Source organism: Elgaria multicarinata, chromosome 3 (genome assembly GCF_023053635.1).
Source record: "Elgaria multicarinata webbii isolate HBS135686 ecotype San Diego chromosome 3, rElgMul1.1.pri, whole genome shotgun sequence".
NCBI lineage: Eukaryota > Metazoa > Chordata > Lepidosauria > Squamata > Anguidae > Elgaria > Elgaria multicarinata.
In genome coordinates this window covers 148,405,439-148,549,104 of record NC_086173.1, presented here as the reverse complement: position 1 = coordinate 148,549,104, position 143,666 = coordinate 148,405,439, and the positions used below count along the sequence as shown (strand labels likewise).

The window sequence follows — 143,666 nt, the reverse complement described above, 5'->3', positions numbered from 1 at the left end:
GAGGCAAAAGGACAAGGTGATGTTCCTCCCCAAATTCCAGACATAGAAGCCAACTGGACAGGCAGTTGACTCCTACTTCAATGCTGGTGTTGGGGCGGCACCTTCCACCACGCCTGAGGGCAACAGGCTAGATGGGGACACAGGAAGCTGAGCGTGACACAAACAGCTCTGTCCTTCAACACTTTCCCATCACTCCCTGCCCCCTCCCCAGCATCTGCCGCTTGAGGTGGCTGCCTCACTCGGTGTAATACCAGGGCCGGCCCTGCCTTCAGCCTAGTGTTCCAACAGCAGGCTTGTGTGGGTTGTTTGTGCGCAAATTAGGCCAAAAACAAATGGAGCATCCAGAAAGGTTGTCAACACTGGTGGATGTCCCCCGGTAGTAAAGGGCTTAAGAAGAAGACCACGAAGGAGAAAGGACACATCTGTACTCCCGCCCTTTCTCCCATGAGGGGAAATGTAATTCTTATTAATGAGCTTCCCAAAGGGTAACCGTGTCAGGCTGTTGCAGCAAAACAAAAAAACAAAAAAACAAAGTGTCTTTTGGCATTTAAAGACTAACTAATGTATTCTGTTGTTTTTTACTCATTAAGTGATTTGAGTAAATCCCTGAATTAATCCACATTTTTGTTACTTAAAGCAGCCTCTCCGAGTCTGGTGCCCTCAGCTGCGTTGAATTACAATCCCCATCTTCCCAAGCCATCCCGGGGTCCCTCAACTGTGTAACTTTCAGGTGATATGGACTTTGCATGCCGCTTTGTAGATAAAATCAATCGTATCCATGCTGACTCGTATGCCCAAGTTCATACAGGTCTGATGGATATGACATTGGCCCTTGCTTGTCCAGTTACAATGAATACTTTGTCCAGTTACAATGAATACACCATTGTCCAGCTCTTGAATATATTTCAGTGCCAGGCCTCAGTCTTGGCTCATGTAAAGTAATAGTGCAAGAAAGAGTACCTCTCAATGTGTACAAATTGGCTGTCCCATAGGGACTCACGAACATATACTAAGGGTGAGTGGGAAGATACACACAGACCTGCTTTGGGGTCTCTGGGGAAGGAAGAAGGCTGCTGCCTCCTCCTCCCTTTCCCAGTGATCCCGACACAATTGCTGTTTTACCGTCGCCATTCACTTTCTAATGTACACACTTTTGGCATGCAATTTGACCCATGCGTAATGCATTCTTGTGCGTATTTTCCCCTAATATACGCCATTGGGGGCATACTCTTTTTTTAATATACACATTTTTTTGTGCATTTTAAAGTTGTGAATTCCATCACAGAATTCTGAAAAGTGCAGATTTCGGTGTGCAAGTCTATTCCATTTCATATGAAGATTTGAGAAGTGCGAATTGGGCAGGTTTGTATTAAAAAAATGGATTTCTCTTCCATCCTTAATGGCGATGGGCAACAACCTAAATGGCTTTGAAGGAGGACTAGACAAATTCATAGAGAATGCTGGACCAGAAAGGCCTTTGGTCTGATCCAGCAGGGCTTTTCTTATAACGCCTAAGCAGGCTTCAGTGCTAGCATTATTTCATTTTACACACCACACAGTCATAAGAACATCAGAAGAGCCCTGCTGGATCAGACCAAGAGTCCATCTAGTCCAGCACTCTGTTCACACAGTGGCCAACCAGCTGTTGATCAGGAACCCACAAGCAGGACATGGTGCAACAGCACCCTCCTGTCAAGTTTTCGTGTTAACCTTAACAGTAATTAAGGCAGATTATTGGCTGAGACTTGCAAGCTCAGCACACCTGTTGGTGATTGAGTGAAGGGAGTATAAGGCTCGCTCTTTCACAGCAATATACAGTGAGCCAGTGGAGGTTTGAGGGTATGGCGCAAGCTGCTGCTGCCAGAGAAAGCTGTTTTGATGCAAAGCCAACTTTTGTCAAGGAGAACTGTAAAGCTGTTATGCTTACTTTGATTTATGGTGAGACAATTGCTTTGTTATAATTTGCTGCTACAAGCATGGTTGTTTTGTTTTGAAGAACTTCTCTAAATAAACTGCGTTGAAGATTCAAAACTCACGCTTGCGTTTATTTGCGAGCTGCAGAGGAATTTGTACAACAATACTTGTTTCTCCCAACACCTCCCACCCATGTTCCCCAGCAACTGGTATACATAGGCATACTGCCTTGAATACTGGAGGTAGCACAGAGCCATCAGGCCTAGCAGCCATTGATAGCCTTCTCCAGGAATGTATCCAACCCCCTTTTAAAGCCATCCACATTGGTGGCCGTCACCACACCTTGTAGTAGTGAATTCCATACGTTGACAATGTGCTGTGTGAAGAAGTCCTTCCTTTTATCTGTCCTGACTCTCCCACCAATCAGCTTCAATGAAATCACCCCATTAGGTTCTAGTATTATTAGAGAGGAACAAAAAGGTCTCCCTATCCACATTCTCTACACCATGAAGATTTTGTCCACCTCCATCATGTCTCCCCTTAAGCCTCCACCCCAAGCTAAACAATCCCAGCTGTTGTAACCTTCCCTCATAGGGAAGATGCTCCAGCTACTTGATCATTTTAGTTGTCCTTTTCTGCACTTCTCCCAACTCTACAATATCATTTTTTAGGTGTGGTGACCAAAACTGTACACAGTACTCTTAAGTGTGGTGACACCATAGCTTTGTATGAAGGCAGGATGATGCTGGCAGTCTTAACGGTTCTTACCAACTAGCCTCCACAGTCCTTCCTGAAAGTGCAGAAAACAACACTATCGCTTTGTGCTTGCCAGGGCCAGTGCCAGACTATTTTGTGCCCTAGGCAAGGTGAGCTACTTTCACACACACACACACACACACACACACACACACACACACACCCAAAATGCCAACTTTGATTTTTAAGAACAGATGTTTCCTGGAAAAAATAAGAAGCACAAAACTTGAAACTGCTCAATTTATTTTAAAGTGCAAGAAATACGTCATGCCAATAATAGCAAACAAATTGGAAAGGAACATCTAATGGGTCTAAAATGCATTATTTAATAGGAAAATCACCTCCAAATCATCCCCCACAACTCACACGCACGTGCGCACACACACACTCAGCATCACTCACTCCAAACAAACACACGCATGAACACATGGATTCACTCAAAGACCCCATGCACCCCATTCACCCATACATTCTCTCTCTCTCTCTCTTCTGGGCGTGTTCCAGAAGTCCGAACATCGAGCCGCCCCAGCCCCACCCCAGCGTCCCTGGCTTTGCTTCGGCTGGGCGGGCGCAGGCACCATCTCACCTGCCCAGGCCCAGCTGAATCCTCAGGCCGGGCCGGCTCACAGCCAACGCGCGTGAGTGCTGCGCTGGGCCCAGCGCCCCTCTTAGCTTGGCGCTCTAGGCGGCCGCCTGAGTGGCCTCTATCGTAGCACCGGCCCTGGTGCTTGCCACTCTCAAGTATGCAATGTGTTCAGGACAGGATTTCTCCCACCATCTTTCCTGGCTGTTTCTGACCACAAGCCCATTCACACAATTGTGTTATCTGATCAGTGTCTATATGCTTTCAAGAAGAGAAAGATACTGCAACATTTCACATCTGGGGGCTAAATATTTCACAGCTGTGCCTGGTAGATACTCTCCTCTTCCCCCCCCTTCCAAAATACAGGCGTTGTCATAAACATATCCTGCTCATGATGGGCTACCAGGACCCCAAGGTTTTCCAGGAGGCAAGTGGAAAGTACAGAGTTGGTTAAATCAGTTCCATCTGTATTTCATGGATTGTCAGGTGTCTTTCGTTCCATCATCCACTCCATGACAGACTCAGATTTTTTAACCAGAATTTAATTCTACTTGTGTTAATTCACATTAGTACTAATGAGCACTTGCACATGCCTGGCACCTACACTGTACTCTTTTCGTCGCCAACTGAAGACCTTTTTATTCTCTCAGTATTTTAACACTTAATTTTAACTTAAATTTAAATTTTACTGTTCTAACTCTGTATTTTAATCTTATATCAATTTTGCTGTGCGGTTTTATCCTGGTTGTGCTTTTTATACTGTATTTTGTCATTGTGCTTTTAACCTGTTGGTTGTTTTCTTATGGTTTTAATTTTTGTGAAGCGCCCAGAGAGCTTCGGCTATTGGGCAGTATAAAAATGTAATAAATATAAATAAATAAATAAATGATAATGGATACTAGTTAAAGCACATTAATTTTAATTTCCATTAACTAATGTGCATTAGTGCAAACCCTCCCCATAAGCGAAAACCTGGTCCATTGTGGTTTTAGAATGTTTTTAGGATGTTTTAAGGATGTGTTAACCATGTATGCTGTGTTTTTAATCAGTTTTTAATGTGTTTTATATTCACTGTTGTTCCCCGCCTCGATCCAAGTGGAGAGGCGGGTAAGAAATATATTATTATTATTATTATTATTATTATTATTATTATTATTGTGTGGAATCCATGTGACTCAGAAAAAGGTGGTCCACTGCGGAATCTCCATGTCAGGTTCATAGAAATCTGAACTCATTTGAATCCATTGTGGATTTATCTGATATCCCTAGTTAGGACAACACCATATGCTCAAACTATCCCTATTTGCCAAGGATAGATGCTATTTTCTGTTCTTGTTATTCAGCCCTACACATTAACTGAGTGGAGTTGGACTCTATTCTGCCACCCATTGTAAACAAAAATAAAGAAGACATGCCAGGACTTGTGCAGTAAATGGTCATACTAGTGTTGGCTTTGAATATGTGGATTTGAGCGCGAGCATGTGAAGAATGCTTTTTTCTCTGCACCGGGGGGGGGGGGATCTACACTCTTGCTTTTAAAGCGCTTTAAAGTACTTTGAAAACGTTTTGAAACCTGTACATGCAGTGTGTCCTGGGCCCCAACCGTTGTCAAAACTGTTATAAAGCGCTTTAAAGCAGTAGTGTAGATCCCCCCCCCCCAGGTAACCAAATTCATCCCACAAACGTCAGAGACCAGGATAAGATAAAGGCTTTCCAGAACAGATAGTGTGGCTTTTTTCAGAAAGGCTTTTGGACTCCTGAGCCATGTTTCATGCTAAGGGTGTAGAAATATAAGATCTGCTTTGCTGGACAAGACCAAAGATCCATCTAATGAAACTTTCTTTCTGCAACAATGACCACCAAAGTTCTTCATGGGGAGCTCATAAGCAGGGCTCAACAGAGACAGCCAACACCTATATTCGTCCCTAATAGCTGGTAATCAGAGAAGCATTCTGTTATGTATTCAATATCATGCCAAGTTCAAGGTTTTATTGTTTTGAGTGGCTTGGAGCCAGGATTTCTGAGAAAGCACGCCCTTCCGTATAAACCAGTTTGTTCACTGAGATAATCTTCAGAGGCCTTCCTAGTTGTGCTGTGTTTACATCTTACAACATCTCGATGGAGGGCCTTCTCCATGATGGTCCCTGTATTGTGGCAAGACACACACCTTTAGAGATATGACGGGCACCTACACAGTGCAGGTGTTGCACCAGTTAGTAAAAAAATTACCATTCATTTCTGGGTGCTGATGTCTAATACTGGCTTAACTGAGTTTTGCATATATCTCCGGCTATTGGGCGGTATAGAAATGTAATAAGTAAATAAATAAATACTGTTATTTTATTATCCTGGGGTTCATCTTGTAAACTGCCTTGCTAGTAATTGTAATAAATACATAAATAATGTGCCGTAGCCCTGATCATCTTAGCCTCCATGAACTTGTCTGATAATTAGAAAAAGTCACCCATGCAGAGTTTGCAATTGCATTGAGCAGGGGGTCAGATGATCCCAAAATATTTATTTATTTATTACATTTGTATCCTGCCTTTTTTCCTCCAAGGAACCCAAGGCGGTGTACACAATCCCCTCCTCCTCTCCATTTGATCCTCACAACAACAACCCTGTGAGGTAGGTTGGGCTGAGAGTCTGCAACTGGCCCATAGTCATCCAGTGGGTCTCCATGGCCGAGTGGGGACTAGAACTCGGATCTCCCAACTCCCAGTCCAACACCTTAGCCACTATACCACACTGGCTTCCAACTCTATGATGCTACAGGTGCTTCCAGGCATAGCTTTGGCCCTGCAGTTTAGGAGGGGGTTGTCCAGATGGCAGTGTCTTCTAATCATGACTAGGGATATATATTGAATTTGTGAACCACCCAGAGAGCTTCGTCTATTGGGTGGTATAAAAATGTAATAAATAAATAAATAAATAAATAAATAAATAAATAAATAAAATCCATTTTGTCTGTGTTTTGCAGATTGTCAGGTGTCTTTCGTTCTATTGTTTGATCATTGGCAGAATGAGTTTTTTCCCAATTTCACAAATTTGCACATATTCGCACTTGTGCAAATTTGCAGTTGGGGAAATGTGCAACACCTCCCCCCCCCCATGTGCATTTTCATGCTTTAGCCTATGGAGGAAATGCACGTTTTTGGCCAGCGGTTTTAAAATAATTTTTAATGTATTTTGCACAAAATTCCAGAGAGTAAATAAAATGGTCTGAATCCTGCAGAATCCATGCGATTTGAGTAAAGCAGGTCCAGGGCAGAATCCGTGGGTCGGATTCATCAAAACCCAAACTCCTTTGATTCCGTTGTGGATTTCTTGGACATCTCTACTTGTGACCGTCCTCTGTTTCCTTACCTCTTCGTCCGTCTTTTTCCTTAACGCAGAAAATCTGTTAAGGAGAAAAAGACAGAACAGCTGTGCGATCCTTTCCGATGGAGTCCTCCATCTGGAAGCACCTTACGGCGCCCTGTAAAATTCCATGCGCGAGGCGAGGCAATTGCACAAGAAGAACCTCATCTGGAAGTCGCTGTCATGTTTGCATTTCTTGAGAGGGGTGAAGCCAAGATTCTTGGATTCTGTGTGGAGACAGTGAAGGGTGTGTGTGTGTCGGGATTAGAAAGCTCCATTTTAACAGTGATCGATTTTGTGCCTCCCGCCCGCTTCTTTGCATATTGATTGGGCACGGGGGCCTCTGAACAATCTGTGAATAATTCAGTAGCAGTTCCTCTCTCTTGACACCCGCTCCGCGCTGCAGTCGTACCAGATGGGCCGGGTGGGTTTCACAGCCCCAGCGGTGAATAATGAATGAATAAGCCCCTGATAATGACGACTCTGTATCCCAGTGGGACGGAGAGAGAGCAGAAGACAAACGTGTGCGCCGATGGCTCTGAAAGAGGAAAATAATGAGCTTCTTTATGGGAGCTCCCACTCCAGGGACAAGAGAGGACGCTCCTAGTTTTTCCTTTGCACAACACTTGCACCCAACGACCTTTTACTCCCTAAGCCTGGGAATTAAACCTAGGCTCTTTCACATACCTGGTAAAATAAGCCAAGAGGTGTGTGTGTGTGTGTGGGGGGGTGTCACCCAGAACTCATTGATTTGCAGATGGTTAGCAAGGGGTTTCAGATCCTAATAGTTTAACAATAGCAAGGAACTGCAAGATATACAATTCTGTGCCACACTGCCTTTTTGGGTGCAAATTTCTTATCAGTTTTATTCCTCACTAGGGGAGGCTGTGCACCTGAGCCCCTGAAAAGCTGTGCTTTTTTTAAAAAAATGCAATTACTGCTCTGTGAGCACACGTTAATACAGCACAGTAACCACTGAATTAGATCCAGGATCTGCCTTCCTCAACAGGAAGAGCTCTGCTTGTGGAAGAGCCCTCTGCCCAATTTGGGGGGGGGGATCTCCCCCTTGCCACCCTCCCCACAACTTGCCCCATTCAGCAAGGTCTCCTGGCTGTCTGTGTAGCATTTCCAGGGGGGCTGGGGGGGGCTGTTGTGGGGGAAAAAGGGGGGCAGGGACAGGCAGTTGATCCAGCTTAAATCTGGATCATACCCACTGTGTTTATAACGCAATGAAATGCCATATACCAATGTGTAGTGGGTCATTGTGGGAGAAGAAGGAGGAGTTTGAAAAGTCATATGCGCTTTATTGTTTGTGTTTAAAATGTGAGCACATGCCACAAGCCACAGTACAGTGCTGTAATTGCAGGAGCAGGAGTCACGCTGCTGTTTCAGGTCACTTTCCTAAACCCCCCCCCAAAAAAAACCACACTCCAATATCTGCATGTGCATCTTCATAGCTGTGCAGGAATTGAGGTTTAACAATAAACAGTGTGGTTATTCACAGCTGTGCACACTGAAAAATAGCATCAAAATATAATAACTGTAGGTGTCCTACATGAAAATCCTTTAAAAATCCAGGTGTGGAAAGGGGAGGGAAGGGAAGGAGAAAGAAGTGAGAGAGGTAAGGTGCGGGGAGAATGTTGTTGCAAACTAATTCTACAACTTTAAAGCCACTCTCACTGTTAAGAGTTATCATGCGACTACCTTGGAACACACATGACTTCACAGCGCACAGAAATCACAAACACTGAAAAAGTCATTTATTTTATCTATTTTATTTATTTTACATTTTGTACTGCCCAGTAGCTGAAGCTCTCTGGCCGGTTCACAACACTTAAAACCACAACAGACAACCTAAGATACCCTATCAAAGTTTAAAACGACAGTATAAAATAAAAGTAAAAACCAACATAAAACGTAGCAGCAATACAAAGATTTTAAATACAGTGGTAGATTTAAATCAACAGAAACTAAAACACTAAAATGCCTGGGAAAATAAGTCATCATAAAGGTAGTATGGGGAAAACACAGTATTGATGGAGAAATATTGTCTGCCTAATGTGTTGGGGAGTGGATTGTCTACTGCCATGAGAGTGAGCTAGATGTTACAGTACTGGGATGAAACACTCGTATCGGTTGGTCCCAAGGCTGGTTGCAGATGAGCCTGTTCTTGTGCAATCTCCCTGCCTCATTCATGGTATTTTAGAGGGGGAGCAGACAATGGCCCAGTTCACATGTCATGATAAGTCAGGCCTGAAAATAAACTACGGTGAGTTAGTTTGTTCACTCGCTAACAATGTTACTCCTGACAGATGATCTGGTGCTCTTTGGCTTGCCATGGCTTGTTTCCTTTTGGTCCCCTCACCTATTCCTGGCTTGTAGCCCATGGGCCTTTGCAAGCACAATGCTGTGTTTCCCAAAACCTCCCGCCTTATTGGGAGACAATAAAGAGGTCTGCCATGTAAACCACAAAGCTTTATTCAGGCAATAAACATCTCTTCCCACCTTAAGAGAGTGTAACCTCTAGGAACTTTCCTCTAGGCAGAACTATGCGAACTAAGCAAGGCTATTGTCCTTTCAACAAAAAAGGAAAGCCTTTTCCCAGAATGCTTTAACTTCAAGGAGGCTGGTTCTGAAGAAGCCTTTGGCGAGAAGCTAGCCAGGCTGACCTTCTCTCACCTTCCTTTAGCTCTGCCTGTTTGAGTCTGCAGGGGACTCTGGAATCAGCTAGCCCTGAAGTGCTCTCCCCCTCTGAAGAATTCTGATTTCCCACAGACTATGTGTTGTTAACGTTTTCAGTGATAAGGTCTGGCAAAGGTTCATCCCCAGCTGGTGAAGAGTCTATGAGAATTCTCCCCCACTTCCAGTATACGCGGGTACATTTCTGTCCCTTCTGCTTCAGAATCTGATTCTGATTGATCACCAGAAACTAAGAGGAACTAAGGGGAAGCCTACGGGGAACAGGTTTAGTCATGACACACAACCTCAGCAGCCTCTTCCACTTTTGAGCACAAATGTGCCTGGTAGCAGAGTGGAGTTTATTCTGTTCCCCAGTTTTGGGGAGATTTGAGCATATTTCACAATTTTTTCACAGTCAGAAAGATTTATACAAATTTACCTTAAAAAGAAAAAAAAGTTCAGAGAGATTTTCTCTTTCTTTCTCCATCTATGTGTATTTTATTAAACGTTTCAGAATTACAAATTCAAAGGACAAAACAATTAACTTTCAAAGACACCAAACAACAACAGTAACAAAGTACTTAGTATATAGGTGGAATATAAATTGAAATTATTATTATTATTATTAATAATAATAATAATAATAATGGCAGACTATGCTAGAAAAGTGTAGCCATTAGATGATGCTATTATCTCTTGTAAAGGGATGACATCCTTCCAGAATGGGGTGTGAGACAGAACAACAGGTTGCCCAGCTAGATTCCAGTTCGCACACAGCATGAGAGAGAACCATTGCTCAGTAGTGTGATCATTCTGGGACACACCCTAAAGTCCATGACACTTCTGGGTAAGTTTGTCCGTGAGAACGAGCCTCCACATTCTTTCATACCACTGAGAAATAGTAATCTGATGTTTTCCCATTACTAAGAGACCTCTAGCCTGGCTGCTAATAGACAACGTGATCTAGTCATTATACGAGAATAATAATCTCCATTGTCAAAAATCCCCCCAAAGTGTTAAGCATGGATCATACCTCAAATCATGTGGCCAATTACTGGTGTGTTGTGAATAGGATTTACTGGGAGTACTGGGATTTACTTTGACCCTACATTTTAGGGTTGTTGTTTTTAATCCTCCTTGTCAGCGTTTAAGGCGAGGGACTTAAACTTTGCACTGAGAGGTTAGAAGCAAAGGAGGAGGGTATTTCTTTTCTCAGGGATGCCTCACACCCCTCATTTTAAATTTCCCCTTCCTAAGAATGGCCTTCCACAAACTGATGCCCTCTGGATGCGTCGGACTTCAGCTCCCATAATTCCCAGCCAGCATGTCTTTGGTCATGTTTGCTGGGAATTATGGGAGTTCTAACTCACCCATAATTTAAAATAGCAGAAACTATAATGTTAATTTCCCATTAGCACCTCACAGAATGGAGAAGTCTTGGCAGCACAGGTATGTTTTTTCCTCATCCTGGGGGCAAGCAGGGATGAACCCTCCATTTTCCCGGGATAACTGAGACCTCGGTTATCCTGATTTTGCCTGCAGTCCTGGAAGATCCCGAGCTCTGCAGGAGTGTGAGCGTCCGTCCCGCCTTCCCACCTCCTCATGAGTAACCGCAGCTATCAAAATGGGCACAGAGCTGTTCGGGGGTCTCTGTGTCCTTTGGGGTGGGGGGTGGGCAGCAATTTCTCCATCCCTGGGATGGCGGGGGGGGGGAGGTTTGGGTATGGGTTTCCCCCCCCTTACCTTTTTCCCTGGATCAGGGCTGTGCAAGCAGCTCCTCTTTTTTAAAAATGGCGGTCACAGAGCCTTTTCCATTCCAGGATGTCATGAGGCTGTCTAGACGCTGGGGAAGGATCGCGGAAGCAGGTGTCCATGATCCTCCCCTCCCTCCCTCTACAGACTTGCAGACTTGCCCTATGATATTCCCAAATTGTAGCCACTTACTTTTTACCATTTAAATTTGTAAATCGCCCAGAGAGCTTCGGCTATTGGGCGGTATAGAAATGCAATAAATAAATAAATATTTACTTTCTTGAAACAAAAATATGTCTGGGGAATAAACTATCCCAATAATCTATTGATTTTGCCATCGGGGTTGGGGTCTTTATGCTCCAAACAAAAGCAACTTACTTGGTTGTAAGTTACTGGGAGTACCAGCAGTGCCGGAGGCACGAGGAAGTCCACACGGGGGATTGGCCAACGTGCCTTGAGTGCGGGAAGCAGTTGAGGACGGAGAGGGAGCTCCTGATACACCAGTGCGTCCACACTGGGGAGAAGCCTTTCCAGTGTCCCCGCTGCGGAAAAAGCTACCACCGGAAAAACAATTTGGTAAAGCATCTGAAAGATCCATGCAAAGAGTAATGTTGCATGTTTTTGTGGTTTTTATTTTTTGTATATTGTTTTAAATGTTTTATCTTATGTGAACTGCCCAGAGAGCTTCGGCTATGGGGCGGTATATAAATGCAATAAATAAATAATAAATAAAAGTGAAAATGTCCCATTGGTTGTTCCAAATAAGACTGTTTTAGGGAAGCAGGCTTAAGTACTCTGGGCGTTAGTAGATTGGAACAAGTCATGGGATTTCACTTGGGGAAAGTTTACCTCCCCAGAGACAGATTTATTATGGGGTAAAACAACAACAACCTCTCAACATGTAAAAATGTTAATTCTTAATAATAAATGCTTTATCTAAAGTTTTACCTTGATAGTTTATACTTTTCTAATATTTTGAGTTGATAACACACTTCTTTTGATATCACAGGCACCTGTCACAGAACAGGTCACAGGCACCTGTCACAGAACCTATATTGAAATTTTAACCACATTATCTTGTATCTATGATTTGTGATTTTGTGAATTGTTGTGAACCACAGAGAGATCTTTGGCTATTGGGCAGAATAGAAATGAAATTCTTCATCATTATCATCATCATCATCATCATCATCATCATCTTTGTGGGGGCATTTTAAAATCCCAGGATATATTGAAAATGGCATGGGTTAGTAAAATCCCCCACAAACATGTTTGTGTGTACATTTTATTTAAATTTTATTTTATTTACAATCAATGGGTTGTAAAGGTCAAATCAACACCTTGAACTTAGAAGCAAACTGGTAACCACTTAGCAGTTAGTTCCAAGGTCAATTGAGTTTCTTACTCTGCCCTCCCAACCTGCAAGCTGCCAGAGTGAATTGATCAGGGAATACCATACCATTTTGTGTTTGTCTGTCGAAAGGAAGCATTACATGTATCTGACACTGTCTGGTTTTGTCAAGGAGATGAATGCGAATGATTCATAGAGGTATGGCGATGTTCAGACCTGCAACAGCTCAAACATTCAGCTGCATTCAAGCAGAAAAACTGGACAAACAAGAAACACGAGACTGGGACAAAATGGAATAAAAACAGCCTCAGAAAGGGAAAACTAAAGCCTTGTTTGCACATAATAACAATCCGTTGATTTAGCCACTAAACAACCCAGTGATCTGGATATGGACGCCATGCTCCACAACCTACAAGGATCCGATTATGGGTTGTAGAGTAAAAGCAGAACAACCCAGAGTTCACAGCCCAAACAACCTATGGCTTTTCTCCCTGAGTTGATTGTGGTTAACAATCCACAGTTAAACCATAGTGCAGAGTTCGCACATAACAACAACCCACAATTCAACAACAACCCTTATTCAATCCATATTCTGGGTTGTTGTTATGCACGAACCAGACCAGTGTCAAAATGCTTTGGCAACTGAGTCTGGGATTCTCAGCATGGTTAATTGGGATTATTATTATTATTATTATTGCGCTCCCCCTGAAAGGTCAGGCATGCAACTTGGGGGTCCTCCTGGAGCCATCATTGTCACGATGCCCATATGGTCTCAGGGGCCGAGAGTGCCTTTTATCAGAGGTTGATATACCAACTATGATCCTATCTGGACAGAGATAGCCTGGTGACAGTTCTCTATGCTCTGGTAACCTCCCAGTTGGATTACTGCAATGCATTGTACATGGGGATGGCTTTGAAGACAGTTCAGAAACTTCAGTTAGTTCAAAACAGAGCTGCTAGGTTACTAATTGGTACTGCCCGATATGATCATGGGATGCCAGTGCTTTGTCAGCTGCACTGGCTCCCAATCTGATCCTGTGTTGAATTAACAGTGTTGGTGTTAACCTTTAAAGCCCTAAATGGCTTGGAACCAGAAAGGGATGTCTCCTCCCACATGTACCTGCCTAAACCCTTAGGTTAACTTTGGAAGCCGTCCTCTGGGTGCTCCTACCAAGGAAAGCTAGGCAGATGGCTACAAGAGACAAGGCCTTCTCAGTGGTGGCACCCAACTTATAGAACAAACTCTTCAAAGAGGTTCACCTGGCAACTTTCTTTCCTCCCAAGCATTTTTAGAGACCTAGTTCTAGATTTCTGTGGCTGCTCTATCTATTCCTGTGCTGTTTATTGTTTTGTATTATATAGTATATATTATTTTATATAGTTGTATTGTATTTTGTATTTTAGTAGGGTGATCATATTTGGGAAACAAAAAAAGAGGACACCCTGGGGGGTGCAGGAAAGTGGCTTTATGGGGCCTCTGGAAAGTGCGTCACCCCCGCCCCCCACCCCCTTAAAGGCCCTGATTGGAGTGGAGAAGGGCTGCCATCAGAGCAGCAAGGGGCATGGACTTTCTGGAGCATGATTTCCCCTCCTCCGTTTCAATCGGGGCCTTTTCTATAATGTCCAGGAATGACATGCTTTCCCCTTGAAGACCCCCCATTGGAGCAATGGGGGGGGGGGGGAATTACAAACCTCCAGAAATTATGTCATTCCCCTGCCATGCTAATGGCAGCCTTCACGGGGGAAGCGTGTCAGTCCAGGACATTATAGAAAATTACTTTCTACTGTTAGTTTTACCCTACCCTGTACCTGTTTGCATTCTCTTCCCCTCCTTATTGTTTTACTATGATTTTATTAGATTGTAAGCCTATGCGGCAGGGTCTTGCTATTTACTGTTTTACTCTGTACAGCACCATGTACACTGATGGTGCTATATAAATAAATAAATAAATAAATAAAAATAATAATAATAATAATAATAATAATAGATAAAAAACCAGGGGAAATCCGGGGAAATCCTGACAGTTGGTCACCCTAATTAGCTGTCCTAAGACATTTTAGTTTTTAACTGTTTGTAATGTGCCCAGAGAACATTAGTTATTGGATGGATTAGAAATGTAATAAAGAAAAGAAAATCAGTGAGATTTACTTCCAAGTAAAAGCGCTAGCTATCACAGTACAAGGCTGCAGTCCTTTTGTACCCAGTAATGTGCCTTCAATTTACATGAAACTCAGTTCAGCTGGATGCAGGATTGTAGCTTAAAGGAATGGAAATTAAATTTGCTCCTCAAAAATTCCAATTTGCAGAAATTGTTCACTCTCGAGATATTCTCTGTAGGCTCAAATATCAGCTTTATATTTGATAACTTTTTAAAATACCTAGTTGTGTTTGAATTCAATGATGGATACCTGACAATAGGTATTTAACAGTATTCGGCATTTGACATGCAATGGCATTAGTATTTGAATACCACTGGTACCTATGTGAGCAATGGCTTCTGAATTCTCAGAAATCAAACTGCTGGCTGAGCAAGATTTCTAGTAGTTAGGGAAAATTTTCTAATAATAATGTGTGTACTTTTTAATGGCAGTAAAAAATATTGAAAATAGAAGAAAATGTGCGCAAATGCCTGATTTGCAAAATTTATACAGACCACAGGATTCAGCTTTTAAAAAATGCATAATTTGGATTGCCGAGGTGGAGAATTTGGATTTATTGGCCATGCCATATAAACAGCTCTGTATGCAAGAATACTTCTAGATTTATTGTTTCTTTACCAATCTGCCCCCCTCTCCCCTCTGCCTTTTTCATTGCTTGCCTGGCTGCCTCTCTCTCTCTCTCTCTGTCTCTCTGTCTCTCTCTCCAGCTATATTTAACCACATGAAACCCCCTGGAATCACAGGGAGATAAATCCTGCTCTTCTCCCAGAGGCGCCTAGACCTTGATCCCTGCCAAACCTTGTATGAGAGGTTTAAGCTAGTAACCTTGAAAATTATTATTATTATTATTATTTATTTATATAGCACCATCAATGTACATGGTGCTGGGACAGACTGGGACAGAACAAAGCATGTTGTGGATTTGGAGAGAGAGAGAGAGAGAGAGAGAGAGAGGGAGAGAGAGAGAGAGAGAGAGAGAGAGAGGGGTGTGTGTGTGTGTGTGTGTGTGTGTGTGTGTGTGTGTTGTGGTGGAGATGGGGTTGAAGAAGACTTCCTGCAGAACTCCTGAAGAGGCTGGCAGTGGTTCTTTTGCCTGGGTGTTCCCTCCACCCCCCTCTCAGGAGGTAATCTCCCTGGGAAATCAGAGTGTCCTTTCTCCAGCCAGAAAACCTCTCCAGCTGCCAGCCCAGAGCCCAGACGGTTTGGGAGGGGCAGGGTCACGCGTTGTCACATTTATGCACTTAGAGAGACGGGCAGAGACGCCAGCAGAAAACTAATGGGCTTCTGAGGTGCGGCTGTTACTGCTGCTCAGAGGTGTGCCTGTGCATGTTTGCCCTCCTTTTTCAAGGCCTCTCTGGCTGATTCCAGCATCCCACAAAAGTCAAGTTTTCAATATCGCTCTCTTCCATTATCCAGAGGGGTAGCCTTGTTACTCTGTCACAAGCAAAAACATCAAAAGGTGTGTGGCACCAGAAAGACATTGGATCGTAGAATCACAGAATAGTAGAGTTGGAAGGGGTCTATGAGGCCATTGAGACCAACCCCTGCTCAATGCAGGAATCCACCCTAAAGCATCCCTGACAGATGCTTGTCCAGCTGCCTCTTGAATGCCTCTAGTGAGGGAGAGCCTACAACCTCCCTAGGTAATTGGTTCGATTGTCGTACTACTCTAACAGTCAGGATGTTTTTCCTGATGTTCAGTTGGAATTTGGCTTCCTGTAACTATTATTATTATTATTATTATTATTATTATTATTATTATTATTATTTATTACATTTTTATTCCACCCAATAGCTGAAGCTCACTGGGCGGTTCACAAAAATTAAAACCACGAAGAGCATAAAAACAACCAACAATTTAAAAACACAAATACAAAATACAATATAAAAAGCACGACCAGGATAAAACCACACAGCAAAAATTGATATAGGTTAAAATATGGAATTAAAACAGCAAAGTTTAAATTTAAGTTAAATTAGGTGTTAAAATACTGAGAAAATACTGAGCCCATTGTTCCGGGTCCTGCACTCTGGGATGACTGTGAAGAAATCCTGGCCCTCCTCCATGTGTGGAAAAAGAGGGAAAAAGCACCACAAAAAGGCTATGAGAAAAAGAGGAGACTCGCTCTGGTGCTATGAAATGTCAAAAGAGGTTTCTTTATTTTTCTTATATGAAATGCAAAAAATGTTCAAAAAACTTTCAACCAAACTTGTACTGCCCATTCCTTTCCCCCCATTTAATTTGCTCCTGTGGCTTCGCAATGGCGGCTGCGCCATGTAGATGACCTGCCACTGCTGCGAATCCACCCTGGGGCAAACCCTCCATCAAGACAAGCCCCCAGTCCAACACTCTGCCTCTATGCCGCACTGGCTCGTGATAGCCCCTTTTCTTGCTTTCTGACTCGCAACTCCGCATTTTTACAGAACAGCAATTCTCTTGGGCTCCAAAGAAATCGCCCTTTCTCCTTGGAACTGTTTCTCTGCGTGTCGACGCCTTGTTGTCATACCCCTCTGCCTTCTCGAACCTTAAATTAGTCACACACACCCAAGCCAAATCAACCCCAACAATGTCTCCGTTGTCTCCTCCTCCTTCTCTTCCCCCTTGGAGACGTCTTACCCTGCCATCTCTTGGCAGTGCCCTCTGCGGGTCTCCCTTCCTCCCTCAGCTACAGTTCGCTACATGCCAAGCATCTGGGGGTAGGGAGGGAGTGTGCCAGGCACAGAAGCTTGGCCCCCTGCCCTCTCCTTGCTTGGCTTTTGCTGGCAAAGGAACGCCAGCCGGGGAGTGGCCGGTACAGGCCCACGGCAAACAGAATAATAATTGCTATACAAGTTAACTCTCCGCTTGCTAGGAACTTTGTCCTGGAGGGAATGCCAGCTCTGATCCAGGGCATGGCAGTCCAAGGAAGGGAGGAACTCCAGCTCTGTGGAAGAGAAGAACATGCTTCGCTCGGATAGGGTAGCCAGATGCCCTACTTTACGGAGGACGGTCTTTGATTTGAAGAGCTGTCAGAGGACAATGCTCTATTTGAAGGGCTGTCTGATCCAAGTCTAGTTTAAAGACAAATAAGGTGGCCCTGTGAAAAGGAGGACTGGGCTCCTGTTTCTTTAACAGTTGTATTGAACAAGGGAATTTCAGCGGGTGTCATTTGTATGCATGCAGCACCTGGTGAAATCCCCTCGTCAGCACAACTGTTAAAGCTATACTAGAGTAACCAGATACAAAAGAGGCCAGGGCTCCTGCAGCTTTAACTGTTGTGATGAAGAGGGCATTTCATCTGGTGCTGCATGCATACAAATGACACCTGCTGAATTTCCCTTTTCTATGCAACTGTTAAAGATACAGGATCCCTGTCCTCCTTTTCATAGGGTCAACCTAAGAAAAAGAACCATAAGGAGGGAGAACAGAGCAGGGTCCTTGAAGTTGACCATCCATAGTTAGTACCCGGAGAGCAGATTGAGCAGGAAAATGGGTAACAGTTTTCCCCACTAGGGTGAGATGTACTTTATTTTGATTTAAATTATACTCATTCTAAATTTGGGCCTGTACCTATACATTAGCACATGCAAATATTATGTAAATTGCACAATAAACACTTCAAATGCACCATAGAAGCCTCCTTCGGAAGCCACCCTAAGTGGAGAAGGGTGTGTTGGGCAAAGAGGGAGGGTGCCAGAGAACTGACGCACGAATCCTGGCAGCTCGGATCTTTTGTGGAGGACGTTCCAAACAGGTGCACGATTCATCCTTTGGTTTTGCTGAGCTGGTTCCCTTTCAGAAGGTTTTGATTAATGACGCTGCTGCTTCTGGCAAGCCAACTGGAACCAACCATTCTTATCAGTGGTGTCTGGGATTTGGAGAGGAGGAGGAGGAGGAGGAGGAGGAGGAGTCAGTCTGAAGATAGTGGGTGCACAGGACCAGGTGTTTCACTGTAGAGTGACCCAATGGAAAGGAGGACAGGGCTCCTGTATCTTTCACAGTTGTAGAGAAAAGGGAATTTCAGCAGGTGTCATTTTGTCTGCATGCAGCACCTGGTGGAATTCCCTCTTCATCACAACAGTGAAAGCTGCAGGAGCTATATTAGAGTGACCAGATACAAAAGGGGGCAGGGCTCCTGCAGCTTTCACTGTTGTGATGAAGAGGGAATTTCACCAGGTGCTGCATGCATACAAATGACTCCTGCTGAAATCTCCTTTTCTATACAACTGTGAAAGATACAGGAGCCCTGTTCTCCTTTCCACATGGTCAACCTATTCCACTGCATTCATAAATAGCAACCGCTGCTAACTGCAAAATGAAAGAAGAGGAGGGGGAAAATATATTTGCGTTTTTGAAGATGAAATTAATCCTCATTCAAATGCCCATTTGGCTGACTCATCCTCGGCCACTGAAGCTTGTATCTGAGCAACCAAGATTTGCCTTAGAATCCTGAGAACCACAGCTTTTCAAAGTTTCTAGTCCTCGCTGTTACTGTTTGTAATCCACCCAGAGAATGTCTGTTATTGGGTGGAGTTAAACAAAGAAACAAACATCTTTATCATTGTCATTAGTTGTGTTCTGTGGAACCTGCAACAGTTTATCTAGCCACCAGGTCTGCCCCAAGCCTGAGACCTAAAATGCACGAGTGATAGTGATACCATGTATATTGCAAATGGCTGTCTTGCCTGCAGCTCTACAGACACTTGGTTCTCTTTAAACCCACCTTTAGCTTTTGTTTGTCAGCCCCTGACCTCTACCCATTCTCTCCACCCCGATTATCTGTCTGATAACGTAAATGGTAAAACCTATAACGGAAGGGGGTCAGAGAAGTTCTTTGTTGTTTGCATTTATTTAGAAACCACAGGGGCATCCAAAACAAGGCAGATTGGCGTGAAGTTGAAACGTAACCGTGCACGAATTGGAAATGTTGGGAGAAAATAAGAATATGGCTCTGTCCTCCTTCCCGAGACTGCAGGAAGCAGAGCGGGCCGGCTGAGGGCTGATTTGTCTGTCTGAATCAGTGGAGTGCAGTTGTTTGACTGGATTCACTGGAATCTCAGCAAAAAGGGGGAGCAGCCCAACACCGCTTCTGAAAGCCACAAGCTGCCTCCCCTGGTTCGCTCCCTCCCTCCTCTCCCCTGACCCCACAACACAGCTTTTCAAATTGCTCTTGCTGGCAGACTAATCCCTCAAGACAGGTTCCCTCCCCCCCCCCACATGCCACCCCATTGCACCTCATTATTTTAAAGCATAATCCACGGAGGCCTATTGATTAACCCTGTCTCAGCTGCATGCTGTGGGAGGGGAGAGGGGGAGTCAAACCTCATCCTTTCCTTTAGATGGACTAGAGCAGGGATACCCAACCTTTTGGGACCCATTGGATTGCCGCTTTGGTGTCTATACGGTCGCATCCATGGATCTGTGGCTGTTCCTTATTCTGTAAAATGTTTTGTTCAGTGTCTATTGCAGCATCTCTTTAATGAGGGATTGTCTAATTTGTCTAATTGTTGATGATGCAACACAGCTAATACTTCTTTTAAACATATGTTTTGGCAGTGTCCAGTAGTTGCTACTTTTGGGTAGGAGGTTATTATACAGATAAATTTTCTACTGGAACAGTCTTTAATATTCATTGATGTTCACGCTCTTTTAAATTATTTACCTGTTTCATGGAAATTAACAAAAGGTCAGTGTACATGGATTCTCCATTCTCTTTTGACAGTTAGAAGACTGATATTTCAACATTGGGAGGATAAAGACTCACCTCCTATAATTCAATGGATCGAGGACTTTACAACACTTTCAATAGATGAACGGGTAGCATATCGCTCTTGGAGCAGTAGCATATCCTTCAAATGGATACTTATTTGGCTATTCAGTCCACTTTTGTTGAAGCCTGTGTTAATTGCTAGAACGTTGTATGCATTTCATATGCTATGAATATATACATAACTATGTATGTATCTTAGAAAAACAGAAAAAATAAAAATGAATAAGATTTTCTGCAGGTGCCTGTGGGTGCCAAATTGGGTGACCCTGGACTAGAGGGAAATGGGAATGTCAGGGTGCCAAGTCTCTTGGGCTGCTGGATTCCTGAGTAGCCTGTGATGGGTGTAGAGCAGGGATTGGGAACTGGGTTGGCCCGGGGTGGGGTGGGGGCTGGATTGCCTTCTGGAACCAATTGGCAGGGGTGGGGGTGGATGATGTCAGGGGATAGGACTTTTCCTCCGAAGCCCCTCCTGCTTCCTGTAGCCCCCACACCCTGATGCCATAGGGTGACCATATGAAAAGGAGGACAGGGCGCCTGTATCTTTAACAGTTGTATTGAAAAGGGAATTTCAGCAGGTGTCATTTGTATATATGGGAAACCTGGTGAAATTTCCTCTTCATCACAGAAGTTAAAGCTGCAGGTGCCCTGCCCTCTTTTAAATCTGGTCACTCTAGTATAGCTCCTGCACCTTTAACCATTGTGATGAAGATGGAATTTCACCAGGTTCTCGATATATACAAATGACACCTGCTGAAATTCCCTTTTCTATGCAACTGTTAAAGATATAGGAGCACTGTCCTCCTTTTCATATGGTCACCCCTCCATCCACCCCTATTCTCCATGCAGAGAGAGGCATGGGGAGAGTGTTCCATGTATCTCTCTGCACCAAGAAAGGAGGTGGCTTCACCTCCCTCTTGCCGTCCTCGGGGAAAGAGCAGAAACGGACTCAGCTCCCAACCCTCTCCCTTCTCAGAGGGGATGAGGCTTCGAGGAGGTGAAGGGGCTTCACTTGAGGCCCGGCAGACCGGATGGCATGGCCCAGCAGACCAGATTCAGCCTGCGGGCCGGAGGTTCCCCATCCCTGTGTAGAGCATAATGGGTTGGTTGGGGAGCAAGACCCGGAGGACGCAGGAACTGTTTACAGTGCTGAGGTTCACCCTGTTACATGTGAAGTAATAGTCTGGAAGAAAGTGCCTCTCAGCGCATAGAGAATGACTTGCCCCTGCCTCTGCATAACCATTGCCTGTGTATTATTCATTCATTTATTTATTAGATTTATGTACTCCGTCTTCCCCTTAAGGAGCTCAAGTGAATGCACATGGTTCTTCCCCTGCCCCCTGCTCATTGATTCCTCAAAAGAACCGGGGTCTCCCCTGTCCTAGTCTGACACTCTAACCATCACACTGTGCTGACTCCATCCATGCTGCAAAACTCAGTGAGGATGTGATTGGTGCTACGGACAACCCACCTGTCCACATGTAGAAGCAACCACCAGTGTCTGGTTGGGCCAGGTGTGGCAGGTTCAATAAAATATCCAAATAAAGAATATACAAGCTGATTAGGGCACAATGGGTGTGGCAGGTTCCTTAGACATTATCCATAGCCAAAGACAGTCCTTGCAGTTCACCCCAGGACAAACAGAGAATGCTTTTTTATATGCATGGGGAGAAAGAAAGGAAAAACAATGCGTCAGCCAGGGAAGGAGATGTACCAACCTGTCTTTTCCAGCCGTTTTGGCAAAGGCAGGTTAATACAGTTCCTTCCCAATCTCTCTGTCTTATTCTTTGTCATTTGTTTTCTTCCCTGGCAATGTTATCAGTATTTTCCCTTTAGCTTGAATGGGTCTCTCTCTCTCTCTCTCTCTCTCTCTCTCTCTCTCTCTCTCTCTCTCTCTCTCTCTCTCTCTCTTTCTCTCATATACTGGCACAGACTTCAGTAGGCCCAAGCAAGCTTTCCTGTTGCCATGGCAGCCAGTCACTCTCCTCACTATGGTCCCTGACCCACTAGACGTGTTTTCCCACATAGGTGTGCCATTTTTGAACGGGACTCGCAATGGCTGTCTGCCATGTTAGATTATCCAAAATGAATGCCATAGGTTACCCAGAATCAAAGTTAGGTCGGGCATTGCATTTTGGGTAACATGGTGGATAGCTGACGCGTGGCTTTCCCACATGTTGGACATCAACACCCATCATCCCCAACTAGCATGGCCAGAGGGATAATGGGAATTCTAGACCAACAACATCTGGAAGGCCAAAGGTTCCTCTATCCTTGCCTTGCAAGAAAACCAACAACAAATTTTAACTCAGACCTTAGTTTATTTAATTCCTAACTTTAGGAACATTCCAGGGCAGACTCATGGTTCCTCTAATCCAGTATTGTCTGACTTACAGAAGCCTTCCAGGGTCTGAACAGAGGTCTTTCCTGGTAACCTGCTACCTGCTCCTCTTAACTGGAGATGCTCTGCCCCTAAGCTATGGTCCCTCCCGAAAGGGAACTCGGCTTAATGTTGCTGGATTAACATTATTGGTTCATTTGAAACAGGCCGTTTGAACAAGGCCTAGGTCCTGTGAATCCATTTGAACTGGCAGCAATCTGCCCAGTGTTCTGCATTTTCCTGTTCGGTACAGGTGCCAGGTTTAGGCACACCTTCCTGGACTACTTTTGGACTTTCCAGAAGGGCTGGCCCCACTATTAGGCAGACTGAGGTGATAGCCTCAGGTGGCAGATACTGGAGGGGAGAGCTTTGGAGAGCGTTGGAGACGTTGGAGAGCAGAACAGTCCCATTGCCAGTGCTGAAGCAAGATTCAACGATCACTCTGATCAGCTTAGCTTGTGTATGTGGAATGTTGGAGGCACCATTTTATCCTTTGCCTCAGGCAGCAAAATGCCTTGGGTCGTCTCTGTTTCCTAGGGAGAGGCATCTAGTTGGCTACTGTGAAAAACAGGCTTCTGGGCTGCTATATGGAGCTTGGGTCTGATCCAGCAGAGCTCTGCTTATGTTCTCCCCTTCCTCTACCTGGAAAGGCCATTAAACCCTGATGTATTATACTGACATCCTATCGGGGCTGCCCCAGTTATTTTTGATACCTGGGGAAGAAAATTGAAAGGAAGCTCCCATCACACACACTAAGGAACATGAGGCACCATTTGCTTTGAACTCTTGTGCAGCTCCTCTGCGTTTTCAGTGCTCTTTGTGCAAGAGAACTGCCTGTGTGCTGTGGCTCAGAGCTACCTGATTTCCTCTCTGCCGTCCTTAATGACATCCAGAATCTGTTGCCTGAGGCATCCTCCTCACCTTGCCTCGTGACAGGGCCGACACAGTCCATTCACTGCCACCTCCCAGAGTGAGCTCCAGTGTCCTGTCTCCGAAGATTCCATGCTGCCTGATCGAAGTATGTACAGATGCAAACCATGAGAAACTATGTCCCCCACCCATCCCCAAGGGACCCTGCCTCCCAGCTTGGCTCTAACTCCCCTCCTAAAAAATCCCTCATCTCCATTCCTTTTCTAACCCAATAATTTCCCACGTCCTTCTATGAATATTCAGACGCAGAGTCAGCTCAGCCTACTCCCTACCTATTGCTCTCATGCTCTAACATTTAATGTTTTAATCTTTTGTGAACCACCCAGAGAGTTTCAGCTATGGGGCAGTATGGAAATGTAATAATAATAATAATAATAATAATAATAATAATAATAATAACAACAACAACAACAACAACAACAACGACGACGACAACAACAACAACAATGGTATAATGATGGTGTTTTACTGGATTCCACTCTCAGGGACCCAGGGAGTCCTGTCTCCTGGCCACTCCTTGCAAATCCTGCTGCGTGACCCAATTGAAATTCCAGATTCTATGTCTTCTTCTCCCCTTCCAGCTGCTCACTGAGTCATTTTCAGTTAATCCAGCAAGAGATGTCTAGACCTGCCCTGCTCAAACCTTTTACTGCTGTTAAATTAGTTGTTTAGGGTTGATGTTTTACCTGCCGAGGCCTGCAGCAAGTACCTGGGTGGCAGGAGAACTGTAAAGGCACGTTAGGAGTGCAGACGCCGAGCACAAGGTCCTTCCATTTGTTTTGGAGACAGAGGCTGTCAACTGAATGTGACATGGGAGATCCATGATTGCATCTCCTGACATCTTTTTTCTTTGTTTCAAAACAGCCAGAGGGGGAGAAGGGAGGAATTGATGTTTTTCCCCATGTCATTTTTCCAATTTAAGTTTACCTCCTGGAAACTGCTGTTAGCCACTGGCAGGTCAGGGTGTGGGGCAGGGAAGGAGAGAGAAGCACCTTCATAATATACCTTCAGGGAATCTTTAAATTGGGGAAAGGGTGCAGAGAAGAAAGGATTCAACCATCCCATGTTCCAGCACCATTACAATGTATTTATTTATTTTATTTACATCTACATACTGCTTTATTTGCTAAAAAGCCATCAATGCAGTGCACAACGTATCTTGGAAATCAGACACCCACCTACCCCATGTCTGCTTTTAAAATAGACTTTGGGATCTTCCATATCTCACATTGATTTGATTTGAACTGCTTTCCTTTCATATACAATCAATTTCAAACTGTAGGTAGGGCTTAGGCTAGAACAGTGCTCCCCGACATGTAATTGCTCAAGTTCACATTTCCCCCCCTCTTTTCAATTTAAACTTTTCTGCTGATAATGCTCAAAAGTTTACTTTTTGAAAGTGAGAGAGAAACAATGACCTGCCCTCACAGGAGCCTGGCCTCTACGGGTTGGATCCAGAATTAGGGATACAAAGGGTACAATCCTATTGAGTGCAACCTTGTGAGTTGAAAGACGCCGAACTTGGAGGCTTCCAAGTTTCCTGTGCCCTGCTGTGCTGAAGCTGGCAGGGCAGGAGGAAGAGTGCCTCCCCATACTCCTATCTTATTTTGGCTAGATGGGCTTCAGCTGCTAGATGGGCTTTTTAGTTAGATGGGCTTCTCAGCCCACTTAGGGAGGGAGCTTCAGAGGGGTAGGGAAGGAGGCTGGAAAAGCATCAGGATAACTCATATCCTGGCCTCTGCAGTCTCTTCCCCTCCCCACTCACTGGAACACTCCCTTTTTGACCTCGGAGGGGCATCCAGCATGCTACTTTCTGCACCAGCTATGAGGGCAAGGGTCTGGGGGGTGGATCTCCAACCCCCCTCCCATTCCAAGGTCAGAGTGCTGTCCCCAAATTGGAGAGGTTTACGAGCACGCCTATAGTCCCTGCGATGCTCTCCCAAGGACCATAGAATTGCTGTCTTAGGATAGCACATTTTGGAAGGCACACAGAGAGCTGCAGAGGTGGGGAGGATAGGATGTGGAAGACCCCTTCCGCCAGTGATATCCTTCCACTGGTGAAAGAACAATTCTGGATCTAAATGCAAGAATAGGGAACCTATTGCCCTCCAGATGTTGTTGGACTCTCAACTCCCATCAACCCCAGCCAGCATGGGCAATGATCAGGGATAATGGGCATGGTAGTTCAACAACTGCGGGTTCCCCATCCTTGGAGTAGTCACATTGAAATCAATGGCTTGGGAAACAAAGTGGTGTTCCTTAATTAATTAATTAATTAATTACATTTCTATACTGCCCAATAGCCAAAGCTCTCTTAACAGGTCCAGTTCCCAAATAGGGGGCATGTCTACACCATGCCTATATCCCTGTGCATCCAAATGACACACAGGGGATCCGGGGAGCTGGCAAGGACGATCGCGCCATTTGCCTGGGATAATCCTTAGGTGTAGAAAGGGCCTGGGCCATTACTAGGCCCAGGCCTACAGCACACAAATCTGCATCACGTTGGCATATGGTGCTTCATATCTATATACAGAATTAGAAATAATTACTAGAATTTACCGTATTTCTTCGATTCTAAGACGCCACCAATTCTAAGACACACACTCATTTCAGTACCGCCAACAGAAAAAAAAAACCCTAAGTCACGCCTGCTATTCTAAGACACACCCCATTTTTAGAGATGTTTATATGGGGGGAAAGTGTGTCTTAGAATCGAAGAAATAGTTAAATTTTGACAGGAGGCAAAGGCAGCCAATTACTTTCTCATATGAGTCATCTCAATTAAAATACATCCTTCAGTTAATTTGCATCCCGACCCACATCATCCCAAACCAATGGGAAAAAGTCCCCTCTCTGAATATAATTGCCATGCAGGGGAAGATGGTGTGTGTGTGTGTGTGTGTGTGTGTGTTGCAGCACATGGAAAGGGGAGTCTTAACCTTTCCCTTCCCAGCTGCAATCCCCCTTGAAAATTGCCCCCTGCATGGCAATTAAGCTAGGAAAAACAACCACCTTCCATTGGCACCATTGGACACAAAGGACTCTGGGTAATAGATCCGAGGTGGCCCTGGCTGGGACATAGCAACACCCATGTTCCCGATCCATTTTACAATTAGGAAATAGGTCTTAGGAACATGAGAACGGCCTCGCAGGATCTGACCAGCGTTCTGTCTTCATCAATGGCCAGACAGACAACAATGGAAAGCTTGCACGGGGGCTGGGGGGGATGATGGGTAGAGATATCCCCTTCTATTTGTCCCCAGTTTATGGCATTTGGAGACCTGATGCCCCTGAATATGGATGTTCGTGTTTTAGCTATCACAAGGCTAGATGCTGTGGATAGACCTATTTGTTTACTTTGATCCTTTCTTAAAGCCATTGATAAGCTGGTCCCATCTTGTGACAATAAACTGCACACGTTAATCATGCCCTGGATGAAGAAACTTTGCTCTGGCCTGAACATGCTGTGCTGATATTAGAAGGGAAATGAATCCCCCCATTTTCTCCATGAGGTTCATAATAGTCTCTCTCTGTATCTTGTCATTGCTAATTGTCTCCCCGCCCAAGTTAAAAATAATAAAAGCCACAGCGCTTAGCCTTTCCTCTTTGTGAAAGTGCACATTTTCTTTGCCCCTTTTCTGCACCTTCAGTACCATCCTTTTTTGACGAGGCAACCAGAACTATACGCAATATTCCAAATGTGTTGACACCATCAATAATAACATTAAGGTCATGGCGGATACTCAACCCGAATCGACTCTTGTGCACTGTGAACCCTTCGTGTTCCTTCTTGGCCTTTCCTTTAATGTCTTTGTCTTCTTGTTTACAGCAATCTTTCTAGCTCTTAAGAAAATCACTGCCTATCTGTCTTCCCCTTGATCTTCTTTACGCAAGGCTTCACCTGTCCAATTCCTTCGGCTTTTCTTCCTCTCTTAATTATGCATTCCAAACCAGTAATCATCTGTGTTGATCTCCTCTGAATCCTTTCCAGTGTATAAGGGACAAATTAGATGGGACACGGAAAATCCATCAACAGGATCTCTTCCCTTGGTGCGTGTGTGTGTGTGTGTGTGTAAGTGTAAGTAGCTGAGCTGCAGAGGTTCCATGTTGTTGGTGTCAGAAAAATACATGGATCTCAGTTGAAATGCCAATGGCTCCCTTTGTTTTACGCAAATCTTGGACCAGGGCCGGTCTTACCATTAAGTATAGCGAGGCAGCTGCCTTAGGCAGCTGATTTGGGGAGACCTGAAAGGTCAGCGAAATTATCATTTTTGCATTTTTATTTCTAGAGAGAGAAGCTTGGGTGAGACTTTCTGTCTCAGGTGCCAAAATAATTTGGCTGGCCTTGGGTACTATGCACCTTCCCTTGCAGGAGAGAGTGTGTCCCCATTTGTTGCTCCACTTCAGGGAGCAAAATGGTTTTGACTAGCCCATCTGATTAACTTTTGTATCTGGTCAAGAGGGCAGGGCTCCTGCAGCTTTAACTGCTGTGATGAAGAGGGAATTTCACCAGGTGCTGCATGCATACAAATGACACCTGCTGAAATTCCCTTTTCTGTACAACTGTTAAAGCTACAGGAGCCCTGTTCTCTTTTCCATATGGCCACCCTACCCAAGCTGTGCCCACATTGGGGTGCTTACCTTTTGCAGTGCATGGATAACAATGTAAAAATGGTTATTCAGCCTCACAACACAACTCCTGTACCGTACACATGAAGGTAATCCCCCACTCTACCACAGATTCCAACGGAATTCTGGCTTGGAAAATTATTATTTAGAAAACTTGTAGCTTTCCCTTTGTGTCTTTTAAAGGCCCTCAAGGCAATTCACAACATAAAAACCACCCAAACGATATAATAAAAATAACAATAAAATATGCATCTCAAAACATCGTAAAATGTAATATAAAGTCAGCGGTAAAAGTACCATAAAAAGATCCATTTGCAGTAGAGAAGCAAAAATACCATATAAGCCCCCAAGGCCTAGAAGAGGCCCTTTTCCTGTAAGTCATTCCGTTGTTCCCTCTTAATGACACTAGCTCAGCTCTATGTCAGGTTCAAATCGCACGAGTTCAAGCAGAGGCATTTTGGGTAGCCCTCCTGCACTCCCCATTATGGGCCTCCCTCCCTCCCACTACAGCTATTTTCTCTTCCTCCCCCCTCACCCCACTTTTCTCTTTTTCCAGCCATTTCGTAGCATGGGATAGATTTTAATTTACCCTGGATTTGTTTTAGGGTTTGTCTGAATGCTCAAAGTTGTTTTTAGATATATGTTGTCTCTGTGTACACTGCCCATTGTGTGACTTTTATGTTTTTAAACTTTGCATATTGTTTTTATGATTTTAATCTTTGTAAACCACCCAGAGAGCTTCAGGTATGGGGATGATGATGATGATGATGGGGTGGAATTTGGAGCTCAGGGTTAAGTCAGGAAACGATCGAGTAATTTCAATTTTATTCTTTTCAACTGGTAGTAGTGTTATTGCTACTTTTGATTAGGGTGACCCTATGAAAAGGAGGACAGGGCTCCTGTATCTTTAACAGTTGTATTGAAAAGGGAATTTCAGCAGGTGTCATTTGTATATATGGGGAACCTGGTGAAATTCCCTCTTCATCAGAACAGTTAAAGCTGAAGGTGCCCTGCCCTCTTTTAAATCTGGTCACTCTAGTATAGCTCCTGCAGCTTTAACTGTAGTGATGAAGAGGGAATTTCACCAGGTTCCTCGTATATACAAATGACACCTGCTGAAATTCCCTTTTCTATTCAACTGTAAAAGATACAGGAGCCCTGTCCTCCTTTTCATATGGTCACCCTACAAATCTTTTGATACCTTTTGAATGGGGTTTTATGTATGAATGAATATATATATATATATATATATATATATATGTGTGTGTGTGTGTGTGTGTGTGTGTGTGTGTGTGTGTGTGTGTGTGTGTATTTGTATGGTTTATATACACCATGCCATCTGCAGAGATCCAGTGTGTATTGGTTAGAACCACCTTCCCCAACCTGGTGCCATCTGGTTGTTTTGGACTACAACTCCCATCATCCCCAAGTGGTATGGCCAATGACTGTGCTAGCTGGGGTTAATTGGGCATTAGTCCCACACCTCTGGAAGGCACCAGGATGTGGGAGCTGAGTGACAGTATGTTGTTAGACTGGGGAGATTTGGCGTTCAAAAGTCCCTGCCTCAGCAATAAACATGACGGGGGTGGGTGGGTGCTGTCTAAATGTTTTGAAGCCCTGAGGTGGCTCCGCGGTGGCACTGCGTCGATTATAGGAAGCAGCAGCCATCTCGAAGCCATCATGGGGCTTTCCAGAGGAGCCCCACTTTTTAAAAGCTGGGGACTTAGCCCGACTTTGGAGCAAGGTGAACACGGCCCTTCGGCTGTCTAACTGCGCTCCATCCTCAATGCGGAGGTGTGTCCGGGCAGATGGTGACCCCTGATTGGTCGCCGTCTGCCTGGGCAGAAGGCAGGGGGCAGGCCTGGCCGCTGGAAACCTCATGCTTTTGCTGCAGGGTCAGGATTAGAGCTGCCTCCCCAAAGAACATAAGTGCGGGGTTTTGTTGATCACAGCGGCAACCGACACTGTAAGCCCCTGGGTGATCTTGGGTCAATTGCTATCTCTCAGTCTCAACTACCTCACAGGTTTGTCGTGAGGATAAATGATGGGTGGGGTGGGGAGAGGAGAGGAGAGGAGAGGAGAAAACTATGTATGTCCCTTGGAGAAAGGATGAGAGTTTTAAAAATACCAGCATGTTTTCGCCTAAAGCTCTTACTGCCAGTAACTAAGGAGGTATTTCAGCTTTTTAGAAAGGGTGGAGAAAGGCAAAAGCCAAGAAATTAGCCACTGGGGGAACCTCAGTGGGCCAAATTGAGACTCCAGGCTGGCTAGATTTGGCCCACGTGCCTGAACCTCTGACCTTTTCTCTTTTTCTTTTGCATGTGGTTAATATTAAGTCACGTCTTCCAGAGCTGAGCCCTAGCACTGAAAGAGGTTCTGAAGCTCTGTCCCTGTAAGCCCTGGTTTAAATACAGCAGCCTTGCTGAACCACAGGCACGGGTTCAGATCTGGGAGACGTGACTTAACAATACGCAAAAGAGAAAGGAGGTAGGGAAGGAGAAAGAGAGAGAGAGGGGGGAGTCCTGTGGCACTTTTAAGACTAACAGATTTGTTATGACATAAGCTTTTGTAGACTAGAGCCCTTTTCATCAGATGCTTCATGAAAGCTTATGTCACAATAAATCTGCTAGTCTTGAACATAGGACTCTCTCTTTTGTGTGTGTTTCCTGTAGCAGATGAACACGGCGACCCTTCTTGTCATAATACGAATGGCTGTTTGAATATGGGAAGGGAGGTGGGTGGAGATGAGAACCCACCATTTAGAACAGGATCCCACCTCCTTCTGGCACATACGGATCTCCTCTCCAACCAAGCTGGCTCCTATGGGGGGACGGGACGGGCTGGCTTGTGAGTTTTGCAATATCCTTTCCCGGTTACAGAAAAATAATGATAAGCATAATGCATGTCCCCTGATCAAACGCTCAGACTGGCTTCAGACTCATCCATAATCAAGAGGAAGCCTTTGACCTTGGGAAATCCTTTCATGTTGTTATGCTCCGGTATTCTCCCAGCTTAGCTTTCACTTTTTTTTTCTTTTTTGGCTAGTTCTGGAATTTCCAGTCCAGAGAGGCATTGCGGAAAAGCTCAGGATCAGGAGGGAAGCAGGATCTAAGTCATTCCTGCAGCCAGGGCATCTGGCATTTGATAATGGCATGATTCACTTGGAAGTCCTGGACATTCACTTTATGCCCCCCCCCCAAAAAACCCCCACAAATTCTTTGATGGACTGTTGTTGGCCACGTCATTAAAAAAAACCCATTCTGATATTTTTTTATTACCAGGAGGAAGTGATAGCTTATGTTGAACCAGGCAAAGTTTAAAATTCTCCCTCTCCCTTGCTTTTTCTTGCCCTTTGTGCAGTGGTCTTTTCACACCCAAAACCAAGCTTTTTAGCCAAAACATGCATGGGGGGGAGCTACCTCTTCATATTTTTTTGCCATAAATTCGTAAGGTGACAGTGCCTCTGTTGTGACCCACCCTGGGCTGCGTACCAGAAGCAGGACCTCCTAACCAATCAGTTGAAGACAAATGCCTTCAGTGGAGGTGTGGGTGGAAGGTAAATCAAGAACTGTTTGGGTGATTTGCAGTATATTGCACTACTATGCACTTATTATTAATTATTATTATTATTATTATTATTATTTAATTATTCCATCACCCTCTTACCCTAAGAAATGCTTTTATTGAACTGAGGCCACAGCTAGACCTAAGGTTTATCCTGGGATCATCCAGGGTTCACCGCCGGCCTGAGCACTGGATCCCCTGTGTGTCACCTAGATGAACAGGTTTGACCCCTGGATGATCCAGGGATAAACCTTAGGTCTAGCTATGGCCTGAGATTCCAAGTGATGCCAACTACAGTTCTGGATGGACGCTACCACAAGGTGCCATTTGAAAGCAGGCTATGCATCTGTGGCCAACATCAAGTGGAAGACATTGTTCACTACATGTTAATTTGCCCCCTAATAAGGGACCCAAAAGAGAGATTCCTGAAACCCTTGTTAACCCATGGATATAGGAATGCCCTTGCAGAAACAGTTCTTTTTCTTCTGAGTGATACCAACCGTTATGCGGCGCATAAAAGTGGCTTTGTTTGCACTGGCAGCAAAAAAGATAAGGAAAAGAGAACTAGACAAAATTGCCATAAACTGCCATGGAGATTCAGACTGCTGAGTGAAAGCTGAGTTTTAGTTACGGTAAATTTCAAGTTATCTGTGTATTTTCGAGGTATTTGTATTACTGTATATATGTATGAATGTTTTCTTTTGATGTATGGCCTTTGGCTTGGAGAGGGAGCGCCTCTCCTTATATATGCCTGCCCGAGACTTGAGAACTGTTGGAGGAGCCCTTCTCCGCATCCCACCAGCGCAACACACACGCTATGATGGGACAAAGGACAGGGCTTTCTCTGTTGTGGCACCCGACTGTGGAATGCCCTCCCCCTGGAGGCCCGACTGGCACCAGCACTGGCTTCATTTCGACGCCAAGTAAAAACATAGCTTTTAAACAAAGCCTTTAATGGTTAAATTCACTAAAATGGCACATTGTTTTAACTGTTTTAATTGTTTTTACTGCTTTTAAATTATACATCGTTTTAATTTGGTTCATGGTTTAATTTGTTTTTAGCTGTGTATATTTATTGTTTTATACTGTATGCTTTTATCTGTATGCCGCCCTGAGAGCCTAATGATATAGGGCGGGATACAAATGAAATAAATAAATAAATTAGGGTGATCATATGAAAAGGAGGACAGGGCTCCTGTATCTTTAACAGTTGCATAGAAAAGGGAATTTCAGCAGGTGTCATTTGTATATATGGAGAACCTGGTGAAATTCCCTCTTCATCACAACAGTTAAAGGTGCAGCAGCTATACTAGAGTGACCAGATTTAAAAGAGGGCAGGGCACCTGCAGCTTTAACTGTTGTGATGAAGAGGAAATTTCACCAGGTTCTCCATATATACAAATGACACCTGCTGAAATTTCCTTTTCAATACAACTATTAAAGATACAGGAACCCTGTCCTCCTTTTCATATGGTCACCCTAAAATAAATAGTACAATAAACTTTGGATTGATTGGACTTGACTAAGTGTGTAATGAAGCCTAAGTAACGGTCAATAAAATAATTCCACATTTTCCTCCTGTGTACCTCTACTTCCATTTCCCTTCTCTTGTTTCTCCCCTGCCATGTTTTAGATTGAAAGCTTCTGGGACACAGGGAGTCTACAACTCCCATCAGCCCGTGCCAGTACAGGAAAAGTTGAGGGAGAATAGGAGTTGCCCACACCTCGGAGGGGGGCGTGGAAAGGCACCTGCCCACTAGTACCTCACCAAGGTGCGCTGATGGCATAATAACAACAAGGCTCCATCTTTGACCCCCTTCTGATCTGGAGGACTGATGTCGAAGGGCAATTCCCCTCCCTGCCCCACTTTCTGGCAAAGATTCATGGGAAAGAGTGAGAAAGGGTAACCCAATACTGCCTCTTATCTTATCTCGGAATGGAATAGTGGGAGTCGTTTTTGCGAGTTGCCTTTTTGTCCAGACAAAAAGCCAGAACGGCGGGGGGGGGGGGGGGAGAGAGAGAGATCTCCAACTTTCCCTTAGGGTAGCACCAATTTGCTTGCTCCCTCTCTCGCTGCCTCTCTCTCTCTCTCTCTCTCTTTCTGCATGCACAAGCCAGAGCCACCAAGCCAGGCGAGGGAGGGAGAGAGGGAGAAAGAGCGCCTGCCAACAGCTGAGCAAAAAGGCGTGAGTTAATTTCAGAGAGGCTGGTGGGAAGAGGGAAAGGCGGGAGGGAAAGCGAGGGGGGCTGGTGCAAAGAGGGATGGATATGGCAAAGAAAGGAGGGACGAGGAAGAGAGCAGAAGGTGGGGGGGGGAAGGGAGAGGGGGGCGCGCTCGCGCTGCACTGCATTGGGCACCCGCGCGCCGCTGGCAACCGAGTCCCCGCCCCGCCCGCGCTGGTGGGAGGGAGGCAAAAAGAGAGCTATGCAAATCCTGGATGAGATCAGCCAGGAGCAACTGGCCGGGCAACTTCAGAGCAGGACTCTCTCCCTCGTCCGTCGCAAGCCAGAGGGGAGCGGGACTCGTTTTCTGGTTCGTTATTTGTTCGCCCGGTTGATTCCCACGGCGTCTCTGCACCTCCTCGCTTTCCTCCCACCGGATTATTAGCCCCCCTTTCGCGGCCAGATTAGCGTCGGATCGCTTGTCTTCTTCTTTGGTCTTCTGCGGAGTTAATTCTTTTGCATTTCCCCCCCTACCTCGTCCTGTTGTAATCGGGTGGTGGATTTAAGGCTGCGCTGGAAGTTGGACCGAGCCCGTAAAGGTAACGTCGCCGTACATTTTAGTAACCTTGAACCAGGGTTAAGAGAGTGTCCAGTGGTGGTGATCTTGTTCCAAGTGAGACAGGAGGCGAAAGACGCGAACAACATACGGAGTCTGTAAGTTCCCGATCTCGCTTTGGCTTCAAGCCAGAATCACCTGCTACCTGCTTTTGAATAGATACCGTGTCAGAAGCGGAGTTTGGGCTGACGGGGTGAGAGTCTGGAGTGACTCAGGGCTTGATCCGAGCCGGGGCTTAGCAGTTTTTAGCAACAAAATCTTCTCAATGTCCCGTTTAGTCCTGCAACTTGTGAAGTGGTAGTGAAGGAGAGAGCGTCCCTGATCATGGGCAGAGTGCTGTTCTCTCACCGCTTAAGGGTAGACGTCACAGAGGGGCAGCGCTTTGGAATAGCAGTTACTGTTACTGTTTGTTTATTTCGGTCATAGACCAGCACAATTGGAATAGCAGTTAGTATGCCAGAGTGTAACATATAAATTGCATATAACGTTATACAAATAGCGAAGCACACATATACATGAAATGGTTTATTATATGTATTTAGTATGGTTCTAAAGTTCTGCACTTGCTGCTTTTTAAAATTATTATTGTACACATATTTGATCTCTTTTGGGGGGGTAAAGGAGTGTTAACATTTGCTTCAGATAAATATAACAAAGGTATATTTACATGTAGCCACGTGTAATACAGAGGTTCCACTCTAGTTTGTATGTGAAGTGATTTCCACGTACAAATTCGTCTCGTCGGAAGTATCGTTATTCCCCCCCCCCACAACCCACCTTTCTGGGATTAGGAAAAAAGATTTTCAGGTAGATGTGAGCCCCATCACCTCTCCTCTTAGTTCTGCGGTATGTTCTGACCTTCGTTTCCCACTCAGCGAAACCAATTTACAAAACTGAGATTGGGTCTCGCTCCACCCTTTGATGATTTTTTTCTTAACCTGGATTTTTGGACCGTGAGGTTTCACAGACAGGAGGAGCCTGAAACCCCAGCATGTGTGAAGTCGCCCTCCATTTCCCATTTTTCAGTGGTGACGCCAGCTGTTTCGAAAGGCAGGTGGGCTGTTATGAGCTTTTGTGCTTCCTGCATATGGGCAGTGAATGTGGACTCCCTTTAATTTGCAGCAGAAAAAAAGGAACTTTAAGTTGAAGCAAAAAAAGGAAATCCAAAAAATGCCATGTTAATAAATGCCAACAACAAATAATTAATTGGTGGTTTTGGACAGCAATCATACAGTTAAGTTTTAAAATCAATAATATATATAGGGACAGCAATGCTAACATACAATACAGGGTTGTTGTAAGATTTATTATGGAGAATTCAATGGAGGCCCTTTGGAAAAACACTATATAGAGTTATGTATCACTCTTATTCTCGTCATCAGCATTAGCATTTATCTTGTATAATGAGTGTGTATGTAAGGTCATATTGCCGATTTATCATTTGTTTATGCTTTCTAACCACCTTGGGCTATAAATTGGTATACTTCAGGAGGAGGCCCCACATGGTTAAAGAAGGGAGTCTAATCTTTATTAGGGACTGTACATGCAGAATCAGATGACGGTAGTTCTTCTAGATGGATTTATTCAGGGTAAAAGGGTTTGATGGTATGTTTGTATACTTGTGTGTGTGTTTGACTTTTATTTATTGATTTGTCACATTGATATCCCACCTTTCCTCCAAGGAGCCCAAGGTAGTGTACATGATCCTCCTCTTCTTCTCCATTTTATCCTCACAAAAGCCCTGTGAGGTAGCTGACTGGCCCAAAGTCGCCCCGTGAAATTCATGGCAGAGTGGAGAACTAGAACCCGGATCCTCTGATTCCTAGTCAAGTACTCTAACCGCTACGTCACCTTGGTTCTCACATTGGCTCTGTACTTTCCCAAGAACTTAAGAGTCCTGCTGGATCAGATTTCAGCATCTCGCCGGACATAGAATGGCATGCTTCCTCTGTGTATAGGGGTTCGATGCAGCCATGATAACTTATCACCATTGATAGACCTGTCCTATATGAATTGCTCTAGCCCCTTTACTTTTAGTGGGGCATCCCAGCTCTGCAGTCCTGCTTTATTCCAAGAAGTGTCCTATGAATTGAGTTGTTGTTGTTCTTATCCCTACATAGCATTAAGACGGTGGTATGTGCACGTGTGTAGAGGGAGGACTCATGTATTATAAAGCACAGGGCCAGCTGGACATCAGGAAAAACTTCCTGACTGTTAGAGCAGTACGACAATGGAACCAGTTACCTAGGGAGGTTGTGGGCTCTCCCACACTAGAGGCCTTCAAGACAGCAGCTGGACAACCATCTGTCAGGGATGCTTTAGGGTGGATTCCTGCACTGAGTGGGGGGTTGGACTCGATGGCCTTGTAGGCCCCTTCCAACTCTGCTATTCTATGATTCTATGATTCATGGGTAGGTTTGGTTGGACAACTGCTGATGGCCCAAACCTCAGCAGGGTTCCATTGACAAGAGCCCTTGGAGTTGCTCCTTCTCTTCACCATTGCAACCTGCTTGTTCATCTGCCTCTCACTCTGGCTCACACAAAGGTGATGATGTGCTGGCTCTGTCAAGCAAAGAAGCGGTGGCAATGATGAGAAGGAAGCTGAGAAGCACTGGCTGCTGATGGCAATGACAGTGCAAAGGTAGACTTACTGGCTCAGTTCTTACGTTGCAGCAAGGGCAAGGCTCTTGCTGTAACGTGGGCACGAGGTACTGGTTTCCTCTATTCAGCCCTGGTTAGGCCTCATCTTGAATATTGCATCCAATTCTGGGCACCACACTTCAAGAAGGATGTAGACAAGCTGGAGTGTGTTCAGAGGAAGGCAACAAGGATGATCAAGGGTCTGGAAACAAAGCCCTATGACGAGAGACTGAAAGAACTGGGCATGTTTAGCCTGGAGAAGAGAAGATTGAGGAGAGACATGATAACACTCTTCAAATACTTGAAAGGTTGTCACATAGAGAATGGCCAGGAACTCTTCCCGATCATCCCAGAGTGCAGATCAGGGAATAATGGGCTCAAGTGACAGGAAGCCAGATTCCGTCTGGACATCAGGAAAAATGTCCTGACTGTTAGAGCAGTACGACAGTGGAACCAGTTACCTAGGGAGGTGGTGGGCTCTCCCACACTAGAGGCATTCAAGAGGCAGCTGGACAACCATCTGTCAGGGATGCTTTAAGGTGGATTCCTGCATTGAGCAGGAGGTTGGACTTGATGGCCTTATAGGTCCCTTCCAACTCTACTATTCTATGATTCATTGAAGGTATCTTGCTCAAGAGCTCTCTGAAACCTGGAGCATTGAATAGAGAAGGTGTAGTCCATCTCTGTTTTCAGAGATGTATCACACCTCTCACAGGATCAGAGGGGGTTGCACCTGAGCTGAAAGGCAACTTACTCTGGGGATGTCGGAGAAATCCACAACAGAATCAAATGAGTTTGTATTTCTATGAAAACAAGCCACGGATTCTGTGGCCAACCAGCTTTTCCTGAGTCGCATGGATCCTGCAGATTTGCAGGCTGGTGTTTTTTTAAAAATATATATCTGGAATTTTATGCAAATTTAGTTGTAGAAAAATAATTAAAATTTTAAAAAAGAACTGCCTAAAAATCCACATTTCCCCTATAGATTAAAGCATGAAAATGTGCATGTGTGGGATCTGTACATTATGGGAGGGATTTGTGCATTTACACAAATGCAAATTTGCACAAATGCAGGAAATTGGAAAAAAATCTGATTCCACCAATGAGTGAGCAATGGAATGAAAGGCAGCTAAAAACTCATGAAATGCAGATGGAACAGATTTTTGCAAAATCTGTACATCTCTTTACCTCACTCCCAGCACTGCTGCAGCACTCGGATTGGAGCCGCTCAGGATCTGGAGGCTGCGTAGACTATAAAATCTTATTCACATTGAATTATGAGGTGAATCGTCTTTGAGCATGGTGGGATTTACCTCTGGGTATACATATATAGGGCCACGGGGCCATGAACCCCTATGAGGGAGCAGTCTGGTGCTGTGGTTGGACTAGGACTGAAAGACCCAGGTTCAGATCCCCACTTAGCCATGAAGGTTGCTGGTGACCCTGGGTCAGTTGATATCTCTCAACCTAACCTACCTTGCAGGGTTGTTTTAAAGATAAATTAGAGGGGTGCTGCCTTGATCTCTTTTAAGTAAAGGTGGAATGAAAATGTAACAAAGCAAAACTCTTGCATGCTGCTGTGATAGATGGGGGAGGGGAGACTTTTCCCTACTGGGTGAATCCCCTTTCTGTAAGGGTCCCCCCAAATCTTGATAGGCTGCTACCCCAAGATGTTCCTAGCCTAAACGTTTTGCTACCTAGCTGTTTCCTGCTGCCAAGGACCCCTTTCATAAATATCTAAGAGTAAGATGCTTTGGATTTACTTTTCCAAAGCCTACAGCACACAGAACTTAAAAATAAAAAATGGAAATACCCCAATAACACAAGAGATATCTTAGCACCTTTGCATACCTTGCTTATGGGAATTTTAGTGAGAGATTACAGAGAAACTCCTTTTGAAAACAAGCCAAATGTCCTTGTATATAAAGGGATTTATTTGGGAAACGGGAGAGGGAAGAAGAAAAAGGGAAAGCAAAAATCTCACACATAGTATTGTAAATAAAAAAAAATCAATAAAGTCAATCTAACTTAGCTAGTTACAGTTCCGTGCTTGATAGAATCTTCAGTTTCAGATAATGTACGGAATTCCTTGCAGGAAAGATGTTCTGAGAGAGCATAAGGGCATCTTTGGACACCTGATTTGTATGGTTCCAGGAAGATGAAATACTGAAGCTTTGTATATTTATGAGTATCTGAGGCCAGTAGAAAACCAGCCCCTTTACATAGATGGATTGTTGTGTAAACCAATTGGCAGAGAAACTCCAGTGCTGATGTGAGTGAGCCATGAAGCCAATCGGAAATTTGTTTAGAGCCTTGTTCTACCGCTTTAATGTTCCAGGACTTCCATTACAAAAGAGCTAGCCAGTTTAGACCAGTTGGCCTATTGCACAAAAGAGATTATACTGTGGTCAGATATTGAGATATAGAACACAGGAGAACTCACTATACAACATTTCACTTCAGGAATGCTAAATCACGAACATTGCAGGGGGCACTGTTGGTCTATTCAGAATACAGGATTTTGTCATTCATAGTTTGTCATTCACAGCCAATCCGGGCTTCTTGGAGAAAGGGTGGCCTCTTTTCCTTCATGTGGGATTTGAAACAAAATGTTGCAGTGTGGAGGCTAAGATTCCCGCCAGCCAGCCATTTGCCCTTGCAGGGTACTCCATTTCATTCTCTCTGTCTCTAACATTTCCCATTTCTTCCCTTCCAACAGATGCTCAGCAATTTGTTCTCATAGTCCTCATCAGTTCAGTTTAGTTAACATTTATGTATCGCTCCACACAACCAAAGGGATTCCAAACATTTTACAAAGAATTAAAACAACTACCATCCCTGCCAATGTACAATAATATGTTCCTTAAAATCATACAGATTTACAGAAGTATCCACTAGGCTGCCCCCCCCCCGCCTCCGCACTTTGGGGTGTGTGTGCATGTGCCTACAGATTTTTTGTATATCTGCAACTTTTGGGATTCCCCAAGCCTGCTGATATCTCCTTGTATATGGACGGTGCCGTTTTGGCTCACTCACTATTAGCATATGTAGGATAGGATGATCCTTGGTGATAGTTTAGTGGTCACACCAGTGATGGAACCTTTAGATCTGGTTTTTGTATATGGAGATTATGCAGATAAAAGAGCAGTGGCTGTTATTTGTCAAAAGCCGCACGCTACGTGTGCAAATGAACATGACAAAATGACATTAACAACAATGCTCTTTGACCCTCTAATAGTCATATGTAAACTCATTAGAGAGTTGTGGCCAGCCCCAGTTCCCTAACAATTGTAGCCTATTTAATATACTTGTTTGCAAACATGTTTTTGGCTCGTTCATATATTACATTTTGATGTGTACACATAAAACATTTTATGAATGCAATTTTAAAATGCAGTGTGTGAAGTGGCTCTGAGTTCCTAATATACTTATTTTGTTATTCATTCATTGATTCATTCAAAGTATTTTTAGGCTGCTCTTCAAGCCAAACGGCCTCCCAGAATGGTTTACCTAAGATCAATAACAAAGCAGACAGTTGCTGCCCTTAGGCTTATAGTCTGAAAGGCACAACACAAAAGGGGAGAAAATGATGGGAAGGAAAGCAAGCAAACATAAATACCAGTTCTTAAAGGATAAGAACTCTTGTAATGACTGGTTTGAACTCTTATTTATATTTATTTATTCAGTGCTTCTATATCCTGCCTTTTTTCCTCCAAGGAACCCAAGGCTGCATACATAATTCTCCTCTCCATTTTTTCCTCACAACAACAACCCTGTGAAGTAGGTTGTGTCTGGCCCGAAGTCACCCAATGGGTTTCCATTGCTGAGTGAGGACTAGAAACTGGATCTCCCGAATCCAACACTTTAGCCACTGCACCACACTGGCTCTCTTATAACTCTTATAATGATCCTCCCAGTTGAGGGAGAGGAAGAGCCAAATGGAGCTGGTGTCTCAGCAGAGCTGATTGAGCATGTCCTGCTTCCCATCTCTTCCTCTGTTGCAGCCAGGTAAAATGACTGGGTGTGTTACTAGGTGTCAATGGACGGAGAGAACGAACCAAATGGAGCTGGTGTCTCAGCAGAGCTGATGGAGTGGGCCATGTTTCCAATCTCTCCGTCTGCTGTCACCAAGTCATGTGGGCTCCCCAAAATTGGATTTTGAGCCAGATATTATTTCATATAAGCCACAAGATAGCCTGAGAATCTTACAGTATAAATTTTGTCGATGGGGTGATAAGGAAATAAAAGCGAGCCCAAGACTAAAGACAGAGGACAAAATAACAAGATTTCCAAAGTTCCTGGCCAGCCTGCTAGATATTGCACCATAATGGCTCTTCTCACTATATAACTGCAAAATGGAATAGTTAAATAAGCTGACATATTAATAAAGGCAACGTATTATTGATCAAGCACTTCACCCATTTAAGAGCCCCTCGAATGAGCAGTCGTCACAGAATGCTCCAGCTGAATCAGCAGCTTCTTAAATGGAAGCCTGTAGAGAGCTGAGCAGAAGTTATCTGGGACAGTGCAAATGAACAAAGTAAAATGACATTAACAACAATGCTTTCTGACAACCCGACCGTCCCATGTCCACGGAGAGACTATAATCAACCTATATGAAAGCACATACCATCTTAGGACAGCTGCATTGCTTGCAGAAATTAGGATGCATTTAGGTTAAAAAGCAAGTCGCTGGCACTACATGCATTCCACCACATTGGCTGCACAATTCACCACTCTTGAGAACCCCAGACTCCATTATTTCAGGAAATCAAGTTTCTAGCCCGTAACGTGGCAAAAATATGCATCAAAGTGGGACCCAGAGTTGGGGTGGGTTGACTTGAATACATTGCACAGCTCTTTGCCCCTGGGCTTCCAGTGTATCCTGCTGTCCAGTCCAAATACGATGGAACAATAAAGAGTCATAAGAAGGGAGAGCAAGATAGGGGCCTTGAAATTGCCCCCCCCCACAGTTATTTTATTTATTTATTCATTTATTACAACTCTATACCATCCAATAGTTGAAGCTATTGTCAAAACCAGTAAGCCACGCACCCAGGTCACCTAGCTACAATTTTGCCCACTACAGTGAAATGTATTTATTTATTTATTTATTTATTACCTTTTTATACCGCCCAATAGCCGAAGCTCTCTGGGCGGTTCACAAAAATTAAAACCATCATAAAACAACCAGGATAAAACCACGCAGCAAAATTGATATAAGGTTAAAATACAGAGTTAAAACAGTATAATTTAAGTTAAAAATTAAGTGTTAAAATACTGAGTGAATAAAAAGGTCTTCAGCTGGCGACGAAAGGAGTACAGTGTAGGCGCCAGGCGGACCTCTCTGGGGAGCTTGTTCCACAACCGGGGTGCCACAGCGGAGAAAGCCCTCCTCCTAGTAGCCACCTGCCTCACTTCCTTTGGCAGGGGCTCACGGAGAAGGGCCCCTGTAGATGATCTTAAGGTCCGGGTAGGTACATATGGGAGGAGGCGTTCCTTCAAATAACCTGGCCCCAAACCGTTTAGGGCTTTAAATGTCAATACCAGCACTTTGAATCGGGCCCGGACCTGGACTGGCAGCCAATGAAGTTGTAAAAGGACTGGCGTAATGTGGTCTCGCCAGCCAGTCCCTGTTAGTAACACGTATAACGCATTGCAGTAATCCATGTATTTAAATGATAATAATTATGTCTCATTTTGTATCTCTACATATAAATTTGCATATGCTTATTTTATGCAAATCTGTATCAACTCACCCCTCACCCCACACTTTTTGGTGATGTATTCTCTTTTTTTTAGGCAATGTGTATGCGGCCACCCCATTTGCTCTTCCAAGACTAGGGAAAACAAAATAAATAAGGAGTCTAACCACCGGATCCCATGTATGTTTACTCAGTAGTCCCATTGTGTTCAGTTGTATTTTACTCCCAGATAAGTGTGCATAGGATTGCCTAAGTAAGAACTTCAGTAATATTAAAGAGCTAGGAAAGTTCTCTTTTTAAAGCTGAAAATTCTGGGAAGGAGGCTGGACTTCCCCCAACCCCAAAGGGGACAAGCCCTCATTGTCCTCTCTTGTGCTTACAGTTGCAACTACCATAGTAACAGTCCAATCCTATACATAGAATCATAGAATAGTAGAGTTGGAAGGGGCCTAAAAGGCTATCGAGTCCAACCCCCCCTCCCCCCCGATCAATGCAGGAATCCACCTTAAAGCATAGCTGACAGATGGTTGTTCAGCTGCCTCTTGAAGGCCTCTAGTGTGGGAGAGTCCACAACCTCCCTAGGCCATTGGTTCCATTGTCGTACTGCTCTGACAGTGAGGAAGTTTTTCCTGATGTCCAGCTGGAATCTGCCTTCCTTTAACTTGAGCCTATCATTCCATGTCCTGCACTCTGGGATGATTGAGAAGAGATCCTGGCCCTCCTCTGTGTGACAACCTTTTAAGTATTTGAAGAGTGCTATCATGTCTCCCCTCAATCTTCTCTTCTCCAGGCTAAACTTGCCCAGTTCTTTCAGTCTCTCCTCATAGGGTTTTGTTTCCAGACCCCTGATCATCCTCGTTGCCTTCCTCTGAACACGCTCCAGCTTGTCTGCATCCTTCTGGAGCGTGTCTACACAGAGTTTAAACCCACTGAGTTTAGTGCATCTTACTCCCAAGTAAGTGGGTACAGGGTTTTGGACTAAATAGCTTCTTTCTTTTTTTAGTGCATTAGATGCATCCATGAAGGACTGCAAAAATGCAGCCTCCATATTCAGAGACTGTCTACCCCTGGTGACCAGATGTTAAAGATTAATTAAAGAAGAGGGAAGGAAGGAAGGATACATCTTCATGGTGCCCTGCCTGTGACCTTCCAATCTGGCAGTAGATAAAATATCGAGATGAATGGACTGTTGGTTTGACCTGGCATGAGAACCCTCGCATTTTAGTGGGGAAACTGAGGCTCAGTGCGATTTGGGAGGGATTCCCCCTCAGGTCTCGCATGCTGATTAGAAGAGTGTGCAGCCCAGATCTGTGCACATGCCATAGATTAAAGTGATCTTCCTCTTATGTTTGTGTGGGCTTCTTGAAGCAGCCTCTGTATGGTGATTGCTCTCCACCTGTTCCTTCAGTCCTGCACGGAGAGTTTCCACAGCAGCAGCAGCAGACTCGGCTACTAAAATGGAGCCTAAGGCCTAGGCAGTGCTCACTTAGGCATTACATAGGACTTCTCGACACCACACCAGATCCATGCATCCTGGATGCTACTGCGGCTAGCGCACAGAAGTTGTTTGTGTCCCTTGTACACCCAACAAGTTCCCCCTCCACATACACACACTGTAGAAATGAATATTGTAAGCTCCTTGGGGCAGGGATCTAATTGGGGTAGTTTTGTTATATTGGAAAGTGGCATTTGCAGTGCTGCCGCTATATAAAATAAGGGTGCAGAACCTCAGCCCAGGGGCCAAATCTGTGGTTTTTAGCACCAGATGGGACTTTTTCTTTTAACATAACATCTTGGCTCATTATGGGGTCAGTTGCCATCTAATCAGTATTTTATGCATTTTATGCTTGCTGTTGTTCCCCGCCTCAATCCAATCAGAGAGGCGGGTAAGAAATAAATTATTATTATTATTATTATTATTATTATTATTATTAATCTCCTCATGCCAGTGCCAGTTTCAAGTCTTTGAAGGCCCTTGGGCAAGACACCCTCAATGGAGAGCCAGTGTGGTGTAGTGGCTAAAGTGTTGGACTGGGAATCGGGAGATCCGGGTTCTAGTCCCCACTCGGCCATGGAAACCCACTGGGTGACTTTGGGCCAGTCACAGACTCTCAGCTGAACCTACCTCACAGGGTTGTTGTTGTGAGGATAAAATGGGATTATGGGTTCCTTGGAGGAGAAAAGGTGGGATATAAATGCAATAATAAATAAAATAAATAAAATGGGCCCCCTTCGGAAGTGAGTCTGTGTTCTCACCGCCTTTTTCACCAGCTCCTCTTGCTCCTCTTCCTTATAATTGCTACCATTTTTTGGCCTGATAGATACAGAGCCAGCGAACGAGAAGGCCGTGACATCTACCGCTCATCCTTCTCACCATCACTTCTGATGGAGCCAGAATGAGAGGCAGAGGAACAAGTAGGTTGCAGTGGTGAAGAAAAGGAGAACTTCAGGTGACACTTGGCAAGTGGGCCCTCAGCAGGAGCCCAATTATGCCTACCCATGATGCTGTCCATGTCCTCAACCCCCATGCTCGGCAGGGCTCCTGCGCCTTTAACGGCAGCATGACAGGCAAAAATTCAAGTGCACCTTTCCCCATCAAAGAAATACTGTACCTGTTGAATTTTCTTTTGATATTTGCAAAACCATCCATCCATCTTAACAGTGACCCCGTCTCATGGTTTTATTCTTAGGGTTAAATATCTATGTATTTATTGGTTACATTTATTTCCCGTCTTTCCTCCAAGGAGCTCAAGGTGGTGTACGTAATCCTCCTCTTCTCCATTTTAATCCTCATAACAACCCTGTGAGGTGGGTGAGGCTGAGAGTCAAAGTCCTGGTTTGCACGGCACGAGAGGGTGATTAATAAACCACAGTGGCTTGTTCACCACCCCTGTTCATGTGCACATTGGATGATTTACCTAATTATCCTCGCTGGGTGCAGCTTGTCGTGACATCTGAACCCAGCCACAACCCATGGCCTGTTCTTGGGTTGCTGGGTGGTTTTTTAATCACCCAGGCCACCCACCCACCCCTGCTGGGTTCCGGCATCATGACAACCAATCTCCAGCAAAGGAAGTGAGGTAAATCAAGCGACATCCATGGGGATTGTTAACAACCCCCGTGTTGTGTGAACTAGGACAGTGACTGAGCCCAAATCACCCAGTGACCTTCATGTCTAAGTGGGGACTAGAATCATAGAGTCATAGAATAGCAGAGTTGGACGGGGCCTACAAGGCCATCAAGTCCAACCCCCTGCTCAATGCAGGAATCCACCCTAAAGCATCCCTTGACAGATGCTTGTCCAGCTGCCTCTTGAAGGCCTCTAGTGTGGATCTGGATCTCCCGAGTCCCAGTCCAACTCTGTAATCAATACACCATGCTGGCTCTCTAATAAAGATTGAAAAGGACTTTGCACAATGAAAGCAATGTAGAAAATTGTGACCACAGTGGCAACAACTATTTCATTCTCTATTATCCTGTCCAAATGTCATAGTCAGGGAAACAGATTTATAGATAACAAACATTTAAACCCAGCATTTATGATTTTGCAGTGCTGTTCCCACCACTCCTCTTTTTACTCTGACTGCTTAAACTCAGCCCACAAGCTGATTTCAAAACAAAACAAAACAGCCCTACGGGCTGCAGTCCTGTACAAACTTGCCTAGCAATAAGCCTCATTGAAATCAGTCGAACTTACATCTGAGCAAAACATGAATAGGATTGCATTGGCAGTCTTTCTGAAAGATGCTCAGTCTTAATGCATCTCAAGGGGAAAGAGCTGCAAAGTCAGACAGGCATTTATCTGAATTTGGGCACGGATGGTGTGTTAAAAGAGTACTCCTTGAAAAGAGATAAAAAGAAGATTCAGGACAGATACCCTCCCCAAAAAACACTGCTCTCAACTGTGCCTCATGAATTGATGGCATTTATAGCTGCAAGGTCTGCTGCTAAGGGCCATTGGCTCAGCTCACTTTAAAGGGGATTATGCATTGTGGTGACAATGAAGAGGTGAACACCGATATTGGATGAAATATTGCTGCAACCTTTATTAAATATCACAGTGTGATGTTAATTGAGACTCTCCAAATCTATCTATCTATTGGAAGTTGAAGGAAGCTCCAGGAGTGAAGGGGCCCAATCCCTACTCTTTGCTCCCGCGAAACTGGCAGTATTGGTGTAATGGTTAAAAGTGATGGACTTGAACAAGCATGGGTTGTTCTAGGGTTATGTGAAGGTTGTTTAACCCTTGTATAAACCATGCCATCCAGGTTTGCATGACACAACAAGCCACAGTGTGTGTGCCCAGGCTTACATATTCAGCTGGTGCATACTGCAAAGCCCCATGAATTTAGTAACCCATGGTGGCTTAACGTTACGTGTGAACCATGTCAATGGCTAAACAGGAGTAGCCCACATGCAATATTTTGTTGCAGGTCTCATTTGTGTGAATTAATAAATAAAAGAGTGCCCCTGAGTACATGCAGAGTATATTTACCCCACCGCTAACTTGCCAGAGCACACCCATACTAAGGTTGGAGCTGCATGTGAAGCAGGATTGGATAGAAAGGTTCTAACTAGGCTGTCTCCTTGATGTGGTGCTTTTTCTACTGCCAGGATTTTTTAAAAATAAAATCTAAGGTGGGGGGGAAGGGGGTAGACATTTAAAAGTGGCACCTGCCATTTGCAGCCTGAAGTGGTACAGTCTATTCTCTTACTTGAGTCTATCACCTTGTTCTGCTCCTAGGTGTGGATCCAGGCTATCCATGTCTATTCAAAACTTACTTAAGTGCATATAAGATTGCAACATAAGTGGTATCGGAGAGTGAAATTTTCTTCCATCTTATTTTCATTGTTGCTTACTCAGAAGGTAAAAACCGACATAAATCCTACTTAGAGTAGACCCACTGAAATGAATGGGAGTTCAGTCATGCCTAGTTTAAATCTCATTCATTTCAGTGGGACTGCTCTAAGTAAGACTTAGGTTGGATTTTACCCAGAGGTTCTGCAGAATTCAGTGGGATTTATTCACAGGTTAAATATGAATGGGGCTGAAGTTTTCAAGACACGCACCTCACTTCTTTTTTTTTAGAAACTAGCCACTATGTATCTCTTCATTCACCCACCCCCTCTCTCTTCTGAAACTATTCTTCTTCAAAGGCTCTCCGCTCACTGTCATATTTTTCTACTCTGCATTAAGATGATTCCTGCAATCGACGTGTCCTTTTTGCTAAAAAGGTTCATTAAAATCAAAACCTTTTAGCATGGATATAGCTGTAAGAGGCAGTATACTCTCTTCCAGAAGTATACTTGGCCTGGCAGAAAGTACGTAACAACAGTTTTTGTTTTTTTGTTTTTTAAAATCTGCTCTAAGAATTTTCCTCCTTAGTAATTCATTGCACAACCACCGACCTAGTACTCCCATGTATGGTCAACGCCAGAACTCCTGGGCCCATTGACCTTGATGCCTGTGATTGACAGCTGGCCTTCCAGTATGCTCTGTGCAGAAAGGAACTATTAACTCTTTGTTAATGGTCACTCATCCATTGCACCCGAGTTTGAATCCCTTGCGCTTTTTTTGGTGGTGGTGGTGGGAGGTTGTACCATGCCCTACCCTTTCCTGTCTGCAGGCTGGCATTCAGGGGGTTACAAAGCCACCAGGCTAGTGACTGAGTCAGTGGAAACGTATCTTGCTGGTATTGAAAGAGTTTCACTGTTTTCCAGACCATTTCTGAGCATAATCCAAAGTGCTGGTGTATACTTTTAAACACCTATATAACTTAGGACCTGAGTATCCTCAGGTATCAGAGGAGATGCCTACTCTTGAACCAACCTGACCATGTATTGAGATGGAAAAAAGGAGGGTAAGGAGAGATTTGATAGAGGTGTACAAATTCATACATGGTGTAGAGAATGTAGACAGGGAGACATTTTTCTCCCTCTCCCCTAATACTAGAACCCAATGGGGTCATCCCATGATGCTGATTGGTGGGAGATTCAGGACAGATAGGAGGAAGGACTTCTTCACACAGTGCATAGTTAAAGTATGGGATTCACTACTGCAAGATGTAGTGATGGCCACCAATTTGGATGGCTTTAAAAGGGGGTTGGATAAATTCCTAGAGGAGAAGGCTATCAATGGCTGCTAGGCCTGATGGCTATGTGCTACCTCCAGTATCAGAGGCAGTAAGCCTGTGTGCACCAGTTGCTGGGGAACATGGATAGGAGGGTGCTGTTGCACCTTTGTTGGTCCATGGTCGACAGCTGGTTGGCCACTGTGGAACAGAATGCTGGACAAGATGGACCCTTGGCCTAATCCAGCATGGCTCTTCTTATGCTCTAATGACCTTCAGGGGTTCACCTCCCTCCAAGTTCCTCAATCATGGGTTGTAAGGTGGATGCTGACCAGGATGAGAGCCTTCTTGGTGAGGGCACCCTATTTGTGGAGTTACCTCTCTAGGGAGGTCTACCAGGCAGCAACATTTTGCAAAGATGTTTTTATTCCCCCAGCCTTTTAAATGTACTTTTCTACTTAGAAGTAAGCCCCATTAAGTTCAATGGGACTTATTCTTTGGTATGTGTGTACAGGGTTGCAACCTTAATATATCCCTCCCACTCCTCTTTAAGATGTTGAAACTTACTATACTGTATTAATGCATTTTATGTTGCCATAAGTAAACTGCCCTGGAAGGTCTGCTGAAGGATAGTATATAAATCTTTTAAGGACATTTAAAAATAATAATAATAACAAACTAAAGATCCGAATGCTTAACAGTAAAGCATTAGAAACCATTATGAGGAAATGAAACAATCAGAACCATGCTTGAAAGGGTATCTCTTTTGCATGGCTTAAATTTGGGGAACTCTGCTCATGGAGCAAGCTGGGTTAGATCATTCCTCAGGCCTCTTTCCAAATTTATGAATCATGTAGACGCAGTTGACTGGAGCTGTGAATGATGGGAGGGGATTTGTGGTTGGGTTTGGAGTCTTGGCACATGGGTCTTGTGCTAAAGCAAAAATTGCTGGTAGTCAGCCAGATAAGTGCGCTGGATAATGTGTGAACACCAGAACCACTAAAAAAAGAAACGCTGATGTAACTGACAGTTGTCTAAATATAACACAGGCAAGTCTGTTTATATCAGAGCAATATATGCATCTTCTGTATCTTACTATATATAAGTTGCAGTTTTAGCAGGTAATGCCCAACTTTGCAAAATATGAACGCAGTAGGATTTTACTGGTAGTTGTTTTATTAATATTATCAGCTGCTCTGCTCTGTGGAGGAAGGGTGGGGATAAGAATTTTAAATAAATAAATATGTCGGAGTTTTAAAAGCTGTTATACAGCAGTGACAACCCATTAAAACATCATGGCTGTGTTCAGATATAATAGGAAGATGCTATATAACGGAGTCAGACCACTGCTCCTTTTAGCTCAGTATTGTTACCACTGACACTAGCTGATGGCAGCTGACAACGTAGGGGCTTGCGTGCTCCCTCCTCCACATGGGAGGGAGGGAGGGAGATTAGACACTTCAGTTGTGGTTACTGGCAAACCATAGTTTTCTGGATTCAGATGCAACAGCACAGAGTGGTTTGCTGCTGATTGAAGTCAGAAGCGGTAATCTCCTCTTATACAAGAGGAAGATGAGGAGAGAGTGTACACAAGCCCAGTGCTTGTGGCTGCTTGTACATGTAATGATAAAAAAGCAATTTAGTTTAATATCTGAATACTGACAGTATGTATCTGGCAAAAACATAAAGACAATTTATCGGTCGACAGTGGTGTACAATCAAATCTCCCCCCCCCCCCCAATCTATCTAGGATTCGTGTTGCATGTAAGTCTGCCGTTTCTGCATATTCTCCTAATGAGATATTCCATTCCTGTGTTGGCTTCCAGTGTGCCAAGGCGGAGTGGCATTTGCAAGGGAGAAGTTGTGTGGGGGAGTGCGTAACCTTTCCTGTGCTTTCTGTTTTCCTCAGCGATTGCTCCCCACCAAGCCTAGCTCTTAACACTTGAGAAAGGCAAGTAGTGGCAAGAGTTACAGAGCAAAAGTAGACAGCAGGGGAAGGATTAAACTCTCTCTCTCTCTCTCTCTCTCTCTCACACACACACACACACACACCTCTGACTCACTACCATTCCTCATACTGGAGGGAAGCACAGAATTGGTAATACCATGTTGTTTATTATCAAACGCGAGGCCTAAAGTTTTCTGCTTTGCTTGTGCACTGGAGGATATGTTTCTGTATTTATCCGTGCATATGCCTTTGGAGGCAGTGCCTTTTTGCAAACCTGCATTAACCAAGGATTCAATCTATGCTTCAGCTACACTTTGGGAGTTATGTATCTTAGAGATAGGAGGGCACGTTAAGTCCCCCGTTTTTTCTATCGCATCCTCTAAAGGAAAGATACAGAGAAGATTTACAGGAACAATCTCCCTGACGAGGCTTGCCTGGCACCGACATTGTTATCTTTTTGGTGCCAGGCCAAGACTTTTCTCTTCTGCCAGCCATTTAGCAATATGTAATTAGCCTGGTTTGTTTTTGTATGTTTTTGTGGTTTTAAATTGTATGTTTTTGTGATTTAAATTTTTTGTATATTGTTTTTAAGTGTTTTTATCCTATGTAAACCACCCAGAGAGCTTTGGCTATGGGGCGGTATACAAATGTAATTATTATTATTATTATTATTTATTTATTTATATAGCACCATCAATGTACATGGTGCTGTACAGAGTAAAACAATAAATAGCAAGACCCTGCCGCAAAGGCTTACATTCTAATAAAATCATAATAAAACAATAAGGAGGGGAAGAGAATGCACCAAACAGGCAGTATAATAATAATAATAATAATAATAATAATAATAATAATAATAATAATTTTATTTTAGTATATAGAGCTCCATTTGAATTTTGAACATGGTTCCATATCAGTTTCCTTAAACCCTTTTTGTTTTCTGTATTTAAGATATCAGTGACACAAACCCACTAAAGGCCAAACCAGACATTACTTTAAATCTAAGTCGAGCAGCTACATCTTTTTTCATATTTATTCTAAAGTAGGCACAGGACCCCCAATTCAGACCAGGACCCTGGTGTGGAGGCAGTACCAGGGCAAACTTTCGCTGCCTAAGGCGGGAAAGCCCACACACTGCCATCCCCTGCCATTGCCCCCTTCTCTGCCTCCTGCTATTTGTGTCTGTCTCCCATCTCCCAGTCCCTGCCTGTCTCCTTCTCCCCCCCACCCCACCCCCCGACCGGCCACATCTGTCTCCTTCCCCACTCCCACAGTGCCCTCCCTCCTGCATAACCATTGCCACCGCTGCTGCCCAAGTCGGCTTTGCAGGGTAGATCAGCTGAGCTCCCCAAGAACCGTTTTGGCTGGAAAAGAGCTGGCGTGGCTCTTCAGCTAGGTAACCACACCCAAATGCCTTTCTCAGTGGGGCCCTTCCTTAGGGCCAGGCATTGTGGGAGGGAGGGTATCGCTGGAGATCACCTGCACCCTGGAGAGCGTCTGTACTTCAGAGAGCTCAGCCACCTGCCGGCTTGCTATGGGAGAGGATCCGCAGAGTGGGCAGCAGTTACAGAGTAAGGATGGGTGTGTAAGATACAGCAGTGGCAGCAGTAAAAGGAGGGAGCACAATGGCAGGTCCTCCTGGCGGGGAGAAGGGAGAGTACAATTTGCCATTTCTCCCTTTCTGTTACCTGAGGCGGGGACGTCACTCCGCCTCATGAATGGACCGTCTGTGCATGGGGAGTGGGAGTGAGATGAGAGGTTTAAGATGCACCCCTGCGCTAACTCTAGAGTTAAAATTGAAGGAGGAGGAGGAGACATCCCTGGTAGACACAGATTTAAAGTCATGTCTGTTTTGGTCCAGAGTGGCCTTAGGCAAGTTGCTTTCTCTCAGTCACAGTGCAGTGTAGGGGGAAACATTTGTTGTCGGGACAGCAACAGCCATTTGCTTGTTCATGTGTCTGTCCCATTTGTGTACAAAGCAGGGTGTGAGGATCTAATTTCAAAAGGGAGGCATAGGTGAGGGTAGTTGGATTCTCCTCCTCCCCAGCTCCCTGCCTGCGATTCATGGCCTCAGGTGCTTTTCTCCCATCCCAGCTCACTTCCAGTGTCAGAGGCAGGCTGGCCAAGGAGAAGAAGCAGAAGATTCAGGCCGCAGACTTTGGTGAGGCAGAGGAGGGGCGGTATGCCCCCTTTGATGCTAAAATTAGATCCACCTGCCTGCCTGCTTTATACATGAATAGAGCTGCAGACATGTGAACAAACAAACATGGCTACCGCCATCATGTCTAGCCTGGCCCTGAGATATGCAAAGTGCTTTGAACAATCTGAAGCACTTTACAAATGCAAGTTAATTATATCCCACAAGCACATCTCCCTTTCCCTGGAAGTAAAAATCCAATAACAACAAATGAAATCATTAGCAGTTTGCTGCCCTTTCATGACACCCAAAATATGCTGTCTGAGGCAGCCGCCTCACTCTGCCTAATGGTAGGGCCGAGCTCTCTTATCCTACTGAGCCCTGGACTTACTGTTCAAGTTGAGGTGAATATTTAGGTTTCTTCTCTGAGACGAATCGGGGTTTTGAATTATGTTTCAAACACCTGATAGGGAGATTTTTTTAAAAAAATATATCAAGGAAAACAGGTGGGGGAAATCCTTTGGGGGAATTGTTTCTTGTCAACTTTATTTCTGAAACTTCTGACTGAGTAGCTCCAAACTCATGCCACTAATCCTGTCCTTTCCCTTGTGTGAAGCTAGACAAGCATCACGGTGTGACATTCTGAGGCGTCCAGTAATGGAGTTTCTAAACAGGATGCTGAGGCTACCTTCGCTATGGGGCAGCAAAGGCCATCCTATAATTAGAGGGAGCATCGCTTGGCGGTGACTTTGTGTGGAGGAATTTATAGAGAAGTCACGTAATCCTGAAGGGATCCCAGTTCTGAATTGCTTTCCTTTTCTAAACTTGATTTTCCAGAAAAACAAACAAACAAAAATGGTTGTCCTTTAAAAAAGAAAAAAAGGGGGGGGGAGGCAGAAATGATGCAACCAGGCTCATATATCCGTGTCAGGTTTCGATAACTTAGAAATTCATTGTTGTATGTGCAGCTCTAGAAACCTATATTAAAAAAGGACGCTGGTTTGGAAAACCTCCATTCTTTCTTCCTTTTCTTTTGTATACATTGAGATTGTCTTTGTTAGTGTATTTTCCATCACCTGCCATTGGATCATTTTAACTGGAGATGCTGGCGTTTGATCAGGGTCCCTTTGGTTTTTTTTTTTTTTTAATTTTTATTCATTTTCAACACTATATAAACATAGATAAACATTACCAAAATATAACTGAAACAAAACACAATAAGAAAAAGAAAAACATCAAATATCTGCTGCATACATATTGAATGGTTGTTGAGTACAAATATCAAAAACTATTACATATACCTTATCATACTACAACATCTTCGTTCTTAACATAAAAGTGCACCCCCCACCTCGGGATCCCTTTGGTATGCCAGGCATGTGCTCAGCCATGGCGCAACAAGCCCCACCTCAGCCTCTTCCTCAGTTTCTGTGCCATTCATGAATCTGCAGCATGTCCTTTCCCCCTCTGTTGTCTGCCTACTATGCTTAGGATCATTTACCAACTACGCCCTTATCTGGACAGAGACAGACTAGCTATAGTTATCCATTCTCTGAGAACCTCTTGTCTGGATTATTGCAATGCGTTATACATGGGGCTGCCTTTGAAAACATTCTGGAACTTTCAGCTGGGCAGCAAGATTGTTAATGAGGACTGGCCAATGAGCCCACATTATGCCAGTATTTTCCCAGCTCCACTGGCTGCCAGCCCATGTCTGGGCCCAATTCAAAGTGCTGGTATTAACACTCAAAGTCCTAAACGGCTTAGGGCCAGGTTATCTGAAGGATCGCTTCCTCCCATATGTACCTGCCCGGACCCTAAGATCATCTTTAGGCGTCCATCTCTGTGAGCCCCTGCTAAAGGAAGTGAGATGGGTGACTACTAGAAAGAGGGCCTTTTCTGCTGTGGCACCCCAGCTGTGGAATGAGCTCCCTAGAGAGGCTCGCCTGGCACCTACATTGTACTCCTTTTGGTGCCAAGTGAAGATCTTTTTATTTTACCAGTATTTTACCATTTTAGCCTCCTAGTATTTTAGCTGTGCTTTTTTAAATCTGTATTTTAAATCTCTGGCAGTGCTTCTATTCTGGTTGTACTTTTATACTGTGGTTTTAAGCATCCATATTTTATGTTGTACTTTGTGGTTTTTAATTTTTGTGAACGCCCACAGAGATTCAGCAGTATAGAAATGAAATAAATAAATATTACAATCAATATACCAGCCTTCCCTAACCTGGTGCACTCCAGATATGTTGGACTACAATTCCCAGCAGATTGGGGAAGGCTGGTATATGATATAACCCTATAAATTCACAATAGGATTTTTGGAAAAGGTGTGTTTGTTTTTCTTTGACATGTTTGAATGCAGCCATGCAGTACATAGTCTCTAGTGTGGCTACTTAGGCAAGACTGAAACAGAGGACAAAAGAGGGCACCAATCTACATAACATGCACATATGCTGACTTATACGTAGAGATGCAAATTTGGAAATCATTTCTGTAATTTAAATGTGACCTCTGTACCTGCTCAGCCTTACGTGTCCAGGCCTTAAGTGTTGATGGGTAACTTCAAGAACCCCGTCTCCCTTTCCCATGGCCATGCTGGTTGGGGATGATGGGAGCTGAAATGGAGGATATCTCTGAATAGAGGGCTACCCTCTGACAACCCTACAAATAGAAGAGTGTTGTTTGCACAGTTGGATACATGTCTACCATACTAGTCCAAAATGAACACTAATTGCCCATATCTGATTTGGGTTCATGATCTGGGAGCATAAGGCAAATGGAAAATCAGTTATGCATAAGCTGCTTCTTTAGATGGAGACAGAATATTTAACGGGTAGTCCTCATTTTAAAAATTTCTGGTGCCTCAGCAGGGCCAGGGTGGCAGGGTCTAACCAAGCCGCAGGGCATTTAAGTGGAAATGTAGGGGATTGAACCTTGATCCTTCAGCATACAAGACATACTCTACCACTGAGCTCTGCCCTAAGGGTAATTGTAGAGGAGCTCTTCTTGCTTAGGCCAATTGCTTGCCCACCGCAAGTAGCAAATTATACCTCTGGTTCATTTTCTGGTCACTGATCTGTTAATTTCCCAGTTCCTCCTTTCTCGTGTTATCAGTTTGGAAACAGCGGGCCAAGTTCTACATCTAGGAAATAGAAACCAAATGCACAGTTACAAGATGGGAGATACTTGGCTCAGCAATACTACAAACAAGAAGAATCTTGGATTTGTTGTGGATCACAAGCTGAATATGAGCCAACAATGCGATATGGCTGCAAGAAAGGCAAATGCTATTTTGGGCTGCATTAATAAAAGTATAGCTTCCAAATCGCGTGATGTATTGGTTCCTCTCTATTCGGCCCTGGTTAGGCCTCATCTAGAGTATTGCATCCAGTTCTGGGCACCACAATTCAAGAAGGACGCAGACAAGCTAGAGCGTGTTCAGAGGAGGGCAACCAGAATGATCAGGGGTCTGGAAACAAAGCCCTATGAAGAGAGACTGAAAGGACTGGGCATGTTTAGCCTGGAGAAGAGAAGATTGAGGGGAGACAGGATAGCACTCTTCAAATACTTGAAAGGTTGTCACACAGAGGAGGGCCAGGATCTCTTCTTGATCCTCTCAGAGTGCAGGACACGGAATAAGGGGCTCAAGTTAAAGGAAGCCAGATTCCAGCTGGACATCAGGAAAAACTTCCTGACTGTTAGAGTAGTACGACAATGGAATCAGTTACCTAGGGAGGTTGTGGGCTCTCCCACACTAGAGTCATTCAAGAGTCAGCTGGACAACCATCTGTCAGGAATGCTTTAAGGTGGATTCCTGCAATGAGCAGGGGGTTGGACTCGATGGCCTTGTAGGTTCCTTCCAACTCTACTATTCTATGATTCTGCAACAGAATTTATGCTCATGAAATGTATTTGGTTCAGACAGCTTGCATTGGGTTATCTGTCCCCTGAGTTTACAGACTGTGCAACAAGTTCTTGTGAGCATTTACCAAGTCAATTTCATTTACCAAATGAAAGAGGACGAAAGAGCAAGTGATCTAATTAGATGTTATGTATGGGCATCTAAATGCTGGCTAGGTGGTGTTTTTATGTGGCCAGATCAGGAAATATATCACAATTTCCGACTATCGCGGGTTGTCGTTACATGCAAACCCTCCACTTTGGTTTAACAAACCATGGCTTCCTTTTCTGGGTTGCTTGCGGTCAACAACCCATAGTTAAGCCAGAGTGCAGAGTTGGCACATAACGATTCAACCCATATTCTGGGTTGTCATAATCTCTAAACCAGTCATTGTGTTTAAAAAAAGGCTTCCCCCTCACTTGATCATGAGATTCAAAGTTAATCAGCTGCATGAGAAAATTAGTTGTGTTGAATTAAAAAAAGGCAGATTAGAAATGAGAAAGAAAAACTTTTTACCACCCAAATGAATGAATTAAAATTTGAAATACAGGTGAATCCTGTGTGAAGTAAGGTTGGGGCTTGAATCTGAATTTAATGGTGAAAATGTGAGGTTCTCATCAAAACAAAGAGTCTTCAGGAAATGAAACTTGAATTTTATCTTTGTGGACTGCACATGAGGTTTCCTTCCAGTTGTGAGCCTCCAAAGTGCATGATCTGTCAATCTGTATGTGTTTTTCCATGTTTGTTTTAGTTAAAAATGGTATCTGGCCTATAGCTACAAGATTTTTGTATAAAAAATAGCCTGGGATAATAACTTCATCCCTCCCTCCCTCTCCCTCCCACTTATGGGGAATGTTATTTGTTTATGCAGTTAAAAACATTACTAGAGGTTTGCTTATCTGTACCTGTGGACACTGAAGGGCAAAAGCATATAAAGTTTATAAAGGGAGTGGTAAGTTATGTTAAGTGGAGAATTTTGTGTGTGGAGCCAGGCAAGTTCAACATGTCTAAGAATTTGGCAAAAACGCTTTAGTGGATGCAAAAGATTAGGTTGGGGTGTGGGAAACGGCAATTTTCTTGACTTTTTTCTTCTTCTTGGATCAGCAGTTTTCTGAAGTAGGCAGAATTTGCCCAGACTTGGAAAGAGATGGGGAAAGCGGTAGTACTGATTGGATGCACACTGATACAGCTGACTGCTCTAATGTGCAAAATGAAAGAAGGATGGCCACCCCCATCCCCTGCCAAACTTTTTAATAGCCTGGCTGGAGATGGTGAAGAATAAGTGCTTGCTTAATGGGCAGTTCAGCAACTCTCTATCTAAAATCATCTTGAAATGCAAGTCATGCCTTCCTGCCAGGGTGAGGTCTGGATCCAGTTTTGCCCGTCTTCATCAGCAGGTGCGTGAGGAGAATTGGAAAGTTACCAGCCTGGAGGGACAAAAGGGAGCTGAAAGAGGAAGAGGCAGCAATAAAAGCAGGCTTTTGAAACTGCATGAGTTTCATACCTGGGCCGTTGACAGAATCAGACCCGTTTCCCTTTAAGTAGTGGCTTATAACAGCCTCCCCCCAACACAATGTCCTCTACATGTGAGTGTTTTATTTTATTACACTTATATCTCGTCTTTTTTCCTCCTCAAGGAACCCAAGGTGACGTACATAATCTTCCTCCTCTCCATTTTATCCTCACAACAACAACCCTGTGAGGTAGGTTAGGCTGGGCTCCTGTGACTGGCCCAAAGTCACCCAGTGAGCTTCCCTGGCTGAGTACCTTTATCTCCCGACTCCCAGTCCAGTACTCTAACCACTACACCACACTGGCTCCAACCTGGTGCCCTCCAGATATTTTGGACTATACTTCCCATAATCCCCAGCCAGCTAATTGGGGGAGGCCTTGCTCCTTGCTTGTCTGGAAACTGGCTGTTGTTGCTTTCTAGCCTGCTGATAATGTCACTTCCACTTGTCCAGGTGGGAAATGTGTTGTGGTTCAATGACAATGTGTGACTTGAAGTGTGTATGTGACTTCTGCTGACCACAATACTCAGGTGGCCACATATAGACTGACATGAAAGAGGAAATATATCACCAAAAAAAAAAGAGGACAAAAGAAGACAAAATTTGTATTACATGTGCTTATACTAATTCAAAAAACCATCACTACAATTGTAATAGAAATACAATACATCTCAACGTAGTGGCAAGACTATTACCAACGGGCCCTCTGTGCCTGCTCAGTCTGTTTTCCAGGTGCTAACTGTCGATGGGCCATTTCGAGAGGCCTGCTGCTCTCCCTTTCTATGGTTCTTTATCTTTCCACTGGTCTTGGACTGGACAGCTCTTCAACTCCAGTGTCAAACCCATTTGACTCTCAGGCCTCCTGAGCAAGGAATTCTGGGAAATGGAGTTCTGTGAAGGGCTAGTGGTCTTCTGTAACAAAGAATCCTCTGCAAACTACAATCCCCACAGTTCTTTGGGGTGGTGTTGAATGTTGAAAGTTGTTACCAGTTAAAAAGTTTTAAAAAATGTGTAGTGTAGATGTGCCCTAATAATGGGTCTGTTAGGTGTTTTTTTTCCAAATTTTTATTAAACATATATTGCCCACTCATGAAAAACATTCACAGAACAATAGAAGGGCCCTAGCCTTTGTTGCTGCATTTGCCTCAGATTATTCTCTTCAGATGCGAGGGCCTGTGATGACATTCTGCTCTATATTCTATTTAATCTAATGGTTAATTTACTGCTGGCAGCCAGTCAGGACTTTAGGGCATCCGCTGAGCTTTGCAGCTCTCCACAGCAGGCCAGTTAAGCTGGGCTGGCACTGGGATCCCAGCTGCCATGCATTCCTGCGGCATAGCTGGGATGCCTCGCCTTCCTTACTCCTTCCATGCGTTTTGCCTTTTTCTCCAGGAGGCCCTGGGAGATCTCTGGGTTGCAGGGGGTTAAAACAACCAGCTGGGCAAAATAAGGACAACCTCATCAGCTGCTATCAGAAACTGAGGAGAAAAGGACTGAAGAAACACCCCAATTCATTATAGGCCTGACATTCATTCTACAGCGGATACCCTTTAATCCTGACTAGGCTTAATATGAGCTGGTCTTTAGCCCCAGAACATGTTTTTAATGTTAAGAGCTCAGCCTAAGGTACCATTTTGGGTTTAAGTAGGCTTCATTGTCAGGCCGATGTTTGCTGTTAGGAGATTTATAGCAAAGTTCAAAGGCCTGAACTTTTACACATTTCAATCTTCTATTATTATTATTATTATTATTATTATTATTATTATTATTATTATTATTATTATTATTACATTTCTATCTCACCCTTCCTTCAAGTAGCTCAGAGGAGGGTACAAAATTCTCCCCTGCTTGCGATTCTATCCCCACAACAACCCTGTGAGGTAGGATAATTTAGACAGAAGCCATGGCTAGACCAGGCCTATATCCCGGGATCATCCCTGTGCATCCAAATGCAACACAGAGGATCCCGGGAGCAGGCAGGGACGACCTCTCCATTTGCCTGGAGATAATCCTTAGGTCTAGCTAAGGCCAGATATAGTGACTGACCCAAAGTCATCAAAGGAACTTCAGTGCCTGGGCATTTGAAGCTAGATTTCCTCACCCCTAGCCTGACACTTTAACCATTACACCACAGTGGCTCAACCATTTTTAAGGACATTTGTCATGGTTACTTATCTGAACCTCACAACAATCAGTGATACAGGCAATGACCACCACTGATCTGAGTCACAGAAGAGAGTGTTCTGTCTCCTGGTTAAACAGACCTGTTCACTTATCCTCTGATGCACAGTGAAACACTAATAAATCTGTGCATGGGAAAAGTGCATTTTCTTCACTACTGAATCCCATCATATGAGGGCATCAGAAGGTACGACTTCTTGGAAGTTTTGGCACCTCACTCTCTCGCGCCAATATTTCTACAGATTCTGCCCCACAATTCTCACAGCCCCACAATTTCCCATAACCCCCTCATTCCTCTCCTGACCTGCAGCCATAAGAAACACAGGAAGCTGCGTTATACCAGGTTAGACTATTTGACTGTCTAACTATATACTGTCTACACACTGACTGGTACGTATCAGTTCTCCAGGCTTTCAGGTGGGGGACTTAGAACAGAGATTGAGCGTACTGATAGAAATATCATATTTCTGGAAATTTTGAGGCCATTGGGGGGGGGGGAACATGTGTTTTTTTAAAGTAAATTTTAGGAAAAATGAAAAATAAGCAATATTTTCTTTTTAGAGGTTCTGACAGAGTTAATATCACTTTATTGCTTTAAAACAGACTTCTCCAACCTGGTGCCTTTCAGCTCCAATCAGCCTTAGGCAGCATGGCCAAAGTTCAGGAATGCTGGGCACTGTAGTCCAAAAAATCCAGAGGGCACCAGGTTGGGGAGGGCTGCTTTAGGAACATAGAGCAGCCTTTCTGTTCATAAAGTTATTTTATGTATAGCTTCGTTTTGTCATAAAATTATCATTATATTTTTTTTTTTAAAGTAAACTCTGTAAATTTGTAATTATTGTTTGAATAGATTAGAACTACATTAAATGACTGCTACAGCATCCGAAACAGGATTCTATAGAACAAAACTCAAATGTCGAGAATGCACATTTACTGTCCGGAATGCACAATGGTGACTCTACTCACATGTTGGGAAACTGAGCATAAATGTCTATCAGTAAAATATATTATAGATCAATAACTTTAATAAGGAATGAAAGAACTAACTATGCTGGGAATGTTACCAACCCACACATTTCCCCATGGCTTCATTATTTCCAGACGTTTTACATCTCTAGTCTTTCTGTAAAAGTGTTCTTATTACATAGTTTTTTGAAATTATTTTGGGGAGGGCGCGGAGAGTAAAGGCTGGGTATCAATAAACAAATACTTTGTCTTAAATTCTAAAAGAAAATGTTTCATAATCCAAAGCTGTTCAATTTTTCCAATTTTCCAGAAAAAAATTAAAACAGTCCTTGGAAAAAAACGAGACGAAAACCCTACCCCTCATTATTTTCCAGGCCTTCACACCTCTATCTACTGCAGGGAAAGCTTTTGCTGTTCCACCAAGCCGTGGTCCATCCTTGAAAGTGTGGAGGGAACCATAAAATTCCCCGTTAGATCTCTGAGACCTGAAGATCTGAATCTGAATACTTCTGAGATCTGAATACTCCCAACTCCAAAGAGTGGCGGTCCCTCCAGCTCTTCTTCTGTCATGTCTCTCTGCTTTAGATATGGGATTTATCCTCCCGACCGGGTACAGAGGGGGCGCCCCATCAATGCCTTGATTCATCCCCTTTCCCCTTTCACATTGGCACCCCCTGCTACGGCCTGTCAGCTGCTGTTTACTAGCCTTAGATCAGGCAGCTGTTGGAAGGGACATTCCAGCAAAGGATTATGGGAGCAGCTGGCCTACAGCCCTTTCACACCCACACAGGCTTCCCCCCCAACCCACTGTTAAGAAGCAGTGGAGGGGGGGTGGCCTTGGTGCCTAGGAAACCGGAGATTTGGATGCTTGTGTCTGTTTCTTAGGGATACTGTTCAGAGCGGCAATGTGGTTACTTGGGGCACATTTTCCTCTCCTCACAATAGGAGAACATGACTGCAAAGAAGGAAGTTTGGTGTGTGGATGTCTTTTCAGGGAACATTCTTTGAACAGTATCTTGTAGGACGTGATATATCAAACCAGTTCTTTGCTCTAATTATCAGGCAATCCAAGTCACTCATTAACTGCAAACTTTTCCTTCTCTGCCTTGGGGCCCATTGTCCACATGTCTGAGGAGAAAGCCGTGAATTTCCAGAGAGAGAGAGAGAGAGAGGCCCTAAGTCTCAAGTCCATTTGGATGCCACAGCACTGAGGGCCAAAGTAGACGCAACATAAATGGTGTTGTTGTTTTAAAAAGTAAATAGCAGTGGAAGTAAGTAACAGTGGAAGGTAGGCCAGTCTGAATTGGGACCACATGAGTGCTGGGGCATTAACCCTTTATACTCACCACATTCCCAGTCTTGATTCGGCACTCCATCAGGAGAAAAACTTCCATTTATTTTTATTTCATTATATCCCAATGTTTTTCTTCTTGCAAGGAACCCAAGACTTCTTAACATAGTCTTCCTTCTCTCCATTTTATTCTCGCAACAGCCCTATGAATTAGGTTAGGTGAGAGTGAGTGCTTGGCCCAAAGTCACCCAGTGAGCTTCGTGGACAAATGGGTACTAGAACCCAGATCTCCCTGGTCCCAGTCCAGTACTTTTACCACTGCACCACACTGTCTCTCATTGTGGGGAGGAGCTGGCTTACACCTGTATGTGTGAACAGACAGTTAAGATGAAAAAGCAGTATAAATTGTCAGGAAAATATTGGTTCTGGAGCAAATGTTTTAAACTGGGGCAGTATGGTAGGGAGATGTGCAAAGCCCAGAACTTCCTGAAATCATCATCATCATCATCATCATCATCATCATCATCATCAGACACACATACATGGTAATAATGAATGCATTCTCCAAGTGTGCATTCTTATGTAGCCAAAAATGGTATCAACTACACTCAAGAGCTCAGGTCTCAGCAGGGTTGTGGGAAACCCCAAGTTTTGCAGAAATATAATTTTTTTTTTAAAAAAAAAATTGGAACCCCCTCAAAACAGACCAATGAGGAGTGTGCTCCATACCCATAGGATGTTGATTGACTGTTGTGGGGGTGAAGGTGGGGTGGAATGGAATGGAAGGGAGTATCCCAGAAGAGGGCTTCGCTGGCAGGAACCCTGAACAGGAGCTCGCCACGCTGCAATATTGTGACCACGTATTTTGAAACAGCTTGATCGTGATCTTAGATAAAGGTCTAGCTGTATTACTTGAGACCCCTTAACTGCTTGTGACATAAATCAATAGGGTTGCAATACCCACCAAGTGATGAGTGAAATGTTGTCAATTGACAGCCCGTTATGGACCATGACTGTCCTTATGTAGATGCTGGTCTAGCTTTTTAATTACGTTGTTAATTGCATCTGATGGCAAATGCAGGAGAGAGGCCTCCTTACTCATCAGCCCGGCAGCAGGTCCTCCTTGCACTGCACTATTAGCATAACCACATTTAAAAATCAAAGCCAAAACAGACTTTACAAACAAATGCATGCTTTTAAATCCTGATGACAGCTTTGTTTATGGAAAAGCAGCTGGGTAGCAGGAGAGCTACAGCAGAAAAGCATCAGTGGAGAGTGTGTTTAATCCTTTCTTCATCCATGGGCTTCCTACACCCTGGGCATGGGAAAAGCACATTATGCAGTAACCTTGCTGAGGCTAAACAGATAGAGATCTGGATCTGATCAGTGCCTATGTAAGCTGCCTTGCATTGTATGATGGAACAAAGGTGGTATACAGATGCATTTCATGAATGAATGGGTTCCAGATATAAGATTACCCCCACAAAATAAATGCTCCTACTTTTCCCTCCCCTTATCCTATTGTTCTAAATCACCCCTAAATCACTACTTTGATCAACAAAGCACCCACACACATTTAAAATATGTGTTTGCAGGTTCACAAATCATGAGTTAATCCGGGATTAATTAACCCAAGATTTGCTGGGTATGACCAGGAGCGAGCGAGCACACTGTCTCCAGCATGTTCCTCACTTCTGCTTTCATTTTATGATCACCCCTATTGTAGGTTGCGCTTGTGATGTCCAAACCTGGGCACTCCGGGTTGTTTAGGGGTTAAACAAAGTTAAACTATGATTTATTCTTGGGTTATCTGTGAGTAGCCTATAATCGAGGCAATTGTAGGTAGTAAAATGAAAGCGGAGGTGAGGGTGTGTGTTCATTTCCATTCATGCCTGGCAAAATATAAGTTAATTAATTAACCCGCAATTTGCCGTTAGGTATGGTCAATGCCTAATTGGACCCTTTGTCTTTCTATATTTGCTACGTGTGCGTTATTTGTTTAACTATGTATTTTAAAAAATGTGTGTGTGCTTGGGCTGTCCCTGAAGTTTCAGATTAAAAGCCAAGAAGGATAGTTCAGTTTTTTTTAATATCGCTCACGATCATTTACTCACAGTCATTTGTATTTGCATGACATTCGTAGATGGGAGTGACCACCGAACACTGTTACTTCATTGTACCGATTGGACTGCAATCCTGAGCAGTTAGCCTGCTTAAATCTCACTGGATTTTTAGCTTAGATGATTTAGACCAGTCTTCCCTGACCTGATAACCCTCCCAGCCAGCCTGATCATGTTGGCTGAGGATGATAGGGGTTGTTCAACATACTGGAGGGCCACAGGGTGGGGAAGGCAGAATTAGACAAATTAATGGTAGGGAGATCCATCAGCGGCCTAGTGATGACAGCTAAATAGATCCTCCATATTCAGAGGCTGTCTACCAGATGCTTAGGGCAGGCAATATGAGGTTGCTGCTTCTATCTTTCTCGGCTTAGTTGGGGCTATCCACTCTTGGGAGACAGAGTGCTGGATGAGACGGACCCAGAATAGGCTGCTGTTATACCCTTTTGTGGACTCAGTGGGGTTCAAGCGACCTAACTGTGTAAAATCTGCAGCCTTCCATTTGTGTGTGTGTTTGCTCTGTGTTTAGCATAAGCCTCTCTCTTTGTTTCAGTTCTCGTAAACAGCGTCGTCGTTTGACCCTGCCTGAGCATATTTCACCAATATTTAACCTACTTGACCCAGCCAAATGACTGGTGCTGTTGTTGAGTCTTGAGATGTCCCACATGCACAGCGTACGCTCAGCTGCACATTTGGCTTGTGGCCCTTCTGCCTGTGATGATTATGTGTCATGCTGCTACCAGTGTGCCAACTCCATCCTCTTCTCACTCAGATAGGAAAGTAAGGACAATAGCAGGATGCTAGTGACTCCTGTCCGTGGAATGTGTCTTATTCAGTAGCGCAGAGAAAGTGCCTTTGCCTGGAAAGAGGAAGAACAGGGCTGCCCATTCATGTTGAGTCACCCGGCTGTTGATCTCCACTCTGACTGTGTATGGTTAACTGCAATGTTCTACCTTTTCAAAAGGCATGAAGACTCAACTGTCGGCGTAACCGGTAAGGCCAGAGACTATGATGGGACCCTCAATGCTTTGCTTGCTGTTCCTGGCCTCCGTCGGTGCATCAGAGTTGGAAGAACACTTTGATCCAGGTGAGTGGGATCCAGGTGACATATCCGTTGAGGAGTGGAAAAGAGATGATGCTGAAGAGTCAGCTCGTGCCAAGCTTCAGCTCTGTTTTCAGTCTGAGAAAATATGAAGGAATAGTAAATCCAGACACCTTGGAACATGTCCCCAGGCATGTAGGGGAAAACAGAACAGTCTCTTAACTCACACCGCATGGTGTGACTTCCACAATGGCTTGACCCCTGAAAGGCAGTAAATCATAGGTGGGGAAGTTGTGGCCCTCTAGATGTTGTTGGATCTATCAGCCCTAGCCATCATGGCCAGTGGCCAGGAATGACAGTAGTCCAACAATGTTTGGAGGGCTACAGGTTCCCCATCCTTATAATAAACTGAAGGTTAGTATTCAGGGAAAGGGAAAGGGCATGGGTTACAGAGGACAAGATGGACTGAGCTGAGAAGGCATACAAGAATGAAGTGGACACTGCCCATGAAAGCTAATGCCAGAATAAGTTTGTTGGTCTTAAGGTGCCACAAAATTCTTAGTAGAATCTTTTAGTAGAAAGAAAAATGTATTTTTAGTCCTGCAGATGAAAGACCATAAAGCTGTAATCCAATGCACATTTAGAGCTCAGGGTATGGTCTGAAGGTACATGATGTGGCAACCTTGCTGAGGCTCACCTCAGCCCATCTGGTCTGATGAAGGCCAGGATAGGAATCACATGCACACCTCCTTGAGCTCTGTTGGAAGAAAGAGGGGATATACACGTACTAAATAAATTACTTGAAAGAAAACCTCTTTGGCCACATTGGGATGTTAACATTACGATCCTATGCACGTCTGCTTAGATTCCAGAGACTCATAAGTCTTAGAACTTAAGTCCCCTTCATCTAACTGGGGCTTCCTCAGAAGGAAGTGGGTATAGGACTGCAGCTGAACTATCATAGCTTTGGGCTGCACAACTCCAGATAGAAAACAATATCAAAATGCAAAAATAGCCAGATAGAAACAGAGTGGTAATTTGACATCTGTCCAGATGTAATAGTTTTCACACGTTCCCTAAGGATGCCTCAAGAGTTTTTCGGACTAACAAGTGGTTATAGGACACTGCACTTCCATCATGGGCAGCTAAGAGCGAAGTCCTGTCACTGTAAGAATACAAGAAGATCTTTGCTGGATGAAGCAGGCCAAAGGTCGATCTAGTCTGGCATTCTGTTTCCCACGGTGGCCAACCAGATGCCCCCTGGGAAGCCCACAAGCAGGTCATGAAGGCAACAGCCCTGCTCTTGGTCCCTCCCTCCTCCGCAAGTGGCACATTGCCTTGGAACAAAGATAGGGTGAAAAAAGAGAGCCCTGCCTTCTTTTGTATCTGGTCACTCTAGTATAGCTCCTGCAGCTTTGACTGTTGTGAAGAAGAGGGGATTTTACCAGGTGCTGCATGCATTCAAAGGACACCTGCTGAAATTCCCCCTTCCAATACAACTGTTAAAGATACTAAAGAGCCCTGTCTTCCTTTCCATATTTTTATTTATTTATTTAAAACATTTGTATCTCGCCCTGTATTATTAGGATCTCAGGGCGGCGTATAGATAAAATCATACAATATAAAACAATAAATATACACAGCTAAAACCAAATTAAACCATTAATCAAGTTAAAACCAATATATAATTTAAAAGCAGTTAAAACAATGTGCAAGACAGGTAAATTTAACCATTAAAGGCTTTATTAAAAAGCCATGTTTTTACTTGGTGCCGGAATAGAGTCAGCGTTGGCGCCAGTCGGGCCTCCAAGGGGAGAGCATTCCACAGTCGAGGTGCCACAACAGAGAAGGCCCTCTGCCATGTCCCACCATAGCATATATATTGGATGCGGAGGACGGCACCTCCAACAGATCTCAAGTCTCGGGCAGGCATATATGAGGAGAGACGCTCCCTCAAGTATCGAGGTCCCAAGCCGTTTAGGGCTTTAAACGGTCACCCTAAACAAAGGGGTTCTCATAGAATCATAGAATAGTAGGGTTTCTAATAAAATGGCTGATAAGGAGCGGTTGACTAGTCACAAAACACCCATTTCTTAGAAGGCAAACTGCTGGGACTAAAAGAAAAGTAACATAGAATCATCATAGAATCATAGAATAGTAGAGTTGGAAGGGGCCTATAAGGGCATCGAGTCCAACCCCCTGCTCAATGTAGGAATCTACCCTAAAGCATCCCTGAGAGATGGTTGTCCAGCTGCCTCCAAGCCCCACCTCTCATACAAGCCATAGGTGGGGCCTGAGCTGCAAAACACAAAAACTCTCATTTTAACCCAAATAAAGATGGTGCTGGAAGGCAGCACTTTGCTTTGCAGCATTCGTGCCTCGCAGTTAACAAGAGGGGCAGGGCACCTGGTGGGTGCCAAGAGAGGTGTCAGTGGGTACCTTAGTGTTGACAGCCACATTGGAGACATGCTTTTAAGCTTTTTTTTCTCTCTCTTAGGGAATGTGCTCCAATCTGATTGTTTCGGTTGCTTTCTTCCGCAATTTTTCCAGCTTGGTGAAAGCTCTTGAAATGAAGCAACCAATTCAGTAGCCAATATAGCAAATGCGATTGTATCACCATTATGTATGAAGGCGTGTTAATCCTGGCAATTTTATTCTCAGTGTCTTTCCTGGTAATCTCTTGCGTGGAATTTACCATTTTAACTATTCCAGCCAATGTGAAGTATTCTAGGCAAGAGACTGTGACTTGAAAGTTTGCGGAATATTTAACACCCAGCCTGGATCTTGGAAAGAACATTCTTGTATTTCAATTTCTTAAATATAATATATAATATAATATAATATAATATAATATAATATAATATAATATAATATAATATTCTGGCATTCTTCTCTGTTATATGAATTTTGACTGCCCTCTTCTGGATGGCACTGGCACCCCAGTATTAAATATTTTGCTTCCTATGGGTAGGGAAATGGCCCCTTTCCTAAAAATGCGGTTCTTGGATTTTGAAAAGAGTGACTGAATTTTCAGCTTTTTTCACATTTTGGTTCAAAGAATTTGGCTGGAGAGAGACCAAGAACACCTCCCTGACAACAGAGCCCAATAATCCTTAAAGGTCTGGGACTTTTTTTTTTGCACTGGTGGCAGGAAGTAAGGTGACCAGATGCAAAAGAGATCAACCTTTAATAGTTGTATAGAAGAGAGAATTTCGGCAGGCATAGCTTGCATGACAAGCTAAACCTACTGAAATTCCCTCTTCTGCACAACTATTAAAGGTGCTAGAAGCCCTGTTCTTTGTTGTGTCTGGCCGTCCTGGCAGGAAATGACATTTCATGGTTACTTAAAAGCTCTTCCTACCTTACCTGAGCTTCAAAATGGCAGTATTAAAGCAAATATATTTCATCAGAACTTTTCAGCGCGTTGGCCAAAATCTTAATTCAAAAACGTTTCAGATCAGCTTGATCTGTTGCCACATTTTGCCCCCAAAATACTGTTTTTTTAATGCCTAAAAATCACAGAGATGGAAACATCTATCCATCTGTCTGTCTGTCTGTCTGTCTGTCTGCCTATCTATCTAGTGTAAAGCCTATGTCACCATGGTCCATAGAATCCTGTTCCTTTCCTTTCCTTTTTTTTCTTTTTGCCCCACCGAGGGCCTCATAAATAACGCAAATGTGGTTCATGCATAGTGAAGCCTGCCGCTGAAATTTGCATGTAGCCCCGCCTACTCCTTCGCATGCCTCAGTTGCCGCCTCCTTCCCCCTCCCCACTGCCTGTTCCATGGCCCACCTTTGTACCGCATTGATTGGTCAAGCAGGGCTGTCTGTCATCCCACTGGTGGAGAGGCTGCCCTGCCTATTCAGCGCAGACGAAATTAATTGCTATTAACGTTTGAGCTTTGAAACTTTTCAAACTTTCAAAATTTTCTGCATATCTACACTGCTCAGGATTCACTTTAAAGCAAAAATGAGCAAAATCAGTCTGGTAGATCTTGAGTAATAAGCTTTACATTATCATATTCTTATATAAGGTAACTATCTGTCTAGGTTGTAATATAATGATCTCAGGGTTTTGAGCAATCGGAATGTGTAAAACCCTGTCTGCCATTCAAAAATACCGTATTTCTTCGATTGTAAGACGCCATCGATTGTAAGACGCACACTAATTTCAGTACCACCAACAGAAAAAAAAACCTAAGACACACCCGCGATTCTAAGACGCACCCCATTTTTAGAGATGTTTATATGGGGGGAAAAGTGTGTCTTAGAATCGAAGAAATAGGGTAATAAGCTTTTACCAATAATATCATTTTGAAAGTTACAAAATAGTCCCAACTTTTGTTCAGCTTTAGTAGTGGACTGAAGGGACCGGAGATTAATAAAAATAAATATAATAAGGATCAAAGCGTATAAAAGGTGATGATTGCGTAAGAGAGAGGATAAACAATGGCCTTTGCATAATATGTCTAGCCCAGCCTTGTAAATAACCTCATAAATGTTATTAGCCTGCAAACGTTTTTATTACCCTGATAAGAAGCAGGTAGTCTGCATTTTCATGCTGGCTGCATTGGAAAGGAAACCTCCTCCATGTCCAGCATAGAAACACAGCTTATTAGCCTCTTAATAGACTATTTAAAAATGACTTCCGTCAAGTGGACTGGCAGAAAAGGAACGGACAGCAATCCCTGCACTTCCTTCACAGAATTCCTCACCTTCGGCTAGTCTAGCCCTTATGATAAAGGTTTATAGAACGATGAATAATGTGGGAAGGGAGGAAAATGTTTTTCCCCTTCTCATAACAGGAGAGATCAGTATGAGTATAAAAGAGGTTACAGAAGGGAAAGTAACGGAGGCAGAAGAAAGGCATGCTGAGACAAGGGAGATATGGTGCCTTATCCCTCTAACCATCCGCTGAACCTTGCTTTCCCCCTCCCTTTTCTAATCCCCCAAGCCCGCTGCTGTTCAGGGCCAGCCCAAGGTCTGATGCTGCCTTAGGCAAATTGAAATCTGTGCCAAATCACATGTTGAGCGGCATAACAATAGCACATTCAATTGTGCTATTTCCCTCCACCCTTTCAGTCCTCTGCTTCCTGCCCTTTATAGCGGAGTCCGTGCCCCAGGGCAACCAATGGATCCCAGAAAGTTTTGGAATGCTGGGGGATCTAACCCAGCTGCTAAGTGGCCTCTGTGATTCTCCTCCAAAAGCTTTGGGCCTAGGCAGGGGCTTTTACATCACTGGGGTTGGGGTGGTGGTGGTGGAATGCTGGCACCCCAGGTAGTTGCATGGTTTGCTTGTACAGTGGGGCTGGTCCTTCAGCTGCTACCGGTAGATGCTGGCACTCCAGCCCGAATCTCTTGCATTCCTTTATGACATTGCATAAGGCAGCCTTCCCTACTAGTTAGGGAGACCGTATTTGGGAAACCAAAAAAGAGGACACCTAGTGTGTGTGTGGGGGGAAGCAGCTTTCTGAGTCCTGCAGAAAGTACGTTATTCCCCCGCCACCTTAAAGAACCCGATTGGAGTGGAGGAGGGGAAAGGATTTCATTCTGCACCACCACCATCCACTCCAATTGGGGCCTTTTCTATAATGTCCACGAATGACCCACTTTCCCCTTTAAGACCTCAATTGGAGCTCAGGGTGGGGGAATGATGTGCCTCAAGAAAGCATGTCACTCCCTCCTGCCATGCTAATGGCAGCCTTAAAGGGGAAGGTGTGTCATTCCAGGACATTATTGAAAATTATAGAAAATCTCCCCTGACACCATGGAAAGAACAAAAACCAGGACAAATCTGGGGAAATCCTGACAGTTGGTCACCCTACTACTAGTGGGGCCTGCCAAGTGAGTTGGGTTGCAATTCCCATCATCCCCAGCCAGTAGCAATATAGGTAGATAGAGGAGGGGATGCCCTAGACTGGCAGGTTAGGAGTAGGGGTTGCCTGGTCCTCCAAACAGGGGCCTCCGTCTTGTTAAAATAAATTATAATATGCAGAATGATACTGTACAGGCTTATTCCCAGACTGTGGGATGGCCTGCAGGAGGAGATTCATCACCTTAACAGTCTTTTAGCATTTAAGAAAGCTATAAAGACTGATCTCTTCCTATCCAGTGGAATTTTAGGATGCTTTTAGAATGTTTTTTAGGATGTTTTAACAATGTATACTATGTTTTAATTCAGTTTTATGTATTTTATATTTACTGTTGTTCCCTGCCTCTATCAAAATGGAGAGGCGGGTAAGAAATATTATTATTATTATTATTATTATTATTATTATTATTATTATTATTATTACTATGTTCCACTGTTTTCAGTGGGTTTACTCCCAGGAGCGTATAGGATTGCTGTCCATGCTTGGGAATAAGGTAGGAGTAAACTTCATTGAACACAGTGGGACTTGAAAATGAGGTTCTGACAATGGGCAGGAGAGTGTAATCAGAGCTGACTTAAACCTATTTAAAAGTTCAATATGTTTGAAATATATTTTAAAATGTAAGCAGGTAAACAATGAATATCTCTTCAACTTGTTAAACAAATGAAACCATACCACATGGGAAGTCTTAAGATATGAACAGTTTATAAAGGAAATGTAAATGCAAAAGAACGTCACATAACAGAAGTCAAATGTGAAACATGCAGTGATTACAAAGAAAATACGTATGGGCATTATGCAAAATACGCTACAGTTTAACTCTTGCTAAGTCCTGCCAGAAGGCTCCAGGCAGCAAAACGTCCTGCCCTGAAGGAAAGACAGCCCTGCTTATGAACCAAAGTTTCACTCCCATTCCATTACCACGGCTTCCTTCTAAGCCCTCTTGAACCCCCAAAGGGACCCGAATAACAGGATTTATGTCTGAGTAAACATAGGATTGCACAGTAAAGTGTGTCTGTCATGTTTCTGTGTTGATGGCCATCTTCCCCTGCAGCCCTACAGTACTCCAGAATGGCTCACCTTCCAGGGTTTGTGGCAAATGCAAGGTGGCATCTGGAAGCCACTTGGTGCCAGAGCACCAGATATATAGGGACATGATAATCCTAACAGTTTTAAACAAAGGAGGCGCAGGCCATGTGTCAAGTGTGGGCCCTCCTAGGGCCCCTGGGCCCCAGCGTCTGCCCACTCATGCCTCTGGGTGGTGCTGGGGTCTGGCGACAAGTCCCATTGAAAGCATTTGCAATGATCAATTCCAGGAGAGCATCCAGCCATTCTTTTCATTGGTTTGAATTTATGTATTATTATTATTATTATTATTATTATTATTATTATTATTATTATTATTATTATTTTATTTATTTATTTATTTATTTATTTATTTATTTATATAGCACCATCAATGTAGATGGTGCTGTACAGAGTAAAACAGTAAATAGCAAGACTCTGCCGCATAGGCTTACAATCTAATAAAATCATAGTAAAACAATAAGGAGGGGAAGAGAATGCAAACAGGCACAGGGTAGGGTAAGCAGGCACAGGGTAGGGTAAAACTAGCAGTATAAAGTCTGCACAACATCAAGTTTTAAAAGCTTTAGGAAAAAGAAAAGTTTTTAGTTGAGCTTTAAAACCTACGATTGAACTTGTAGTTCTCAAATGTTCTGGAAGAGCGTTCCAGGCGTAAGGGGCAGCAGAAGAAAATGGACGGAGCCGAGCAAGGGAAGTAGAGGCCCTTGGGCAGGCGAGAAACATGGCATCAGAGGAGCGAAGAGCACGAGCGGGGCAATAGTGTGAGATGAGAGAGGAGAGATAGGAAGGAGCTAGACCGTGAAAAGCTTTGAAGGTTAACAGGAGAAGTTTATATTGGATTCTGAAGTGAATTGGAAGCCAATGAAGAGATTTCAGAAGCGGAGTAACATGGTCAGAGCGGCGAGCCAAGAAGATGATCTTTGCGGCAGAGTGGTGAACAGAAACCAACGGACTGATGTGAGAAGAAGGAAGGCCAGAGAGAAGAAGGTTGCAGTAGTCCAACCGTGAAATAACCAGCGCATGAACAAGCGTCTTGGCAGAAGAGACAGACAAAAATGATCGAATCCTGGCAATATTATACAGGAAAAATCGACAAGATTTAGCTACTGCCTCATTTCATATTAGAAATGATGTGTTAGTAAGTTGTTATTATTTATTTTGTATTTTTTTTAATCAGTGCTTCATTAAACAAATTAAATTAATACGTTATAAGCATTAAGACTTAGGTACTCTGGTTCGCTTTTTTCATGGGTTTCAGTGACATGCATTACTGCTAATGTTAACTGGATCAAGCCAATGCTTGTAGAATAGCATTGGCCCCGTTACAGAGGGGGGATCTTCACTACAGTCTCTCACTTTTCTTTCCTCTTACAGCGAAGTGCCGCTATGCATTGGGCATGCAGGACCGTACCATCCCAGATGAGGCCCTCTCAGCCTCCAGTGCATGGTCAGACTCTACCGCTGCTAAACACAGCAGGTGATCATAGCTTTTAAACCATAAACGTAGAGCTTAACTAAGCACTTGTCACCTGAGTTATCCAGTGCTATGCAGAAGTTTGCAAATGAGTTTACATCGTGTGCATAGTTTACACATATTTGGTTATTTCTGCATGCTTTGTGCATCTCTCTCTAACCATGGAGATGAGTATAAAGTTGCAAGGGTCACTGACAGTTCACTCTCTGACAAATTACATTGCTGACTTACTCTGAAGATAATCGTTGCAGCCTTAAGGTCTAGAAACTTGGCATTTATTTATATATTTTTTTAAAAAAAGAAAAGTTGAGTCTGTAGCTGGTAGTGATCTTTGCAATTGTACAATATACTTGGAGAACACACACGGCCCAGATTTCCCTTCATAGAAATTAATCACTGAACATATGCAAATGATTTCTAATATGCAACTGCCAGGCCGTAGACAGTTTTCACCTGTGGAGCTTAAAGTGACTCTTGCATGTGTTGGGCTTATACAGGCTGTTTTAACCAGAATGCTCATTGACATGACAAATGCCTCTCCAAAGCTTTCTCCTCCTTATTGTCAGTCATTTGAGACGGATGAAAGGTTGTAAAATATCAACCCTCTTTCCCTGCTCCCCCTTCTTGCTCTCCAGGTTGGCGCTGAGCGAGGGGGACGGAGCCTGGTGCCCTGCAGGACCTGTCTACCCTAATGACGCTGAGTACCTGGAGATTGACCTGCGTGGGCTGCACTTCCTAACCTTGGTGGGTACTCAGGGCCGGCATGCAAGTGGCCATGGCAAGGAGTTTGCCCGTGCGTACCGGCTCCATTACAGCCGTGACGGACACCGCTGGATGCCCTGGCGTGACCGGTGGGGTAGCGAGGTAAGCAAGGGATGGAGCGGAATGAGCAAAAGTGAAGGTAGCAGCCAAACGAGGGTTGGGAAACTGGCAGAGTTTGTTGCTTCATAGAATAGTAGAGTTGGAAGGGGCCTACGAGGCCATCGAGTCCAACCCCCTGCACATTGCAGGAATCCACCTTAAAGCATCCTTGACAGATGGTTGTCCAGCTGCCTCTTGAAGGCCTCTAGTGTGGGAGAGCCCACAACCTCCCTAGGACATTGGTTCCATTATCATGCTGCATCATTTTTCCTGATGTCCAGCCGGAATCTGGCTTCCTGTCACTTGAGCCCATTATTCCGTGTCCTGCACTCTGGGAGGATCGAGAAGAGATCTTGGCCCTCCTCAGTGTGACGACCTTTCAAGTATTCCGCTTCAGCGGAATCCACGGCAGTGCTGCTCATCAGCTCAAATGTCAGCCTAAGCTGTGATGTCACCGGTTAAAGGTGGCAGCGCCCATATAGAATCATAGAATAGCAGAGTTGGAAGGGGCCTACAAGGCCATTGAGTCCAACCCCCTGCTCAATGCAGGAATCCACCCTAAAGCATCCCTGACAGATGGTTGTCCAGTTGCCTCTTGAATGCCTCTAGTGTGGGAGAGACCACAACCTCCCTAGGTAACTGATTCCATATAATATGTAACTGATTCCATATAATATGTAACTCTAGACAAATGACATCTATGCGATAGACTTAGGATGATGATGTAGCTGGGGGGAAACTCAGAAGCTCTGTGTGTATTAAAAATAAATAAATCTTACAATAAGAAAAGCTAAATTCTTTAACTATCAGAAATGAGATGGATTCTCTTAAAATAATGTAAAGGTTTGAACTAATTTGTTCCTTTGTTTATAAAAGCCATTAAGGTAGGGAGCTTTTCAATGCAGGAGCATAAAGTTTGTCGCGGGGGCGGGGGCAGGGATAGGGAGGGAGGGGGGTACAGGTACAGAGGGGAAGGGAGGAAAACCCATGTGTCATGTTGATGTGGAGTGAGGGCATATCTACACCACAAGGGTATAGGGGGAGATCACGGACTTAACGGATTCCGCAATCCTCCCTGGGTGTCCAGACGGTTGCACGACATCCCGGAAGGAGGGTGTGGCCGCCATTTCTCTTAAAGAAGAAACAAACCTGCTCCTGCTTTCCCCACCCCACCCCCGATGGGCACGGAGCGCCTGAAGAGCTCCGTGCCCCATGCCCGGTTCCCGGTTCCCGGCGTTTACTCGTGAGGAGCTGGGACGAAACCGGGCCACCCGCCCACACCTCCCGTGATCTCAGAATGATCCCAAGACCACAGGAAAAATCAAACTAAAAGCCGTCCCGGTTATCCTGGAGAAATGGAGGGATCATCCCTCTCTGCCCCTGGGATCCCCTGTGCGTCATGTGGACACACAGGGATGATCCCGGGACGATCCCCAGGATAAGGCATGGCGTAGACATGCCCCCAGTCTCTCTCCTCCTCACCTCCTGTTTCTTGATCCTCTCTGTTTCTGCCTCTTTTTAAAGGAATTTCCCAACCCTCCCCCCCCCCTGCATTCCCACCACTGCCAATTTTCCTCCATCACTATTAGAGCTAGAAACAAGCTTTACAAACTAAAAACAAAGATTTCCCCAGGATTCTTTTAGAGGAGTAGCTGTCACGGGGGAGGAGGTCAGATGTACTTGACGGGGGTGGAGCAGGGAATGTCAGACATCTTCGTCCGGAATCTGGTTTGTCACGCTGTGGGTCTTTGAGGCTCCTAGATGCATGGGAAGCTGTGTCAATCGTATCATCACTAAGGTCTTGTACTCACTCAGGTGGAAATTCTGTTTCTGGACACTCCATTTTACACTGCAGGTGGGGTCTGACATGATGGAATATGCCTCTCTGCACAAAGAAATCTAGCATGACAGGGAACAGACTAGGCTAGAACTCTTCTTGCTGACCTGCCAATTTTTTATTTGGAAGTATTTTTTTTTTTTGTATGGAGAAACATTCCATCTTGTTAGTCACACACACACATACACACACACACACACACACACACGGCTCACTCTCTGAAATAGGACAGCCCAGAGCTATGTTTACCTCTCAGTGAGCTTTTGTCTAATATGTAAAGAGGAGTTCTCCTAGCAAGCCAGGCAGATGTGTTAGGTTACGCACCACTTCTTTACTCAGTGTCAAAACTTAGAACTGACTCCAGATTTTTGAGAAATGACAACGCCTGTCTCTTAGGTGATTTCGGGCAATGAAAATACAGAGGATGTGGTATTGAAGGATCTGGGCCCGCCGATCATTGCTCGATATGTCCGCTTCTACCCCCGTGCAGACCGCGTCATGAGTGTCTGCCTGCGTGTGGAGCTGTATGGCTGTGTCTGGAAAGGTGAGTGAGCCAACATTTGCGCCCTTGACACGCTGCAAGGCCATTCAGCTTTCTCTTACACGCAGGCGCACCTGTAGAGCCAGAATGGTGTAACAACAAGTGCTGGACAGGGAACACCAGCAATGGAAGAATACATATTGAAGATATTAGCGTTGGCAGAAATGGCAAAACTTACAGCGATAATTAGAGATAAATCAACAGCCACATTTATATCGGAATGGAAACCATTGATAGAATTTTTGCAAGAGACAGAGAAAACGATGTATTTGTCTGTGGTTTCTTTCTTCTAGTTAACTTAGAAGAAAGTTAACTTAGAAGAAAGAAAAGAATTTGATTATTATGTTAAATGTATTAAACAAGGAGAGAATATAATTCACAGTTTTGATGTGTAGAGAGCCGAAAATACGGCTTAACCTTGTTGTATGTATTCTTTTGTCCTTTTTCTTTTTGCCTCTTTTTCTTTTTCCTTTTTTCCTTTTTCTTCTTATTGGATGTGATGTCTGTATGTAATGCTTTTAGGCTATGTATGTTCATGAAATAATAAAAATAAAAAAATAAAATAAAAAAGGAGTGCTGGACAGGGGAGACCCAAGTTAAAATCCCCACTTAGTAATAAAGGGATGGGGAAAATCTTTGCCTGAGATCCTGGAGAAGGCCGCTGAAGTCAGAGCAGACCCAAACTGGTGCCCTCCAAGTTGGGGGCAGCAACGTGTCATTCCTGAGTATCGCTCATGCTGGGTGGGGCTAATGGGTGTTGGAAGTCCACAACATCTGGAGGACACCAGGTTGGGGCAGGCTGGTATAGAGGACAGTAGGCTAAACGGGCCAGTGGTCTGACTCCGTGTAAGGCTACTCCCTCTTTTTGTTCCCATTTTACTTACTACAGTACTACACAAAGGCCTTTCAAGTTTGCTCCAAATGCCGAGATGCCTTTGCCCTGCGTGACGCTTTCTCCTCCTGAGGCCTTCTCTGCACTTGCTTCCTTTGAACGCGTGATGCCCTCTTGTCTCCTTCTGCAGATGGCCTTCAGTCGTACACGGCCCCTCCGGGCCAGACCATGCCGCTACTCCCGGAACCCGTCAACCTCAATGACTCCACTTATGACGGGCACAGTGTCAGCAAGTGAGTGAGTGAGTGAATGTATTCGAACCCAGCCTTCTCCGACCTGGTGCCCGTGAGAGCTGGTTGGATTGCAAGTCCCATCATCCTCAGCCAGCATGGCTGGGGGTGGTGGGAGTTGTAATACAAAACAGTTCTTGAGGGCACTGGGTTGGGTGAGGCTTATCTAACCCTTTGTTGCATTCTGGGCTTGGGTAGCCCTGAAGCAAGCCATAGTAATTCTGATCCGAAACTGCGGCTTCGAAGGCCCGGTCGCTCCGATCACCAGATGAGTTACATGACGACAGCAATCGTCACATGATAGCCGGGATTATTTGACGTTTTTGTCACCTGTGGACACAGAGGATTGTGTGTAGACCTTTATTTTGTCTCCCAAGAGAAAAGGAAGACAATTTCCAGCTGGGTCAGATGGTGCATGGGATTGTTGCAAATAGAGTGTGCAAATCCACCAAAGAGAGAGAGGGGTGTGTGTGTGTGTGTGTCTCAGTTCGTGCCAAGGCAGGATCGCGTGATGGATAGATGTGTAGTTCAAATCGCCGAAGCTCCCTGGGGTCATCTCATGCAAGTCGTTACCTTTCAATGGGGATGAGATAAGGACAAAGAATGGATTTATCCTGGGGTGGGGGAAACTATATTAAGCATTAAGAGCATTAAAAGAAGACGGTTCCAAAGTTGGATGGATGGTATATAGGGTGAATTAACCCATTGAATGCCACTGTTACATGTGAACAGCCCCAGTGTTTCTCTTGTTGACTCTCTGGTAACTCTGCCTCCATTCTAACCACAGGTTTCAATATGGTGGCCTGGGCCAATTGACAGATGGGGTGGTAGGCCTGGATGATTTCACCCAAACCAAAGAGCTACGTGTTTGGCCAGGTTATGACTACGTGGGCTGGAGGAACAGCTCTTCTCCTGCCGGCTTCATCGAGATGGAGTTTGAATTCGATCAGCTCAGAGCTTTCACTTACATGAAGGTAATGGGGGGAATAGCTGAGCATCCTTCTGGAAAGTTCTGTTGGGCATAACAGGATGGCAGGACTAGCCCAGTTGGAAGTTGGGGGACTTGCCCACTCTCGATATGTGGTGGTTAGAAGGAAAGGTTAGAAGGTGGTTAGAAGGAAAGGTTAGAAGGTGGTTAGAAGGAAAGGAATGACATGTGATTATAAGAAAGGCAATGAAATGAAATGAAATGATGCAACTTTTGGAAGATGGAGGGGATCTCTAGGACTGGCAGAAATATATGAAGGGAAGAACAGTGAACGTCCAAAATTTGGTGAATGTCAGCATTTCCTGCATTTCGTACCTCCTTCGGTACAGTCTGAATGGAGCTTATATTTCTGTCCCTTCCTGATGCATTCTAGCCACAAAACTCCTCATTCTTGAGCAATCTGCCTTTCTGTAGTTTAAACCCACAGCTTCTGGCCTTAATTATATTATTACAGTGGATTGCTGAAATGTGATGTCTGTTAAAATTTACATGGTTGTTATAATCCCAGATAAAGTTTGCGACTTCCTAAAAACTCAGAGATGTGCAGGTGAAGCCTAACAGTCACCTAAATAATAATTGTCAACGTTCAGTGACAGATGTCCCCAAAATAGAGAAATATATATCTGTTTGCAGGTGGATTTTGTGAAGGCCCAGGAGCAAGCAGGAGCATGCGTGGCTATCCCTGCTCTCTTGACGGCAATGTGAGCCAAGCCACACACCTGGGCTGATGCACCTTCAACTCAATCTGTAGCCGTCTGTCTTCTATATGTGTAGGTTTTCCAACATGGAGACAGAGACCCTAGCCGATCAAGGTTCTAGTTCCTGTGGAGGAAAGGCGAACCCCTTCAGAGTCAAACGTGCACCACCTGCACAGATGCATCATTGGCACACATGGCAGCATCAAAGGCGTGGGGCTAGCCCCACACGTTCCTGCTTGCCCGTGGCTTTCGAGCACCTGAATAGAGCTGTAGTGGTGGATGGGTGTGGACCAGCTCATACGAGGCTAGAGGTAGATGAGGAATAGGACGGTACAGGAATGAGCTCATCTCCTGTGTGCCCTCCCTGCCTTTTCACCCTTCTGTCTCTCCTGTCCCACCTCGACCCCTCCAGGTCCACTGCAACAACATGCACACTCGCGGGGTGAGCGTCTTCCGGCAGGTGGACTGCCGCTTCAAGCGCGCCCTGGCCACAGCCTGGGAGCCCGACCCCGTCTCGCAGCAACTGGCGGTGGATGTGAGGAATCCCAGCGCCCGCTCCCTCACCGTGCCCCTGGACGGGCGGCTTGGCCTCTTCATCCAATGCCATTTCCACTTTGCTGGCGAATGGATGCTCTTCAGTGAAATCGCCTTTCAGTCTGGTGAGTGGGCATTGGTTGATTGGCTGAGGGCAGAGGCCAATCACAAAGGGCCTTTGAGAATCCTGAGTCGCAGAATTCCCTGTTGGTGTCAGGTCTACCTTTTCACTGGAAGGACCTGTAGCACAAGACAGACTCCTTACTTTGCATGCCTGGATCCACCCCTGGAATCCTCCCATTCAAAGAAGCTCAGGAAGCCTTTGGGCATGGAGGGCCTCTTCCTGTCAGAATAGGCGTCACTGGGCTAGAGAAACCACCGGTCTGGCTCAGAAGAAAGCAGCTTCATTATTATTATTATTATTTATTTATATAGCACCATCAATGTACATGGTGCTGTACAGAGTAAAACAGTAAATAGCAAGACCCTGCCGCATAGGCTTACAATCTAATAAAATCATAGTAAAACAATAAGGAGGGGAAGAGAATGCAAACAGGTACAGGGTAGGGTAAGCAGGCACAGGGTAGGGAAAAACTAACAGTAGAAAGTAACAGTAGAAGTCTGCACAACATTATTATTATTATTATTATTTAGCTTCATGCGACAGGGGAGCAGTTTTTAACTTTCCCCAGATGTTTTAGTTGATGAATCTTTAGCTGATTAACAGATTAAAGTCTGCAGCTCTGACTTGACACAGTTGAATGGCCCTTAAATCGTTGGGTCCTTAAATCGATGACTTCGGTATTGATATAACACAGCCTTCCCCAACCGGGTGCTGTCCAGATGTGTTGGACTGCAACTCATGGGAGTTGTAGTCCAACACAACTGGAATGGCCATGCTGGCTAGGAATGATGGGAGTTGCATTTCAATATATCTGGAGGACACCAGGTTGGGGAACGCTGTTATAACATATCCTCTCCTTCCTTCCTTCCTTCCTGTTTGGCAGCCATTGCATGTCTGGGACGCCTACTCACCGCTTCTCTCCTGCAAAGCAGCAGTGGGCTGTGGAGTCACTTGCAGAAGTGGAGTGGCAGGGATGCTTCACCCTACCCTCATCCGTTTCACTGCAGCCTTGCCTCCCACCTGGTGGCTGTTCCACAGTTGACTTGGCAAACCCCACACTAGGGAAAAAGAGGCAGGGGAGGGGTCCTCAGGGGGGGAAGCAGCCTTCCTTCTGCCCTCCACTTTCCCCTCACAGATGCTCCCCTTCCAACCACCACTTTGCAGCAGAGAAGCTTCCCGAACCTTTTGTTTCAGCCCTGACATCCTATTCCACCCTCCTCCCGTTCTTCCCTCCTGCTCTTCCACAGACCCTGATTGTATCCATTCTTTTCCTGTCCTGTTGTTATTCGCCTTTCCGTTTTCTTGCCTTCCAGATGTTGTGGATGACCCCTCTGTCCCTGCTTCGAGCCACCGCCCCCCGGTCGTGGCACCGCCTCGCCACTCGAGCCCCGACAGACCCGTCTCCCCAGCCCTGGGTTCTGCGCTGAATGAAAAAGCGGACGTCAACTCAAACCTCACACTCCAAGGTGAGTTGTTCACAAAGCTGACAGCAAAGCGGATTTTCTCGCCCTTATAGCACCACCTATTTCAAAATGCTGGAGTTTGGAGGTCTCAATTAGATTTCTTTTTCTATGTCCCCCCACCCCACCCGCCGCCGCCTCTTAAGACCTTGAGAGCTCAGAGGAACCGAAATCAGGCCAGCCCATCGCAAAGGATGACAACAGCAACACCTCCATCCTGATTGGTTGCCTGGTGGCCATCATCCTACTCCTGTTGGTTGTGATATTCCTCATCCTTTGGCGGCAATATTGGCAGAAGATCTTGGGGAAGGTAAGCTGGATTGGGTCAGGGGGAGAAGGCGGCTGCGACGAGTGCAGGACCTGAATTAAGGTGGCCCTGCAGGAGCCCTGCCTTCTTGATCAGTTACAAAAGAGGGCAGGGCTCCTACAGCTTTAACTGTTGGGATGAAGAGGGAATGTCACCAGGTGCTGCATGCATACAAATGACACCTGCTGAAATTCCCTTTTTGATACAACTGTTAAAGATACAGGAGCCCTGTCCTCCTTTCCATATGGTCATCCTAGCAAAGAGGAGTTACGTTTCTATGACTTCTTTTGAAGTCCAGGAGTGGGGATCCTCTTTTAGCCTGAGGTACAAATTTAATTTCAGAGAAGCTCTCAGGTGTCACACGGCAAAGCGGGCAAAAAAACCCTACAATTGGAATTCAAGAACTATGAGCCCAGGAATTTGTTTTCAGTGCCGTGGCAGGGAGCAGAATTTCACATTTTATGTGAAGAGTTGATTTGAGTGCAGCATCTAAGCCTGGACTTGCCAGCTGCCTGTGTAGAGGTTTATAGCGTTCGTGTAGATCTTGGGTGTGAGGGAGAGCAAGGTGGGTGGCCAGGATTCTCTTAGGATTTCTGATGGAGAAATCAGCCTGTAAGCTTCGAGGGGCATTTTTCAAATTCACTAGCCTCAGAGAACCCCTTCCAAACTAATATGCATTACATTACATTGTTATCCTACCCTTCCTTCCAAAGAGCTCAGAGCAGCGTACAAAGTTCTTCATCCCCCTCACCCCATCCTTCATTTGATCCTCACAACAACTTTGTGGGGTTTAAATTTGGTCCTTTCTAACCCCAGAACCTACACCAAATGGGTCCGGAACACTCCGGTGGGTAAACAGTGCTAATCCAAATAGACAAGTATCTAATCCCAACAGATAAACATTACCAGAGACATGACTGTAAATAAGAACCTATTGTAGAAAATTGCACAATTAAACAAGTGGCATGGTGGTTATGTAAGTGCATAATCTCTCTCTCTGTGGTCACGAAAAGAAAAGAAAAGAATGCAATGCAAATATAAGATTAATTCAAAGAATTGCAGTTGCCAAAGCGGGTTTTACAAATTTAGCTAATAAGATAACAGCTTGAGCTTCTAACTTTGTTATGACTTCTCCTTATCCGCTCCTGTTTACTACTTGCGGTTTAAAGCTAAGCTAAAACAAATTAGACTAAGCTAAAACATACTTGTTAACCCTCCCTATTCCTCCTCCTGCACATTACTTGGATATAAAAGCTACGCTAAAGCATTGCTATGTTCCTCTAGGCATGTGAAAAATAAAAGTGAAAGTTAGAGTGAAAGAGAAAATCCAAGACTTGGAAATAATTCTATGTTCCATCTTCAGAAATAACTCCAAGTCTCAAGCTCAGAAATATTCTAAGTCTTAAAGTCAGAAATATTCGAAGTCCCAACTTCAGAAAATAGTCTAAGTACCAAAGTCTAAAAGCTTAAAGAGATTCACAGTTACCCAGATCCTTGGGTCTGCTAATCCAAAAAATAGAGGTGAAGTAGAAGAAAAAGGTAAATAAATAAATAAATAAATAAATAAATAAATAAATAAATAATCCAGCCCTGCAGGCTTTGCTACCTGTGCTTTTATACACTTGTTCCGGCCAAAAGTGGGGCCCCCAATGAGTGATGGGACCATCTTCCAATCACAAATGGTATGAATAAATGATTAGACCACCCATTCACCAATCAGAAGTTAGGTGTCTCCCCCTTCCTAACATCTCACGTGTGTGTTATCCCCATGTGTTTTGGGGAACATCTCTGGTATTACTATTAACGAGTTAATTTGAAGTTCACTAAAACAAGGCTGCCATATGGGCGTATTATCTCGATTGACGTATTTCTGCCTGGTACATCTTCTTTGAACTCACATTCATCTTCGGACATATTTGGTCATATCCGCCCAAACACCTTCTGCCAAGTGTCACGTGTGCTCAGGGCTATGACTTCCCCTGCCCAACTAGTGCTGAGTGAAGACAGTCCCTTATCGGCAGGTGCACACCACGCGACATCAAAACAGTACTTTTCCTTCTCCTAGTGGGCGACTGAGCATGCTCAGCTCCTCGTTCAGCTTGCTCACACACTCTGCCGGCACACTGTGGCCTTGAACGAGCTCTGTGAAGCCGCTTGTAAAGTCGACTGCAGGGTTTTTTCCCCTTTTCTTCAAAGACAAGTCTCTGCAAGTCTTAGCTAGAGTCTTAGTTAATGGCATAAAATCAATTAGCATAGAATCAAAACTTCAAGGTCTTCATGCCCATGGCATATTCCAGGGAGGTCTGGAATATACATCCGGGGGTCTTTCAGATATGAGTCTGGGATCTTTTACAGGGTCTTCTTGTAAATCTCCCCCAAACCCTCACTCAAGTCAGTCCACCATTCCAGATCAAATTAGCCATGTTTAGTCTGAAGTAGCCTTTTCCGTGCAGCATAATTTAACTCATTAAGCACCAGATTAACATGGGGTAGGGTAGGTTAAGAGATGGTGACTTGCCCTGGGTCAGCCAGTGAGCCTAATACCTGTGGGGATTTGGCTCTAAGTCTCCCCGGAGCTAGTCCAACACTCTAAACTTCATTATCCCCAACCTGAATGCCTTTCAGATGCGTTGGACTGCAGCTCCCATAATTCCCACATTGTAGGGTGTCAGGGCTGATCTATGGGCAGTAGTCTGAGGTGATGTAGGAGCTGGGCACTAGGAGCCACGTCACAAGCCGGCAGCCAGAACTAAAGGACAGCCCAGCAAGCAGGGTTAAGGAGCAAGCCAGAAGTCCATCCTTTTATAATCCTTCCTGCCCAGGAGGATCCAATGGCCAGTCTGGGTGGGCGGAGTCAGTCCAGGGCCTTCGTGGAGAAGCTGCCACCTGCAGTTCAGTGGTTCGCCACCTGGGGCAGCTCCTGACACGGAAAAAGATTGATCATGGTAGGCAAATTGTAGACCAAGTGGAACGACCTGAGGCAGAGAAGCTGCCAATGTCCTCATCAAGGAACCTTAGTAGGAACAGTTCTTGGAAAGCACTGGATTAGACCAAGAGAGAGCCAATTGTTCTGGAATGATCTGGGGCAGGGGGGAGGCAAGTCTAAAGTGGAGTGTAAGTGCAGAAGGATTTGCTGGAAGTTGAGAATTTCCTGGGATGCTTGAAGAAGGTGGATTAGGTCTTCTTGAGGAGCTGGGAAATGCGATGCCTACCATCTCTGCTTTACTATCTTCGCTGCCTCTCTAGTCACTGAGACTCCTTTGCCCCGTAGGCCCAACGCCGCATCTCCGACGACGACCTCACCGTCCACCTCTCCGCCCCCAGTGACACCATCGTCATCAACAACACCATGGGCTCCCACCGACACTCGAACCGCTACGAGCGCATCCACTCGGGGGAGACGGAGTACCAGGAGCCCAACAGGGCCCGCATGAAATTGCCGGATCTGCCCCACAGTGTCGAGAACTCTGGTGAGGAGCTGATCAAGGGACTGCAGGAGGGAGCAGGGCTTAAATAAAATGGGGCGCGGGCAGGAGGGAAAATTTGTAGAGGAGGCAGGAAGCCAATGGGTGAACCACTGGAGACGTTTCTGTAAGGATGACAGAAGGCAGAAAGAGACGACATCTGTGTTCTAGGTGGCCACACACATGTTTGGGGGGCTAGAATGATACAGATCCTTCATGGATGACTTACGGAGGCAGAGGTGCAGAACCTCTGACCCAGGGGCCAAACACACAGGGTTCCCCACACAGCCACGTCCCCTTCTGCCCCCCACCCCGACCACTGATCCCCCATCTAAAAGGTTGAAATTACCAAGCCCCACTTACTGGCAGTAACATTTTAAAGCTAAAATATGCTGGTATTTTTGGTACCTCCCCTTTCACGTTTGGCTCCGCCCACCAGTGGAATGCGGCCCCCGAGAGCCTCCTCTGAAATGGCATTCGGCCCTCGGGCTAAAAGAGGTTTGACACCCCCGCAGTGAGAGCTCCACAGCTACAGGGCGTGCGCCTTTGGGCAGTACGATATCCTACGGTTTGGGGGCAGAGGAATAAACAGGCAGTTTGGAACCTTCCCATCAGCGGCTCTTTGCTGTTCCAGAATGCTCAGTAAATAATAATCATGTATTTATTTTTTACCCGCCTCTCCCTTTGGATTGAAGCGGGGAACAACATTAGTACAACAATACAATATAAATCAAATACATAAAATAAATTTAAAGATCATATAAAACCAATACAATGCTGGAAGGGGCTAGTCTTTATAGCTGTCTTAAACTCGGAGAGAGTTAAGCTGACGAATCTCCTCCGCCAGGCCATTCCACAGTCTGGGGGTGGCAGAAGAAAAGGTCCTCTGGGTATTTATTGTATTTTTAGACTGCCCAATAGCTGAAGCTCCCTGGGCGGTCAGCCTAGTTTTGGCTGACTGAAGTAAATTCTTCCCAGAAGACTGGAGTGTGTGGGGCTCATTGTACGGGGGAAGGAGATCCTGCAGGTCACCTGGACCCAAACCATGTAGGGCTTTAAAGGTGATAACCAACACTTTGCACTTTGCCCGGGGTGATTTTAATGTTGGGGTAAAATAGAAAACGTGTTGCTTCTTGCCCTCACAAATGAACCCATGAGGAAAATTATTTCATTCATGGTATTTAAATTGGGTAGGGCTGCTCAAGGAGACGGAAAGTTGTGTCGCAGCCTGGATCTAACCCTTGGGCTGGGAGTTACAGCTTCCCCGACAGACGGCCACTCAAACTCTGCTTTTAAATAGCTCTAGCTCTAGCGAACGGAAGCCTATCACCTCCTGAGGCCGTCTGTTCCACTGTCAAACAGCTGTTACGTAATGCTTAGCCAAAATCAGCCACCTTATCATTTCTATCCATTCTTCTCACCCTCTGGAGCAACAGCGAACATTTCTGCAATACTTTCTGCATAGAATCATAGAATCATATAATAGTAGAGCTGGAAGGGACCTATAAGGCCATCAAGTCCAACCTCCTGCTCAATGCAGGAATCCACCTTAAAGCATACCTGACAGTTGGCTGTCCAGCTGCCTCTTGAAGGCCTCTAGTGTGGGAGAGCCCACAACCTCCCTAGGTAACTGGTTCCATTGTCGCACTGCTCTAACAGTCAGGAAGTTTTTCCTGATGTCCAGCTGGACTCCTTTAACTTGAGTCCATTATTCCGTGTCCTGCACTCTGGGAGGATCGAGAAGAGATCCTGGCCCTCCTCTGTGTGACAACCTTTTAAGTATTTGAAGACTGCTATCATGTCTCCCCTCAATCTTCTCTTCTCCAGGCTAAACATGCCCAGTTCTTTCAGTCTCTCTTCATAGGGCTTTGTTTCCAGACCCCTGATCAGCCTGGTTGCCCTCCTCTGAACACGCTCCAGTTTGTCTGCATCCTTCTTGAAGTGTGATGCCCAGAACTAGACGCAGTACTCAAGATGAGGCCTAACCAGGGCCTCATGGCGCTTCAGTTATTTGAAGACTGCTGTCACATGTCCCCTTAATTATCTATTCTCCAACCATAAACATAAGCTCATTAAACTGCCCCTCATAGGAATTGCTTCCCAGACTCCTCACTTTCCTCTGAATGCACTCCAGTTTGTCAACGGCTTTCTAATAATGTTACGCCCAGAACTGGAAAACAGTATTCCAGATGCAGCCATTTTGTATTTCCCTAAAATCAGGGGATGAAGATTTTTTTAAAAAGGCATCTCTAGTGTCTACAGAGCATTCATAGAGTTAAAATGAGCTTGTTTCTAAGCTAAATCTGTCCATTTTAGAGTTTTGTACCTGCTACGGATGCCATTTTTAAATTTTAATTATTTTGGCACCCACTGGACAAAATAATCCCTGGACTCCTCCCACAGTTGGCTGCAATAAAATATGGCTTTTATATTTTATATGGGATTTTTTTTAAAAAATTTTTTTTTACCTGGCACCAAAACAATGTTACATTTGATGTCAGGTGAAACACTTTTGAGAAAGAATTCCGAAACAAGTGTGTCACCACAGAAAAGGCCCACTAGAATGGTGGTTGGATCTAAGGAAGCGCCTTAGATCAAGTAGGGTGACCTTGGAAAAGGAAGCTCTCGGGGTACTTAAGTTTCCAATCTGTTTCCTTCCCACCCCTTAAGCTTAGGAGGGTTGAATATATGTGTGCATTTCCAAGTTATCATGTGAGCTGCCTTTTTATGATATTGAAGGAAGATCAAGTTTCCTTATGATTAAATAAGCAAAACCCATTTCCTGTGAAGAATATTTTCTTTCTGTTTTATGTCATAGTAAACAAACCACAGGCCAAATGTCTTAAACCACTGAGCGTGCCTTTGAAACGTAGTCCCATGAATTAAAATTTGCCGCACCAATTAAAGCTTTAGTTGTTTAAATGCTCAATTAAACTGGGCAGCCCTAGTATACAATATAAAAACTGCCAGGCACTATTATTGCCAGGCACAGTACTATTACTGTGTAATCTGTACAGCACCATGTACATTGATGGTGCTATATAAATAATAATAATAATAATAATAATAATAATAATAATAATAATAATAATAATTGTTCAGTAATATACCTTAAAGAATTCAGTGCATTTTACCCTGCTCTCCAGAACAGCTTACTTAAGGTCATAACAAGCAAGATAGTCCCTGCATATAGATAGATACACAGACAGACAAATTATTTATTATATTTTAGGGTGACCATATGGAAAGGAGGACAGGGCTCCTCTGTCTTTAACAATTGTATTGAAAAGGGAATTTCAGCAGATGTTATTGGTATGCATGCAGCACCTGGTGAAATTCCCTCTTCATCCCAACAGTTAAAGCTGCAGGAGCCCTGCCTTCTTTTGTATCTGGTTAAGAGGGCAGGGCTCCTGCAACTTTAACTGTTGTGACGAAGAGGGAATTACACCAGGTGCTGCATGCATACCAATAACATCTGCTGAAATTCCCTTTTCTGTACAACTGTTAAAGGAATAGGAGCCCTGTTATCCTTTCCATATGGTCACCCTATATTATATTTTTAATCCTCCCAATAACAAACATTCTCTGAGTGGATTACAAACAGGCAAAAGACTAAAATGCTATACAAACAGTTAAAAATATAAAATAAAAATATTTAAAAGAATAAAAGACAATACAAGACTAACAGCACAGGAATAGCTAAAGCATACAATCTAGAACTAAAATCTAGGTCTCTAAAAATCATGGGAGAAGAAAAAAGGACTTTGCCTGTCACTGAAAAGATAATATATATGTATATATCTCTATCTATCTATCTATCTATCTATACACACACACACACACACACACCCCTACCTACCTACTTACCTACCTGCCTACCTTTCTTCTACTGGATCAGCCTTCCTCAACCTGGGGCGCTCCAGATGTGTTGGACTACAACTCCCAGAATGCCCCAGCCAGCTCTGCTGGCTGGGGCATTCTGGGAGTTGTAGTCCAACACATCTGGAGCGCCCCAGGTTGAGGAAGGCTGTACTGGATGAACAGTTACAGATATAAAAAAAAGCACCAGTAGTTCAGCTCAGCAAATCCTGCAACCACTGAGATAGTGACTTGGACGCACAATCACTGCAGCCCACCCTGGTTTATTTAAGCCAAATTGCCAATTCATAGAATCATAGAATAGTAGAGTTGGAAGGGGCCTACATGGGGCCATCATGGCTTCTCATGCCTCCCTAAACCAGCGAGGCTGGCTTGTTGGAGTAGTTAACAAACCACCCCACAACAGGACATGGGTTCTGGGTGTTTCGATAACCACCCCAGCAAGGCACCCTTGCCAGGTTCGGATATCACACCAACCTACACCCAGCCAGGATAATAAGGGAAATGAGCTGGCATGTCATAGGCATCTGCAGGGTGGTTAACGAGCCACTGTGGCTTATTAATCACCCAAGTGCTGGGTGGAGCAGGCCAATGGCTCATAATGCAGCTGCTCTAATTGTTCAGAGTTCGTTTGCTTTTAGATAGCTAGCAAGAAGGATGGAAAAAAGGATGAGGGTGTTCAAGGCTGGTTGATGTAGCCGGAGGGGGATGGAAGAACCAATGTAGGAATGGTGGGTGAATGTTCTTAACGCATTGCTAGGGTTTTCCCCCCTTGCATGTATCAATATACTGTTGTATATTGATAGGCTTTTGCTGTGAACTGATACCAAGCTGTGAATTTTGGGTGACTCTCAAGGAAGGAAAGAAGGAAGCAAAGTGAGGGCATCAGCTTAGTTTGTTCACTGTATTTAAAAGGATGTGGGAATTGTTTTCAAGCCAACAGACAATGGGCCAGTCTACCTGTCTAGCAAAATTTAAGTCATAAAGCCCTTCCTGGCCTTCACCAATTCATATAGCAAGTAGGTGGTTCAGCTTTTTTTTATGCTTCACCATATAAAAGCGACTCCATGCAAATAGAGAGCTTGCACACTGAAGAGGGTGAGATGTGCTAGTTTTCTACATGCAAGGAGAGACCTTTTACATGAAGGAGCATGCAGAGGGTGACCACATGAAAAGGAGGACAGGGCTCCTGTTCAGTTGCAGAGAAAAAGGAATTTCAGCAGGTGTCCTTTGTATGCATGCAGCACCTGGTAGAATTCCCTCTTCATCGTAACAGTCAAAGCTGCAGGAGCCCTGCTCTCTTTTGTATCTGGTCACACTTGGCAGGGCTCCTGCAGCTTTAACTGTTGGGATGGAGAGGGAATTTCACCAGGTGCTGCATGCATACAAATGACACTTGCTGAAATTCCCTTTTCAATACAACTGTTAAAGATACAGGAGCCCTGTCCTCCTTTCCATAGGGTCATCCTACACATGCAATAATGTGACAGCACCTGAAGTCTGGACCGTTATAGTCTAGAAAGCACTCCTAAGTACAAGATTTTGCTGATCGATTCAGAAAGTAAAGGACAGGGAGAACTGGGAATGGAAGCAAAAGGTGAAATAAAAAAGTGGCATAAATGAAAATATGTAGAGTGAGAAATAAGGGTATCAGACCCTCTCCCATTTTCCTCTCATTTGCAAGTATGGGTGCACCTCTCCCACCCACTTCTATTGCATTTGTTCTCTTCCCCCATTTCATCTTGCCTGCATGTTCAGCTCCCTGCCAAGAAACATGAGGGGCTGTACATTTCTGGCAACTGCCCCAAGGTCGGTTAAGACTGTCATCTGAGGCCTAATGTGCAGAAACAGCAGACAAGTTGGTAAAACTGTTCTTGGATTGTACCACTTCATACTGTCAGGAGGGGTTTCACCAGGTTGAATGCTTTCTCTTCCAGGGGAAGCTGTGCAGGGCACGATTCCTCTAGAAGTCTTCTCCCTAACATTTTGGCTGCTTTTGCACGCAGCGCTAAGCCACGGTTGATATTAACTATGGTTTGTTGCTTTTGCTGTGAGTCATCTTGGAGACAAACTGCAACTTGCTTTCTATATTTTTTTTTCCCTTCCACTGATTTTTGCCAGCCTTTTTGTTTTTAGGCTTCCCGTTGTGGGCACCTCTGTTTCAGGGTGGACAGCAGTGCAAACAATTTGGGGTTCAGACATCACAACAGGATGTAGTTTAAACAAGCCAGACTTCATAAGCCAACAACAAATTATGGCTGCTGTTTGGGGTTTGTAGCTGGTTAACAAACCACGGTTTGCTTGCAGGGATTTTAACAAAACACATTATGGCTTTGCGCTACGTGTGCACCAGACTTTTGTTTTCTCTGTATTCAGTTGTGTGATTCTTCCACCTGCACTCTGAAGCAGAACAATCCAGAAACTATTTTATCACCTCACCTGCTCTTTGTGTGAACGAGGCCTTAATTCTGGGGAGTTCTGTGTCTTGTCATAGGCCTTAGCTAGACCTAAGGTTTATCCCAGGATCGTCCCGAGGTCGTCCCTGCCTGCTCCCGGGATCCCCTGTGTGTCATTTAGATGCACAGGGATGACCCCGGGACGATCCCGGGGTAAACCTTAGGTCTAGCTAAGGCCTTAGAAGGCTGAGAACGTTTAGTGATTTGCTTGCTAATGGGTTGAAAACAGAGAGGCAGAGTGGGGAAACAAGAGTAAACTTCCTGGGGATCTTTTCAGGGAAGGGACGATGTAGCGAGTCAGAGCGGAGGGCTAGAAAAGCCAGGACTCCTGGGTTCCTTCCTTCAGTCCAAAGTGCTAATGATGGCATGTGTGCACCATTATACCATATGTCATTTGGCGTCTGCGTCTCTTGCTGCTGTGTTTGGGCTGAGAGGCCTCAGAGGGACAGGAATCCCTAAAGTGCTGCCTCTTCTCTGTGTCACGCCTTCCCTTTCGTATGCGTCTCTCCATCCGTCTGTCTGTCTGTCCGTTCCTCATCCGTCCGTTTGTCTTCTCCACCCACCCGCCCTCCCCTTCTCCCGACAGCTCTGCTGCTCAGCAACCCGGCTTACCATCTCTTCCTGGCCACTTATGCCCAGCCAATGGGAAGGCCTGCTTTCCCGCCACCCAACCGGGTTAAGCCAATCAACACCAATGGTAAGGAGGGCGCCAAGCTGGTGTGGCGTGACTGGGAACTCGGGTGGCCACACTCCAAGCTAAGAACCCTTCTGCCGCCTGCAATTTCTCTCCCTCTCGCCAGGGGGTGCTGTCTGTCTCCATCTCTTCTTTGCCCTGCCATTGTCTGTCCCCAGTTCATCTCCCTCTTGTCTATCCTGTGCATGGCTCTAACCCCTCTCGCTCAGACAACGTTTAACCTTCAGCTTTGCAGGTTCTGCGATGCAGCAGCTTCTGGGCTGGGTTGGGGTGGGTGGGTGGGAGGGCAGGAATTCCGGCAGGGCTCCTTTGGTCCAAAGTTGAGACACAGCTGGCTCTGAGCTTGCGATGGCTGCTGGGTCCCTCCAAAAGCAGCCGTCTCTGGGGTGGAGCAAACACTTCCCTGCGCTAACCGCCGAGATGCACTCACTCTTCTCTCTCTCTTTCCTTCCCCAGCATGTGGGGTTGACTACATGGAACCAGAAACCGCAGCCAGCCAGCCGGGCTTCCAGAACAACGTCCCTCATTATGCTGAAGCTGACATCATCAACCTGCAAGGAGTGACCGGTGGGAATACGTACGCCGTACCGGCCGTGGCGGTGGACGCCCTCACCGGCAAGGACATGGCCCTGGGCGAGTTCCCCCGGGAGCGGCTCATCTTCAAGGAGAAGCTGGGCGAAGGGCAGTTTGGAGAGGTACCATCAGCACTACATGTTTCAGCAGAGGGAGACAATTTTAAATGTTTGTTTGTTTATTTGTGTCATTTTTATCCCGCTCTTCAGCCAAAAGAGCTTCAGCTATTGGGCGGTATAAAAATGTAATTTTGTTGTTTATTCGTTCAGTTGTTTCCGACTCTTCGTGACTTCAAGGACCAGCCCACGCCAGAGCTTTCTGTCGGCCATTGCCACCCCTAGCTCCCCCAAGGTCAAGTCTGTCACCTCCAGAATATCATCCATCCATCTTGCCCTTGGTCGGCCCCTCTTCCTTTTGCCTTCCACTTTCCCTAGCATCAGCCTCTTCTCCAGGGCATCCTGTCTTCTCATTATGTGGCCAAAGTACTTCAGTTTTGCCTTTAATACCATTCCCTCAAGTGAGCAGTCTGGCTTTATTTCCTGGAGTATGGACTGGTTTGATCTTCTTGCAGTCCAAGGCACTCTCAGCATTTTCCTCCAACAAATGTAATAAATAAATAAATAAATAAATAAATAAATAAATAAGACTCCCAGAGCAACTTACAAGGATTTCGTCTTAAGAGAGTCGCTGCCATCAGGTTGACAATCTAAAAGCTGTGGCACAAAAGGGAAAGGGATTGGGAGGGAAGAGGAAGAAAGTAAACACGTCTCTGGTCAATGTATTGAGCCAGTTGGTCTTCCGTATGCCATGATGCTTTCCCAGGGGCTGTCTTAATGTCGTCTTTGCCCCGGGGTGGCTCTGAATCTGCGCTGCGACAGTTCTATGATGCAGCCGCCGATTTGGAGCCACCCTGGGGCAAAGAGCCGAAGACCTCAACTTTTCCTGGCCGAATGAGTTCAGTCCTCGCTTGTGCGCTGCGCCTGGGGGCATTCCCGGGCAGAGGGCGACCTCTCGTTCGCCTCTGGAAGCCTCCCGGAACGTCGCGCGCCACATGTAGGCAGAGGGGGAGGATCCCGCGGTCACCATATCACGAGATCCTCCCCCCTCTCTCCCAGAAAGCTGGAAGGTCTAGACATGCCCACAGAGAAGATGGAAACAGGTGGAGGGGAGGCAAGCGGAAGATGGAGCAACAGGGCACAACGGAAGAGACAGGAGCAAAACGGGAAGCACAGCAGCACACCTGGAACTCAGCACAGTATTTTTCTTGCAGGTCCCACTTGCACTAAATATTAACTTCAGAAATCTCTGCTAAACCTCAGCTGCCTGGCAGCTGAAATCTACGTTCAGCTTGCAACTGTGTGCTTCCAGCGCCTTGGAGCTCCTTTAGTAAAATTGCCTTAACATGCAAAAGGACTGCAGAGTTTGCAGAGCAGTTGAGTTGTGTGACTCTAGGGCCTTGTTTTTGTTTTGCATTGATTGCTCCTCTTTGGCTTTCTATATTAATTGCCTGTGGCGGTGGTTAGGAAATGCCCTTGAAGGGGAAGAAGCAAAATGAGAGATGCTTCTCATTACCTTTGAGAGAGAGAGAGAGAGAGATGAAGAGTAAGCCAAAGCTGAAACCCTATATCCACTTATCTCAGCGAAAGCCCTATTGAGTGGACATGTATAGGATTGTGCTGTGAATCAAGTAACGTACAAGAATTTCAAATGGATAGGTTCCTGCCAAACTGGTTTATAATAATAAAACAACAACATTCATATTATGATTAACATTAATATTTATTATCTTCTGTTTAAAGAAGATGTTTGACAGATAGGATCCGTTTTTGTCCCTTTGGTTCTTTCTGATTCTTTTTCTGTCTTGTTCTTTCTCTACTCTCTGCTTTCCATCGGCCCTCTTCCATTCTGCTTGCTTTCTGCTTTTGTCTGCTGCCAACACCAACGTTCCACCCTTTGCTGATAACAGGCCTAGTCCTTTACGCACCCCTCTCCACATCTTTCTCAATTCCTCAGTCTCCCCGGTTCTGGTTCATCTGTGGAAGCTACAGCCTCATGCAATCTCACGCTCTAACTGATTTGCAGTCCTGGCCTTGTAAAACAGTCCCTTTAGGGGGCATATTCCGGAGAGGGACATTTTCAGAATTCTAACTCCTTTCTTTGCATATCATTTTAGAAAATGATTTTCAGTCTAAGATGATGGAACTGGGCAGGTGGGAGGGGCAATTTTGTCATTTGCGGGGAGAAGTAGATGTTGGGGGCGGGCAGAGACAGAATAGAATAGAATAGAATAGAATAGAATAGAATAGAATAGAATAGAATAGAATATTTATTTCTTACCCGCCTCTCCCTCTGGATCGAGATGGGGAACAACATTAAATACAATATCACCATAAAATTCATAAAACTGATTAAAAACATATATAATATATACACTATTCAAATAACAATTGGACATATTAAAAAAACATCTGGGTAGGCCTGCCAGAAGAGATCAGATTTTATTTATTTATTTATTTATTTACATTTATATACTGCCCCACAGCTGAAGCTCTCTGGGCGGTTCACAAAAGTTAAAATAGCAAACATTAAAAAGTATACAAAATATTATAAACCACCCAAAACATAAAAACAACAGTATAAAACAAAAGCAACTTTATGGCTTTCTTAAACGCGGCAAGACTATTAAGTTGACGAATCTCTCCCGGCAGGCCATTCCGCAGTCTGGGAGTGGCAGAAGAGAAGAGAAGGTCCTCTGGGTAACAGTTGTCAGCCTAGGTTAATGGGCAGAATGTGTCAGGGGACGAGCTTGTCAGGGATGGAGCTTGCTGAATCTGGGGTGCACTGACCATGGGGCCTGACAGGTTAAGCTCAACATCTAAGGTCCTCCTCCAGGTGCCTACTCTGAGGGAAGCACGGAGGGTGGCAACAAGGGAGAGGGCCTTCTCAGTGGTGCCCCCCCCGCCCCCGAATTATGGCATGATCTCCCCGACGAAGCCCGCCTGGCGCCAGCATTGTTATCTTTTCAGCGCCAGGTGAAGACTTTTCTCTTCTCCCAGGCATTTAACAGCATATTTTGAGTTTTAATTGACCCCAGATCTATCTTTAGGTCTGTCTGAGCGTTCAAAGTTGTTTTTCAATGGGTATTGTCTTTGTATGCTGTCTGTTTTTATGTTTTTAAACTTTGTATATCGATTTTTAGTGTTTAATGTTTTAATCTTGTGTAAACGGCCCAGAGAGCTTCGCCCATGGGGTATAGAGATAATGATGATGATGATGATGATGATGATGATGATGGCATCAATAGAATAAAACAATTACATTCCTATTATTATTATTATTATTATTATTATTATTAATTGCATTTTTATACCGCCCAATAGCCGAAACTCCCTGGGCGGTTCACAAAAACTAAAACAATTCAAAGTGTAAAACAAACAGTATAAAAACATGATATAAAATACACATTAAAATGAATTACAACATACCATACATGATTAAAACATCCTGAAAACATTCTAAAATTTCACTGGATAGGCCTGCTGGAATAGATCAGTTTTTATTGCTTTTTTAAATTCTAAAAGACCGTCAAGTTGACGAATCTCCTCCGGCAGGCCATTCCACAGTCTGGGAGCAGCAGAAGAGAAGGTCCTCTGGGTAACAGTTGTCAATCTAGTTTTTGCTAGCTGAAGTGGATTCTTCCCAGAGGACCTGAAGCACCTAGTTTGTTGAACAGTGTATCTTAGGCTAAAATACTGAATGGCCAAGTAAAATAATTGACAACTGGCAACCATATTTTCCCCCTCAAGTGTGAAAATGTCTAAGGCCAGCCATGCGGTTTTGTGATGGGAGGACCAAGAGGTGGAGAAAAGGGGCTTTCCTTGCTGACAACCATAATTGTTTTTCCCTCTTCTTTGCTCTCCCCTTGTGATGAATTCCCCTCACAAGGTGCACTTGTGTGAGGTGGAGAACCCTCAGGACCTCCTCAGCTTGGAGTTCCCCTTCAACGTGCGCAAGGGGCGCCCTCTGCTGGTGGCTGTGAAGATTCTGCGCTCCGACGCCACAAAGAACGCCAGGTGGGTGTACAACTCTCCAGATCAAATGCAACGAAATGCAGTCATTGAATCGTAACGCTAAAAGTCACTGGATGGCACCGTATGATTCATTCAGTTCTGCACTAACACTGGGTTATTAATGTTACTCTAGCCATATGCATGTCTGTAATATTAATTTAGACCCTTGGTTCATCGAGCCCAGAACTGTCTACTACACAGTCTTGGAAACATTCTTTCCCACTGATGCTAGCAGAGATTTTTTTTCACTTGGGGACACTAAGGATCGAAAGATCTTGTGCATGCAAAGCTTGTGTTCTGCCACTGAATGGCAAGCCTTCTCCTGCAGAGGTTTATCGATTCTCGTCCATAAAACATCTGAGAACGGCGCCTCCACAGACCTTGAGAGCAGTGGAGGCTGGTGACTTCGATATCAGGAGGGCGGGGAATCTGCTCCCAGTTTCAGTCAGAGCCAATCAGAACTCCAAAGGAGCTCTTCATGGTGTGAAAGCCAGAGCGGATTCATTGCCCCAGTGACAAAGAATCATAGAACAGTAGAGTTGGAAGGGGCCTATAAGGCCATCGAGTCCAACCCCCTGCTCAATGCAGGAATCTACCTTAAAGCATACCTGACAGATGTTTGTCCAGCTGCCTCTTGAAGGCCTCTAATGTGGGAGAGCCCACCACCTCCCTAGGTCATTAGTTCCATTGTCATACTGCTCTAACAGTCAGGAAGTTTTTTCCTGATGTCCAGCCACCAGCCTCTACTGTGTGAACGTTACCAGCTATTCTTCATATTTTTAATCTTTACTTCTCCTCCTTTGGATTTTGTTTAGCCCTACCTTAGGCCAAGGCCAATGGGGTGCAAGGGAAGTTGTCCGTGGCTGCAGGCGCCGAGTTAGGCAGGGGCCTCACCTAACAGCTGGTGTCGCCCCATTGCTGGGGCCAGCCATTTCATCTCCTCTGTTCAAGACCAGTCATTTTGGCCTGGCCTGGGAAATGATTTGAATGGAACACAGCCTTGATGTTAAGTAACTTCAGGTAGTGCTCCCTAATCACTTCTGCATGAGCAGAGTTCAGCTTTCATTCTTGCCCCTGCTTGATCAGAGGGCACAATCCAACCGTAGCCCTTCTTAGAATAGATTAATAAATCTCATTCATTTCAATGGGTCTACTCTAATTAGGACTTATGTTGGATTTTACCCAGAGTTCCCAGTTCTGCAGAGGCTTCTACTTGCGTTCAAGTGAACACAAGTAGAACACATGCGCCCTGCCTTAAGACCTTCTCCCACAGCATGGGAAGGTCAGGGACGGAGTGGGTGGCAGCAGGGACATTGAGGGTGGGACATGGATGTGCGCCCCCCTCCCCTCCCCACTTTTAGCCCTCATGTGAGCAGTCTGAAGGCCTGCATCGGGCTCTAGTGATGAAGAGTTCCCAACTCTGTTTGGGAATAGTGCTCTGGAGTAGGAAAGGCAACATTCATTCATTCGAAGATTTATCCTGTTCCTTAGCCAAAAAAGGCTCCTGGAGCAGCTTCTTTACAATTGGTAAAACAAGACAGTTCCTGCTTGCAGCTGTACAATCTAAAAAGACACAGCAGACAAGGAAAAGGGATGGGAAGGGAAGAGGAAAAAAATGAAGTAGTCTCAGCAGGGCTGGTGGAAAGGCCCTATTTCCCCTCTCATCTTCCTCCGTACAGCCTGTTGGAATGGCTGATGGTAGTGATAGTATGGGCTTGTTTTAATTGGTGGCAAAGTAGTGGGGTGGAACAGGCTGCAGTTATATCCCCTAGCCAAGGCTAAGGTATTGGGAATTGTTGGAGGGGAGAATTTTGAAATGCTGTTGTCAACTTGATGGTCCAAAAATGGAGGAACAATCAAATACCTTTAAATATATCTAAATGCTGGTGACTGGTTTTCTTCCCACGAGAGCCGTGAGTCACCCCTCTGTCTGTGTCCCCTTCTGCTCATGAAGGAATGACTTCCTGAAGGAGGTGAAGATCATGTCTCGCCTGAAGGACCTCAACATTGTGAGGCTGCTGGGCGTGTGCGTGCAGGACGACCCCCTGTGCATGATCACCGAGTACATGGAGAACGGCGACCTCAACCAGTTCCTCAGTGGGCACGAGCTGGAAGACAAGATGGGCGGCAGCCCCAGCGGGAAACCCACCATCAGGTAGGTACCAACCCTGCATACCTGAAAGCCAGATCCAACCATGCGAGGCCAAGGTTAGGTCTGGAATAGGGTGACCCTATGAAAAGGAGGACAGGGCTCCTGTATCTTTAACAGTTGCATAGAAAAGGGAATTTCAGCAGGTGTCATTTGTATATATGGGGAACCTGGTGAAATTGCCTCTTCATCACAACAGTTAAAGTGCAGGAGCTATACTAGAATGACCAGATTTAAAAGAGGGAAGGGCACCTGCAGCTTTAACTGTTGTGGTGAAGAGGGCATTTCACCAGGTTCTCCATATATACAAATGACACCTGCTGAAATTCTCTTTTCTATGCAACTGTTAAAGATACAGGAGCCCTGTCCTCCTTTTCATAGGGTCACCCTAGTCTGGAACAAATGTTCATCTAGCTTCCACTGTACAATACTGCCCTAGACGGAGACAACGTGTGTGGGGCACTTAAGAAATTGAATAAACAAATAAGCAGATTTTGGGAGAAATGTTCAGAAATTCTATAAATTTGGCTTTTCTTTTTCCAAACTAACTCGATTTCCAAAGCCAGCAAAGAGTCCTGAGGCATTTTAAAGGCAAACCAAATTTATTGTGGTATTAATGTCTCATCTGCCTCTTTCGTCGCATACATCTTTAAGCTGCCGCAAGACTCTGTGATGCAAGAGACGAGCATGGCTCCTCTTTTGGAAGGTTCGTCAGTATTCCCAGTGATAGATACCATTTTATTTAGGGGATGAAAAGGAAAAAGACAGAAAAGTCTTGAATTTGGCAAGGGGATGCTGCGAACCGATGAACAACCATGCCTTGGGGTTCATGAACAAGATTTCGTATTTGAACATTTTAAAAGTAGCTGTCAGAGTCAAATTTTCAAAACAAAAATGTGAAATTCAAGAAGTTGTATTGCAATTCTGAAATTTCGACAAATTTCAAACGTGTGAAATTTTATTTCCACTCTAGTGAGAGGGGGCCTATCAAGATAAAAAGTGCTGGGTCAGCCAGCAAAAAGAGAGATATCATGTTTTACTGGATTCACATTTGCTGGATCACTAGAATCCTGAGACAATTTTATTTCAGTTGCATTCCAGCTTAGCCTTCACACAGACCTTGCAGATGTGTTGGACTGCAGCTCCCATAATTCTCAGCCAGTGTGGCCATTATGGGAATTATGGGAGTTGCAGTCGCACTGGGATGGGGAAGGCAGTTCAAGCTTGATTCGTTATGTACTTAAAGGCAAGTCCTCTACCCAGTTCCCCCAGTGTCTGATGGGAATATCCCTCACATCTCTTCTCTCAGCGGGTGTTCTGAGAGTGTTCCTGTGACATGTCTTTGTCCACTCTCCCCCTCCCCCCCCCCCCGGTTACTCAGCTATCCAACCCTGGTCCATGTGGGGGCCCAAATTGCCTCAGGAATGGCCTTCCTGGCCTCCCTCAACTTTGTGCACCGGGACCTGGCTACACGAAACTGCCTGGTGGGCGAAGGGTTCACCATCAAGATCGCGGACTTTGGCATGAGTCGGAATCTCTACGCTGGGGACTATTATCGCATCCAGGGCCGGGCGGTGCTGCCTATCCGCTGGATGGCCTGGGAGTGCATCCTCATGGTAAGAACATCCATCTGGGAGCGTTTCTTTAAGGCACGGGTAAGCAACCGAGTGTCTTCTGGAAGTTTATTTATTTATTTATTTATTTTATTACATTTATATACCGCCCTACAGCCGAAGCTCTCTGGGCAGTTTACAACAATTAAAAATAGTAAACGTTAAAAGTATACAAAAATTTAAAAAACATAAAAACAGTATAAAAACAACAGTATAAAAAGTTGTGGATTACAGCTCCCATAAGCCCCAGCCAGCATGGCAAGTGGTCAGAGATTACTGGAGTTGTAGTCCGAAACATCTGGAGGGCCCCAGGTTGCCCACCCTACTGTAGGAGTTGCACTTTGGGAGGAGGGGTAAGGCCATTACCCAAAGTTGTTTTGGCTCCTCCTTCCTCAACATTACCTTTGTGGGAGGCCGTTTCCTCCTTCGAAATGGCGCCTGTATAAGCTGGTGGCTTCGGTAATCAGCAAAAGCAACGAAGAGTCTGGTGCCACTTTAAAGACTCGTCAATGCATTGATTATGGCATCAGCTTATGCCGTCCCACATTTGTTCGTCTTGAAGGTGCTGCAAGACCCTTTGGGATTTTTGCCTCTACAGACTAACTTGGCAGCCCCTCTGGAAATCGCTGTCGTGGTCAGATTTGCTTGCGAGGGGGACGGCGTGGCGGTTTTGGTGGCTTTATAAAAGGTCGCTCAGGGAAGGGATGGTGCTGCAACAGGATTAGGGACCAGTCGGGCCTTGAGGACTCATTGGTGTGGAGGGTGTGTTGGGAGGCGGAATGGAAGGTACAGAACAGGGATGGGGAGTGTGCGGCATCCAGAGAGGGTTGGACTGGAACTGCCTTTATCTCTCACCATCAGCTATGCTGGCTAAGAATGATGGGAGGTGTAGTCCAAAAACATCTGGAGGCTCACACATTCCCCATCTCAGGTATAACAAACGGAAAGCCAGTAACTCAGAAGGGGACCACTCTAGCCTGTGAAGGGTTCCACAGAGAAACGCATTCCCCAGGAGGAGGAGGAGGAGGAGGAGACAACAAAGCCAAATAAGTAAGGGAGGCTGGATGTTGAGGCAGGAAGGACGAGTCTTGAGGTGAGACATTTCTCTTAAACAAATAAACAATCTGTTCCCTGAAAACTAAAATACTGAATAGTGCAACTGGTCAAATGGGCACAATTTTTTGTGTGTGCATAATGTGTTCTGGTTTTGCTAGCTAGGCTTGGGAAGGCCACAGACACCGTATCCTTGCTTCCTCCGACCACTGAAATGTTTGTGGCTTTCAGCAGACATTAACTTTCCAAGCATGTCTTCACAATCATGTGGACTGGAAACGTCATTATTTTTAAAACCAGGCCGAGAAATTCAGGAAACTGGATCTTGCACCCAGTACTGCTTTCTATGCTGGATCCTGTGGAATTGCAGCATACATCTTAGGTAAACCACCCAGAGAGGTTTGGCTATGGGGCGGTATAGAAATTGAATGAATGAATGATGAAGAAATAAATGAAACGCAGCACTGGCCCTGCTCAAGGCATTGTGCAGCACTGGGGGAAGAACTAAGCCAGAAGCCTTTGGTTTGTGGAGATCTTCTTGGAATTTATCTGGAGTCTTTTGCAAGTGTTTGGGCCACACTGAAGAGGGAGGCAGTGTGTGAGGGGTGGTAGCGAGAGAAGAGGGAGGCGGGGGGGGGAGTGAAATTGTGTGTGTGCGGAGGGGCTCTGGAACCCCATTTTATTCCCCCCCTCCTCTTCCATTTCACTCAGGGCAAGTTCACCACAGCCAGCGATGTCTGGGCCTTCGGCGTCACACTCTGGGAGGTGCTGATGCTTTGCCAGGAGCAACCCTACAGCCAGCTCACCGACGAATCTGTCATTGAAAATGCCGGCGAGTTCTTCCGGCACCAGGGCAAGCAGGTAACCGCACGGGGTGTGTGGGTGTGGGTGTGGGTGGTTGGCTGACTAGCCAGAGGCCACTAAGTGCCTGCTACCAAGGCTGTGGATGTTATGTACAAGACCTTTCGCTGTGTCAATGGACTGACCTAGAAACAAATGCAAAGATGCTAGGACAGGCCTGCAAAAGATGTGACCTGGCAAATTGAAAGCAGCCGGCCCCGGGCTCAATGAAGCTCATGTTTCTCCAATCTGCTGCAAAAACAGGCTGGACGGGGGCAGGTGTGGTGGTTCAAAGCACCTGACAAGCGAGAATACGTGGCTTGTGGGTTGCCTTCAGGTGGGTAGCTTCTGCGTTGTGTAGACCTGATTTCAGGATATGAGGGAGAGGGGGGAATTGCAGAAATGCCAGCGGTCTCACTTAAGGATGTAGGATTTGCCTTGTTGAATCTATCCAAACTGTTTCCATCCCGTTGGTTGATTCTACCACAGCCTTCCCCAATCTAAAGCCCTCCAGACGTGTTGGACTACAGCGTCCATCTTCCCCAGCCATCATGGCCAACATACCTAGAGGGCTCCAGGCTGGGGAAGGCTGCCCTGGCATGTGATCATCAGAGGCAGGCACTCCCATTAAGCATGGAGGATTCATTCTTTGCTGTCCTGGCAGTAGCCCTTGGGAGACCGTCCTGTATGATTCTGCCTGATCATTTTCAAAATCCATCTCAGTCCATGGCCACCATCACTGCATCTTGCTAATGGTGTATTGTGTGAAGTCAGACCTCCTTTTGTTCAGCCTGCCTACTTGTGAAGGAAACAACCCAGGGTAAGCGCTACTCTCCTTCCTGTTTTGGACAGGAGTGTAGGAGAGCACTTGCCTCACCACAGATCGCACTCAGCACTCCTAAAGTCAGAGGAGAGCACCTCTGTTCATGTCCAGAATGCTCTTCCCTCGCCTCTGCAGCCCATGGAATTTGGGGGAAGCTTCTCTTTTGAGGGCCAGGGCTTTCACTACAATGAAAGATGCAAGAGCTCAAGGATTCTTGTACCTTTCACCCAAGCTCCAGATATGAATGGGGGCAGATTGGGGTTACTTTCTGGCAAGGAAAGCGTATTCCGCACATGCTTCAAGGAGCTCTCTACATCACATATTCCAGGATGGAGCCCTCACTTTGCATGGAGGTCCGTGTGTCCTGCTCAAAATTAAGCCCTGGCTAAAAAGATGTAGCAACGTCTGGGGGTGTACAGATTGTGTAAAATCCATTCTGCTTTTGTTTCATGAATTGTCAGGCGCCTTTGGTTCTGTCATCCGCCCATTGACGAAACTAGATTTTTTTCCCCGTTTCCGAATTTGCGCACGTGCGAATTTGCACCACTGTGAATTGGTGGAAATTCTCCCCAAATGCACACGTCCCCCTCAAATGTGCATTTTCACACATTAGCCTATGGTGGAAATGAACATTTTTGGCCAGGTTGTTTAATTTTGGTGTATTTTTTATGATGAAATCTGCAAAATTCCAGGTTAGGAAAACAGTCTGCAGACTCTGCCCGACAGAGGAAAATCTGGTCCATTGCAGAATCCACAGGTCTGATTAATAAAGAACTCATCTGGTTTGGTTGCGGATCCCTCCCACATCCTTAGGAACGTCCCAGCTCTGTTTCGAGCCTGCCTACCTCAAGGCCTTGTAACAACTCCCTTTCCTTCCACCCTCAGGTCTATCTCTCCCGTCCCCCTGCCTGCCCTTTGGCTGTCTACGAGGTGATGCTGAGATGCTGGGCACGAGAGGCCAAGGACCGCCCATCTTTCCAATACCTGCACCGCTTCTTGGCTGAGGATGCCCTCAATATGGTGTGAACCGGGCTGGCACTGGCCAGGGGAGGCTACACTGAGGAGTCAGGGCAGCACCGCAGAGACTGCTGGGGCGGGGTGTGGCTCAGGAGGCCTCATGCTCCGGAATCAACTCTACTGGGGTGCCTGGGGTGGCGTCTGTCTGTCCATCCCTGGCCCAGCCTTTGTCCGCCCATCGCTCTCCATCCACCCCCCAGATATGTCCTTCTGGATTCACTCTCTTTCTCCCATCACTCACTCTCTTCTTGACTCATCTCCATCCTGCTGTTGACCCTTCCATCTTCTGACCCAGAAATACCATGCAGAGATGCCTGTCCAACACATTCCTCCTCCTCTGTTTCTCCAGTCCATCTATCCACATACATGCCTAATTTGCCCTGCGCCTTTCTCCTAATCCCATTCTGTCCTATCTACCTTAACCTGAACAAACTTCAGTGACACCCTCATTTGACTCTTGTATCCATTCACTGATGCACACACTGATCTCTGCATTCTTCCCATCTCTATATCCTTTCGGTATTGTATTTTTTCTCTCCATATACCCACCATATAATTTCCTCCCTTCCTCCTCTCTCATTTCCAGGTTCTCAAAGTGTGAGTTGAGCCTCCCCAATGGAGCAGGGGTGGTTGCTAGGGGATACCCTAGGAGTTCCTCCTTGACTTCTTTCCTCCAGCCAGGGATAACATGTATTGTGAATGGTCCAGGAGACAGAATGCTCATCCTGTCACTTATTTCTAGTCAGTTCAGTGCTAACTGCCATGAATATGCTGCTAGAGAGCCGGGGCAATACAGTGGCCCTTTCTACACCTAAGGCTTATCCCAGGAAAATGGAGGGATCGTCCCTGCCTGCTCCCGGGATCCCCTGTGTGGCATTTTCATGCACAGGGATGATCCTGGGGAAAAAGGCAGGTGTAGAAACAGCCATAGACTAAAGGAGTGAGCGTGGAAGGGCTCAGTTCAGATCCCACCTTAGCTATAACCTCACTTTGTGGCCTTAGGCAAGGACCTGTTCCCTCAGCCTTTATTCCCTCCTCTGCATTATGGAGCTAATAGTTCCGGCCTACTTTACAGGATTGTTGTAAAGACTGCTGAAATAATATACATGAAACACTTTTGGACACTCAGCAATGCTAGGGGTGATCATTATTGCAGGCGTTGTCCCATCAATCTGTTAGGGTCAACGGGCTCATCCTACACCAAGCAGGATATCCCACTATGAAAGCGGTATAAAAAAGGCAGAAGCCACACTACTGGTTTATAGTGAAGTGCACGGACAACTGTTGGGACCCATTGACACATATCATATATACCACTTTCATACCGCTTTCATAGTGGAATATCCTGCTTGGTGTAGATGTGTCCTGGGCCCCAACAGTTGTCAGTGTACTTCAGTACTGTTATCAAGCAGTAGTGTAGATCCTGTAGTGCACTTCAATACTGCTATAAAGCAGCAGTGTGGCTCCTGCCTTTTATATACCACTTTCATACCACTTTCATAGTGGAATATCCTGCTTGGTGTAGACGAGCCCAATGTGATTAGGCCCTCATTTGGAATGATTTCCTTTTTGCTCTTTTTAATTCCAGTGGTTCTCAAACTGGAGCAGCACCTCCTCGCACATTTGGGTTGCTGTGTGGGGAGGTGGCTGCTTCCCCACTTCCTGCAAATCACCCTCGCCTGATTTGGGACGAGTTGCTTCTTTGTTTGAGCAACGTTTCCCCCTGGATGCGGTTTCGGGCAATGCTGGGGATGCCTTCTCCAAATCCCCTTTCTGATGAAGGTTTGGATTAACGCCCCTATCTTCACAGCAGCAGGCACATGACTGCCTGCATGGATCTTGACGTGGTCTGGGCTACAGATGGCTGGTGATGGGGGAGTAGAAAAGGCTTAGAAAGGGAGGACAGGCACCAAGGGGTTAAGAAACACTGCTCTTAAAACCACTGGGTTCCGTTCTTCTCCACTGAGCTTACCCCACTATTGGGATGAATCCTGGCCATCCAGCTGACTGCTCTGTTATATCTCTGTGACATGTGGGATGGTTGGGTGGAAAGGATGCACACACTGATCCTTTTTCCTTGCGTTAATGGAGGCTCACCGTTTTAATCTTTGAGAATCCTGGCTCTGTTTCCTCTTTCCTCTTTATACTCTTTCCCCCCAGAGAGTGTTGCTGTCTTACTGCCATCCTTTCCGAGAAAGTGTACTGGGGAGGAGGCACCTAGAGCTTTGGGCAGACTCCATAGTGGGGACTGCATTTCTGCCTTTAGATTTCACGGACAACTGGAGTAACACTGGCTAAACAAAGAGGACCCTCTGGTCCGAGCACACTGGGATTTTAAACTGAGCACTGGATGCTTGGAGAGGCTGGAAGAAGTGGTGTCAAACGTACTTCACAAATCCATTGTAGGCTGGGGGGGACCCAGTACTAGCTGCTCTTAAGGGGGCAAGAGGAGGATACCTCTTGGTCTGAACTGCTTTGACAAGTTAAAAGAGACAGGAGCCCCGACTCGCAAGTTCTGGACATGGCATGGAATGGACTTCAGGCTACAAGCGTTCACAGTTCGACCTTAAAAAAAAGAATTAACACTGGGTTTCCAAAAGGGCCAGTTTTCCATTCCAACTTCGCAAGGTGCCACAGATCCATCCCAGCTGGGGGCCTGACCCTGTTCTTTGTAAATTCATTTTTCTCCCTTTTTCCTGGAGACTTGAGGTGACATGATTGTAGATACTGTACTGTACAAAGCGACGGGGGAAAGGATGCACTTTTCCAAAGCAAGCAGAGCGTCTTGGGGAAGGAATCTGTTGTTTCTCGCCCCCCCACTCCCACTGTGATTCCATTGTGGAGTTGCCCAAGGATGTGTCCTGAAAGCCAGCACCAGTCGCGTGCTCATAGCAGTGGCATCCGTGCACATTCAGCCTGTGCTGAATCAGGTCCACGCAGGCAACTCCTGCGAGATTATCCATGCAATAAGCTTTACGAAGGCCAATACCTTGTTTGGTGGGAAGGGGAGGGAAATATATTCCCACCCACCCACCCCTGCAAACGTTGTTTGGTTCCCTAAGTGAGAAAAACACACATAAAAAATACTGCATTTTCTATTGACTGAAATCATCAAGTATCTTTCAAAATGTAAGGTTTGTAAATGGATAGTTGTAGAGAGCAATTTGGGGGCAAGGGAGGGAGATTCTCAGAATAATGTCATCAAAATGTTCTAAAATAATTGGAGCTTTCTATGCTTTGTGTTTCAGCTTTTGGCAGGTACACGTTATAAGAAAGTAATCAAGAGAAAAGATTAAGTGGCGATTTTATATATATATTGAGCACCATCCTTCAAAGGTTATGACAGTTAGCCCATTCCTATGTGCCAAGTCCGTGTGTGCACAGGATTGTAGCTTATGTCCCATTATGTCCCATTGCTTTTAATGGGTTGGATCCAGAGGTGCACCAGCGGAAGATATCCTGGCAGCAGCGCTGTTCTATGAACAGTTGTGCAAGAGCTAGTGGAAGGGATTGTGCAGGGCCTTGTGCTAGCACGCCTCTTGAGACCTTGTGCAAGAGATATTGTGCAAGTCTTTCAGTTCTCGTAAGCTTGCCCAAGGATCTTGTGCGGAGTGTGAAAAAGCTGTTCTGCACCTGGAAGAGGCCTTCTGCTTTCGGAAGGCAAGTCTGGATTCAGTCCAATGGGACGTACCCCACAATCCTAAACGTGTTCACTCAGGAAGGCGCCCCACTGACTTGAGTGGGGATTTCTTCCAAGGATGTGTACGTAGGACTGTAGCTTTAGTCATGGCTAACTATTTGCTTAATCAGGACAGACTAATGTTTCCGATATTTTCAATGGTGTGAAATGACTCATCTTAACTAGATGTATATTTCTATCTGAAGAGGTTTCAGGAGCACATGATGCCCGTTCTTGCTTCCCCCATTTCATTGATTCTCCTCTATGCTTACTGTACAATTATTCCTCTTTCCCCCCCAAGTTTCCCTGCGGATACTTGTAGCTGTTTTGTTTGTTTATTTGTAATGTGCATCGGGATGTGTATATATTTGAAAAGCAGAAAAGAAAATAGACAGATTTTTTACACTAATATATAGATGTTTGGTTTTTTTTTTTTAGTCCTTTCCTTTTATGTGGTGAAATAAAACGCTTTGCATTTTGTACAGTACTTTTGTCTGAGCTGGTTTGTGAATTGGGTGGGAAGGTAATAGAATTGAATCGGGAGATGGTTTTTATTTATTTATTTATTTATTTATTTGTTACATTTTTATACCGCCCAATAGCCGAAGCTCTCTGGGCGGTTCACAAAAATTAAAACCATGTGAAGAGACCTACGGTAGTGGTGAAGAATATAATATCTAGTGCTGGGCCGAATCCTGCCCCCTATTTTCGGGAACTTTTACCCTGCGAAAGAGGCATTGTTTTTTCTGCCTCTTTTTGCAGGGAGGGGGGAAATTTGAAGCAAACTTTTATAAAACAATAGCCACGAGCAATAAAACATTACAAAAAAACCTACAGCATGATTACAGAGCAAAGGCCTGCCTCACAGCATGACTGAATGCATACGGCACCCATGCTCTTCCCCCAACCTGGTGTCCTCCAGATGTGGTGGACTACAACTCCCATCGTTCCACTCAATGGGCAAGCGGGCTGGGGATGATAGGAGCTGTAGTCTAGCACATCTAGGGGGCACCAGGCTAATGAAGGCTGCTCTATATAGAATGAAATCAGGGGCGCCTCTCATGTACGGCCAGCTATCGCTTTTTGGACAGGACTCCAGCAGGTATCCCACTATAAGCAGTGGGGGCTGGGGGCTCCGATTCTGGTGGGGCTCTGAATGCCTTCTGAGTTTCAGTCAGAACTGAAAAGGGGTTATCCAAGGTGTTGAACCAATTTTGAGGATAGGATTCAACACCTTGTATAGCTCCTCTAGAGTTCTGGCTGGTTCTGACTAAAACCCAGAATGGATTTACAGCCCCACCAAAGTCAGAACCACCAGCCTCAACTGAATAAATTGTACTTCGGTTGGAGAAATCGCTAGATTACAGAGGACCTCTCTCTCTCAGGGGTGTCAAACCTCAGGCCCATGGGCCAAATCTGGCCCACCAGGGTTCCCCAGATAGCCCCGCCCCTTCCCTGGCCCCACCCCCTTTCCCCCAATTGTTGAGTGGTTTCCAGGCTTTTGCGGTCTTTTCCCTATTCAAAAATGTTGAAAAGTCTCCCCTGAACCTCTGTTACTGGCAGTAAGTGCTTTGAACTAAAATACGCTGGTATTTAGAGAGAGATTCTGCCCACCGTTGCCTTCAGCCCTCCCCATCTCTGGAACACGGCCCCTCAGGAGTTCACACTAAACTGAATTTGGCTCTTGGGCTGAAAGAGGGTTGACACCCCTGGTATATCATACATTTGTCCCAGCGTGATTAGGAAATTATCATCTCAGCATTATCATGAGGCCATAACCCCTGTCTGAGCCAATACGAAAGTAACTCGTTTTCATAGCAGCACTTGGATTGCTTCAAAAGAAGTGAAGGCCTCCAGCCTCCACATTTGACTCAGCGGCATCCTCAGGAAACGAAGACGGCCTGCAGCGGGAAATGGGTCCTTTCCTGTGCCGTGTGCCCCAACCACCAAGGCAAGCTGGGTGAAAGGGACTCCTGTCACTGTACTCTCGGCAACACAGACCAGAGTGCAAACGCAATGTAACTGGGCGCTCTTGCAATCCCCCATTCTCCTTACTGAGTTAGAACATGTGTGAATATTATGTGACATCACAGCATCTCCACCAATGGGCTGGGGGTGGGTGGGATTTACTTGCAGGGCAGCAATAATGCCTGCCTCCCCCTCGTCTGTTATACAAAAAGCTGTGATACACATACACACACACACACACACACACACACACAACTCAAACTGTGCACCTAGAGAAGTGGAATTCTGCAATTTGTACATATTGTGCACACTCACTATTTTGCTTAATTCAATCTGCTTTTGCTAGTCATGGTATGGGACAAATTCTCATCATTGGAAGTTTTGTGCAGGAACCCCTCTGCCATTTTTTCCTAAGATCTTTTTTCTTTCTTTTTTTAAGAAAAGGAGGGACCCTCCTGGGTCCAAGGTCTCTTGGTGCTTACTCCTTCCATCACGCTGCTTAGAAAAGTCCCTTCCCTCAGCAATGAAATACATCCCTTTCTGAAAGAGGGCGGCTATTTATTCCGGGGGCCCTTTGCCGAGCCAGAGCCCTGACCACGGCCACGGCCTCCACGGTGCTTGTTCTGGGCCCCCTTGCTTCCTGCGGAGGCGTCCCCCCCTCTGTGGGGTGTTGGCGGTCTCTGCGCAGGCCCCTGGCCTTCTCCTGAGGCTCCTGGCCCTGCAGCATGAGCCTCCCTGGGTCTGGGCGGCTCTTTCTTCGTCGACGCTGCTCCGCTTTGACTCAGGTTGTATCCCCCACCGGACTGGGGCCTCTGCTTATGAGCCCCCCCTCTCCCTTTCCCTGGAGGCTCTTTCCTTTCGGCTCCCGCTCCGCTTTCCCCAGGGGCTCTCTGCTTACTGGAAATGGACCCTCCTTGCGTGACATGAGCCTCTCCGGGTTTGGGGGGCTCTTTTCTCAGGGTTCTCCAGCCCTCCGGATGTGAGGCGCTGCTATAACTGGGTTGGAACATCTGTGGGTTTCGAGGGTACCCCCAGCCTTGCCCCCGTCTGAAGAAAAAGGGCGGCCTCTGCAGAATCCCCCTGCCTTGCCACGTGCCACGGCGCACCCACTGGGACTGAGGCGTCCATTTACAGGGCATCCCCCAGCCTTGCACGGGTGCCTTACCGAAAAGGGAAGGCCTTGGGTAGAGTGGCATTGGGAAGCGGGAGAAGACCAGGGGCGGTCGATACGGCGGCCCTCCCACGGTTGGAGTGGCGTTTGAGCCGCTGCTCCGTCTACCCGAGGAGCCTTTGCCTGGGGCTGAGGAGCCGACTTCCACAGCGCCGGCCGAGTCTTCCAAATCTGCTTCCGCTACTTCCCCGGTCTCCTCCTCGGAGTTCTCGCTTCCTTCAGACTGGAGCACGTCTTCCTCCAGCGGTGAGGAGCAATAGAGCGAGTCTGGGTCATAGGTCTCCCCAATGCCGATGCTTCTCAACATGTCCTTCCAGGCCTCAAAATCAAGTGACTCTTCCAGCACTCCAAGGCCTGGGTCCACGGGCACGATGGCTCCATCTTCATCTTTCTCAGCTTCTTCATACGTTTCCCCGCCATCGCCGGCAGCTTGGTCCCTTTGGCCTCTGGCCCACTTTTCATTTGCCTCTTCGCCTTCCTGGGGCCCCTGGCTTTTCTCGCTCGGATCCTTGCTTGCTCCATGGTTGTCTTTGTTTCGGCACTCCTGGATACTGTAAGAGGAGAAGAGAAGATTGCTGCCTATCGGTTTTGCATGTATATTTTATTTTATTACGTTTTTATACTGCCCAATAACCAAGGCTCTCTGGCCAGTTCACAATCAAAACCATAAAATATAACACATGAAAACGTTACAAAACACCTGAAAAGTTTAAAAACGCCATGTAAAACCAAAACTATACCCAGCAACAGTTATAATCCAGGGCAAGCCTATGTGAAAAGGTGTGTTTTCAGGAGGCATTTAAAGGATGCTACATTTCCTGCTTCCCAAACTGCACAAAGGAGAGTTTTCCAAATGTTGGGTGCTGCTACAGAGAAGGCCCTGTGTCGAGGTTCTTCATGTAGAAGGTCCCAGGTTCAATTCCCCAAATTTTTGACTTATAAGATACTGGACAGCGGAAATAACCTCTGAGATGCTGCTGCAGGTGGACCGTTGGTCTGACGGTAGGTGGGTCACAGGGCAGCGTCATTTACCTTATAGCAGGAACATTCAACCTCTTTCAGCCTGAGGTCCGGATTCCATTTGGAGAAGCTTCCAGGGGGCGGGGGGATGCAGTCTAGTGGTAGGTGGTGGCAAACAAGGCCAACCCAACACATTTGGCTGCCTAAGGACAAGGACAAGATGGCTTCCCTCCCATTCCATGAACAAAAGGGAGGAGGCGTGGCCATCTGTGGAACCTCACAGGGCCAGATTGGTACCCACAGAAGGGCCCTATGTGGCCCCCGGGACTGAAGTTCTCCACCCCAGCTTTACAAGAGACAGGAAAGTGGAGAACACAAACCGTGAGGATTATATGAATGGGGAGTTACACAAATATTGCCCTGCCATCTTACTGTACCCATTAGGAGCAAAGACTATGACATAGGGCAGCCACCCCAAATCTGGCACCCTCCAGATGGGTTGGACTGCAACTTCCATCATCCCCATCCACACAAGGAGCATTGGCTTTCTGTGGATGCTGGGAGTTGTGATACAACATATCAGGAAAGCACCAGGTTGGGGGAGTCTGGTTTAGGATCAGCCTAAAATGGCAATGAATTGTAATTCCGCTTTGGGGGAATCTTAAACAAACAGGGGGTCCACCAGTAGGGAAAGTGGACCTCCTCTCCCCCTGCACTCTCCACAAGTTATCACAACAATGCAGAGTGCAATGCAGATACTCACCGTCCCATCAGTTCCTTGATTCCCTGGAGGGAAGAGAAACAGATGACGTTAATCCCCGGAACTGCCTGCTGAAAAAGCTTCCCATAGCAAAGCTGACTAGACCCACGAAACACCCCTTTCAGAACATCCGAGAGTCCGACACACACCGGTCAGCCAAATAGTAGGAAAGAAATATTTATTTATTTATTACATTTTTATACCGCCCAATAGCCGAAGCTTTCTGGGCGGTTCACAAAAGTTAAGATCAGAGCAGAAGGACATGTTTAGCAGGGGCGCTGCCACCCAGGGCTTGTCTAGATGCCACGTCGTGGCTGTGCAGTGGTGCTGCGTTGTTTAAATGACGCAGCCGCCAACTTGCAGCCACATCGGGCTTTCCCCCCCGAAACTGCGCTTTTTCGTGGTGTCGTTTTACCGCAACTTCTTCAATTGTTCTGAAGCATCCCAGGCAAGCAGCAAGCAGCAACACATTCTTGAAGTCACAGTGTGCTTCTGCTCTCCTTTCAAAAGGGGGCAATGGTTTTAGGAACATCCACACACACACACACCCTGCTAAATCTGATTCTCTCCCCCACCACTGGGAGAAAAAGACGAGGCTCAGCTGAAAACAGTTTCCTGCTGTGTAACTCTATCGTTGCTGCCTCGAGTTTGGGGTAAATGGGAAGGGAAAGCGTCATCGTATAGATACGTTCCCAGTCAGAAAAGCCAAGTTAACTGCAAGACTTTCCCAGAGCAACCCTCTGCAAATTTACACGGCAGCAATCCCCATCATGTTGAATACAGCTTAATTCAGGTAGGTGCACATAGGAGTGAAGCCTCAATTAAACTTGATCTGTATACATTTGTATTTGAATAAAAATAACAGCTAGACTGTAGCAAGGAAAGAGCTCGTCTTGCAGGTGCTCAGGACCGTATTTTTTTAAAGCAAGGAGATCAATGTTCTGGACTTCAGCTTCCAGAAGCCTCTGCCAGCATGACATGCTGGAAGTTGAAGCCCAAAACGTCTGGAGATCTATTTTCTGCCCACCCCTGTTTTAGTGGGCGAGATGAGGGCTTGTGCACTGGAGCACTCAGCCTCTGAGGCAGCCTTCCTCAACCTGGGGCGCTCCAGATGTGTTGGACTACAACTCCCAGAATGCCCCAGCCAGCTGGCTGGGGCATTCTGGGAGTTGTAGTCCAACACATCTGGAGCGCCCCAGGTTGAGGAAGGCTGCTCTAAGGGCTCAATCCTATGCATGTTTAAAGAGAGAGAAGTCCTACAATTCCCTGCATTCCCCATCCAGTAGGACTTTTCTGTCTAAACATGCATAGGATTGTGCCCTAAACCAGTGACATTAGATGTCTGCGACTCTGCATGTATTTTAAATCCTAGAATTGCCCAGACCTGGCAGCGAAGGCACTAAGTCACCCATCACCCGCAACGTCTGAGAACGCCCATATCTGTGGTATACAGACATCACTGTATACACTCTTGAGTGTGTGCCCGTGCAAAGGAAAATTGTGCTTCCCCCATAAACAAGATATTGCTGTTTAAGCAGTGGACAAAACCCAATTATTCCCCAAAGCAGAAGTCATCTGGAAGAGGCACTAGAAATGCATAAATGCACATTCCCCATAAAAACAGATGGGGAAGGGCCCCCAGATGCACCTTCAGGAAAGCAAATTCGTTGGTTTCGTCCAGCGCAGCTTGGATGCTGGAAATGGTCTCAGCGTGAGATGACTCGTAGGCCTTCAGATACTCCAGCCTCCCTTCCATTTCGGCCAGGTTGTCTTCCTTCATTTGTTTCACCGTTCCCAGCATGCTTTGCTCCCTCTCGTTCAGGAGTTCGCGGAGCTCCTCAAACGCAATGAAGATGCAGCCGCACAGATGTTGGCTTAGGCCCTGCAGAGAAACCAGAGGGAGTTAAAATATAGGCTTGCATACAAAACGGTGGGAATCAGTTCAGACGACGTGCTAAGCCATGTCGTCTGTTCAGACGACATGCTAAGCCATGGCGGTTAAGCATTTTGAGCTAAACGTTATGGCTTAGCGTGTCGTGGGAACCATTCCTGACCATGGTGGCTACATAGCCGTGGTTTAAATATGCTCACTAAACATTTGCTGCAAAAGGGTTAGCGGCCTAACCATGGTTTAGACTGACAATTCTGTTCCTTCCACACAAACATGTTGTGCTTCCCCCCCTCCCATCACAAAGTGTCAATGATTCAGTCATGCTAGGAGGCGAAAGTGGCTACGCCGTCTCCAGGTTTTAGATGTCCCCTGGGCAAGGCCCCCTCAGTCTGGGCCCCCCCTCTCTCAGTAGGTCAACCTTCTCACCACCATTGTCACCACCTGCTCTTGCTCCTCATCCTGCTTCCACTTGCTTGCTTGACAGGCAGAGAACCAGTGAGCAAAGAGGCCGTGGCATCTCCTGCTCTTTCTTCTCACCACCACTGATGTCTGGGCCAGAACAGGAGGTGAACAAGCAGGCTGCAATGGTGGAGAAGCAACTCCAGGGAGCTCTTGCCAGCGGACTCCTGCCAGGGAGGGGGCTCGGGGGCTCGGCAGGTACCCAATCATGCCTATCCTTGATACCGGTGTGTCAATTTACATTTGGTACGGTGACCATATGAAAAGGAGGACAGGGCTCCTGTATCTTTAACAGTTGCATAGAAAAGGGAATTTCAGCATTTGTATATACGGAGAACCTGGTGAAATCCCCTCTTCATCACAACAGTTAAAGCTGCAGGAGCTATACTAGAGTGACCAGATTTAAAAGAGGGCAGGGCAGCTGCAGCTTTAACTGTTGTGATGAAGAGGGCATTTCACCAGGTTCTCTCTATATACAAATGACACCTGCTGAAATTCCCTTTTCTATGCCACTGTTAAAGATACAGGAGCCCTGTCCTCCTTTTCATATGGTCACCCTAGTTTTAGTGTCTATAATGACAGCCAGCAGCTGGGAGGGTGGAGCTGGAGTATTTGCAGAGACTTGACTGTCCCTGGGCGTAGGCCAGAAGCTGGAAGCTAGGGCCAGGCCAAACGGATATTGTCTCTTTTTATTTGTATTTTATGCTTTTTATGCTTTTAAATTTTGTATATTTGTTTGTAATGTTCACTGTTTTTAACTTTTGTAAACTGCCCAGAGAGCTTCAGCTATGAGGTGGTATATTATTATTATTATTATTATTATTATTATTATTATTATTATTATTAATAATAATAATAATAATAATAATAATAATAGTACAATTGATTTCTGGGGTGAGGCTACAATGTTCAGCTGCCTTATACGCCTTAAATGTAAATATTTGCAAAGTTATTGTTGATATTATGCGTAAGGGTCCAGGAAGTGAGTAGGCCTCAACGTACTTTCAATTTGTATTTACAGGCTCAGTTAACTATAAAGTAGAAGAAGGGGGTCTGAATGCCTGAGTGCTGATTGGATGGTGGCGGGGGAGTGCTTGGATTAGCTGCGGGTGTGAAAGTGGGAAGAGCTGGAGAAATGTAGCTCTACATATATAGTTTTGAGCTGACAGGAAGAGAGAAGTGGATGATTATAAGAGAAAAATGTATGATTCTGTGGGAGAAGTGTATGATTCTGTAGTCGTAGTGTGGATGAATACACGAAGACACAGAGGCAGATACTGGATAGGAAGGACTGGTGTGAGATATTGGGTTGAGAATATCGATATTAACATAAAGAATAGTAGAATTCTATAGTGGAACCTTTTAAGAAAGAACTGATAGAAATCAATACGCTTAGAAGCCTTGTAACCATACGCATTGCAAATGAGGAAACCATTAAGCTTATGTACACGCACTTAGGTTAATAAATTCCAATTAATTTCAAACAACTGGTGTGGTCTGTGGAAGAGGGACTGAGAAGGGAACAGTTAATGGTGGCAGCGGAATGGGAAAGTGAGGGTTGGGTTGCTGGGCTGTGGAGCTGTGGGGCCTAAAGAATAAAGGCGAGACCGGAGCGGCAGCGGCAGGCCCAAACCCTCACACGCGTCATCAGCACAGGGGGAATTGAAGCAGGTCCTGGGTGCTAGTGGCATGGGCAGTCTTGTCAAGTAGCCTGTGGGGAGCACAGGTGAAGGCAAGACCTCACAGAGGCTATTAAACATTAGTTAGCCTCAGTCTTCCAGGAAACACCCTGTGGCAGATGACAGATGGGTACAGAAGAAACAGGGTCAAAACACTTGAGCTGAGGAGCAGATGCCGCGAATGAAACGGGCCTGACTATAGAACTCCCAGCCAATCGAAAGACTGAAGTGGGAACCAATCAGGTGCTGAGGAGCCAATGCAAGAACAGAGAAACGTCAACAGTTTTTCGGGTCCTCGTATGGCGCGAAGGGCCTCTCGCTACAATCCCACTTGATAAAAGAGCCTCATTATTTTAAGAAGGCCCCGGCTTCCTTCCGGCCTCTAAGTCCTTCAAAACCACCTCCTCCTCGGATATTATTTATTTATTTATTTATTACATTTTTATACCGCCCAATAGCCGAAGCTCTCTGGGCGGTTCACAAAAATTAAAATCATCATAAAACAACCAACAAGTTAAAAATACAAATACAAGTTAAAAATACAAATAAATAAATATCCTTTCTTGGGCTCACCCACTGCACTTGAGGACCCCCTTCTAAATTTACCTCCAGTTCTTCTATCGCCTTCAGCTGACGGAACTGAGTAGTCGTGGCCCATTTCACGCCATCCTCCAGGGGCTCCTGAGATGCCTTCAGTTTTTCCTGTGCAGCGAATAATACATAAATAAAAATACTTTAATTTTTACATTAAAAAAATAAATAAATGAGGGGATACAAAAGAATCTCGAGAGAAAAAGAAATTCACATTGGAAAAGGATGGAGGGCTCCCTGCTGCCCCCACAAGTCATTTTGCTGTTTTATTAGATAAAAAAAACCCTTGTGGTTTTGAACAAACAAAATCTGAATTTGAAAGGGCATTATGTACAAATGATGAACATGTTATTGCAAAAATATATAAACTTTTGTTGAAGTTCGTGACAGAGGAAGAACAAGTATGATCAAATGGGGCCAACATTTTGGATATAATATACCAATGGTACAATGGGAAAATGTGTGGTCAAGAGGTTTAAAATTTACTTTAAGTTTTAGTTTGAAAGATAACTTTTATAAGATGTTGTATAGATGGTATATGTCTCCTTCCAAATTGGCTAAACTGTATAAAGGCATATCGGGAACTTGTTGGAAACGTGAAGAACAATAAGGAACATTTTATCATATATGGTGGACCTGTAAAAAAGTTAGAACTTTTTTGATACAAATTCATTTTTTAATACAGAAGATATTAAAAACCAATATGCAATTGAAACTGGAATATTTCCTTTGGGGCTTAATGGATAACCAGATGAAAAGGAATTATGGGACTTTATTCTTATATATGACAATGGCAGTGAGCCTACTATATGAACAAAAATGGAAAGTCACAATAGTACCTATAACAGATGAATGGCTATTGAAGATGTTGGCGTAATTATTACATCAATAATTAGAGAAAAGTCAACATCTACGTTCAGAACTGAATGGAAACCTTTTATAGACTTTCTGCAGGATCTAGAAAATAATTATTTGTTTATCTGTGGATTCAACGAATAAGAAGAAAACTTTAAGATAAAAGAAAGAGGGGAATTTTGACTTTTGTAATTATAGAGTAAGAGAAAATATTGTTACATATTTTTGCTGTGGAGAAAATTGGAAGTCCTTAATTTTGTATGTGGTTTATGGTTTACGGTGTGTGTGTATGTGTGTGTGTGTGTGTGTTTTATTCCTCTATTTGTCTCACCTTGTGTATTTTGTGTTTGTTAGTTTATGTTTTGAAATAATAATAACAAATATTATGGACAGCTTTGATCCCGGGGCCTGAGGTACTGCACACCGGGCGTATTGGTTCAGAAGTGCATAAACAGGTAGGTTTGCATTAAAATGTGAAGTGAATGGATTTCTCCCCCATTCCTATGACAATCCTATAATCTACTAGCCTGCAGAAGCACAGGTTTAACTGGCTCTTACCTGATAAGTTTTCACAGCATTCTTGAAAGGCAAAAAGCTATGACCCTGATGCTGAGGAAGGTCCCGGCAGATCACACAGATAGGGGCCTCGTCCTGACTGCAGAAGAGTTTGAGCGGCTCCTCGTGTTCCTCACAAAAATACCGGCTGGATGGAGGACCCTCCTCCAGCTTGAGGAGCCGGGCCTTCTCGGACAGGTTGGCCAGGACCCTGTTGCATGCAACATCTTGCAGGCTGAAGGGGGTGCGGCACTCGGGGCACGTCCCTTGATGTTGCCCCTTGGAGATCACACAGCTCTCTATGCAAGAGAGGCAGAAATTATGGCCACAGACCAGCATGCGGGGGTCCTGGAAGATGGAGAGGCAGATGGGGCACAGCAGCTCCTCAGCAATGCTGGACACCTCCCGGACTGAGGCCATGGCAGCTGCTCCAGAGTCCACTTGCCAGTTTAACTAGTGGAGTTTCGATTTCCTGAGGGGGAACAGGGCAGAGTCAAAAAAGGAAAGATCACAGAATGAACCTAAAAGGTAGATAAATTGGGCCTGTTTTCTATTCCCCCCCCCTCACTCCAAACAGTCACTGTGCTGCTAATGAGCATATTTAGTCTTTGTTAGGTTGCTTTGAGAATTTACCCCCTTCTTTCGGGAGTTTTCTAAAAAAACTTTTTAAAAAACTTTTGCAAAACTCGGGATTCCTCCAATTGCCTTGAATGTGGGTGGCAATGTTTTGGCTACAAAGGGCTCACATCCTTGCAGGGCTCTATTGACAAGAGCCTCCTAGACTTATTCCTTCTCTTCACCAGGGCAACCTGCTTGTTCACCTGCCTCTCACTCTGGCCCAATTAACAGTCGTGGTGAGATGGAGGACCAGGAGGTGCCACGGCCTACTTGCTCCCTGGCTCTATGCCTGTCAAGCAAGTGAGCGGAAGCAATGATGAGGAAGAGGAGGAAGAATAACAGCTGCTGACAATGGCAGTGAGAAGGTAGGCTCACTGAGGGAGCCCCCCCCCCTCCAAAAACTGGAGCCGGCACTGATTGGAGCTCAGTTGACCCCCCCCTCTCCACATCCAGTGGAGGCTGGAGACTCCGATTTTGGTAGGGCTGTGATTCCATTCTGGATTTTAGTCAGAACCAGACAGAAATTCAAGATGCTGAACCAGGTCCCCAAAATAATTTCAGAACTTTGGCTAGCTTCTTTAGAGTTCTGGCTGGTCCTGACTGAAACCTGGAATAGAATCACAGCCCCATCAAAATCGAAGCCACCAGCCTCCACCGCCCATCTCTTAGTCCCGGCTGGCCCAGTGAGAAGCTATTAAAGGAAGGAGTTTTACAGCACCCATCAAAGCAAGGGTAGTGCAGCACACCTACTTGGAGGAGGTGTTCTTCAGTTCCTTGGCTGGCTCTGACCAAGGCTTCCTTCTTATGTCTTCTCACTGCAGGGCCTCAAGGCCCAAAATGCCCACAAAGAGGCAATGTCCGTCCACAATGCTCTTCAGCAGCTGAGGTGGCCACGCCAGGTCCAAAGCACAGCTGGGAAAGTGGGTCACGTGCTTGGAGGCAGGTCCCATCAGCAGAAAAGGAAAGGGAGGTGGACTCCTAGTGTTGAGCTTATCAGCAAGGAACCTACCAGCACACAACACTCCACCCCTCTTCCAGGGACGTTTTTGTGTTTGACTAGAGGAAGGTTCAATCCTACTAACTGTTCAAAAGGGGGACAGGAATGGCAACCGGGGGGGGGGGAGGGCAGAGTGAGGGAGGGGGGCCTCACACATCGGGCATACACAGTTTTAGAATGCCTGAATAGGGCTTTTGATTTATGTAGGGCGCTATACGTTATGGTTTTAACTTTAAACTGCCCAGAGAACCTCAGTTATTGGGCAGTATAAAAATGTAATAAATAAATAAGTAAAATCAATCAATCCTATTTATTTAGCCTCCCAGGCATTTAACAGCATTTAACAACATGAGCTGAGTTTGTTTGTTTTTAATGGACCCCAGAATAGCTGTTTTTATAAAGGTACTGCTATTTTTATGTTTTTTATGATTTTAAACTTTGTATATTTGTTTTTAATGTTTACTGTTTTTAACTTTTGTAATCTGCCCAGAGAGCTTCGGCTATGGGGCGGGATATAAATGCAATAAATAAATAAATAATATTCAATTTATACCCCATCATTTTCCCTCCTGAAAGAAATCAAGGCGGCATACATAATCCTCCTCCTCTCCATTTTTATCCTCACAACAACAATCCTGACAGGTAGGTTGGGCTGAGAATCTGTGACAGGCCCAAAGTCACCCAGTGAGCTGCTATGGTCGAGTGAGGACTAGAACCTGGATCTCCCGGCTCCCAGTCCAACACTTTAGCTACTACATCACACTGGCTCTCAATCCTATGCATGTTTAGACAGAAAAAAGGCCTACAACTCCCAGTCAGCCATTTCAATTTAAAGGGCAAGCTATTGAAAGTTTAAATGCCTCTAACTTACTCTTAACTCTGGTCACTATTTGTAGATAGAAACATGGCTTTCCTATGTAGCACTAAGAAAAGCCTCCTTCCCGCAGTGACCACAACCTAGACCACTGTTTCAGTGGTGTGGACTTCTCCCCACAACCCTGCTGATACTGAGTCGAGGTCACACAAACCACAGCTTCTACACTGGTGCAACTATATAAACGACAACAATACACCATTAAAAAATAAATATATCACGTAACCTATGAAGCATTCAGGCTCTGCCTCCGAACGCCCAACTCAAATGTTAACGCAAAGATGCAAAGTGGAAAACAGCTATTTAACATCAGCGTAGCTTCATCGTGGGATCAACCAATCCAGGAAGTTTCATTTTGGGATTAGCATGTGACTCTTGTAAATAGCCTGGCACACAAATTGTTCCTTTATGAACATGAAAGGAATGCAAAGCCCTCTGGATTCAAAATATATAACTATAATAACTGAGAAATATTGGGTTGCTGAGTCAGACCTCTTAAGAGCAAGAAAGAAAACTCTAAAGGCCACTTTATTTTTTCTTCAATTCATAGGTGGCATTGGGGGGAGGGATACATGAAGTTCACCATCCCTAATAATTTTTCTTTCAGTAATCCAGAATGTGGGACAAAGGTTTCCTCACATGCACTTTGCCCCATCTCTGCAACCCTTTCCCATCCCCCCCCCCCCTGTGATTTAACTGTGGGGGATCCGTTAGTCTGAACATCTCCATGGCAGGTAGAACTTCAGCAGGTGCAGCTTTCCTTCATCATTTCATCTCAATGCAAGGAAAACCTGCATTTGCTGATTTCTTCCTGCCCCTTAGAAGGGAGCTTTGCAGGGCAGGGAGAGGTAGCAGCAGAGACAGGAAAGCTTTGATGGTCGAAATGAAATAATTACGTTTGTGGTCTCCCTGTTTCTTTGCCGCTGTGCACCATTTTGCCAGCGATCGCCCGGTCCACGACTCACTTAAGGGCATAATCCTATCCATGTAAAGAAATCCTATCTATGTATAGACAGAAGAAGGGGAAAAGCCCTACAACTCCCAGCATTCCCCATCCAACATGGCTGGCTGGGGAACGCTGTGAGTGTAGGACTTTTTTTTCTGTCTAAACGATGAACAAGATTGAGCCTTAAACCAAATTTCTGAGCCGTTTGCCTTCCAAAGAATTGACCGCCTGAAACTTAGCATTCAGCCAAAGGGATTCTTCTCTTCTCGTTTTTTGTAGACTACCCAATATTGTAGAATACCCATGAAGTCACGAAGTGTCGGAAGCGACTGAACGAATAAACAACAACACCCAATATTAGTTCAGCTTAAGAGCAGACGCATTTACAGGTCTGGGGTTTAAGTTATACATTGGCTGCAACTTTAGAAGCAAACTGCATCGGCGTACCTCGACTGGCTGCAGTTTAGATTGATTGTGAACTCCGCGGGGCAGCGACCAGTCTCTTGCTCATCGTGCCCCTCTGCAAAGTATCTTACAGCAAAGGCGGGCAGAACATTGATCTGTTGCTGACTGGCGGACGGTGAGCCCGTGATGGTCTCTGCCGTATTGCACCAGCGGTGGGGCAGCAGCGAGAGGACGCTATTCCTTTCCCACTGCTTTCGATTCCTGCGGCTGCAAAAAGTTTTGCTTCTCCTTCTGCTTGGGTCAGCAGCCAAACATGAGGCGCACGCAGCTCGACGTGGCAAGGAGCGGCGCGGGGAGGCCCGGGCTTGATCAATCAAGGGATCCGTGGGCGGAGTAAACAGAAGCTGAAAGTCGGGGCGAAACGATCGGAATGGAGTCCAGAGCTGCTGCTTTGTCATTTTGCCCTTATCCGACTCCTCCCTCCCGTTTGTAGCGGGGTCATTGCCAACCCCCGCCCCGCATGATCCAGAATGAAGATTGCAAGCTTACCTCCGAGAGGACTGGGAGGAAAGTTTCTATCTGGGTGCATCCAGGAGAGGGTGAATTCCTGGCAGATAAGGAAGGAGCAGTATGGGCAGCAGAGATCCAACGCCCCCCCCCCCACATTCCCGTGTGTGTTACAGTCTCAGATTTCTTCTATCATTAAAATGGGGAAGGATCGTTTTGCAACCACGCCAGAGACAAACAGAACGGTGTAAAAGCCGGAACGGAGCACGCCAGAACGAACGACTCCTTTATATTAAAAATAAACCATACCAAAAGCAGTGGCATGTGTTAGCAACACTTGGGGACAATATTTTAGGACTAAAACCATTGCAATATTATATCCCTATTAGCCCCAGAACTCCCAAAACAACATCCGGAACAGAATGGGATGGCCAGAACGGCCACTTCTGAACGAGTGGTATCAACCAAACTCACCAGTCACACATAACTCCATGGCAGGGATGCAATAAGCCACAAAACACCCCAAGAAACTGCATTCCGATACCTGTTCTGCGCATAGTCCGTGTGAGAAATAAAGAGATATGTTACTTTTTCAATAAAGTTAATGCCAATATATATTCAATAAAGTTAATGCCAATATATATTCAATAAAGCTAATGCCAAAATGTATATTATGATTTTGTTAGAGTGTGGGCCAATGGGGCAGGGTCTTGCTACTGAGAATATATGGTTGAAAATAGCTTCAGCCTGGAAACACTGATCTTCGCTGAGGCATAATTAATGGACAGGGAAGGGCCCAAACAGGTGCAAAGCGCCGTTAGACTATTCAGTTGAAGTAAAAGAGAATAATACGGAACTTGTGGTTAGACTAGTGGTCAGAAGAAGTGACAAAACTGAAACATACATCTGTTGTTTCTTAACTTGTGATTTTGTGGTTACCTGATGGGTGGAGGGATGATAAAGAGCAATAAAGTGGGTAGGCCCAGACCAATCAAACCTATATTTGGGCATAAGTAAATAGAGATGGGTGGAATATTAAATGAAATGAAAAAGCAAGTAATCAAAGGCGGGACAAAGCTGCGTGCCGGGATAGGCTGTAACCCCACAAGTCTCTGACCAATCACGAGACGGGGAGGGACCTCTTCGGCCGGGTGTAGGGTATAAGATGTCTTAACATGTGCTTGGAGGGTGTGCCTACTTTGCTGGACACCCAGACTTGCAATTCTGTATCAATAAAAGGAACAGAGTGCTTTCACCATTGTCCTTGAATCATTATTTCAAATGGCATTTCTAACAGTCCGTATGGCACGAAATGGGCTGGGACAGCAGCTTCCAAGTGTGGTAAGTAAACCAAACTCACCAGACACATATTACTAAGTGGGACAAGTATAAAAAGCTCCAAACCATGTTCCGATAACCATTCCGGGCCAAAGACCGTATTGGGCAAAATGGGCTAGAATGGCAGCTTCCAAGTGAGGTAAGTCAATCTCAACAGATGCACATTACTAGGTGAGCCTGATATAATAAGCTCCAAATCTTGCTCAAACTTACTTATGTACACTATACACATGGTATAGAAAGTTTGTTCCACTGCCCCTGCAGTGGCCAATGAAGAAGGCAATACTTGCTCCCACTGAATCGACAATGGATTGAGTAGGACAATGGAATGAGTACAACAATGAGTACGACAATGAGTACGACAATGGAATCAGTTACCTAGGGAGGTTGTGGGCTCTCCCACTCTAGAGGCCTTCAAGAGGCAGCTGGACAACCGTCCGTCAGGGATGCTTTAGGGTGGATTCCTGCATTGAGCAGGGTGTTGGACTCGATGGCCTTGTAGGCCCCTTCCAACTCTGCTATTCTATGATTCTATGAATCACTTCTAAAATGTAATTTCAGCTCACAGGTAATGTTGCCTCTTGTTCTGAAACAAGAAGGGGACACTCTGTGTCTTTCCAAACCAGAAAACCTTTCAGTACCTCTAGTGGTTGGAAGAGCAAACTGCAGCCATCTGCAAGAAGATCAAACCAGTCCATACTCCAGGAAATAAAGCCAGACTGCTCACTTGAGGGAATGGTATTAAAGGCAAAACTGAAGTACTTTGGCCACATAATGAGAAGACAGGATACCCTGGAGAAGAGGCTGATGCTAGGGAAAGTAGAAGGCAAAAGGAAGAGGGGCCGACCAAGGGCAAGATGGATGGATGATATTCTGGAGGTGACAGACTTGACCTTGGGGAGCTAGGGGTGGCGACAGCCGACAGAAAGCTCTGGCGTGGGCTGGTCCATGAAGTCACGAAGAGTCGGAAATGACCGAACGAATAAACTACAACAAATTATTAAACCAGCCAAAGTTATATTTGTCCAGCTGAAAGCAATAGCAGTATGTCAGCTTAATCTTCCCTTGTGAGATAGTAGAAAATTACACTGTATGGAAAGTTTTAAACTGGAGCACTTCTGACTATTTATTTTCATTATGATTTTAAACACAATCATTCTGTGCAATTTGCAATTCAGAATGTCAGAATGCCTGTTTCCTATGCATCCTTGACAAGAAATTGACATACTGTATTGAATCATTATTGAGGCACACACCCCTCTTCAAGTATGCGTTGCTCTGAGGTCATAGAATGTTGTTAAACATTTGAATTGCTACAGGTAAGGGGCGTGGCCTATCAACAAAAGGGATGTTAACAGACACTGCTGCTTCTCTGATGGGAAACTCTGGGCTAGAGATAGAAAGGGTGTTGTTTTATTGGAGGCTGGGGGTGCAGCTGACCAAAAAATAAAAATAATATCAAGGAAATGCACTGAATATTGATTTGAATGCATCAGCCAAATTCTTGGCTGACGTTTAAATTGATATTATCTCCAAGTGCTGCTACTGTCACATCTTTTTATTCTGTGTCTATTCCTGACACTTGTCAGTCGTTTGAAAGGGCCTCTCTGCTCTTGCTGTTCGCCTAATCCCCCATCCCACTCAATTTCCATATGCTTGGAATGTCTCCCTGCGATTCCCCCATTTATATCCCCCATCCTCCCACTGATAGCAGCAGTGATGCAGGATAATTTCATCAGCTCTCTCTTTCTCCTTCTTCAACCTGGTCCTGGAGGCAGCATTGTTAACGGGACAAGAGAAGTGCTGAGTCAGATTTGAGAGTGTGCTGGCAGCTTGCAGGGGAAAGAAATGCTGCATCATCATCATTGTCATATGGATGTGAGCCCTGCTGCAGTTTGCAGGTTCTGAAATCTCCCCACCCCCACCCCTCAACTGCATTTGAACGCAAAGGGGAAAGAAGATTCAAGTGGGAAATGGGGTTAAAGATGAAGCCACCCCAATACAGGATAAGGAAATACCTAGCCTGATTCAGGAGGAGAAGTCCTAACCTGATCCTAAACCAGGAGAAAATAGCCTAGGAGAAGACTGCCGATCAAGCTAGTGAAGGACTTTTCAGCTAAAAGGGTAAGAGAGTGTCTTGTGCTCCCTTTAGCCAGAATGCCTGCATCCAAAGCGATCTCATCATCTGAGTCCCTTTAAAAGCTCCTAAGAAGACTTCAATGTAGTCCTCCTAAACATACTTACTGAGAAGTAAATTCCACTGAACTCAGTGGGACTTGCTTCTGAGTAAACCTGCCTAAGGATTGCTCGGCGCATAATATCAATAAACTGTCAAAATAAACTCAAGCCCAGCACTGATGGAAAGAAAGAATAAAGAAGCCCACTTTAAACTGGCCAGTTATTATCTGCTATGGTGCTATATAAATAAATAATAGTAATAATAATAATAATAATAATATCTTAACACAGGAAAAGCCGTTTATTTTCTGGGGTGTGTGTGTGCGTGTGTGTGTGTAAGTAAGTACTAAACAAAGGTATATATTAAGCTTATTGTAATGAATATGTTCCTTAAATGAGTGGGAGTATGACTTGACCATGTTGATTGCTTGTTTTTGCTGTACATTATTCTATAAAACAATAATAAAATAAAATTTGGTGTTGTTTTTTTTAAAGTCTCCCTGGAAGCCACTATTACTAGCAGGAGGTGACTTGGGGCTTATAAAATGCTTATAAAATGCAATTATGATCCGGTGTGCTATAACAGCTGAAGTCCGTGGCTCAAATCTGTGCTAAGTTTCCCTAACCTGGTGCACTCCAGATGTTTTGGACTATAATACCCATCATCCACAGATAGCACAGTGAACCGCCCAGAGAGCTTCGGCTATTGGGCAGTATAAAAATGTAATAAATTAATAAATCAGCAGCTGGGAATAATTCAAGTTGTAGTCTAAGACATCTGAAGGGCACCAGGTTGGGGAATGCTGATAGACTAAGATAAGCCCTTCTCTCTCTCTCTCTCTCTCTCTCTCTCTCTCTCTTTCTCGACCTCAGGCTTCCATCCTCAATATGGGAATAATAATAATGAGATACTGACCAACGTTTCTCATGTGTTGTGATCATATGTGTGATGTGCTTTGAATGCTGTGGAAGGACTATAAAACACTTGGTCTTACTTAAGGTTATTGTTCCATGCTCAGTATCTATTTCTTATTCCTTTTCATTCTTAGCAGTGCTGGTACTGCATGATATTTATTTTTATTATTATTATATTTATTTATGTATTTATATCCCGTCTTTTCCCCAGTACTGGGACTCAAGGCAGTTTACAAGATTAAAACATGTACAATTAAACCATGATTGGTTTTATCCAAGGATATGTGGATGTATAATAAGAGGCTGAACAATTTAACCCAGGATACTTCATTTTTATTATTATTATTATTATTATTATTATTATTATTATTATTTCCTAATCTATAATCCTTTTATACTTTTGTTCACACGAGGAAGGTTTAAATTAAAAAGAACAAGCTTGACTGTAAACAAGAAAGAAAAGCTGTTTGTGGATTTTTCCCTCGCTAGGAAATAAAAAAGACATTTTCATTCAGAAGACAGGTTTCAAGGAAGACCACCAAACCGGTACCTGGCAGAAGTGGTCGCTCTCTGTTTTGACTTCTCAACATGGCATCCGTGAGAGAGGTGTCCAGCTTCACTGAGGACCTGCTGTGCCCCATCTGCCTCTCCATCTTCCGAGACCCTCACATGCTGGAGTGCGGCCACAGCTTCTGTGCTCCGTGCTTGGAGCCCTGCATCCCCAAGGGCCAGAGGCGGGGGCTTTGCCCGGAGTGCCGGCGTCCTTTTGCCTTGCGCCGCATGGCTGTCAACCGAGCCCTCTGCAGCTTGGCCGAGAAGGCCCGGCTTCTCAAGCTGGACGAGGGACCCCAGCTGGGTGGGACTGGAGGCTGGTACTTCTGTGAGGAACACGAGGAGCCGCTCAAGCTCTTCTGCAGCCAGGATGAGGGGCCCGTTTGCGTCATCTGCCGGGACTTGCCTCAGCATCGTGGGCATGACTTCCTGCCCATCAAGAATGCAGTTCAGGCCTACCAGGTGAGGGACGGGCATGCTGAGTTCTCTGAGAAGGAAACTGGGCCTGGTCGGTTAAATCAGAAAACTCTAGGAGTTGATTCTTTTCTGAGGAGATTGTGATGTATAGCAGGGGCAGGCTACTTGTGGCCCTCCTGATGTCATAGGAGTGCAACTCCCCTTAGACCTAGCCAGCATTGGGTTTTTTTATTATTAATTTTTTATTGTGAAATTTCAAGAAAACAAGCGGAAAAGAATATTATTATTATTATTATTATTATTATTATTATTATTATTATTTGTATACCGCCCCATAGCTGAAGCTCCCTGGGCAGTTCACATAAGAAAATATATATAGCTACATTAATTTGAATATATTAAGCATGCATATGAAATGTATCAATATATATGACAATGCAACCTTCTAAGAATTATACATAACTTCAACAAAAGCAGACCAAATATTCATGTAACTGATCATTTGCAAGTGGTGTCTACATGCCAACTGTTTAGATGTTGAAAGCCTTGTTAGGCCCTCAAACCACTGCAGTATAGGAGGTGAGTGTTTATCTTTCCAATGTTGTAATGTCAGTTTTTTAGCTGTCAAAAGACCGTGAAGAATCCATTTGCGCTGACCATACATTAACTTCTAGGATGCAGGTAGATAATTTAAGAATATATCAGTAGATATTAAAGAGTGCTCCAATACAAGGTTTATCCATATAATAACCTTCTCCCAGGACGAGGCAACTATTGAACATTGCCAAAACATATGGCTAAAAGAAGCATAGCAAATACTGGGGGATGATGGGAGTTGCAGTCCAACAATATCTGGAAGACCACAAGTGGCCCACTCTGACCTATAGGGTGAAGGAGGGGGAAGAGAAGGTTTAATTTGAGCTAGATCTTTCTAGGAACATAGCACATCACACACAACCCATTTTGAATACCACCACCCAAGCATAACACAGCTCTTCTAAGAACATGGAAAGTGTCTGGTATAACATTTCTTTATGTTTGATATTCAGCAGTGAACTGGAGACTAGATAACTGCTGCACCCTAGCACATATTAGGGATAGCATAACCATGTGTCCTACTTTGCAGAAGACATATTTATTTATTTATTTATTACATTTATCTCCTGCCTTTTTTCCTCCAAGGAACCCAAGGTGGCATACATAATCCTCCTCCTCTCCACTTTATCCTCAGAACAACAACCCTGTGAGGTAGATTGGGCTGAGAGCCTGTGATTGACGCAAAGTCACCCAATGAGCTTCCATGGGCAAGTGGGAACTAGAACCCGGATCTCCTGACTCCCAGCCCTACACTTTAACCACACTTTAACCACACTGGCATACCATTAGCTGGGAATGAGGAAAAACATGATGTGGATGGTAATGCTCCAAAATTTGTGGATATGCATGAGGGATCCAACCTATTTTTCCACCTCTGTCCAGGCATCCTTTATTACAACAATACAAGCCATCTTCGCAAGGGGACATGTCTCTGCATGTCATTCTTGCCCCCCCTCCAACCAATGTTAGCCCTAAATAATGTCTGGTTTTGTCTTCCCTCCAGGATCAGCTGAAGGCATCTTTAATGCCTCTGGAAGAGGGTCTCCGTCAGCTGAAAATGAGCCAGTGCCGCCAGCAGGAGAACATTATAGAATTAAAGGTGCAGCTGGGCAGTGATGTTGGCTTTTATGATGGGTGGCTTGCTTATATTGCTTCATATCAGAGCCAGTATGGTGTAGTGGCTAGAGTGTTGGACTGGGAGCCGGGAGATCCAGGTTCTAGTCCCCACTCGGCCATAGAAGCTCACTGGGTAATTTTGTGCCAGTCATTAACTCTCAGCCTAACCTGCCTCACAGAGTTGATGTGAGGATAAAATAGAGATGATATGGATCATGTATGCCACATTGGGCTCCTTAGACAAAAAGGAGATATATAAACGTAATAAATAAATGCAAGTGGAATCTGCAACAAAATTTTATTTATTTATTTACAATAGTTGTTAACCACTCCATATCTAAAAGATTTCAGACTGGTGAAGAGCAGATAGGATAAAAGAATGAAAACACTATGTTAAAAATGCAATTTTTAAAAAAGAAAAAGTTCTGATAAAACCAAGTTCTGGTAAATGCGGGGCTGGACACTCAAGGAAGCTTTCCTGAAATAACAGTGTTTCCAGGAGCTGTCAGAAGCAACACAACATTAGCACCAGCATAACCTCCAAAGATAGGGAATTCCATAGGAAAGAGGCCACCACGCTGAAGGCTCTTCTCCCGGTAGACTCCAATTGGGCCATAGGCCGATGTGGAACCACCAGGTGCACTCTGCAGTTGGAGTACTCCTGTTCAGGGTGCCAGTCTGCCATGCCCTTTCCCAGGATACTTTATTCCATTCCCCCCTTCTCCCTGGTTTTCAGTTGCCCCTTTCGCCGAACAGCCAGTGACCTTTCCATGCCCACTGAGCATGCTCAGTTCTCATGGAGTTGTGCTTGGGGATTCGTCATTCCCACTCAGTTCCACCCCCTCCCCCCAAAGACTTTTTGTACTTGCTGGATCAGATGAAGTATAAGAATAAGTTGCCTGGCTTATCTCAGAGGGATGTGTGGATCTGATAGACAGTGGGTCTTAGTGGGAGGTGGATTCTAGAGGATTGATAGCCTTTGGGATGGACCTAGCTCCATTTTTGACAGAGCAGAAATGTTGGGTGTGACACTTGTATCTCCTTCCAGACGTGCTCTGAGTCCTTGTCCGACCATGTCTCCGGGGAGTTTGTTAAGATGCACCAGCTGCTGAGCGACAGAGAGCTAGGCTTAAAGGAGGCCCTGGAGAATCAGCGAGAGAAAAACTTGGCCCAGATGGAAACCAAGCTGAAGGAATTGAATTGGAAGGTGGCCTCTTGGTCAGAGACCCTCTGCCGAGTGCGGGCAGGACTGGACTGCAAGGACCAAATCAGTTTCCTCAAGGTGAGAGGGACCCTGGGTTGGGGTGTGCTTGGGGAGAGGGGAGGGGGTGAGAGGTGCTCTTTGTGGGGTGGGGGATCAGATCTGTCTCCCTTTGTTGCAGGGAGGCATTTTACTTTCTTCTCCTTCTAATAGCAGAGAAAGGGACCTTCCTCAGCAAGTTCATAGTAGGGATGTGCTCCGCTTCTAATCGGACCGGCGAATTAGAAGCGGAGCGGGGTGCTTCGCCTCCCCTTAAGGCGGAGGAGAAGAGGATTGGGGGGCCGGCGGAGTGTGGCGAAGAGGATCGAGGTGAAGGCGGATCCTTCGCCTCGATCCGAAGCTCCGCCGGAAAGGTAAGTGGGGTTTACCGGGCCCTGCCGCTATCGCTGTCGGCCGTGCGGCGACGGCGGCAGGGCCCGGTAACCCCCCCCTCCTCTCCCTTACCTGCCTCCGTCCGCGGTCCGTCGGCTTCTTCAATTGAGCACTTGCGGCCCAGACTTCCTGGTTGAACCGCGGGCTCAATTGAAGAAGCCGACGGACCGCGGACGGAGGCAGGTAAGGCCCCCCTCCCCCTTGGTCCCTTATCGGGCTCTGCTGCTGTCGCCGCACGGGCGGCGACAGCGGCAGGGCCCGGTAACCCCCCCGCCCTCCTCTCACAGCCTTACCTGGCACCACTCCCCTCCACTGCGGAGCTCCGATTCGGAGCTGGGTACGAAATTTTCGGATCGGCCCACGGGGCGGAGCGAGGGGTCCGTGCACACCCCTAGTTCATAGCACAACGCCAGCTTTGTACACTGCTGTTTCTGTGCCATTAAGGCTTAATTCCAGCTTTTCTCTGATCTTTTAAAAAATAGAATAAGGGTGAGGGAGGAACCGTGGGAGACATCCTGTCTGTTGATAATGTCATGAAATCAACCTCCAAACCTCTGTGAGTGGCCGAGCGTGCTATAAATCTCTCGCTTAGAAAAGCCCAGAGGAAGAGAATACAAAATTCAGCCATTTAGGAGCAGCACCTAAAACTGAAGATGATTTTCTACTTTGTTTGTTATATTCCTATTTTGCTTACTATAATAAACCCCCGAAGCAGTTTACCTGAAGATAGGACCTTACATTCCCTCTAGTGTCATGGGGGCACCTTCCCAGTGCCATTCAAGTCATTTCCCTGTTCCCTGCCAACTACATCCCCCGTGTTATCTCCAATCTGAGACTGGAGATAACAGTGGGGATTTCCTCAGGCCAAGCCCCACTCCCTGGCTCCATGGACCAGATTGGGGAGCCCAGTGGGCCAAGTTAGGTCTGCAGGCTGGGGGTTCTGCACTCCTGATTTAAGCCCTCTGCCCGCTGCAGCTTCTCTTTAGAAAAGGGGGTCCTGAATCCCAAGTCTTCCGGTCTAGCAGGTAGGAGTTTACAACCCTAACTTGGGCTGTTTTTGACTTAGGAGTGGAAAAACCGTGGTGGTCACTGAGCTGCCTTTGCCAGGAGAAATGGTGGCCACCATAGGAAAGCACCGTTTCCAGGTATTAGTTCACCAAGCCCTTTTCCCTTTCTTTCTGTTCAGGGAGCAGAGGAGTTACCGTGGAAATAAACAGCTTCCTGAGCCAAGATAATCCTGTCAGCAGCCCTCATTGGGGGTGGGGGATCTTTTTTCTTGACAGAGCTTCTTCCTTGGCCCTTAACAGCTGCACAACAAGGAGGGAAACTGAACATGTCAAGTTTTCCCCACCATTTATTCTCCATGTGGGGGGGGGAAAGCTGACCCTGTCTTATAAGCCGTTCAAAGCTATTGAGCTGCATCTGGCAGAAAGAAAGAAAGGGGGGGGGGAAGGTGGTGATGGTAGAAAAGAGCCAATTTCCCCTTTACGGTGACCGTATGAAAAGGAGGACAGGGCTTTTGCATCTTTAACAGTTGTATTGAAAAGGGAAATTCAGCAGGTGTCGTTTGCATGCATGCAGCACCTGGTGAAATTCCCTCTTCATCACAACAGTTAAAGCTGCAGGAGCCCTGCTCTCTATTGGTCACTCCAGTATAGCTCCTGCAATTTTAGCTGTTGTGATGAAGAGGAAATTTCAGCAGGTGCTGCATTCGTACAAATGACACCTGATGAATTTCCCTTTTCCAAACAACCGTTACAGATACAGGAGCCCTGTCCTCCTTTCCGTATGGTCACCCTACTGTTTGTTCCCCTTCCCCTTTCTCTTTTCTTTCTGTTCAGGAGGCAAAGGAGCTGTTGGAGAGGTGAGTCGTGTTTACCTTTTCTTGTATGATAAGTAAATGCAGAGAAGTGAAATATTCATACAGCTTTCCCCAAGCTGGCGCCCTCCAGATGTGTCAGACTACAACTCCCAGTATCCCCCAGCAGGCTGGCTGGTGGAATGCTGGGAATTGTAGTCCAACACATCTGGAGAGCGCCAACTTGGGGAAGGCTAAATTAAAAGATAGTCATAAGAAGGCGGCTGGACGTTCCGGAGATTTTGCCTCTGTGGGCAGCAACACCCTCTTGACTTCTCACTGTGGTTGCGGGAGAAGAGCCCGGCCTACCCTTGTGCCTTTGATCAGCTGAATTCAGCGGGAGAAACTTTGCCCGGCATGGAGGTAAGCGTTATCCCCTGCTAGCATCTGCTGAGGATGTGAAAGCACTTGTGGCCCTCCAGATATTGTTGGAGTGCAACTCCTGTTTTGGGTGACCATATGGAAAAGAGGACAGGGCTCCTGTATCTTTAACAGTTGTGTGGAAAAGGGAATTTCAGCAGGTGTCATTGTTATACATGCAGCACCTGGTGAAATTCCCTCTTCATCACAACAGATAAAACTGCAGGAGCCCTGCCCTCTTTTGTATCTGGTCACTCTAGCTCACCCCTGATTTTAAAATTGCTCTAGCTAAAACGTTTCAACCCTGGCCCTGGGAGGAAAGCAAAGCAACATATGTCTTGTGGCCCTGGCCATGTGAAGAGCCTGACAGGAAAACAACACAGCGACTTCTGCCCTATAGTTAGGGATGGGTGAGCTCCCCACAGTCCTGTTCGTGTTGTGCTTGCTGGAACTCCATCTGGTTGCATGACCCCAGCATGCCTGCAGGATGCGGTGCCAGACAGTCTGCAGGTGCCCTGCGAGTGCTTGCATTGGGGTGGGGGGAAGGGTTGTGTCCATAAGCTGCGATTTGTGCAAATTTGCAACCGAGAATACTTATGGAAACTGCGATTTGCGCAAAACCACAGCCATAAATAGCAAAAATTGCGTTAAAATGCACTCACGAAGGACCATTTACACCTACAGTTTTGTGCAAATTGCACTATTCATGGCCACGATTTTCCATAGATCACAATTTCTGTAAATGTTCCCAGCTGCAGATTTGCACAAAAATAAAGGGATGAAAAGAACGGAAAACCATGAGCTTGCCTGACCTGGCACGCACCAAGTCCAGCCTGCTCAGGGATCTGTGAGGTGGTTGTTGGCGGGGGGGGGGGGGGAAGCTCCACCCCCAAAATGGATTCCTCCAACATCCTTACCTTTAGTTCTGAAAGGATCACTTGAAACTCTACTTGTGTCCTCATGGCATTATACCAAAAGGCTGCAGATAAACCCTATTAAGCCAGGTTTGGGAAGACAGGGACAAATTCCTCTGAAATGGCTGACACTCGGGGAGTTCTCCCCCTGCAGGGTCCGCAAGGAGCAAGGAGCCCAGGCTGAAGAGGAAGAAGACATAGAAGCCGAGAGGCTAGAAGAAGGGTTGGGGGCCAGTAGCGAAGACACAGATGAGTGTGAGAATGAAGCAGAAGAGGGGCTGGGGAGAGATGGTGAAGATGCTGATGAGGAAGAGGAGGAGGAGGAGGAAGAAGAGGAGGAGGAGGAAGAGGAGGAGGAAGAAGAAGAGGAGGAGGAGGAGGAGGAGGAAGAGCAAGAGACAGTAGCAGCAGCAGCAACTGCAGAGGAAGAGGAGGACAATGAAGATGGAGTGGTGCCTGTAGACTTGAACCTGGGCGAGTTCAAGGGTCCTCTGCAGTTCTATGCCTGGAAGGAGCTCCTGGGGGCAGTGCATCCAGGTGAGGCCAGATGTTCTGACTCGTTGGCTCTGTTTGCACAACCATCAGGATGCAGTGAACATGTGTGGGTGGCCCCAAACCTCCGTGTCATCAGTTGGTTATGTGAACAGCTCCAGCGTGTGGACAAGAACCCTGCAAAAAGCATCAGATCAGATGGAAAACCTCCCGATATATCACTTGTGCAGGGTCTCTTAAGTGACTAACTGAATGTGCGTTGGGTGGGGAGAGGAGCTACCACTGCAGACCCCTCCCCGCCACATGGCAGGTCCCCTATACACTGGGGGCACAGCACTTAAGAGCTTCCCACCCCATGTCTTGATCCAAAATAAAATGCGGTCCTGATACTTCCTTGTGTGATAACATTTCAGAATTTTAGACAGTTTGATGAGTCATGGAAGCTGGCATAAAGGTGTGTCCTCATCATTTAGACATTAGAGCAGGGGTGTTGAAGCTTTGGCCCGTGGGCCAAATTTGGCCCACGTAGAATGCCAATCCAGCCCTCCATGGTTTCTGAAATGGCCACAGCCTTTTTCCCCTGACCAGCAATAGTTTGGTGATTTCCTGGCTTTTGTACCTTTTTTTCTCATTCTAAAATGTTTAAATGCCTAAGTTACAGCAAGAGCTTTAAGCTCAATGATGTTGGTATTTAGGCCCTTTGCCTTTGGACCCCACCCAAAATGCAGCCTCTAGGAGCTTTTCCAAAACTGAATTCAACCCTTGGGCTGAAAGAGTAAAGAACAGGGAGCATTTTTTGCAGACAGGGTGGAATGTGGAGCTTTGATGATCCAATAATATCACACTACCAAACACCCAGCAGATAAAATTCAAAGATTTGGGGAAGTGAAATCTGATCAATAGATTACCAGTATTATAACAATGAGGTACATTGTCAGGTATGGATGAGACCGAGAGTCCTTACATCAAGGGAAATCACATTGCTTACCTGGGGTGTTTGTGCTTCCTGCTTTTTGGCATGATTCTTTTGGGCTGCATTACATGGACAGAGAGGGGAGACCATGTGGTTTGGAATTAATACTTCCCCTCTAAGTGTGCTCTGTTCACTTCCATTGAGACAGCGCCATCTAGTGGCGGAAGATCCTGCTTTTCCCCACATGTCGCCACTTTAAAAGTGGTTCTTTTCATTATGGAATTCCTAACAGATGCTGCGCGAGACATCATGGTTGTTCACGATGTGAAAAAGACCCGCAAACTTTCGTAAGTGGCCAATTAGGAGCGTGCAATAAATCACTTCTTTAGAGAAGCCCCCAAACTTATACTCAGTTTGTGTCTTAATTCTTTTTGGACCACAGCTGTATTCTTGACCCCTCTGATCATCCTACAGCAATACGTTCCACAGGTCAAATGTGCAGAAATGGTTCCATTCTCTCATGCCTAATTTTCTCTCCATCCTTTTCCCTCCCCACCCACCACCCTGCAGTCCCAGCATGCATCACTTTGGACTGCAACTCCGCTCATCCCAGCCTGGTCCTTGTGGAGGAAGCCACCGGAGTCAAGTACAGCCCGGGCCGACGTTTCTGGCGACGGAAGCCGGAGCGCTTCACCTCCAGCCCTTGTGTGGTGGGGCGGAAGGGCTTCACCACTGGGCGGTTCTATTGGGAGGTACGAGTCGGGGACAGCACCGGTTGGGTGGTTGGGGCAGCTAAAAAGTCTGTGAAACGCAAGAAGCGCCTGAACTTTCGACCCAAGGAAGGCGTGTGGGCTATTGAGTTGAGGGCTGGGCAGTACCGAGCCCTGAGTGAGCCCCGGACCCCACTCTCCGTCTGTGGGAGGATGGATAAGGTTGGAGTCTACTTGGACTTTGAGGGGGGACAGCTGTCTTTTTACAACAGCAGCAGCATGAACCATCTCTACACCTTCCAAGTGTCATTCCACGAGGAGTTGCTTCCATTCTTGAGCACCCAAGGTAGCCACCCCCTCTCTGTGTGGGACCTGGAGCTATGAGTCCCTGCGCTTTTCCACATGAGGCTGTTCATTGGCTGTTAATATACTCTATATATTTTTAGTTACATCGCAGAACGGAGAGCTGAGCTCTACATAGGACCGTTTCCTTTCCCATTTTCCCACTAGGTCACCTCTAGGTGGCAACGTGGCATAGCAAAATAACGGAAAAACAAATGGAAAAAAGCATTTTCTTTCGCTTTCTTAAATAATACCGCATTTCCCCTGCACTAAAAAAAACTTGCAGAAAGTGCACTTTAGACACAAAAGTGAAAACTGGAGGGGCTTGATGTCATCTAAAGAACCCATGATAAATGCCTCAGGTACAAAAGTCCCCTTGCTCAAATTGCAAACAAATAAGCAAACAAAACCTAGTTAAAATTAAGAATAAGAATTCATTCGGATGTGGGATTTTTTTTTTAGTCCTTCACAGATTTGAAGGTGTTTGATAAAGCCAGTGATGCCCATGTTATTATTATTTTTAGCACATGATGGTCTGTGGTTATAGAGGTGGATTTGCCAGCTTCAAAACTGGTCCCTCTTCACCTGTTATCTTCAACAGCAGTTTGACCTGTAGACCTTGGCCAGTGATAATACTCATTTCCATCCCTGTTGCAAATCCCTGTTGCCTGCTCATTTCAGTGCATTAAGCTATAATTGAAAAACACAAGAGTAGCCCATCTTACCCGCCCAGCCGGCCTCTTGGCAATTCTTTTTGCGTATTTTTTTAGAAAACATTTATTTGATCAGAGACTGGAATGGGAAAGGAAGCGGGGGAAGCACCACCCTGTACCTCTTTCAATCTTCTGAAACACTCTCATCTTGTGCCCTTGATTTTCTAGGGGTGGGGTGGGATTGTATTTTTCATATCAACTGTTTCGTTATTTCAAAGCCTGTGCCCCTCATTTTTGGGAGCAGAGATACCTTAAAATCATAGAATAATAGAGTTGGAAGGGGCCAATAAGGACATCGAGTCCAACCCCCTGCTTAATGCAGGAATCCACCCTAAAGCATCCCTGACAGATGGTTGTCCAGCTGCCTCTTGAATGCCTGTAGTGTGGGAGAGCCCACAACCTCCCTAGGTAACTGATTCCATTGTCGTACTGCTCTAACAGTCAGAAAGTTTTTTCCTGATGTCCAGCTGGAATCTGGCTTCCTTTAACTTGAGCCCGTTATTCCGTGTCCTGCACTCTGGGAGGATCGAGAAGAGATCCTGGCCCTCCTCTGCGTGACAGCCTTTCAAGTATTTGAAGGGTTGTTCACATCAACCCATCAGCCTGATATATGGTGGCTGTGGGGCTTTTAATTCCTCCTCTCGGCCCCAGCAGCTCCATCTAGCCGAGATACCCATTTCTGTTTGATCTGTGTCAGACTTTTCCATGCATCTTGGACATCTATGAAACTATGCCAAGGAATGTCTTGGTTAGTCGAACTGTACGCCTGCCAAACTCCTCTCCTCCCCCATAGTTCTGTGCCAAAAATGCTGAGGCACTTATGAAAATTAAGATTGAATCCTGTGCCTTGACCCTCCTCTGCTATTGCACACACTTGGAATACGGTTTAAATGCACAGCAGCTGCATTCCCCATTCATACATCTCCACTCAGCTGTAACCTTCAAGTGACCTCTGTCAATGGCAATAAATGTTAGCTGCTCTGAAGAATTGCCACTTTGTTTGGCCTCTTTAATTTGATGTTTATAGATGATGCTCTATGTGTTAAGGGTCTTCTTTTTTAACAAACTTTCAGTTTAAATTACCACTGGTGCTTGGGTCAAATCAATAGTCTTGCTCCCTGGAGTAACCCCGTAGCTATCCTGATTTCTGTGTCAGCCACACTAGAAATTACTTTTGAGAATTGATGTATAGGACCAGTTAGAATAACTGCAAGTTGGTACCGCAGAACACATAAAAGTCCCTGTCCATTGACCTGCTGGTGTAAACCTATTAAATCACTGTTGGTGGTCAGATGGTTACTCAGGGCCAAAGTAGACATGAGTTTGATGGTGTTGAAGTATTTTTGAAGTATGTAGATGGAGGCAGGGGTCCCCCCCACCCCATCACCAGCAGAAGAACCGCAGGTAGAGGAGAGGAAGAGTCTAGCCCAGTGTGCAGCTGCTATATAAAAAAAACAGAAATCCATGTTGGAGACCATTAGGAAAAGAATTGAAAATAAAATTCCCAATGCCAGAAAGTAGGGTGACCATATGGAAAGGAGAACGGGCTCCTGTATCTTTAACCGTTGTATAGAAAACGGAATTTCAGCAGGTGCCATTTGTATGCATACAGCACCTGGTGAAATTCCCTCTTCATTGCCACAGTTAAAGCTGCAGGAGCTATACTAGAGTGACCAGATACAAAAGAGGGCAAGCCTCCTGCAGCTTTAACAGTTGTGATAAAGAGGGAATTTCACTAGGTGCTGCATGCATACAAATGACACCTACTGAAATTCCATATTCTATCCAACAGTTAAAGATACAGGAGCCTTGTCCTCCTTTCCATATGGTCACCTTAGAGAATGTGTATGCCTTCATACAAATCAAGGCTGCAGCCACACTTAAAATACCATGTGTCCAGCTATGATCACTGCAGCTCAAAAACTGACATTGTAGAGCTGGAAAAGATGCAGCAAAGGGCAACCAAATGGATCAGGTGGCTGGAGCAACTCTCCTTTGAGGAAAGGTGACAATGCCTGGAACTGCTTAAAAGGAAAAGAAAAAAACGCAAGTAAGAGGGGACATGGCAGAGGTGTACAAACAGATACATGGTGTAGGGAAAGGGGAGTGGGAGACATTTTTCTCCCTCTCGCAGAATACTTGGATCCAGGGACCAACAAGAGGACGTTCTTTTTCACATTGCACATAGTCAAACTATAGAATTCGCTACCAAAAGATGTAGTGATGGCTCTTCATTTGAATGGCTTTAAAGGGGGATTAGTCCAATTCGTGGAAGATAAGGCTGTTAATGGGTACTAGTTGCGATTGCTATACAGTATGTCACCTCCAGCACCAGAGGCAGTCTGCTTCTCAATACCAGCTGCTGGGTGACATTAGCAGGAGGCTGCTTTTGCCCTCATGTTATGCCTACGGGCTTCCCTTGGGCATCTGGTTGGCCACAGTGTGAACAGAACGCTGGACCAGATGGATCTTGGTCTTATCCACCCAGCACAACTCTTCTTATGTTCTTCAGACTGCCTGAACCTGCTATTTCAAGAGTGGAGCCTCCAATAACACCAAGGGAGTGCTCCCACCCCACACAAATAGAAGTTTCTGGGAAGGGGTTTTTGTAGAGATCGCAAGTAGGAGGAAAGAGTGAAATTCCTCCGGCCACTTGGGCCCCTGCAGCTATTATTTATATTTCCAAAACGGTGGTTAATCACATCCACACAATTAACATCAAGTCTAGTTTGGCCCTCACTTGCAACTTCAAGTACAAATCTGAGGTCACAGTGATATTTATTGGAAGAAACGTTCGAGCCCTGAACAAACGTTTTCTACCTGAGGCGGTTAATCACTGTATCTACTTTTGCTGTCATTGCACAATTGAAATCCGAACTCTACACAAAGAGCTTGTCCTTTCCTGCTTTTCCACCACATAGCCTCTGGGTGGCACTGTGGTATAGCCAAATTGCACAAATTCGCAAGTAGGGAATTTCCCTTTTTTTTCTGCTTTCAAAAATAATACTCCATTTTCCTCACTCTAAAAAAGACCCAGGAGAGTGCTCTTTTCAAAACAGTAGTGAAACTGGAGGGAACATGACATCGTCTAAAGAACCCATAAACAACTGTGAGTAAGGAATCATGAGTGCACAATACTGTATTTCTTCGATTCTAAGACACACTTTTTTCCCCATATAAACATCTCTAAAAATGGGGTGCGTCTTAGAATCGCGGGTGCGATTCTTCTTCTTAGAATCAAAGCTTTTTTTCTGTTGGTGGTACTGAAATTAGTGTGCGTCTTACAATCGATGGCATCTTACAATCGAAGAAATACGGTAAATGCTTCGTGTAGAAAAGTTCTCAAAGTCAACCCATCAACCAATCATCCAGCACAAACATGAAACCTGTCCAATTTACAAATCTTTATTCAATATACCCACTGAAGACTTCAGCAACAAATGAAAACAAAATCAGGATTCTAGCAGGACAATTGCGAAAGAAAGAGATATTTACAAGCCATGCATACAGAACAAATGGAGGGTCACATTTGACTTGTTTCTTTAGCGAATGAGAGAAATGATTGAATTTCCATTATGGGGTTCTGCTTCTCAGATCTGATGGAGGAATGACATGCTGAATCCTCCCGTTAGCGCTTTGCTCCTCCTCGGAGGTAGCTAGCCGATTACGTGCTTTTATCAGCCAGTCCCACAGAAGGCCCAGTCCACATAGAAACATGATGCCAGGGATCAGCAGGAAAATCCGATAAAGAAATAATGGACCTGGCATTGAAAAAGCAGCAGAATTGTTATAACTCACGTTTCACATCACCTGTATGTGAATAACGACGCAGTATAAAGTACTATTGTTCCTCCTTTCCCAGACCTGACTTCCTCCGTGAGAATAAGTCCCTGGAATGAACTGAGTTTTGAAAAAACACAGGCCCTTTCTACACCAGCAGTTCTTCCAGGGATCGTTCCTGTGCATCCAAAAGCCACACAGGGGATCCCAGGAGCAGGCAGGGACGATCCCTCTATTTTCCTAGGATAACCCTTAGGTGTAGAAAGGGCCATAGTTCGAATTCT

General features: G+C 45.3%; 3 protein-coding genes across 6 annotated transcripts; 2 read left to right on the top strand and 1 right to left on the bottom strand.

Moving 5' to 3' along the window:
- The first annotated feature begins 34,465 nt into the window (after nucleotides 1-34,465).
- On the top strand, nucleotides 34,466-109,802 carry DDR1 (discoidin domain receptor tyrosine kinase 1). 3 transcript variants are annotated; one of them, XM_063122297.1, is made up of 18 exons: nucleotides 34,466-34,570; nucleotides 66,026-66,148; nucleotides 74,437-74,539; nucleotides 75,172-75,400; nucleotides 77,631-77,778; nucleotides 78,798-78,900; nucleotides 79,685-79,871; nucleotides 80,996-81,242; nucleotides 82,555-82,707; nucleotides 82,848-83,011; nucleotides 86,280-86,478; nucleotides 93,394-93,504; nucleotides 93,958-94,196; nucleotides 98,020-98,147; nucleotides 100,099-100,299; nucleotides 101,675-101,909; nucleotides 103,671-103,820; nucleotides 105,508-109,802. In XM_063122297.1, exons 2-18 carry the CDS (start codon nucleotides 66,070-66,072, stop codon nucleotides 105,646-105,648), a joined length of 2,817 nt encoding a protein of 938 aa, XP_062978367.1. In that variant the 5' UTR covers nucleotides 34,466-34,570; nucleotides 66,026-66,069; the 3' UTR covers nucleotides 105,649-109,802. The 3 variants fall into 3 exon arrangements, with proteins under 3 accessions (XP_062978367.1, XP_062978368.1, XP_062978369.1); XM_063122298.1 differs by lacking the exon at nucleotides 93,394-93,504; XM_063122299.1 differs by lacking the exons at nucleotides 34,466-34,570; nucleotides 66,026-66,148; nucleotides 74,437-74,539; nucleotides 75,172-75,400 and having other exon boundaries at nucleotides 77,689-77,778; nucleotides 78,798-78,904.
- A 987-nt stretch (nucleotides 109,803-110,789) lies between these two features.
- On the bottom strand, nucleotides 110,790-124,380 carry LOC134395995 (uncharacterized). 2 transcript variants are annotated; one of them, XM_063122300.1, is made up of 6 exons: nucleotides 124,090-124,380; nucleotides 120,211-120,679; nucleotides 118,813-118,908; nucleotides 115,826-116,059; nucleotides 114,181-114,203; nucleotides 110,790-113,008 (listed from the first exon to the last, which is right to left on the bottom strand). In XM_063122300.1, exons 2-6 carry the CDS (start codon nucleotides 120,625-120,627, stop codon nucleotides 111,841-111,843), a joined length of 1,938 nt encoding a protein of 645 aa, XP_062978370.1. In that variant the 5' UTR covers nucleotides 120,628-120,679; nucleotides 124,090-124,380; the 3' UTR covers nucleotides 110,790-111,840. The 2 variants fall into 2 exon arrangements, with proteins under 2 accessions (XP_062978370.1, XP_062978372.1); XM_063122302.1 differs by lacking the exon at nucleotides 124,090-124,380 and adding an exon at nucleotides 121,576-121,671.
- Nucleotides 124,381-129,402: 5,022 nt separating this feature from the next.
- On the top strand, nucleotides 129,403-140,582 carry LOC134395996 (zinc-binding protein A33-like). The gene is made up of 6 exons (XM_063122303.1): nucleotides 129,403-129,999; nucleotides 131,555-131,650; nucleotides 132,716-132,949; nucleotides 135,142-135,164; nucleotides 136,587-136,969; nucleotides 138,408-140,582. The coding sequence occupies exons 1-6, from the start codon at nucleotides 129,574-129,576 to the stop codon at nucleotides 138,929-138,931; spliced, it is 1,686 nt and encodes a 561-aa protein (XP_062978373.1). The 5' UTR covers nucleotides 129,403-129,573; the 3' UTR covers nucleotides 138,932-140,582.
- Nucleotides 140,583-143,666: the final 3,084 nt, after the last annotated feature.

Bases quoted from the DNA above. Each gene is read 5' to 3' on its own strand.
- LOC134395996 (XM_063122303.1), top strand. From the start codon at position 129,574: ATGGCATCCGTGAGAGAGGTGTCCAGCTTCACTGAGGACCTGCTGTGC. The intron at 132,950-135,141 runs GTGAGAGGGACC...CTTTCTGTTCAG, and splicing joins ACCAAATCAGTTTCCTCAAG to GAGGCAAAGGAGCTGTTGGA. The intron at 135,165-136,586 runs GTGAGTCGTGTT...CTCCCCCTGCAG, and splicing joins GCAAAGGAGCTGTTGGAGAG to GGTCCGCAAGGAGCAAGGAG.
- DDR1 (XM_063122297.1), top strand. From the start codon at position 66,070: ATGATGGGACCCTCAATGCTTTGCTTGCTGTTCCTGGCCTCCGTCGGT. The intron at 94,197-98,019 runs GTACCATCAGCA...TCCCCTCACAAG, and splicing joins GCGAAGGGCAGTTTGGAGAG to GTGCACTTGTGTGAGGTGGA. The intron at 101,910-103,670 runs GTAAGAACATCC...CATTTCACTCAG, and splicing joins CCTGGGAGTGCATCCTCATG to GGCAAGTTCACCACAGCCAG.
- LOC134395995 (XM_063122300.1), bottom strand. From the start codon at position 120,627: ATGGCCTCAGTCCGGGAGGTGTCCAGCATTGCTGAGGAGCTGCTGTGC. The intron at 116,060-118,812 runs GTAAATTTAGAA...GTTTCTCTGCAG, and splicing joins AGGCGATAGAAGAACTGGAG to GGCCTAAGCCAACATCTGTG. The intron at 114,204-115,825 runs GTGCATCTGGGG...TCTTCCCTCCAG, and splicing joins ACGAATTTGCTTTCCTGAAG to GGAATCAAGGAACTGATGGG.